Raw genomic sequence first — 137,912 nt, 5'->3', positions numbered from 1 at the left:
TGGGAGCAAACCCTCGTACGCAGCAGTTCCGGAACAGTCCGGCGGATAGGAAGAGGACAAAGAGACCGTCCCGACTGTTTCGCTTGCGGTGCCTTGCTCTCTCTCCCTTGTCTTTGAGTTTAGGAATGTGAAATGGGGTTTGATGCACCCTGCAGGCACCAGTGTGTGTTTTTTTTTTTTTGGAGAGAGATACGGTAAAACTGGAGTTTTGCACACGTCTCCGGGGAATCTGTGTCACTTGTCTGTCTGTCCGTCTGTCTTGAATGTTCTTGCCTGTAATCTGCTGTTTACCGTGATAAATTAAGTGTTTCTCTGTTCCTGACCACTGTCAGTTCAGACAGCAGACGGGTGGATTAACATTTTTGATGGTGGACAAACATAATCCTTACAGACCAAATATAATGTTCTCTCTCTTTGTCTTTCTATCTTTGTCTCTCTCTCTTTCTGTGTCTGCCTCTCGTTCTTTCTGACTCACTCTCTCTCTGCCACTCTCTCTGTTTCTCTCTCTCTCTGTCTGTCTGTCTCTCTCTCTCTCCCCCCTCTCTCTCTCTCTCCCTCCCTCCCTCTCTCTCCCTCCCTCTCTCTCTCTCTCCCCCACCCTCTCTCTCGCTTTCTCTCTCTCTCCCTACCTCCCTCTCTCTCCCTCCCTCTCTCTCTCTCTCTCTCCTCCTCCCCTCTCTCTCCCCCTCCCTCTCTCCCTCACCAGTGAAGCACTCCAAGTCCTTCATTCTCTCGCCCGACGAGGAGCCCTCTCTGGAGGACCTGAGGGAGAGGACCGCCCGTCGGTACACCTGTGACAGCTCCTTCCGAGACAAAGTGTTCAAGATCATCTCCCACAAGGACCCGGGGAAGGCCGACGGCTGAGCTGTACGCCTGTCGCTGAGCAGACTGAGCAGCAAGCCTGTCGCTGTGGACCACACACACACACCGGAACCCCCAGGTTTAACACTAACTTTTTCCCAGTTTGGACCATCTTTAGATTTTTTACCACAATCTTGAAGGCTTAGTTCCCAGCTCCCAGCTGAGTGTAGGAAAGGAGGGGTGGAGATTCGGAATGGAATTTCCGGGTGGATTATATTTAGCTCATATATATATATATATGCATTAAACTTTTTATGATTTATTTTCTAACTTGCCTTTGTAAGTGCTTCCCCTGCAACCAGGTGTGGTTATTGGGTGGATACCCATTTGTTTTTGTATTAGAGAGTGCTACCAGATAACTGAGGGAACACTAAAAGAATCATCAGAAATCGGCTGGCGTGCAGAGCCAAAACAACAAAAATTGTGTCACTGTCCAAATACTAACAAACTGCACTATGTATTCAGTTATGACATTAATACTTTCTAAGGGCTTGAGAAAGGGAAATGTATGGGACTATAATTTGCCGATCTATGCAATTAAAAGTAATAATACATGTACCGAACTAATAAATATTCAACATACAAATTTGGTTATTCTGTGGTTCTGTGTCATTCCGTGTTTTGCTGTGAATCCATTATCTTATTGCTTCTTCAAAGTATAGTTTGACTGCTTTTGGCACATTCTGCCTGGAAAACCATGATGTTTTCCCAAAGATATTCCCAAAGAGAAAGTAGAGCAAGCTAAATTAGACCTGTGTCTGACGGAACCTGCCGTGTGCAGCAGTAAACGTTAATGCCGATGTTCTAGAACACAAAGTCCCAGCCTCTGTTCTAAAGACCAGCGTTTGAACAGTCCCTCTCTGACACTGTCACCTGCTTGTCTGAAGTATACCCACAGATGAGGAGTCACATTAACATCACATTATATCACATTAAGAGGCACAGCCAATGACAATGTAGCTAAACGATGAAAAACATTTTATTTGCGTCCTTTTTTTGTGACATTTATTTATGCAGTTTGACATCTTAAAATGTTCTAATTCGAATAATGCGAATGACAGAACGTACTCTACAGCTCAGACCAGCCCAATCACTGCCCCGGCTGTATTCTGCTCAGTCCCCAACTGGGCATGAACGCAATGACCAACGGCCAACGATGATGATGATGATGATGATGCTGAACACAACGGAACAGATTTTTTTTTTGCATGTGTAACTGTCACAGCAAAGCGTTGCCTGTTCAGAGAACAACTGAAGAAGTATTGACCCTGGAGGAATTAATTTAACCTATTTATTTCACGGTGAATCAATGTCACTGCACATCTGGATCATCTACGCTATGTCCTGCGCCTGCTGCTGCTGTGGAACTGTTGCTGAAGCAGAATTCCGATGGCTGCAGAGCACTCCAGAGCACAGGGAACCAGAAGCAGAACCGTCTCCAGCTCCAAGTACTGTGGCATGCTGGGAAAAGAGAGATGGGCGGTGAGAACATGTACTGTAGACCCATGTGAGAAGAGACTACCGTGAAACCTACAGCAGAATGTTTACTGAGATGGTTTAATCAATCAATCAATCTTCATTTATATAGCACCTTTCAAAACAAAGTTACAAAGTGCTTCGCAAGAACGGAAGGGGTGGGGGGGGTGGACATCCTGGTTTTGGAAAATGTTCAAATTCACAATTCCATTTATAAAATCGTGTTTCTTAAGATCTCCCCGACAGGCAAAGATGTTCCTATTAAAATTGTTTATTCCCCGGGCAGTAGGCCAACCATTCATTTGACACCTATCTACTACAGGGAGATAAGTTCATTTTTAACGCGATGCTTAAGCCAGTGGTTCCCAGCCAGTGGTCCTGGTGCCCCCCTGTGTATACTGGATTTCGTTCCAACCACTATTGCAAACCCAGAATTTTAACAAGCTGTTAATTTTGCTTAATTTATTGCTTTTCTAGTTTATAGGGATTATATACCCTCTTAAGCCACATTGTCAAATAAATGATAGCTATGCGTGCCATGACAAATAAAAGTCTGTTCATAATGTCTTTATTGCAATCAATTACATAAAAAGAGCTCACAAAATTTTTAACTGATAAAAATAAACACCCAGGTGAATCAGTTAGAGGTGAATTAGAATATTTGTTTTTTTTATTCCCGTTTTCAAATTCTATTTGATATTTTCACACACACTGGTCTCAAAATATTGTGCCCCCCTGTATTAATAAAATAAATTGTACATTTAAAGTATGATTTTTATATGAACTAAATTTTCTGCAGTCTATTTAAAAAACATTTCTCTTGTACAGATCCAGGCTAATCTCGCAACAAAAAATAACAATCAGGACTGAAACTGCACCAAGGGCCAGACAGGGTCACGTATTTGGAAATATTTCATAAGAGCCAGCTTACAGGGAGTTATGTTCTGGACTGTTCATAAAGCATTAGGGGCAGAGCATCTGTTACATGCAGGATACTCTATTTGATCACTGACAAGCTTTTAAGACGCTCATCCGAGCTAGCTTCCTGCCAGTATGAGATGGTGTATAACCCAATATGCAAACCCCCCCTCCCCCTCCCCCCCCTGCCTTTTCCTGGATCTCTTGTGTATCCATCCCTGGCTTTAATAAGGCTCGGCTCCAGCCTCCTTGCTTATTTCCATGGCAACAGCCGCACATGAGGGCGAATCTGCCCGTGCGCGCTGGTGTTCCTCCTCGTTCCGATCGGACAGACTGTTGGATGTGTACACAGAACACTGTCTCCTCTCATTTTTGTGGACTGGGTCTGCCATGGTGTGTTTTGAGAGCATTATTTGCAGCAGCTAATCTTTTGTTTTTATTTTATTTTATTTTATTTTATTTTTCTGGGGCCTAGGGCACCGTGACCGACAGGGCCGTCGGCGAGTCTGTATGCGAGTCCGTGCCGTTCACGTTTATCGACCTTTCAGTTATCTTTTAAAATCTCTTTCTGATTCCGTTAATCTCATGATTTCAGAACCAGGGTCGTTCAGAATCCCTTCCCATCTGTCGGAGGAGCGCCAGCTGACGTTCCTCCACACCAGCACGATAAATCTCCCGCGTCACGCAGAGCTCTGGCCATTTTTAAACCACAATTAGCAGCTGAAGCAAAGCGCTGAAGTGACTCTCTTACGCCCCCCTTCAAATTTTGACCGTTAGCCGCATCGCGTTCGGCCTTCCGACCTCTAATCTCCCTCGACAAAAACGAAAAAACAAAAAACGTTCGGACGCGAGCGCTTCCGGGGTGAGGTTGTCACGGGAACAGCACGTACCTGAGCCCGGCCTTGCAGCGTGGCCGAACGCGGGGTCACCGGGAGAAGAGCTGGCTCTGCTGGGGACCGGTTCTCCAATAGTCGGGCTCAAACCCCTCTGTAGGGAGCGGACGGTTCCTGCTGAAGTCCCCCCCCCCCGCCCCTCTCCCCTCCCTGCAGTGGAGGTTCGTAAGCAGTGGTGGTGATGCACTGAGGGTGTTTTTCGGTTGATGCCAGTCCGCGGCCTGCACTGTCAGCGTGGACATAGATGCGTACTGACGAGGGAAAGCCTGCTCTCTAACTGCAGCTTCGGGGTCCTTGTGTACAGATAGACCCACGTTTGTTCTTTGGCTAATAAACAGTTAGCCTTTTTCTTCTTCTTTTTTTTTTTTTTTTTTTTACATTTAAAGAAAAGCTAGTGCAGTTGTCATGGAGCCCTGCTTCCTGGCTGACAAAGCCGCTTTTCTGTCACAGGCGGACTTTGCGATTGGTCGGTTGGTGTGATGGGCCGGGGTCACGGTGCTGGCTGAAACTGTGCCACTGAAGTCCTTCCACGTTTGCTCATGCCAGCTCTGCCTCGTCAACTCTTCAATTCGATTCAATCTTCAGTGCGCCAAACTCAGCGACTCCAAGCTATCCATCAGAAGAGAAGCCCTGCAGAGAGAGCGAACACACACGCGCACACACACACACACACACAAAAGCACTCTGCAGCGGGAGATCCCATCCCCCTCCCTCTCGTTCTCCTGAAATGGTCCAGTTGGCTCCATTATGAATGCAGCTACGCTGAAGCCAGGCACTCCCCGATACCGTCAATGGAATAACAATCTAGCTTCATTTAAGATGGAGGGTGATCGCATGGGGAAACGATAAGAGTCTCGATATGAAACGCAGTCCTACAGGAGACAAGGAAACCCGCCGTAGCGTAAGGGCGTGGCCCACGTGGAGGGAGCCGCAATAACAGCACGTCCCCAGCAGGGGGAGTCTGGGAGCAGTCTGCTTCCGTGGGGGGCGGGGGTGGCGGGGAGAGACGGGGCCTCTCTACTTCTCGTCCAGGCTGGCCTTCAGCTGGGCCTCCAGGGCCATCTTGTCGAAGGTGCGCACGTTGGTCTCCTCGCGCACGCGGTCCCGCACGTGGAAGGAGGCGCGGGCCACAGAGCGGGCGCTCTCCAGCACCGCCCGCTTCTCCCGGAAGATCTGCTCGCTCTTCTCCAGCTTGCGCTCGATGGACTGCAGCAGCTCCAGCCGCCGCTGCTGCTCCTCCTCCTCCACCCGCTGCCGGTTCAGCCGCTGGAGCTTCTCCTTCTCCTGCCGGCTCTGCACCGCCCGCTGCGCCTTCTCCCTGGCCCGCTCCTCCGCCACCTGCGCCGCCTGCTGCGCCCGCCGCTCCGCCTCCCTGGCCCGCGCCTCCTGCTGCTCCTGCTGCTGCCGCTCCCGCCGCTCGGCCGCCCGCCGGGCCTTCTGGATCTGCTGCTCCTCGCGCCGGGCCTTCTCCCTCAGCTCCCGCTCCCGCCGCTCCACGATCTGCTCGTAGTTCTCGGAGGAGCGGCTGAGCTTCTCCTCCATGGCCCGGCGGGCGGCCTCGCGCTCCTCCTCCTCCCGCCGGGCGATCTCCCGGCGCAGGGCGGCGTGCCGGCGCTTCTCCGCGCGGTTCAGCCCCCGCCGCTCCTCCTGCACCTGGTGCTCGCGCTCCTGCTTCTTCAGCTCGGCGATGGAGAGCTTCTCCCGCAGCAGGAGCTGCTCCTGCTCCTGCACGGCCGCCCGCTCCTCCTCCAGCGCCCGCAGGTTCTGCTCCTGCAGCTGCTTCTTCTGGCGCTCCTCCTGCGCGGCCTGCCGCAGCCGCTGCTGCCGGCTGCGCTCCTGCTGCTCCGCCAGCTCGCGCCAGCGCCCCTCGCTCTCCTCCGCCTGCCGCAGCTTGGCGGCGGCCGCCTCGCGCTCCTGCTGGGTGAGGCGGCGCTGGCGGCTGGACACCTGCGAGTGCCACGCCCGCTGGCAGTGCTGCACGGCGCGCTGCTTCTCCCGGTCCTCCCGCTCCCGCCGCAGCTCCTCCAGCCGCCGCTCGCTGTCCCACTGCAGGTGCGCCACGTAGCGCGTCTGGCTCATGATGTCCTCCTCCTGGTGCTTGGCCAGCATCAGCGCCGCGATCTTGCGGTCGCGCTCCGACACCGACTTCAGGCCCCGCCGCTTCACCTCCCGGACGATGCGCTCCACCTTCTGCGTGGTCTGCGGGGAGTGGCTGAGGTCGCCCAGGCTCAGGCTGCGGCCCATCAGGGAGTTGAAGGCCGCCACGGTGCGGGCCCGGGGGCTGGAGGCCTTGGCCCAGCGGTCGCGGCCCCGCGGCCCCTCCCAGCTGTAGGAGGAGGAGGCGCCGGACTCCGAGGAGGTGCGCGTGGTGGTGGCGGTGGTGGTGGTGGTGGTGGTGGTGGTGGAGGAGCAGGCGGTGTCCCGCCGCCGCTGCAGGGACTCCAGCGAATGGCTCTTCCCCCGCTTCCGGGGCTGGCAGGACGGGAGGCCGTTGGTCTGCGCGAACGCGGCAGCCGACAGGCCGTTGACGGACGCCGCGGTCGTCCCGGAGACCGCGGTCGGCGTGGCGGCGGTCGGGGTCCTGGGGAACGCGGAGGCCGGCTTTGGGGTCGATCTGGGGAACGTGTTGGCGGATCTGCTGCCGGACACCCGCGTGGCCGCCTGTCCCGTGACGGGTTTGGAGGTCAGACTTCTCGACATCGAGGCGGCTGCGGGGGACTGAGCGGAGGGCAGGGTTTTCGACTGAAGCTCGGACGCCGCGGGAAGCGGCTTGGCGTGTTTCCCAGAATCGCTGACGGCAGGTTTAGGTGGTGCAGCTGAGCTCAGGGGGACGGTGGTAGGAGGTTGACCTGAGCTTCTCGGGATGCTTTTAGAAGGTTGACCGGGGTCACTCGGGCCCGTTTTAGAGGCCTGGCCAGAGCTGGCCAAACCCGGGGTACCTTCCGGAGGGCTGGAGGAAGTGCTGCCGCCGCCGCCGCCACCGCCGCCACCGGCCGCGGTCAGGCTCAGAATCCGCCTCTTCTCCTCCCGGACGATTTTCTCGCGCTCCTCGCGGCACTGCTTGAGCTTGGCGTGGCGGTCCCGCTCGTGCACCTCGAAGAGGCCGGTGGCCACGCGCATGGAGCGGCCCGGCGCCTCGCGGGCGAAGTCGGCCAGCGGGCGGGGCAGCAGCTCCACGGGCTTCACGCCGCAGCGGGCGCACGCCTCCAGGGAGCGCGGGCTGGTCAGCACGTAGCGGCTGCCCTCCGCCGCCGGCGAGTCGAAGTTGTACAGGTCCAGGTGCAGCTTGGGGGACTGCTCCCGCTCCCGGCCCTGGGGGGGTTGGGGCGGGGGAGGGCCTTGGACGGAAGGCGGGGGCGGCGACGGCAACGGCGACGGTGACGGCTGGGGGGGTGGTGGAGCCATGCCCAGGCTGCTCTCCACGCCCCCCTCCTCCTCCATGGCCCCCGCCGCCCCCGCCGCCCCCGCCGCCACCCCCCCGCTCCCATTCTGCTCGGGCATGCACGGCGCTTCGGAGGCCGCGCTGGGCGTCTCGAACCCGGGTCCTTTGCCTTTCCCCTGCTCTTCCGCTTCCGATGGGTCAACCATGGCTGGCTGAGAAAGGGAAAGAGATGGAAGGAGATACATAAGGGGAACAGGATTTAAAAAAAAAAAAATTTTTTGAAACTGAAATTGATTTTTTACATCAGACTGGATTATGTTGTGCTGCCCTGAGCATTAAACTGCTGCAGTCTGGGGGCGAGGAACCTGCTGCTGCTGCTGCTGCAGCTCCAGCAACACGCATGCATATTTCATGCGCTGTATGTTTGAGCTCGCGCTGAATCCTCCCCGCTGATGGCTTTGGAGAATTACATAAGAGCAATCTGTGGTACATCACAGGTTTTCGCTCGATTCTAAAAATATTAATTTATCCGTGGATACCACGGTATGGCCACAGTAAGACGTTTTACGCCCCCACCCTTCACCTCTATCACTCTTATACGCACACATTTTCTCTCCATAACATAGCTGGTATTTATTTATTTGTGATTTCCCTGGCAGTCAATTGAGAGTAATCAGTTTCGACAATTAAATTGATAACAAAAACAACATGAAACGCATAGCGACTCCTGCCGCATCATTCTGATGCTGCTAAACTGTTCAATGATGATGTAAATACACATAATCCTCAACAGAAGGCTCCTTTCAATCCTGTCTCGCCCGTTTTGAAACGAACGCAGGTGCATTCTACTCCTAAAAAACAGCGTTAAACGACACGCGATAGCCTGTGAGAAACGACTGACCTTCCCAGTCGCCGACTGTTTTCAGAACCAATGCTTTGTTCCAAGCGTGTCCTGATATCGTCGGTCCCGCACTAGGCATAATATCAGGTTACAGAAGTAAGTCCCCGGCCGTCGACCCTCCGGTTTATACGCGACAGTCTCAACCACACCGACGCGAAGCACACGGTGTAGGTTATTCCTTTCTGTGTTTGGGCCCGAATAATCTCACGAAACAGAGCCCTTCTAGTAAGATCCGTTCGTATTGCATTCGGTGGGCTGAACCTGCTTGGCTTCGGCTCTCATCACGGTCCCGTACCCGCAGCACTTGCATCACTTCTGAGCTAGCATCCTAGCCCCGCCTCCTTGCCACCAGATACTAAGAATATCGTCAATGTCCCCTTTGTCTGTTTTCATTTTTCACGTTTCGGCTCCGCGGCTCACGTAGTCTACGCGGACGATGTGCAGCTTTAGGTTTCGTTTCCTCCGGCGATATATTTAGATTATTTAATGGACAGACCTATAAACAAGGAAGTTTACGGAAATGCATTCATTTTTCCATATATTATTTTGAGAACACCTTATTGTTCCAAAACATGGCATGCGTGTTCGATCGCGACATTTACCAGCGTCTGAGGTCTATATTGTTGTAACGACAATATGCGAGTATACATAAATGACTCCAGAAAAGCTCGATCGCTGCGATATTATGAGAGTTGTTCAGCAACTGCTAAATCTAAGCAATCTAAGAACACATTTTTGACGTGTTTAAAAAAAAAAAACTATTCAAAGTTCATTTTAAAAATGTATAAATGATTATTATTATTATTCGGTATATTGAGATTGTTCTGCTGCAAATATTGTAGGACGCATTTTGGCCTTATCTGTGAACCCTGTAGGCCTACTCTTATGGAAGTAAAGCTGAGTAGCATGTAACTTAGAACAGCTATCCATCCATCCATCTATTATCTATACCCGCTTATTCCTAGTCAGTGTCATGGGGGGTGCTGGAGCCTATGCCAGCATGAATTGGGCGAGAGGCAGGAATACACCCTGGACAGGTCTATCACAGGGCACACACACCAATCACTCACCATTCACTCACACACTCACATACCTGTGGGCAATTTAGAGGGTCCAATTAGCCTAACTGCGTGTCTTTGGACTGTGGAAGGAAACCTGAGTACCTGGTGGAAACACAGACACAGGGAGAACATGCAAACTCCACACAGAAAGGCCTAGGCTGGGATTCGAACCCAGGACCTTCATGCTGTGTAGAACAGCTATACAAATGTAATTCTAGCACCAGGACAAATATAAGATAAACATATGCTATATTAATATAATATTTTCCCCCTGAATGTTTTTGAGCTTTGTCTTCTGTAAAATCTGGAATTTTGAAGCATTCGTTCTTCTTAATGTTATGACTGATGTTTATGAGATGCTTTGCAGAAGTCGAAGCAAAATATTAAAAATAAGAACTGAAAAGGTTTACTTTTCAATGGCCTATGTCGGTGGTCGTTTGTTCCAACTATTGCGCAGTGATTTCCATCGCTCACACGATAGCAGTGGTGATAAGCATGCACGTGCACTAGGGGGTGCTGTATGCACGCGATATTCCCAGTCGTTTTCATAGCGGTTATTGAATTACTGCACTGTAGTTGCGAAGAACGTCACCATTAACATATGAAATGATGCGCGAGGATACTGTGTTGACTCACTGCACTTTACTAGACAAAGTGTAATGTACACATTGTCCTATAAAGTATCCATAATAATATATATTTATTTAAAACAAAAACAGCAGTGGTGGTAAGTATTAATGCAAACTATTCACAGAGGAAAGTGAAGATGAATAAATATTACATGAGTACTTTTCAAATTAGGAAACAAAGTAATTGAACACATTATTACTATGGCACTGCTTGGGGTTACCAGAGAGTTGTGTGATTTTTCTCTACTGTTCTCTTGCAGTACATTGATGTATAAAATACTTTGTATCCACAAGAGACGATCTTTCAAGAGGTTTAATTTTTTTTCTGAGCCTGGTTTTCAGCTTTTGCGTCAGAAGGAGCACTTACCAGAATACACTCTCCACATTGTTATTTTCTTGTGGGAGAATTTTGCTGAGAATTGTGCCAAGGAATGCCAACTGATGGTTTTTGTTAATAAATGTCTATTGATATCACTGTGGTTCCAGTAATTGCTCAAAGCAGTAGAAAGTGGTAGAATAAAGAATCGACTCCCACCCCCTCACACACACGCACAGCTAAATGAATCACTTATAATGAAATTTCAACAATGGCAAAATGATAAATATTTTTGAAATCCAATGAGTATTTTTCCATTGCTGAAGATTTGTTTACACTAAAAAAAATGTAAAAAAAGCAAAGCTCTCCAGTCTTGCAGAACTCCTAAGGGCAAAGATTGTGTTATTTTAAAGAGTTATTTTGGGAAATATTTCTGCACCATAAACCAGAGGAAGACTTAATTTTGCAGAAATATGTTTACAATTATTATATATTCATAATAGAGAGCAAGAAACTGGAGTATGAAACCAGAGCACCTAAGCTACGTTGTCATAAATGTAACTGGGGCATAACATATTTTCATCCGATCATCAAGCATGATCAGAACTGGCAAAGAGGCAGTAAACTGACCCTAGCATGCACGGCAAATATCATTCTAACAGCGAAAGGCAATGAAAATGTATTTTTCATTTTTATGTTATGTTATTTGAGAAAGAGAGCGGGAGGGAGAGAGAGAGCAAAAAGCACAAATGTTCCACTGAACAAGCCTTCAAAATCATGATTGTTTTCTTGCCACTACGCTCACCCGTTGTACAAAATTGGCCACCACCTCCTTCACCCCTCCCCCCCATACCATATCCCCCCGTCCTCCACCCACCATTTCCTACCTTCTCGAACCGTATCCAACCTGCGTCTAATCATCTCTTTGTACCAACGATCCCATAGCAACCTTCCAGTCTCTCTCTCTTCTTCCTTTAGTCCTTCATCTGCTGGTTTAAACTATGGTTAAGTGTAAACCTGATATTTTTATATATTTTAGTTGCGAATATTTTACAATTTTATATTGACAGATTGACAGGATAAATTTCTCTCCTGCAAGGTTTAAAACAAGAAGGATGCATTTGTTGTCATTGTCAAAGTTATTCATATTTGTTGTTTCAACTTTGGCTTCATTGCAATCGAATGCTGCATTCAGCTGTATTCTGTACCCAAAATTGGGGGGTGAAGTACTCTTTCGTTTTCAGGTTGAAATTCACCTGCACTCTTATCAGAGTCCACGCATGTGGGGCACCTCGTAGAAATCTGTAGTGACACCCACAGAGCGCAGGTTTCATTTCATCTTTGGGGGTGTGGGGGGGGGAGGGGGCAGTGTCCCAGATGGACAAAAGAGTATATTTTTTTAAAAGTGTAAAGTACTAATATTTTACCACAATATTGGCGCTCTCTGTCTCTCTCTGCTTTCAGGAGGAACCTGATCGCCTCATAGATGTCCTCCAGCAGGCCTTTGAATGGATCCGAACAGGATGAAAGGTAAAAGAGCGAGAGACAGTGAGAGACAGTGAGAGAGAGAGAGAGAGAGAGAGACGGAGAGGGAGAAGGTGGTGGAATTCACAGCTCTGACCCGCTAAACTCTCGACCCGGAGCGGGGAACAGTGCGAGTTTAATTGGCCCCGCCCGACGGGTCTATCCGGGGAGCAGGGAGTAAGTGACCCGAAGGAACGTGCTGGCGCTCGTTAGGGGGTGGGGGGGGGGGGGGCGGTATGGGGTCTGGGAAGGGGGTGTCGCCGCACAGTTCACAGCTGTGGGGGTATGCCCCTCCGTCCCGGGCTAGGGGGGTCACCCAGAGTTTAGTCTGACGGGGGAGCCCCGCGCGACAGACCCGGTTTCCACGCAAGCGCGCGACGTCTGCGCCACTGGGTGGGCGTGTCCCCCAGCGAAGGGGGGGAGGGGGGGGGTTGGGCTTGGGGGGTAGAATAGCTTTTCCCAGCTGGGTTCAGAGGCCAGCCATGTTATACAATTCCCCCCCCGTCCGCCCCCGTCTGCCCCTGTACCAACGAGGGAAGAGCAGACGACGCATTGGTCGAACCCAGACAAAGGCAGTCCAGCATTGTCGGGGGTGTCGGACCGAATGAAAACATTGTTGCCCCCTTCCACCCCCCCCCCCCCGCGGAGCTGAACACGGAGGGGGGGCTGAGCAGTGGTGTGTTTCGCTCGGCCCGGCCTATCCTTCGTCGCCGATGCTTCGCACAGGTGGGCAGACTTAATTGCTTATTATGGGACTCCCGCTAGCCTCAAAAGGGGGGGGGAAGTGGGGTGGGGTGGTGGTGGTGAAGGGGGGGGGGGGTGGGGGCGAGCGCCTGTGGGAGGGGTCAGAGCGGCCGTGAGCCTGTACGTGTGTGTGTGTGTGTGGATGCAAGCGCACACGTTTGTGTGTGTGTGTGGTCTGTTAATTAATGTAGCAGCATGAGCCTCAGAGGGCCAGTGAACATTGCGCAGGCATCTGAATTGTGCTGACGATCGCAGGATAATGCGGTGATTCACATCCCCGGTGATCGCAGCTGGTGAACTTCTGAAGAGCAGATAACCGAGTCCGCGGTGCTCTCTCCTCTGAGACGCACTGTCAGCTCACTGCTTCGTGATAAAACCTGCACGTACTTACATTTCTGTTCCCCAAATTTTCCCTTCCAAAACCCCTAAGAACATTGGTAACCCAGAATATAACAATGAGACCACTTTTTTGTGACTTTTTTTTCACCCCGATATGCTTCAAATATTCCACATTTTTTTAAAAACTTTAAAAAAAAATGCCAAACTGCTGTGCCTGGAAAAGTTTTTTCCCCCCTGAAAGGTGTTAATTGTGTCCTTCAACGCAGTTTTTTGAGGAGCTGTCAGAACCTCTTCAGGCAACAGGCAGTCACAGATTTTCCACATTATTTCACTTTTCTTGTTGTATTAGCACTTTGTTTCTCTGAGGGGGGGGGAAGAAAAAAATAATGTCGAACACATCGAAAGGTGACCATGGAGACAGTTGACCACGGGGACCGTTTTTTTTTTTCCCCCCCGAAAAGCCCAGCTGTACTCGTCCTTTCCAGGACGTCCCGTTCCTCTTTTGTTGAAATGCTCCAGGTCCGGCGCTGGGATAAGCGTAGGACCCTGCAGGGCTCTTAGGCCCCGTGGGCCTGTGAAGGCTGGGACCTTTCAATGCCCCCAGTTCACATTTCCAGCCTGTGTTTGCCAACAGAAAGGGACACGTTTTCTTGACGGCTTCAACGACTCCCTCTCTCTCTGACCCCTTGGTTCCCCCCCTCCCCCCCCCCCTCCCTCTCTCCCTCTCTCTCGCTCGCTCTCCCCCTGGGTGATGGCACAGGGCTCCAGGTGGCTGTGGATCGTCCCCCTCGTTTAAGGGGGGGGGGGGGTAGAAAGGTCCCGGGGACGGAGCTGTTAATTCAATCAGGAGGGCCGTATGCTCAATTAGGCATCCATAAGGGGCAGGGATGGGTGCGGGGCCCCGTGGAGGGCAGGCCGCCCGGGCCCCAGGAGGCTTTAATTGTGGATGACAGTGTGTAAACAGAGGAGTGAATGGACTGTGCAGGTGCAAGGCACTCAGGGCTGTCTCAATGGACCTTTTCACACCAGTATCTCTCCCTCTCTCTTTCTCTTTCTCGCTCTCTCTCTCTCGTTCTTCTTCTTGTTCTCTCTCACTCTCTCTTGCTCTGTCTCAGTCTCTGTGGTATCAAAGGCTTGGATGTTCGTAGAGGTGGTGAGATCTGTGTGTGCTCGTGTGTGTGTGTGTGTGTGTGTGTGTGTGCGTGTGGATGTGCATGTGTATTTGTGTGTGTGTGTGTGTGTGTGTGTGGATGTGCACGTGTTTATGTGGGTGTATGCATGCGCATGTGCATGCGGGTGTGTGTGAGTGTGTGCCTGTGTGTGTGTGAGTGTGCGTGTTTGTGTATGCGTGAGTGTGCGCGCGCGCTTTTGTGCGTGTGCATATACGTGTGTGTGTGTGTGTGAGTGTCTGTGTGAGAGAGAGAGAGTTTGCGTGTGTGTGTATGTGAGCATGTGTGTGTGTGTGTGTTTTTGCGTGTGTGTGTGTGTGTATGTGAGCGTGTGTAAGTGTAAGTGTGTGTGTGTGTGTGTGAGCGTGTGTGTGTGTGAGCGTGTGTAAGTGTGTGTGTGTGTGTATGTGAGCGTGTGTGTGTGTGTGTGTGTGTGTGTGTGTGTGTGTATGTGAGCGTGTGGTGTGTGTGTTGTGAGCGTGTGTGTGTGTGTGTGTGTGTGTGTGTGTATGGAGCGTGTGTGTGTGTGTGTGTAAGTGTGTGTGTGTAACTGTGTGTGTGTGTGTATGTGACATGTGTGTTGTGCTGTGTGTGTGTGTGTGTGTGTGGCATGTGAGCATGTGAGCATCGTGTGTGTGTGTGTGTGTGTGTGTGTGTGTGGTGTGTGTGTGTGTGTATGTGAGCTGTGGTGGTAAGTGTGGTGTTGTGTTGTTTGTGTGGTGGCTTGGGTTGTTGCAGTGACATGTGAGCATGCGTGTGTGTGTGTGTGTGTGTGTGTGTGTGTGTGTGTAATAAGAAGCATGGCTGCTGCAGTCCAGAGGGCTCGGCCGTCCGCAGGCCTGTGGGGTTCCCTGATTTCAGGAGCTAGTGAAAATTGCAGCCAGTACATGTAAAAGATGTGGAATTTATCAAATGAAATCCAGATGAGGGACTTTAAAGGGAGAGGGCTTTCCATCTGACCTCACATTTTTCCATTTGAAGTCCCCTTTCTGTCTGTCTTTCCCTCTTTCCTTCCATCTCTTCGACTCTTTCCGTCCTTGTCTTCTTCTCCGCAGAACGGGCTCTTAGTGTTGCGCTCTGGGAGAAGGCAGCAGGGTGGGATGACATCATAATGAGGGTAACAGGGGATTGGCTTACGGAGGGGATCGGATCCAGGGTTTGCACTTCATCACATGCAAGACCTGGAATTCCCATATTCCCCCACACCAAATGAGGTCCACAACCATCCCAAACACACACACGCATGCACACGCACACGCACACTCACATACACACACACGCACTCAAACATTAATATACTCATGCATGTGTGCAACACACATACATACTCTCTCTGTCACACTCATTCTCTTTCTCACTCTGTCTCTCACAGACAAAAAAGCATGCACTCATGCATTTCTGCATACACACACACACACACACTCTCTCTCTCTCTCTCTCTCTCTCACACACACACATATGCGCACACACACACAAAAGTTTTTTAAAACTTTTTTTGGAGTGGACCAGTCGGCTAAAAAACTTGCCCTGAACCGACACATTGCAGGAGAGTGACACCATTTCTTATTTGTGGAGATTTTTTGGTCTGGTCCGTGTTTGAGTCTGGCACGACCGGATTGGCAAGTCCAGCCATGGCATAATCACCCTGGCATGACCAGCCTGGCACGACCAGCCTGGTACACCTCGGCAAAGATAGTCTTTTGGCTCAGATGATACACTGATACATAATCATGATCTGCAGGTACACAATTTGAGAGTAAATACCATAAAGTTTTTTGTTATTGTTTTATTTGGCTATTTTTCCATTTAAAAACTTTCCTGGCCACTATTTAAATATTTTTTTTATTTCTTTCAATTTCTTGCATTGCTGCCATGGAAACAGCATTTACCGAGAGCAGAGTTTTCATGTTTCCTCTTACTAAGATACAAACAATTTCCTGTGTGCTCTCTAAGCTTCAAGGTCCACATGTCTAGACTTTCGCTGGATGTTTTGCATCAGATGGCTTAAAAAACATCACCACAGTTTGCTTTACACTCGTTTCCACATGAAAAAAAAAACTGTCAGTCCATATTTCAAAACACAGCCCAAATAAAAATGATGGGCTGAAGCCTAGAAGTTATGCAAAGCCCAGATTTATGTTTTCATTTTTAATAATTCATCTTGTCAAAAGCACATGCTTGCCTTAAAAACACAACTTTCTTGTGGAACACCGTGTCTCATTATACATATTCATTAGAGCATTTAATAAAGGGGCCTTTCAGAATCCAAAAATATTGTTTCAAGAAAGGAAAATGACTGGGAAGGCATGCAGGCTATGTATGAGTCAGAGCATTCAAGTGCATCGAGATGCTTGCTTATTAATTGGGGTCATGCTCACAAACGCATTCCTGTATACATTACAATCGAAAATGTCACTTTCTTATGACACAACATGGAAATGGTCTCCTGGCATTCGCATATTTTTTATTATTATTGTTATTCTCCTGTACATGGTGGAGAGCAGCTCGTATTTAAGGGTTTGTTCATTCGTGAGCCTCCCACCTCCAGTCCCTATGCCCTTTGTGAATAGTGAATATGGAGGCAGGGAAGTTAACTAAGGAACTGCTGTTTTACTGTATGGTAAATGGTAAATGGACTACATTTATATAGCTCTTTTATCCAAAGCGCTTTACAATTGATGCCTCTCATTCACCCATTCACACACACACACTCACACACCAACGGTGAAAGGCTGCCATGAAAGGTATCAATCAGCTTGTTGGGAGCAGTTAGGAGTTAGGTGTCTTGCTCAGGGACACTTCGACACACCCAGGGCGGGGGATTGAACCGGCAACCCTCCGACTGCCAGATAACAGCTCTTACCTTACCTTAAGATTACAGTACAGTACCGTATCATATCATGTTACGTCTGAATATTTTGTTCAAACCAAAGATCGGCTCTTGCTTCCTTCCCTGTAACGATTTCATATCACGTATCGCGCACGCAGGACTATAAATGTCGGTTTTTGTTTCACGTTGTCAGCGTGTACAGTTGCATGACAACAGGAGCGTTTGTAATGGTGCGACGCTTGCCCTGTTTCTGACATTCAGTTTTCAGGAACGTGCCAAATTGGCCTGTTGTCCGACCATCATGATCTTTAAGTGCCATCTGTTAAAAAGCTGCGGTCACCCAAAGCGTTTTGTATTAAGGCCTGCTGTGTTTCCAAAATGCGAGGGCTATTTATGATTGCAAAACTGATTCTTGATAGAAACCCCTACTGAATATTTTTAAATGGAGTTAAGGCAGTGAAGTTAAACATTTCAGTAGGGTCCTGTCTTCAGTGGAAGTGTTTTCTTTTGGCAGTCTGTTTATGACTCTAAAACATTACTGTCAGCGTGCAAGTTAATTAGAAAGGAAATGCCCCAAATTACAAGTACCTCTGTTCTTGGCATTGGCTTTCAAAACAAATATTATATTCATAGCACAACTCCAAAACAAAGTGTCAATAAGAATGACTGTAGTAAATTTTAATCATGATGAAATACGGTACATTTTGAAGTAGTCTGAAAATTAAAGGGTTTTATTGATATACATTGTGAATAGTAGGCAATAAGTAGAATTACTATCAGTACAGTATGTAAGTTTTGAATTTTTTAAAAGTCTCTTAAAAAGAGATGGGTTTTGTTAACCAAAGTCTTTTTTGTGTTAATAGGTTTGAAACTTGTAACAATAGTTCTTTTTCCTCCACAGAAAGCCAGATGACACTGAGGTCAGTTCCTCAGATTTTAACCAGATTGGAGACCCATCACCTTGTTGATTGACAGCACCTCCTCCTTCTTTCTGCTTTCAGTTACAGGTATGTGAAGTCCAGGTACTACTCTAGAGCTACTTCTCAGCTTTAAAAAAAAAAAAAAAAAAAACTGCAACTCATGTTCATTGGATTCCATCTCCTTTGGATAGTTTCACTCATATTTATTTATTAAAAAAGGAGTTGTTGAATTTCCCAACAGTTCTGCTGGACATCTAATGCACAGATCTGAGCATTGTGTCCCCCACTGAGGGGGGGGCGCTACCCAGGAGAGCGGTCGCAGGGTCCACAGACACCTGCTAATTTTCCGGCCGATGAGCCATTAGCCGGCAGAGATCAGTCGTGGCGCATCTGCGTGAGGCCGCCCGGGTAATTTGGAAGAACATTTTCTTTCCAGCGTTCCTTTTCTTTTCGTTCCGTCCCCTGCGCCACCCCTCGTTTGCCCCCCCCCCATACTCCACACCCCCCCCCCCACCACCACCCCGACCTGACCCTCGCCGCCTGTTTCATGTCCAGCCAAATGACAACTCCGCTCTGTCATTCCGTGTCGAGCAGCGCTTCCCGACGACTCTTTTTACACCCTTGGAAAATTGTCTCTTTGTTTGGGGGTGCGCGCACGGGGGTTAACAAAAAAACGGGGAAAAAAAAGAAAAGAAAAGAGAAAACAAGACCGACTGATCTCGTTAACATTCCATTAGCCTACCCCTGCACCCACCCCACCGCCCACCCACCCCCCATCCCGAATCCACCCACGCGTTCACACCCCCTCCCTCCCACCCATCACCACAAAAAAACACAAAAAAAACTTCACACCCTCAGGTTCTGACTGGACCTGCACAGTGTTGGGGCTGCACCCCCCAGTTAAGACTACACCGACCCGGTCACAGCATTGAACCAAGAACCACACAGGAAGCCTGCCTCAGTGCAGTGACAGAATGGAAGTCTGTTCTGAGCGACTCTGCTCGGGAAGATCTTTCCAGCTTTGCGTCCCTCTGTCTCTCCGTGCTCTAGTGACTAAGGACGTCTTTGTGTTCAGACATATCTCTTTTTATCCATTGCTTTCATTTTCTTAGTTTCCGTTTTCCTTCCTTCTATCTTTGTGCCCCCTCCCCCCTTCTCTAATTTCCCACTTCTAAAAACAGTTAGACAATTAGAACTGGGTAAGAGCAAGGACACCTGCACTGTGAACTTTGCCTCTTTCTCCACCTCTGCACTCTCATACACACACATGTACACACACATGCACACGCCCACACACACACTCATACACACACACGTGCTCACAGACACACAGAAAAGCGCGTGCACACACTCATGCACACATATGCTCACAGACACACACATGCTCATGCATATACACACACACCCATAGACATATGCTGCTCACAGTCACATCGCACACACACACAAATGTGCGCACACTCTTATTTGCACTTCTTTTTGAAAATTCTCAAGTACTTACACTGTATATAGGTGTTTATGTTATATATCATATGTACACATGCAAATCTGCGCGTGGATGTGCTCATGGATGCGCATTTGCGTGCTGGCACGCGCCTGTATGTGAGCATACGTGTGTGCATGTATGTGGGTGAATGTGTACCTCTCTGTTCATGTGCGTAGGTGGCTACATGGTCTGTACACTTGCATGTGCACGTTTGTATTGTGTGTACACAAATGCAAATGTCTGTGGGTGTGTGGGTTTCTCTAAGTAGCGAGATAATGCAATACTTCAGCTTGAAGGATTTTTTAAGAATTAACAGCGCAATTCTGGCTTCCCCGGCTCTGCTAATTACCCACAGCATCGATACGAGAAGCACGCGAGAATCCACCGCTCGGTAGATAACCGTTTTCAGTGAGGCTACACAGCGAGCATATTTCCATCCCAAAGGTGCACCACTGAATGAATGTGTATCAATAAGGGAGGCAAGAGAGGAGAGAGTAGAGAGGAGAAAGAATACGCAGACAGCTTCTCGCGTCCCATCAGCCAAGCTCCCCTGGGGCTGGCCTCCTGATGTGCCCGTGACAGCTATTGACTTCAGATGTTTACCATTGTAAGCAGGGTAAAGGAACTGAATGATGAGGCAGCAGTGCTGGACGGCCCTTCCCACCCAAGAGGCAGCATTGTCCGTCTGTGTATGGGCGCGAGACCCTCTGGCCCCCTCTTGCTCCTGGTTTTATTTACGTATTCTTTTTTGAAGCCACCAAACGCGAAGCATTGGTTTAGATTAAGTTGGACTCGTATCCTTTCTAAACGCGCAGGCTGTTCGCCTTTTTGTCTGTAGGCTAAATAAATTTAAAAAAGTAGGAAAGAACCGTGGTGCTTGACTATAAGTAAACACAATTTTTTTTGTGCGCAATAGCTTGAGATTCACGTTTCGTGCGCGTTTTATAAAAGCACTTGAAAGGGGAGTTCCGGGAATAAAACGTTGTAGAAAAGAAACGACGAAAAAAATACTGCTACTATAAACACCAAAGTGACAATTACGTAAAACTATTACGCTGAAGTGGAGAAAGACATTTCGTACCGCAGTTCCCCATTGTCAAGATACGATCACTTAAATAGTGGAGTTTTGAACAGAAGGGACTTTTAAAAAACGGATTCTTAAAGGCCATTGGGCCTTACAAGTGTCAGTCGCAAGTCTTTTTCCCACCTCCTTTACTTTTAAATGGGTCCCAATGGAAGTTGAGCCACTGAACCTGTGGAAGTCGCGAGGAACTCTGCTCCCCTGCGCAGTGGATAAACTTTTGTCACTATGGTGACCACAAATTTATAAAATAAAATAAAAAACCCGGCACCCATATGACATGATGTGAATATAAATTAAAATATACCTAAAAATAAAATAACTCTTACACTGAAAAGGTAGTTATTTGCGAGGGATTTTTCCCTTTTGAGAAATTTCAATCTTTCTTTTAAAAGGAACAAATAGAAAGGTGATACACACACGTGCAAATTAATACTGGCGACCAAACGAAATATTATTTAAAAGCCTATACCGCAATCAGCTATGTTTTTGCAGAATTTCGTCTTTTTAATTTTTTCATACTTTTTTGCGCTGCTGTTGGTATGTCATCTGCCTCGAATATCCGGACAGAAGTCAACCGGTCCACGGGTAAGTGAGACGACCGTTATTGAAATGAAATTGCATGTCTGTCATTCACCTCACTTTCGCGTTTGAAAATCCAGATCGGACAGTCAGCTGTATACGTATGTATGTGTTTGTGTCTGCAGACGTTTGCATGTCTTGCCTATCCTGTTTATCAAAGTAATTTTACATTTATTTGTGCGTCTCTTTGAGAGTGGGTGGCAACTCACTTGCGTTGAATCACAAAATTCTGTGAAAAGGTGTTTTAAGAATGCATACGGTAATTTTCCCATAAAGAAATACAGTACTGAACAAAATTTAAATCTTCTTCAAGTCTTGTTTATGAATGCTTATTCGACAGCAGTTATCGTGTAATTAAGTTATGTTGCGGTTTTGGAAAGCCAGTCGCCGTACAGTGGAATAATATACAGGAGGTGAACTGGATGATCCCCTTCCGAAGCGAGACTGCCGGAAGGCATTGGGATATAAGCCTAGGTAGAAACGCGTATAAATAGAGGAGCTGACATGTTGATGAATGGAAATATAGGTGCTGTGGGAAATATAATGTTCGCTGTCTCATAAATACGGCGCATGCACAGACCTCTGAGGCGACAGGACATTGATCCCCCCTGCCCCAAGAATCCAGACTGCGTTCCTGTCAGTGTCAGCACTTTTACCCCCGAGTAGGATTATTATTATTATCATTATTATTATTATTCCTACTCCTGCTACCCCCAATGCTGCTCCTGCCGATGCAGTTAATTGGTCAGTGAAATATTATTCGGAAATGTTAATGATACGGGAGGGCACACAGTAAGGACCCACCTTTGTATTTGGGGAGAAGATGACATAAGGCTTCTGCCGTCCTAGAACGGACACGCTAACGCTGTAGCCGGGAATCGGAGTCACCCTGACGACGTCACGTGTGAGGTGAGCCGGTTGTTCCTCGCTCGTCTTCTCGCAGCGGTGACTGTTGCTGCACGTGCGCCTCTGTAGGACAGGCCCCGGGAAGACAATAATTGACTGGGCAGGAATCGTCTCAGAGACACACTGTGTTCCTTTTTCTAATTCAATTTTGCCCTGACATAATTTCATTTGGAACGCTGTGTGCCGGTTAACATGGACCTATTACATGTAGCCCCTGTATCATATGAGAAATTGTGTGTGTGTGTGTGTGTGCGCGCGTGGTTGCGTGTGTGTATGAATGAAAGAGAGAGTGTTTGTGCGCGTGCACTGGTGATGATCACTTTTGTCAGCTCTCTCTGTTGGGTTTGTTTCGTTTTCCTTTGTGTCTGTGTATGTGTATGTGTGTGTGTGTGTGTGTGTGTGTGTGGGTGTGTGTGTGTGCATGTGTGTGTGTGTGTGCATGTGCGTGTGTGTGTGCATGTGTGTGTGTATGTGTGTGTGTGCGTGTGCGTGTGCATGTGTGTGTGGGTGTGTGTGTGTATGTATGTGTGTGTGTGTGCTGTGTACATAAGTTACAGTATCTAAGTTTGCCAGCCTGATGACCGGAGAGATGAGGGACAGTCTTGAGGTATCAGATTTTCTGCACCACGTGGGGCTTACGTGATGCGGCATGCTTAATGCAGGTCAGATTTAGGAGGAGTAGTAAAGCTAACGTGAGGTTCATAGAAACTAAAATTGCATGATAAAAATGAATCATGACAGCAATGAACCTGGAGCCAAGGCTACAAGCCTGAAAATGAACCACGGGAGCATCTGTCCCAAGGCTTTTTGGCCACACCGGGCCACCGTATAAAGTTTGGACACCACGAAGTGGACACAGAGCGCGCAGAGACATCAGCGCTCCCAGTGTTACGCAGTGCCGCAGGTAGCGGTCGATCCGAACGGTCCGTAGTTCTCTGGAGACCCGTCCAGTTCCCTGATGCTCTAGTTTAGGTTCCGTAGTGTTTGTGTTGCCTGGGCTTGCCTTGTCTCCATGAGAGAGATGTCCTGCATCAGCATCATGTTATGAGAAGGTCCTTCAATGGCTTGTCTGCAATGTAAAGCCATTCCCCCCCCCCGCCCCTCCACCCCATCAACCCCCTCACCTCCCTCCCATTCAACCCCCCACAAGAATGGCTTTACTGGGAATACAAGCCTTGAGCAGAGGCAGTTTGGTTCCTGATGACTTTAATGGGGGCAGGCTGTGGATTCTTCCACACCTCTTGTTAGCGAAGCACTTTCTCTGAAATGTAGTTCTCGACCATGAATTGGGATTTATTTCCTGCCGGTTTGGCCCTCTCCCAATGTTTTCTTTTCAATTACAATAAAATAAAATATAAAATTCCAACATCTCCAATGCTCTCACATGATTGCAGTTCAGAAAAGGAAAAGGCATACAGGATTGCAATTATCCCAGTCGCACAAGTTCTGTTTGGCGCGCGTTGTAGATGCAATCAGTTTCCAAGAAGGTATTGGGAAACGCTTCAGCCATCCTGCTCCACTTGCTGGTTTTCTGCCAAAATTCAAAGTTTAATCATTACATCAAGAGAAATAGGGTATGTGACCTCATATGAAAAACCACAGAGTACTAAATTAAAAAAACAAATAAGCATTTCTCATGTCACCCCTCATCAGTCCTGAATAATTTCCCAGAGGTGTTTCTGCGAAAAGGGATTAAGTTGTAAGGAATTATGGCTGCCATTTATAAGAGAGGAAGTTTAGTGTGAAAGTTTGGAAAACATTCAAAGCTCTCTGATTCATTGCAAAAAACTTGTTTTTTTTTAATTTTTTTTTGAAAAATCAAACCTTTCTGACAGTAGATAAACTTTAGTTTTCTGTACCTCTATTTAAAATGTGGCCTAAAAGAAGCATTAATGTTATTTTCCCTCACTGTGGAAAACTGCACTTAAAGGAATATAAATCATTCCACAAACAGTAGATTTTTACAAAATGCTAATAGGTTGGTCACCCATTTATAAAGCAATTACTTCTAGTAAATCCATAAACTGTCATCCCACATGGCCAAAATGAACAGGCAAAGCTGACTCTTTCTTTCCTAATTTGTTTACTTATTTGCCCAGTCAAACAAACAGAGACCTGGAGTCCTTGCAGTAATTTAAACAACAACTGTGCGCCAACAAGGAGGAAGGCTATGGCTGAAAGCAAGTGTGTGTTTTTATCTTAGTTTTTTTCTTCTTCCTGAAGCTTCAGAACAGATGTAATTTTCAAAGTGACAGTAGACAAAAACAAGACAAGTTGCCCGTCATCCTTTCAGTAGAATGGATCCCAATAAAACCATATTGCACATTTATTATTATTTTTTGTTGCAAAGCTTATGCAACACAGCCAGCGATAGATTGGCGGCCAGCGTGTATTCCTGCCTCTCGCCCAATGCATGCTGGGATAGGCTCCAACACCCCCCACGATCCTGCTCAGGATAAGCGGGTATAGATAATGGATGGATGGATGCAGCACAGCCTGCGCCAAAATGTTTTATTGTTACGTTTTTTTTGTTTTCCCTTGCCACCTCTGGATACAAGCCCAATGACATCAGTATGTACGTGCGGGTTAGCTAATTTGTATTAGTAACAGCGGCACAACTACTGCCACACAGCACAAGAGCATTAGCTGATCCTACGGTGTGTTTCCGTGACCAGAAAACACTTAATCGTGTGCACTCCCCCTTTCTAGAACATTCAGTCATTTTATTATTGGCTGTACCTATAAAATATATATGCACAGTAAGTGGAAATGCATGCCCATGCTTTACGGCTGGTAAAAGTAGGAACGTAATGCAGACTCTCATCATTGTATTTTTTGTTATATGTCTTTTCAGGTTAGTTTGGATGGCTAGAAAGTAATCACAGGCAGTGTCATGTATGAGTCAACAATGCCTTATAATTAACTGGGTAGGCTCCGATTGCAGAGAAATTTATAGGACAGGTGCAGTTGTATAATTGCATAGTTAGGCCGTGTTTGAATTGAGACCGATGTTGACACAATTTATGGACCTTCAAGAGAGGGGAAGAGTGCTCTTGGGTATGCTTGTCCCAGGCTAACAGTTCCACAGGTGCTAATAAGTAAAACGGAATACTAGGTTAAAGTATATATGGGTACAGATGTTCGAGTGTACCCCTAGCGTAATGACCACAGTATGACACTGTGCAAACTGGTCACCGTTAATAAGATTGCCCTGTTGGGAAAGGTGTGGATGTTTATGTGACTCGGGGTGGGGTGAGACGGACCTCTATGGTTTTGTCAGACTGCTTATTGGCAGGTGAGGTGAGCGTGTCAACGTTCGCCATGGTGGCGTGGAATTTGGTCTCAGATGTTGCAAGGTAGTTTTTGTATCTCAATCTATTCGAATGAAACCGACTGAAATCATGGCATGAAAAGGGGCACGGTGTTTTCGGAGGCTGCTGCGTCTAAACTAGATGCGTTCGGTCTTCAAATGGAGGCATTTGTTCTCATTGTCGTTTTGCAAATTACACATTTCCTGGAAAAAATCGAAGCTTCCAAACTTCCAAAGCCTTAATATTTCCTGCTCTTTCATGTACTAGTTTGCTGTTGTGTGAAATATTTCAACGTGACAGTGTTGAGTAATCCTTGTGCTCTAGGATTTTTGAAGAAAAGTGTAGAGACTGATGGTGAGGTTTTTTTCCTCAGCTGCAATTGATCATGCCTTTGAAGCTTTATTGATTTTTTTTGAATGGCTTACAAGCTATGTTTGTGTCTTGATTCCTGTATCCTGGACGGTAATGGGGTCTGGCTTCTTTGTTAGTTTTATTTTACCTAATAATCATTTGGCTTATGCTTTAATCCAATGTCCCTTAAAGAATTTATTGTTATTATGGTTCTAATGATCATTAATAAGAATAGAGGATGGAGCAGGAACTTTATGGGCAGGCCGCTGAATTAATTGGGAAGTTGAAAAGATGAAGCCGAACAGAACCTGGCATTGCTGGGATGTTAGGACGTTCTCAGATGAAAGAGGGGGGCGAGGGGAGGGGGTGGCGGGGGCATACCCGGGAGAGGGCATCACGAAAGACTTTGCGAAAAAATCCATTAAAAGAACAAACGGAACAGCCTGGTGCGGGCCATGTCGAGCGCCGTGCCAGGACTGCATTCTCCCAGCCTGAGAAACCCCATCGCTGGCTTGAAGGCACCATCTCTGAGGCTTTTACGAGCTGCGGCACGAACGCTTCCCAAAACGCAGGTGTGAGGGGTTCTTCTCTATGCAATGCAGGTGTGCCGGGCTTCGTCTCTGTGCCATGCAGGTGTGAGGGGTTCTTCTCTATGCCATGCAGGTGTGAGGGGGTTCGTCTCTATGCCATGCAGGTGTGAGGGGTTCGTCTCTATGCCATGCAGGTGTGAGGGGTTCTTCTCTATGCAATGCAGGTGTGCCGGGCTTCGTCTCTGTGCCATGCAGGTGTGCCGGGGTTCTTCTCTATGCCATGCAGGTGTGAGGAGTTTGTCTCTATGCCATGCAGGTGTGACGGGGTTTGTCTCTATGCAATGCAGGTGTGATGGGGTTCGTCTCTATGCAATGCAGGTGTGAGGGGGTTCGGAGAGGGATGATTGGGAATGGGCAGGGGTGGGTGAGAAAGGGTGGGGTGAGTTTGGAGGGGAGGGCAGAGGGATCGTTGGGAATGGGCAGAGGTGGGTGAGAAAGGGTGGGGTGAGTCTGCTGAGAAGGGGGGAACGGCAGAGGGGGGCAAATCAGCCAGAGCTCGCTGTCGATCTGATCGATCAAATATAATACAGTCTTTTTGAAGGTCATTTAAAGGCGTTTTCAAGCAAATGGTTTTCCTGCATGCCTGTGAGTCCAGCTGAGAGGACATTAAATAACATATCTAATGTATTGTGGCCCATTCTGGTTCATTTAAGATTGGCGAAGATGGAATAAAGCGTGATGTGACTGCATTCTCCATTGCAAACTGTCATCCTGCACCGAAAACAAGGAGAATACACAGGCCTTGGTTTACATTTCTAAAGGAGAATTAGCGTGTACTCAAATACTTTCCCCTCAAATATAACCCGTCGCTGTCCTCTCTTAAAAGGAGATAATGGGTGCGGAAATAATTATACTGCTGTGGTATATCTGTGGATTTACATGCGGTTTCTGAGTTTTTTTTGGGGGGTGTGGGGGAGGGGGTTGGATGGCCCCTGACCATGTCCAGTGGAGTAATGCAGAGAGTGTGTTTGGGGGTGGTGTTGGGGGGAGGGGATGGGGTGGGGGGGGGGGGGGGAGTTGTCACTGCCGGGCAGTCTCAGAGCGCACATGGTGAATCACTCAGTCGATTTCACAATCCACACAGCTGCCTTCGCGCTCAATCGAAGGGGTGCTTAATCAGTGGTGATTAAAGGCAGGGACCTGTTTTATTTTGAGGCCATCGCTGTCCTTAGACTGATCAGACAATTACGGGCACTCTTAACTTGCACTTCCTCCCTCCTGTGGGGCTCAAGGCGACGGTAGGACACGGCTCACAGAATGCTCACGCTGTCCAATCACTGGCTCGACCGGGGTTTGCGGTTTGCTGATCACACACTGAGTAAGAAGTGGCTGTGCATTTTTGGGCCTACACCTGGTCTGCTTTTCTTGTTTTTTTCTCTTCTCTCTCTCTCTCTCTCTTCATTCTCTGTCTCATCTCCATGCTGTCACACTGCTTCTCCCTCCCTTTCCTTCTTTCATTCACTCCATCTCTCCTCGGCCCGGTCACTGTGAGGAAATAGACAGATTAGGATAAATGAGTATGGCCTTACATTGGGGTTAAATCTATAATCCCCCACATTTGGGAGGATCAAACACCTCCTTCGCCTCCCGACACCTGCTTATTATTACAGGATTGTGCTGTTGCACAACTTCTCATCAGTGCTGTCCTTTGATTTCCCGTTAAGCCTGCTTTTCCTAGTCCATGAAATCCCAGATGGAGGAAGAAGTGTCGAATTGTGCATCAGATACCATGAGCAGAGCTGAGTACTGTGATCAGGGCATAGCATTAGCGTCACAGAATGTTCCTGATCAAATTCCTCCTGCCAGTAAACAAGAGAACAATGCTATTGTTGGTACTATTAATATTGATAATGTTGGAAACACCAAAAGAAAGATAGATAAAATTTTCCCACTTACATACTATACAGGTATATATTATTTCTGTGTAAAGTACACTTGCCTTTCTGATAACGGTTGAAGGGGTACACAGATAGAGAGGTCGGAGTAGGGAACTGAGCTTTAGGAGTCTCTATACTGTGTAGACATGCACACTTTACACCTCCAGTGTGAAATCTTATCCCCGTGTGGTTGCCTGGTCGCAACACACTGATGCCTAAATTTGCAGGCAACTAAAAAAAAAAAGTACACACTTTTTAAGGGGGGGGGCGGGGCTTTTTCATGCATTGCTCTGCATTTTTCACTTTTTTATAACGTTTTGTAAAGAGTGTTAATTGAAACAATGTGAGAGAAGGAATTTTCTTTACAGATTTCCTCGAAACAGAATGTTAATCGCATCGCCGGACAAGTGTAATTAAATCAGGCCATTAAAACCACGTACTGTACACAATCGGTGCTGGCATTAGCAAACTCTTTCTTCAGCAGTGTCCGCGAGGGGAAATATGTGAAATTTTGTTTGCATGATTTCATTTCTTTTCTCCTCGGTGTTATTTCTCTTGTTGTTGTTCGGTCCACGGTGGGAAATGACTTCCCCACACGTTAGCCCAGGTTTGGCACGCGGAGTCCCCTCCTCCTTCCTCCAGATATAGCCCCAGAGCCAAATGCACTGTGCATGTAGCACCTCATGCACACAACATCAGCACCCCAGGGTCGTAAAGGGAGCCGTTTTCAACAGGAGAGAGAACGAGTGTTCCATGGAGGTGTCGTTAGCACTTAGCCACATTGTGTGTGTGTGTCTGTGTGTGTGTATGTGTATGTGCATGTTTGTTTGTGCGTGTGTGTGCTCGTGTGCATATGTGTGTGTATGTGCATGTTTGTTTGTGCGTGTGTGTGCTCGTGTGCATATGTGCGTGTATGTGCACGTGTGTATGTGTGTGTGTGTGTGTGCACGTGTGTATGTGCATGTGTGTGTGTATGTGTGTGTGTGTGTGTGTACACGCACGCATGTGTGCATGAGCGTGTGTGTGTGCACATGCATGTGTTTGTGTGGGCTCTTGTCTGTCTGCGTGTACCAGAACCCCATGTGTAATCTACACTGATAATTCGTAGCCAGACTCTTAGTGCACACAGTACATGCTTGCAGTGCACATGGAGAAGCCTGGCTACTCAGTGCTGGAGCAGCAGGGAGACTGATGCTCGGGGTCCCTATAGCAACCCAGAAATCTGGCACCGCGTCAAGTATGGAACTCTGAACCATCTATATAAACTTAATCAGACACACCTGGGTAGCCAATCAAGAAACTGTGCTAAAGACAATGATAGACTACAGTGCACTGTACTGTAGGTGAGCGAGATTTCTTTTCTCTCATATACTGGGTAGAAATTTATGGGTGTGTTTTAGTAGAAAAACTGTTAAATGTACCTGATCCAACAGTTATAAAGTCAATTGGAACGCTCAGTTTTACAGCCACAGAACACCTATTACATAACTTACTTTTTAAGTGGTTTGGAACTCTTCGTTTTTCAGATAGATTGTTTTACTGTTTAGTGTTTTAAGCTGGACATGCAAGTTATCTCACACATGCACACACGTACACCGTTTGTGTAGTTTCTCCTGAGTTGTTGTTCAGCTGCAGTGGTTGAGAATGAAACAGGATTTGAGCCAAGGATTGTTAAAGGAGTTGTCTGGTAATCATTACGCAATGGTATTCTGTTTCTTTTTTATTTCTCGCGTTTTATGTGCGGTGGTAAATCTGCCATTTCCAGCGCTCCTGACTGCACGGGATGTGTGTTTCAGGGGAAATGGCTGAATTTGTTTCTGAGATCCTTCCAGAGGCTGCTGTTGTCCAGGGTCAGAATAATGGGGAAGCTTCAAGCTTTTATTTTGATGCTCTGGGGGTATTGATGACCTGCGACCTTGCGACTGGCACTGCTGCAGAGGTCACGTGCGTGCGTCCGTCCGTGCCTTGCTGTTGTTTTTTTGAGTCAGGGTGGTCAAACTCATCCCGGTTTTGTCTGTGTATTTTTTGAGTCCATCCCTTTGTTGCCTGACAGGCTTTTGGAGGGGACAGTGTTTTCTTTTCAAAATCGAGATTAGCCAGGACAGTGGGGTCCCGGAGTGTCTGCGTTTTCTGGGCTGATTTCGGGTGATCAGTCCATCGCCTGTCGTTGCAATCTGGTCCCACTGACACCTGGGACTGTCTGCCTGGTCTCAGTGGGTGTGTGGAATGTCTCTGGATGCTCGGTATCTCAAGTCACTGTAGATTATTAGATGGATTCGTCAAAGGTGTGACAAACTGCTGATAAAAACGCAGAGGAAACCGAACTCAGGAGCGCCCCCAGTGGACGAATGAGGGACTTTCCCTTTTCACTGTCGACTGTACTGCATTGTGACACAGAATGAGGACAGGGTTTGCATTGGAATGACACAGCTAATTTACCTCGGGTTGTTAAAATCCATCCCGTTCATCAAGATGAGTATTTTTGTATTGCTTTTTTTTGTCAGGAGAAGTAGTAGTGTTCCGTGATTTGAGTTAGCTGTGCTGCGATTAGTGATGACTTCATTAAACATTTTCAAAAAACAAAGCTGTGGTACAATGTAATTTCTGTAGTAGTAGCAGCTACTCTTTCAGCTACTCTTTTTCTTTCCTTGCAGTTTCCCTAATGCACATTTAGGTCATTTTCCCCACACTGTGTGACTAGCATGAACGCCAATGCCTAACATTTTTTTAATAGATTTCCCCCAAAACAATTAATTTGCTCAAAATTGGGAATCAACAAAGTTACAAAGCTGCACGAACTCGCGACGGTGGAAACGCAGCTACTGTGCGGTTCTCGCCGCGGGAGGCGTTGTTCCGCCGCGTCAGATCGGTCACCCGTGACCCAGGAGGGAAGAGATTTTTCTCTGGCAGCGTGGTTTACGGCCTCGCCGTGGCGGGGGTCACGTCTGCTCACATCTCTGTTAGCGGGCGGACGCCGCCGCCGCGCCGCGCTCCTGCGCCTCATGTTGGGGTTTAAGGTGGAACGGCTTCCGTCCGCCAGAGGTGCAGATGTTCGCGGGCAGAGGTGCTCTGCACGTGTTTCCCCCCCCCCCTCTCTCCTTTAAGTCGAGCGCCTTTTTTCTCTCTCTTTTTTTTCTCTCTTTCTTTTTTCCTTTTTAACTGCTGCGCTGCGGCTGTTTACTGGACGCCCAGCACATGTGTTTGTGGAGGTGTTTGATCGCGGGGGCTTGCACAACTAGCGATGGGAAGACAGAAAAAAAGCATGAATCCCCCCCCCTCTCTCCCCTGCCCCCGCCCACCTTTGGGCCTCAGCTGAATGTACCGCTTATAACACAAGCTAATAACACAAGCTATCATCTCATTGCCAGTAATGTTTCTCTGATCGGGGGGTTTTATAGCAAACTGTGCTTTTCCAGTTAGTGAACATTTTTAAAAAATTTAAAAAACGACGGTGTTCTCACTGTGAGGGGTGTTCTGCTGTTTCCCTTATGCTGTAGTGTGTGTGTGTGTGTGCGCGTATGGTGGTGTTTTAAAAAAAAATTTTTAACGAAATGACAATGCCCCGTCCGCCCCGCAGTGATTTGCTGCCCTGTGAATTGAGTAGCGGGCCGCTGATGTTCTCCATATGTCACGGCCCTGTCGGTCACCAGGCCTGAACTCGAGTCGAGCATTTATGGAATATTCTGGAAGGGTGCCCGAGACGCTGTTTTCCACCGCCGTCCAGCTGAGCCGCGAGCTGATCGCTTTTTCTCGCGGAAGAGTGGTGTGGCATTCCTCCTGCAGGAGTCCAGACGGCGACAGAGTCTGTGCGTACAGGGCGCGTACAGGCCGAACGGTTCATTACATTAAAATAAAAAAACGACAAATAACCAAAGAAGGTACTTGCTACACATGATGGTGCGGTGGCAATTTTTTGTTGATTATCTCTACGTTTCTATCTTTGGCTTTTATGTTTTTTTTTTTGCTCAGAAGATGCTGAGCTTGATGGAAGTTATTTCAGTGACATCACACCATTCCGCTGTTGAACACACAGAGTATGGAACTCTGGAATGATGCGATGTCACGGAAATAGCTTCCATCAAGCTCTGCATCGTTTTAAAAATAATTCAAGTTGTTAACTTAACCTTTACCCCAGTGGGTAAAACCAAAGGAGTATCAAGGAGCAAATATATATATATATAATGTGAGAAGGGGAATTTGTCATGATTAAAAAGTGTGCACTTGACCAGAGTAGGGTAGAGCCAGCCTATGCTGAAGCCCTGTTGAAGTTCTGTACACGGTCCATTAAAACAGCCTGGTTTGGAAGCAGTTAGCTGGTACTGTAGTACTGGCACTACACACTGATTTAGCCAAAGTACTGCATTACATTACAGGCATTTGGCAAATGTTCTTATCCAGGGCGACTTACACAACGTTTCGCATAGCATTTACATTGCTACAGCTGGATGTATGCTGAAGCATTGCGGGTTAAGTACCTTGCTCAAGGGTACAACGGCGGTGTCCTACACTACACTGCTGTCCTAAGGTACTACCTTTCTCTAGAATAACATATTTTTTGTGTGACTAAAATAAGCCAGTTGAGCCAGTTGAGAACAGTTGAAGAGAGCAGTTTAAGTTCAAATTAAGATCGTCTGCTGCATCATAATTTAGTTCTTTTTACTGTAGCTCCTCTCAGCAGTGGGGTCTCTCCCCCGTGAGAATGCTCGTATTTTCACCTGCCAGTTTTAGCCTCATAATTCAGTTCATGCACTCTGAGGAGGTCAGGCACAGATCTCTTTATTCACAGACCAAGTGCAATCTTACCAAGCCTTTCTGATCTTTTCTTTGAACAACTGCCTTTGTTCTTTGGCAGATTAAGCATTACTACTCTTGGGGAAAATAGTACGGTGAAGTGTACTTGAACAAGCACACTTTAGCACGCATGAAGTAAATATAAAATTGACTATTCCTCTGGTTAATGGTAAATGGACTGCATTTTATATAGCGCTTTTATCCAAAGCGCTTTACAATTGATGCCTCTCATTCACCCATTCACACACACACACTCACACACCAACGGTGAAAGGCTGCCATGCCAGGTACCAATCAGCTTGTTGGGAGAAATTGGGGGTTAGGTGTCTTGCTCAGGGACACTTCGACACGCCCAGGGCGGGGGATCGAACCAGCAACCCTCCGACTGCCAGCATGCTTTGGGCGAGAGGCAGGAATACACCCGGGAAAGGTCACCAGTCTGTTGCAGGACTCACACACACCATTCACTCACCCACTCATTCCTATAAGCAATTTAGTCACTAATGCTGTTGCAGCATTATTTTTGGCAGATATGGTATAATAATCTGAATGAATGAATGAATGAACCATTTATTGTAATTATACACAGACGTGTTTTATGTTAAACGTTTGCGGCAGCAGCAGTGGTTTTCATTGTTTTTTGCATTGCAATTGTGTCTACTGCAGCTAGCAGATGGTGCATCTGTACTGTACTAGTGAAATGTGCTGTATAAAAATATGTAGAGTAGAGAAACTGAAACTGATGGGAAATGTGGCAATAATAGCAAAACTTCAGATCTACTGGAAAGAGCTTATTTATTTATTATTAAGCTGAGGAAGCCTGTGTGGATTCTCAATCACACTTGGCAGAGGCAGAGTTGTTAGTAACAGCTTTTGGCAAGTTGTGAACCGTGCAGACAATGACAGATTCAGGCCCAAGCTTTCCACCCCATCTCCTACGGTCACATTACGTTCATGGGCATTCCAGAGCAACTTTTACACATTTTCACCCGGTATCCATTTATGGCACAGCTGGGTAAACTGCTGAAGCAATTCGGGTTAAGCGCCCTTGCTCAAGGGTGCAACGGCGGTGTCAAACCTGCAACCTCTATGTCACAAGCCCAGCTCTCTAACCATTACACCGCACTGCCGCTCTTAACCAATGGCTGCGTGCGCGACTGGCCTATCAGCTGTAAGCGATGAAGAACAGAGCAATTGGCAATGGCCGATCTCTGCAGTTTCGCGCACGAAGCCCTGGACGTCGAGCATGATGGGCGGTGCGGTGTCTGTTTGTGTTGGATTTTGGGCGACGAGAGTATCTCTTCCAAACGCTGTTATCGCTTACTCATGCAGACTGAGGGAATTCTCGTTTATTTTGTTTTCACAAAGTCTTCCCAGTGCTGGCTGGCTGTGATCGCTTGGTAAATGGACTGCATTTATATAACACTTTTATCCAAAGCGCTTTACAATTGATGCCTCGCATTCACCAGAGCAATTAGGGGTTAGGTGTCTTGCTCAGGGACAGTTCGACATGCCCAGAGCGGGGGATTGAACCGCCAACCCTCCGACTGCCAGACAAGTGCTCTTACCTCCTGAGCTATGTCGCTTCTATGGCACTTGTTGGTGCTGAATGTTAACCTGGTGCACTAAAGCAGCACCTCTCCTGTATAGAGAGGTCCTATAGTTGGGGTGGTCTTTGTGCAAATGTAGGAGCTGATCGGTAGGAGCCAGGTGTAAAACTTATTTTCTTGGTTGTGGCTGCACAAAGGGTGTCGGATTTAATTTCAGGACTCAGACGTTTTTATTATTTCCTTGGATAGGTCCTGTGAATTTTCATAGCTGGCAGATTAAGACACTATTATGTTCTTGACTGTTGAATTTGAATTTGAAACTCTTGTGGTGAGCAAATATTTTTTTCAAAAACCTTTCTTTGTGCTGGTTTTTTTTTTTGTGGGGGGGGTCATTGTTTGTTTTGGGCTGCAGTCCCGCAGTGGGCTTGACGTGTACCCCCCGCATTGCGGGGCTGAGGCGATTTCTCTCGCCGGTCACGCGCAGCGCGTACCTGTACCTGTACCTGTACCTGTACCTGTACCTGTACCTGTACCTGTACCTGTACCTGTACCTGTACCTGTACGCTCTGTGGCTCCTTGCGTAACCCCGGCGGGATCTGGTTACCCGCCGGATCGTGATCCAGGGCGGCTCAGAGTCGCTCAGTTCAGCTGACGGCCCTGGCAGCGAAGGGATCGTGATCCAGGGCGGCTCAGAGCCGCTCAGTTCAGCTGACGGCCCTGGCAGTGAAGTGATCGTGATCCAGAGCAGCTCAGAGCCGCTCAGTTCAGCTGACGACCCTGGCAGCGAAGGGATCGTGATCCAGGGCGGCTCAGAGCCGCTCAGTTCAGCTGACGGCCCTGGCAGCGAAGGGATCGTGATCCAGGGCGGCTCAGAGTCGCTCAGTTCAGCTGACGGCCCTGGCAGCGAAAGGCCTGCCCCTCTCAGGAATTCTCCGCAGCTGGCAAGCCCGACCGTTTTCTCGGCCGTTTCTCCCTCTCCTGCGACATCTTGCAGCGCTTTCAGACGGAGTGAGTTCCGTGCCTGGCCCAAATCTGGGACAATTATGCGCGAGATGGCCAGGGAGCCAACAAAAAAAAAAAAAAAAGACAGAAAAAAAACCTAGATTAAAAAAAAAGAATGACAGATTGTAAACAGTTTGTTGTTTACGGCTGTCTAAGAGCTGATGCTCAACTCAAAAAAATGAAAACCCAGTTACACTTCAAATGTGAAAATAATATGTTGGGAGGAATGCCATGTGGCTGATGTTCATATATAGTGTTGAGAACAACTCAGTTTTTCAAGTAATTTACCTGGGAAGACATGGTTCTGTCCCCGATTATATTTTGTCTGGGAGAGACGTGATTCTGTCCTGGGTTATACTCTGTCCTGGGGAGTTGTGATTCTGTCCTGGATTACATTTTGTCCAAGAGATATGTGACTCTGTCCTGGATCATACGGCTGTGCACTGTGAATGCTCTAGTGGCTGATTGTTGTGTTGTGTGGCTTTGTGATGAGCGATGTTATGCCGCCATTTTGTCTCATGTGCGTGCAGTGGCTGATTGTTGTGTGGTTTTGTGATGCACGATGCAGCTACGCAGCCATTTTGTTTCGTGTGCGTGCAGTGGCCGTTTGTTGTGTGGTTTTGTGATGCGTGATGCAGCCATGCAGCCATTTTGTTTCGTATGTGCGTGCAGTGGCCGATTGTTGTGTGGTTTTGTGATGCGCGATGCAGCCATGCAGCCATTTTGTTTCGTGTGCGTGCAGTGGCCGTTTGTTGTGGTTTTGTGACGCACGATGCAGCCATGCAGCCATTTTGTTTCGTATGTGCGTGCAGTGGCCGATTGTTGTGTGGTTTTGTGATGCGCGATGCAGCCATGCAGCCATTTTGTTTCGTGTGTGCGTGCAGTGGCTGATCGGTGACCGGGAGGCCCACTGCAGCGTCGTCTGCTCGCGGACGCAGGGCAAGCCGGTCTGCGGCTCGGATGGGCGGAGCTACGACAACGGGTGCGACCTGCAGAAGGCGCGGTGCAAGGACCGCTCTCTCACCCTGGCGCACCGCGGGCGCTGCAGAGGTACGGGTAGGTCATCCTTTAACCCCTATGCCCTCACGGCCTAGCCGCCAGCCAATCAGAGGGCTCTGCTTGTGTGGTGTTTGACCACGGCTGCAGGGTCTTCATGATTTCGTGTTTTCTTCGCAGTCAGTAGCCAGTTTAAGCTGCTTGGGACGCAAGGTGTTGTGACTTACGCTGTAAATGAAGCACATTATGGGCCAGTTTCACAGGTACTCATTAAGCCTAGACCTAGACTAAATTTCAGTTTTCAATGGAGATTTTTCATATAAAACTCAGATTAGTTCCGCATTAAGTTTAATCTGTGTCCTTGAAACTGGCCCGATGTGTCTGAAATGAAAGACGTTTTGTGACTAGATGTGAAACACATTTATGTGCTGAAATGCACCCAAAACCAGCAGAGCTGCAGGTAACCTGCACTATTTGAGTCTTGAGGTGCCTAATGTAAGGAGAGAATTGTGGGATTGAGTCATTTCAGGTAAAAACTGGGTGCGGATTGGCCAGCCCCCTGCGGCTCCTGCACCAACGTCATCCCCGGAGGGGAAGGACCTGGAGCTGAGAGGTATGTTGTCCCACTGCCCCACCCCCCCCATCCCCCCATCCCCTCCCCTCCTTTCGCCACAAACCCCAACTGCCCGCACACCAGCTTCCAGAACCCAGCCCCCCCAAAAAAAGGCTCAGTGGCGGGACGGAGGAGAGTGAACTAGGCTCCCCTGCCCCACACGTGTGCCTCTCATGGCTGCTACGCCAGATCGTCCCGCAGGGCTCTAGACACGGTCGAGGGGAGAAGGTGGCGGAGATAAGCTGTCTTTCATTTTCCGCCCCTTTTCGGACACGTGTAAGTCTTTACAGACGAGGGAGGACTAACCCCCCTCTCCCCTCTCCCCCCTCACCCCTCCCACCTCCCCACCTTCCCCACCCCCACCCTGAGCTTTTAGCTCTCAGGCCCTCAGCTGGAGCAGGACTGATAGGTTAGAGGGTCAGGGTCGGGTCCCTTCAAACCCCCCCCCCGCCCCCCCCACACACATTTTTGCGTTTTTTAGTTGTTCGCTCATTGCTGTAAAAGAGCACAAATGTTTTCACCCGCTGATAAGTCGTCGCGGTCCTGGAAACCTCCTTTTCAGCCCCTGGTTCCCCTGTGGGATGCGACCTGCGTTAAGAGCGCAGGCGTCGGGACGTCGACCGCGCTGGCGATTCTCGGCCCGTCTCGCAGGAAGAAGAGAAAAGCGGAGATCGAACGGCCGCTATCACCCCGACTCCCGTTAGGCCGAGCTCAGCGGGCCTGCTTCACGGATCACATTCCCCGCGCCTTACGCAACCCCACAAATCCTGTCTGTTTTTTTTTTTTGTTTTTTTTTGCCGTTGTTATTATCCGGATCGCTAACGAGAACCATCGCATTCGCTCTGACGTTGGCGGGTACCGCTGCTCCTCCTGGATCAGGGCGGTTCTTCCACCTCTCGCAGGGATCAGAGAGGGAGGAGGCCGGGGGGGCTTTCGGCATGGACCCCCTGGACTGGGCAGAGCCCAGCTGTGCCAACGGGTCGGAGCTGAAAGTGCCTGCTCCGCCCGGCTCGTAGTGCACGTGTGATTGTTTGAATGGACCTGGGTCCGTCCGTCCGTCCGCTTGTGGCCTGCTTTGGGCCTGTCTGTCGCAGGGCCTGAGGTACCGGCAGGTTTGGCTGCTTTGATCAGTCTGGAGTCAGCTGGACCCCTGAAACTACTGGAGCAGCCTGGGCAGCAGCTATGAAATCTCCGGCACGGGGCAAAATATATTGGGGAGGGCAATGCCACCCCCCCACCCTCCCCAATATATTTTGTAACAAATTAAAAATAGTTACACCTCGTACCCTGAGCCCCCTGGGGCCTGGGCCCAGGATGAAGTGTCCCAGTTGCCCCTCTGATTTGCCCCATCAGTCAGTTAACGTTGGAGTGTTTGCAAGAAAATGAAGGTGTGTGTGCATGTGTGAGCGGCTTGTGTGTCTGTGAGTTCACGTTTCATATTGATCGGTGTGTGTGTGTGTGTGTGTGTGTGTGTGTGTATTCTGTGTTCATTTACGGTACGTATGTGTGGGTTTGTTTAATCTTTGCCTGGGAGTGTCTCCATGTTTGTGCAGATGTGTGTGTAGTTTTGTTCTATGTGTGCATGTGGTCCTGGATTTCTGAAAATGACATCATCAGAAAAGTTAAACGTTAAAAAAGTCATGTACTTTCCAGCATTGATCTTCTTTTGCAGGAAATCAATTTTTTTTTAAACTGAAAAACAGCTACTGTTGGCTTTTCTGTAAACACAGCAGAAAAACAAACTGATTTGTACTGATTCCCCAAATCCTTTTTATTTGAGGTGCCACGCCAGCTTTTTTTTTTTAAATACAAAGAACAACACATTTTCTGAAGGCTACAGTACTAAGAATGATATTGGAACCCCTTCCTGTGTCCATCTCTCTATTTATTTTGACGTAACCTAATTTTCTAACCATTAATAATAAAAACACATATTCCATTGCTATTGTTTTTAAGGTGTATTCTCTTGGAGCCAGACTTTTTAAAAAAATCCTTCCTTTCTACTTATTCCTAAGAGCCATTTTTATGTTGAAGGGAATGGCACTACAAGCTGGGCCTGCTTCATACCATTAGCTATAGCTCTATAGACACAGCTGAGCTAGCGAGCAGCCAGTGCTTTCGTCAGCTGGCATGAACTCATATCCTGGAATGAGAGACACGCAGAACGTTGATGGACGAGGTGCTGGTGCGGTTACAAAAACCCACTGGCACATAATTTATGTTGGGCGAGGGGGCGAGGGGGGGGGGGGCATTCGCTGGGACACGCGGGCACGGGTCGGGTGCGAACAACGCCTGCCTGCCGTCCCGGCTGCCTCCGCCCCCACCCCCCGCCCTGTTCTCACAGCGAGGTCAGGAGAGGTGCGATGACGTCATTGTTCCGCAGACGCCGGGTCGGCGTTCCCCCGGCCCGCTTGCTCAGGGGCGACTGGGCTGAGTCAGCGCACACAGAGACGCGTTTTTTGCGGGGGTTTTTTTCCAGACGCGGGGCAGTCGAAGTGCCGCGTGGAGCGGAGCCAGGCGCTGGAGCAGGCCAAGCGGCCGCAGGAGGCCATCTTCATCCCCGAGTGCAAGGACGACGGGTCCTTTGCCCAGGTCTGACCCTCTCCTCCCCTGCTCTTTGTCTGTCTCTTCCTCCGTACGTTGGAATCCATCTCTCGGACAGCCCGTCCCGTATGTACACTATAACACGGGGGTGTCAAATCCAAATTCTGGGGGGGGGGGTAGATGTCTGCAGGAATTAGGAAGGATATTGCTGGTGCCTGGAGCAGCTCCACAGGGCATTGGTCCAACTCTAAGGTGGAGTGGCCTAGCTCCAAATGGGCGTAGTTTAGTGTAACCCCAACCCTAACCACAACCCTCCTCTTTGGTGCTTGGCCCCTACCTTTTTGAATTGGTGGTGAAACACTGAAAGCTGGCAGACGGTCTGAGGTTTGTGTCCAGAATTAGGACCTCTTTGGCTTCTGTGAGGACTGGAGCATCCTCAGTCAGGAAGTGGATACAGTAACCGATTGTTCCTGTTTGAATTCCCCCATGATATTTAATTGTCATGGAAAGTCATGAAAAAAAGCATGCCACTCTAATCCTAGCGCTAGCATGCTGGTTCTCAAAAACATGGTCGTCTACTTAATTTTCGCACTGCAGCCCACAAGCTGAGCTGCGCAGCCAACGCAGCCCTCCTGGTTGCAGTTATCGGGTTATCATTTCTGTTTCCTCCTCTTTTTTCTTCTCAATGTTTTTCTGGGCGTTTCGGTGAATGGGGGATGAGGGCTCGGCGGCTAGCCGCGTGTCGCGGTCCCACCGTTGACCACGCCCCTCCGTTTGTCGCTGCGCTGCCTCCCCCCCCAGGTGCAGTGCCACACCCTGACGGGGTACTGCTGGTGCGTCACGTCGGACGGCAAGCCCGTCAGCGGGTCTTCGGTCCACAACAGGACTCCCACATGTTCAGGTACTGTTTGTGTGTGCGGTGTGTGCCGTAGCGTTTGCCGGACAGAGAGTGCGCGCGCGCGCGCGCGCGTGTTTGGTTGCGTGTGTCTAGATTCTCTGTGGTTTCTATGGTTTGTATAGTCTATAGAGTGCTGTGCACAGTATGGAGCATGTGCTAATTCGCTGTTTACAGGTACCGGAGCTCGGATTTTCCATTTGAGGAAAGATACCGTTTGTATTGTCGAAATGGTACGAGGGGCTGTCAAAGTACGAGAGTCTCTATTTCACAATTTTTTCCCTACTGAATCGAGGAGAGAGAGGGGGGTTGAATAGCGTAGGGGCGTCTGTGTCTGCGGGTGTCTGTTTTGCCCTCTTATTGAGCGATTTGGAAGAAGATGTGTGTGTGGAGAGCGGCATTTTGAAAACTGGATGGGAGCATTTTTCAATAATGACTATAATTTCCCCATTGAGTCTCCACTGAGGATAATTTCCTGAGTGCTCTCCTGATTTTGATTGCGGCGCAATCGTTCCAGTTGCGTGGAGAAAAAAAAGTGGTCATGTGACTGTTTGATCATGGTAGAATCTCTAGTCATGGTAGAATAGGATCTCTACTCATCCATTTTGCTTCTTCCCTGAATTCCAAATTGTGCCAAAAAAGTGCCAAATTTGTTCCCCTGAATTCAATTTCGTGGACTGCGGCAGATATTCTCCTGACATAGCCAATCAGGCTTAGCTCACAAGGCTATATCTGACAAACAGACAAAAAAAAGATAACTGAGAAATTCCTTAAAATTATATGGCAAGATTATCATCCATCAAACTAGGCACCTGCCGTACAGTCCTCTACTTCCTACCTGTTCCTCTTCTGTCCTGCATAAGGTCCGATATTTTCATTCTTGTTTCATGCAAAAGTATCTCTCAGCCTCCGTTTGTATCTGCAAAGGTCTTTGAAGACCTCAGGATACAAAAAGCTTCCTGGCCAGGAGGTGGTCAATGACCACTTCATGATTCTCACAGGCAAATGATGTCGTAGTTTTTAAAAAATGGGGGAATAAGCTTCCTGCTTCCTCTCCTGATTGGATACCTCTTCCCTTCCATTGCTCACCTGATTAAACCCCCTCCCCCCCCCCCCGTTTGAATGGCAAATAGAAAAATAAAAAAACAACAACTCACCTTGCATACGTTTGCAGGAAACTTCCGTGAATTTATGGGAACTCATGCTGGGACAAGTGGACTGTCAGGTATTACATTTCACGGTTTGCCTTAATTCAAGTTTCACTCTTCCTCCTTTTTTTTTCCTAATCGGTTCTGAATGTCTTTGTTTTGTTAAATGCCTGTGGAACCCGTGCATGCAAACCTGTGTCAAGTTCCAAAGCTGTTCTGAATATTTGCACGTTCCATAAAACCGCACCGGTGTCGATGATTAAATGTGTCAATCATAACTGTGCCGGTTATGCTTGAGGGTGTAGAGTTGATGTGTTTGGAATTTTTTTTTTGTTGCCAAATGCAGGTTTTGGAAAGGGACCCACTTTGTTGAGAACATCAGAAGGAAAAGATAAATGCCTGATGTCCAATGCTGTGGGAATTGTTTTTACTCACTTCGTAAATTATGAGGACATGACGGAGTGTCATACGTAATCAGTAATTCGAAATTCGATATTCACTGTGGTTTGTTTGGTTTAGATCCATGCTTATTTAATTTTTAGCGTCATTTAAAAAGGGCATTGGAATTGTCTATAAATTTCCGATTATCGTATGCTGAAGTATCTCAGGTGGGCCCTCGGAATGCCCTTAATATCCAGGAATGGGACGATATTAAGGTTATATTCTAAATACGGGCCTGATTTCTGTTTTTGTTTGTTTTTTTGTGTGTGTGTTTTTGTACAAGGATGTTCACACTGAGTAACAGAAATGTGCATGTAATGGAAAAGAATTCGGGGGGAATTGCTTGTGGGGAAGGGAGCAGCGAATGTCACCCGCAGGTTTTTGTAGGTGCGGTCCTGGCGGTCGGCACTGCACCTGCACATGTTGTGTAAAAGTTGTGCTTTTTCTTTGAAGGGTCAGTAACCGATAAGCCACCGGGGCCGCCTAGCTCGGGGAGAAAAGGTGAGTTGAGATCTGTTGCCGTGTGTGTTTGGCCGCGCAGTGTCTCTGGGCCACAACGACTGTGGACTCTCTCACTGTGCCTCTACTGCACATTTTTTGGTCTGTGTTCAGAGCAGGGATTCTCTCTCTCTCTTTCTTTCACTCTTTCTCACTTCCTTGTGTCTCTCTCTCTCACACACACTAACACACACACAAATTGTTTCTCACTTTACTCTTTCTCTCTGCATACAGTCAGAACACCTGCTTTCTCTCTCTCTCTGTCACTCACACACACACACACACACACACACACACACACACAATGACCCTCTGGTACTCACACACACACACACACACGTGCACACGCACACACTCACAAGTACGCACACACACGTTCACACACACACACACTGCCTGACCTTTCTCGTTCTGTCTGTATCCAGGTAACGAATGACATGATCAAAGTGTGCCACTCCTTCGAGTGGTAGTTTCTCTCGTTTCTCTGCTTTCTCCCTGGTTTTTACCGTTGCCCTGTCCCTGTTTGATATCGTGAGGTCTGAAAGCTTCGGTCGCCCTGGCTGTACGGTGACCATGTCACATCCTGAGTTTTTGGGGATGTCTCATTATAGTGAAGAAATATTTAGAAGTTGTTTCATATGGAGTAAGTGACTGTGTTTCATTGTGCACAGATGTTGAAGCTCTGAGTAAAGCTATCTGTGGCATTTCTTTTTTCTTCCGCAACCCGTGTTTGTAATGAAGGCAGGAGAGTTGACTGAACTGTATGCCAAAGTTCATTACATGTTTACTCTGTGGAAAGGAAGATAGGATGCCACAATTATGTATTTTTTTCCTCTTGCAATATTGACTGTAGTTCAGTGAAGTGTTATCATGTAAGGTTTTTTTTTGGATGGGAGATATTCAACGAAAGTATATATGGGTGAATAATATATAGATTCATACATTTACCTTTGAATTTGTGATACACTGTGATATATTTACTATTTTTCAGTTATAAGAGTGAATCAATGATGAAATACGTATGTCAACCAATATAAAATCATACTTCTTAATAAAAAGTGAAATGTAATATATTAATGATGCATTTTCATCTTTCATTTATTTATATTAGCTTATTAAAACATTCACGCTCGATATTGATGTCTCAGTTATTATATGTTGTGCAATATGCACATTTCTGAAAATTAGAGAATGATTCAAAATAAATACCACGTCTTGGCGGATGTGAGCAGTGGGTGAGATTTTGTTTTTTTGCACTTGGTACTGTAAGCAGTGTATTGTGAACAGTGAGTTACTATGAGTCCAAGGCTTTCTTAAATTGAGTTGTTGGAAGTGAAATATTTTACATGGATGGACCTTGGGCTTTCTGGAGCCACAGGCAATGAAACGGAACGCCATTTTTCTTTTTTTGCCAAGTGTTGGAATGATTGTACGGTAGCCAGGCCTTCCTCTGCATTAAGGTGTAAAGTGGTGGTGTAGAATTTTGGCGTCGACCAAATGGTGTGTCCCAACACTGCCTCGGGACTCACGAGAACTGTTCTCTCCGAAAATTTCCCACCACAAATATATGTTAGATACATGAAAAAGATGGAAAGTGGTAAATTTTCCCCCCCCTTTACTGGAAAGGCCTGGTTTGGTTTACAAGGCCTGGGGGTAGTGTGTGGGCCCATTAATATTGGGGGGGGGGGGGGGGGAGTTGGATGTGGGGGGGGAGGCGTGCGCTGAGGTTGTTTTGTCCTCTTTTCAGATCATATTGCACTTTGCCTGGTTCCACTGATCCCTGTGAAAACAAGACTGTTCTTGTGTTTTGTTAACCGGATGTGGATGTCACACTGTCTGTACAGTGTGATTTGGTGACCTTGTTCTGACCCCCTCTTCCCTACACGCTGCCCTTCTATAAACATTGCTGTATCAGCACACCGTGTGTGTGGGGGTGGGGGTGCGGGGGGGATGTGCATTACCTGCCCAGACCAGTGCCCACACTGAATCTGCAGAATCACTACTGTCTGTTGGTTTGTTGACAAGGCATACTTACCTGCCTACCTGCCTGTTTGGTCAGGAGGCATTTTTGCCCTTTACTTGACCCTTTGAAGAGTAGGCTTTTTTTTTTTTTTTTTAATTCTGGGTCAATGTTCTAGAACTCCATTTCTTTCAATTACCAGAAGGGATTGTTACATCAGTGTAAGAATGTTCAGTTAAGAACATTCTGATCACATATTTGGTGTAAATGGCATCAAAAAGAGCTGGTTTCAGGTTTAAACAAAAAACTACAGCAAAGAAGGACAGACTTCCTCTGCTGGGTCTCATGTCATGTCTACAGTCTGATTGGTTGATTGATTGATTTGATTTGATTTGATTGATACAGTCATTGGGTGGCATCAATACAACATTGTGTTCCAGTGCGACGTGTTCCTTAAAAGGGTGGTGTGTGTGTGTGTGTGTGAGAGAGAGAGAGAGAGAGAGAGAGATGACTGGCAGTTTATCCTGGCCTCCTCAGTAATCCACTCCTCCTGCACTGAACCACACTGTCATGGCAGCAGCACGGGACGTAAGTGCAGAAATCCTTCAGTAGTTTGACAGTTGGCCAGGGAGACTGATTGGTGCTGTAGAACACTGCCAAGCGCCCCCCCCCCCGCCAAAAAAAACAAAAAACCATAATTGCCCTCGGAAGAGAGCTTTGTCTCAATTACTCCTCCATATCCCACCCAGGAGAGCCAACACCGGCATCCACTGACCGTTTTCAGAACGGTGCTGGCGATCCAAATCAGTCCTTCTCAATTAATTTTTTATATACTGTACCTGCAGAAGCAATTACAGTACAAAGGCCTTGCTGCTCTGCCTAAAAAATTTAGTTTAGCTACACAGAATAACGGCTGCGTATTCAAAATGCAATACAAGGACAAACTTGCTGTTGGGTGCGCCTGTTTGTCTGTGGGAAACCTTTCAATTTCTGTGCAGCAGCAACCAGCTTGTGAGATAATGCTAATACAATATTTATGAAGCTGTAAATTCAGCTACATCCCCTGGGGAGGGGGGAGGGGGGAGGGGGGGTCGGGGGGGCTCTTGTTGACAGCCAGTGGTGTGAGGACCGAAGTCTGAGAACCAGTGCTTTCATTTAATAAGTAAATGTTGGCAGTCACATAGTTTGTAATGCACAGTAACAGCAGAAATAACTTTGAGGCTCATGTTTTGCCTGAATGACTTCTGTCTGTGGCTAATTTCGAATGTTTGCTGACAGCGAACTGCGTGAGAATGTTCAAGTGTAGAATTTTTACCTGAACCATTCAACAAGAATGTTGAAAGGATGCTTGTGTTCTTATTTACCTGGTTGAATGCAGCTGAATTTACAATTAGACTTTAAAATCTCATTTTAAAATCTTTTAAAAATCTGAGGGAAATCTTTACACAACTTTGACAGCTTGCAGAAAATCTTCAGTAAAACCTACTTAAAAATCTTAATTTAATATTCAATGTTCTTTTAAAAAAGGAAATCAATATCCCACATGTATACAATGACCACACCATGTCACATGACCAGAAGTAGCTTGACCTCTTTCCTCAATCCTTTATTACTTGATCTATGCCATTAGTGCCCCCGCCCTCCACTCCCCCCCACCCCCCCCACCAGGTCCCCTTGTGAGGTGTATGTGGTTGACATGATCAGAGAGGAGACAGGACAGTGTGTAGTGCCCCATTTTTAGGTAAGTAGGTTACATTCCTCGCCTTAAGTGCTGTTGCTCCTCAGATCTACCGTCTGCTTAGTCACTCTCTCACCACTCAGAAATGCATTAGCAAGTTTATGAAACGAAGAGGATGTGGGGATTAAAATTTCTTTTTGCTGATGTGAGTAATAAATACAGGTTCTCTCTCATGCACATATTAGCTCGGAAAGGTTTGATGACTGGTTAGATATGTGGACTCAGACGTTGTTGTTGTTTGACGTTGTTGTTTCTGCACATATTTATGTCTGTGCTGATTTATATATGTACTGGGCTGTATGTACTCTGTGCATAGAAAGGATTCAGCTTTTTTTGCAATCCGAAGGGGTGTTTGAGTCCTTCCGTTTTAAAGCCTGCCTACGCATGATTTCTCTACTAAAATGGAAATGTTTATTCATTCACTTTCATGTGAACATGGAGTTTGCTATAAGAACCTCTCAAAAAAAACTTTAGTGAATTTAATTTATTTTCATTAAGCCGATATCGTCTCTGTAAACATGTGGCATAAACACTACGCAATGTTGTTGTTGTTTGGGTGCTTACTTAAATGTGATTGAACGAGCTTACAGAAATAGAGCAGTATAAATTATTGACATTCTACGTGTACTGGTCTGAGGTGGCTGTAAAACCATCGAGCCCCTCGTCACCTTCTTGGTATTCGAGCTCAAAGAAAAGCAGCCTGTTTATGTCCCTCTCGCTGCCTGTGGTGTATGTTATGTTGCCATGGCTTTTAATGCTGTGATTGTTTAAAGAAGGGTGCTGTGGAAGGGTGTGGGTGATTGAAGCGGGCTCTGTCATGGTGATGTCAGGGGGATCCGTTTCTTCAACGTTCTGCTGGTTCCGGTTTTTTTTTTTTTTTTTTGCTGCTGTGTTGTTTTGCCACCATGTGTTGCTTTCTGGGAGCAGGTGTTACCTGAGCCACAGTCCACCGGCGCTGGGCCCCTGAGCTGGTGCGGGCCGGGCCCCGGCTCCGTAAGGGCGGAAGGGGCGAGGCTCATAGGGGTGTGTGTGTGTGTGTGTGTGTGAGTGTGTGTGGGTGTTTAGGGGGCAGGTAGGGAGTGTGTGTGTGTGTGTATTTAGGGGGCAGGTAGGGAGTGTGTGTGTGTGGGTGTTTAGGGGGCAGGTAGGGAGTGTGTGTGTGTGTGTGTTTAGGGGCAGGTAGGGAGAGTGTGTGTGTGTGTGTGTGTGTGGTTTAGGGGGCAGGTAGGGAGTGTGTGTGTGTGGGTATTCACACTTCTGCATGTGTATTTGTGTGTTTGCTTACCTGCATGGGTGTGTGTGTGTGGGTGTGAGAGAGAGAGAGAGAGTGCATGCATGCATGTACGCATTTATTCATTTGCGTGTGTGTGTCTATATATTTGTGTGTGTGTTTGTGTGTGTGTGTGTGTGTGTGTGTGTGTGTCTGTGTATGTATGTGTGTCTGTATATATGTGTGTGTGCGTGTGTGTGTGTGTGAATGGGGATGTGTAGAAGTAGAGGTGTGGGAGGCATTTTACCCCTTCACTGTCCTAAATCGTTCTGTCTGTCCATATTTGGTGTTTCTCTGTCTCTTCTCTCTCTCTCTTTTTTTTGTCTTTTTTTCCTCCCTGTGCTATTGGCCGGGTCATGTGCAAATCCCAACCATTCAACAATTCTGGAGAGTAGATTGTATTAACCTAAATAATGGCAGTCTCTTTCCGTTTCTTTCTCACCCTGAACCCAGATGACGGGTCGAAACCCACCCCCACCATGGAGACGCACGTGGTCCCAGAGGGTGACGGTGAGTTTATCATTCTTTACTTTAAAAAAATAAAATAATAATAAATCCCCTGTCTTCAACCCCCTTTGTTGATTTGGGAGAACATAGATGATCATGTGATATGAAACTGTTGACATCAGTCACTCAACAGTCTGCCAGTTAGCCTAGCACAGGCGTTGAGTTGGAGGCCATGAATGGGTTGCTTTTGCAGGCGGGCTGTGGGCACCCGATTAATCAGAGAGAGGCTGAAGGGAGCTGCCTCGCTCCCTACATCCTTGGAAGTGAGCTCCCTCTGAAAGTAGTATCCTAGCAGGAAAGGAACCTTCAACAAATTTGGGACGCTCTTTGAAGGCAGGAAGACGTCACAGAAACGTAACGTGATTACTATGAAGTTAGCTGGCCAGTTCATGGAAAGCTCACTGAGGCTTAAAAACATTACATACATTATTCCTGAGTATTGGATAATTAAAACGGATTTTTAAAAATAAAACTCCAACGAATTAGCGAGTTCACTGTATGCTCACACTTGTGAACGAGCTCCTGCGTTGCCACCGCAACTGCCAATTCGCTGTTTTAAACTGCCATTATTTTAACGGAAGTAAGAAGACTGAGGTAATTGCAAAGACTTATGGGATACCCTACCCAGTGAAGGATACAGTCAATGCTGCCTTCAGAATTGTCTGAATGAGGCCACCTTGGCGGGCATAATTTTATTTGCTAAATTTCGAGCGAGACACGCCTCGATGACTTCCTGCCTTACAACACTGCCTGCCAAGGCCGAATCTTTGCTGTTCGAGGTGCAGTCGGAGTAGCTGGTGCACAGTGACACAAGGACGTCCCGCCCAATTACATTTCTTCCTTCCTCTGGTGGCCAATTGCGCGATGCCCTGTGGAGCCTACGGCCAGCATTGACGAGATCTGGGTTTGATACCAGCCTGATAGGGGGTGGGGTTCATCCACCTGCTAGAATATTGCCTTAGCAGGATGCGCCACCCGACAGCATTTATCCTTCTGTCCTCCTTCGTAAAAAAAGATGTCCTGTAATGCTACACTCTCCCTGGGATTCCCCCCTTGTGCGATTTCAGCAAATCATTGTGGTCTCGTGAAAGCGGTGGCCTGTCCTGTGTTGTCGAAGGACTGCGTGATCCGCTTCCCCCCTCGGTCCGTAGTTTTGTGGCATCGTAATCGTAACTGAACGAAATGCTCGAATTCTTCTTCGGTCTGTGCAAGTGTGTTGCTTTTGTCTCCCCAGAGATCACTGCCCCCACTTTGTGGATCAAGCAGCTCGTGTACAAGGAAAAGAACAGTTCAAGCACCAGGAAGCCAGGTGAGTGTGTTAACAGGCCAAGAACACAGGCCTGCTTTTCCACAGATTTAGATAGACATTAGTCAGTAATATCTAATCATTAGATTAGATATAGAATATTTAATTAGATATTGTCAGCATGCACAAGAATTCCAAAAAAAAGTGAATTTTCTTGAGCAGTTAACAGCTGTTTATTTAATTATGCACCGACACAACATTATATAACTGTGCAGGTTAGTCACGTGGGGTTTTGAATCAACTTTATTAGTTAGTAATTATTTATTGATTAATTAGTTAATGAATTAATCAGTTATAAATTATTATCAAGTTTATGAATTCATTATTAGTACAGATATGGAATTACACAGGGTTGTTTGAGAGGCTTCCCGTAAAAAAAATAAAGCATGATTGGACAAGTTGAGTAAATTTACAGTTTTTTTTGATCTATGTTGAAGGGAAATATGTTGGTTATTCTTACGCATTCAGTTGCAGCTATTTCCCCATTCCTCTTGTCTGTGTCCCGAAAAAATCTTTTACTGTAGGTCTCTATTAAAGAGATGTTTGGCTCAATCGATGGTCCTCACTATGCGAGTTATTTTTCCTGGGAAGATGAAATCAGGCCTGCATTGCATTCAGCTGACAAACTGGGAAAGAAAATGTGTTTCACGTGTTCCTTTTTTAGATAAAAAAAAAACAGTTATGTCTGTGAAAATTCCTACAGGTTTATCAAGCAAAGAAAACTCTTTTTATAGTTCTAATATGAATGTTTTAAGCTGGTCATCATTTCACTCCATCCGAGTATAACATAGCATAGCCTGGGGATTCATAATGGGCCATGTGGAGAGGTGCAGCTGAATCACGCCTCAGTCATTCATTTTAAACATGCTTGTAGTCAGTGTAGTCGGTCCAGCGCTGTGCTGTTTCTTTCTTATCATGGTTATCCCCAAAACACGTGTGGTACCTACCAGGGCATGCTCAGTTCTCTCTGTGGAACTGGGTCGGTCTCACACTCGAGCCCCAAGGTGTCTTTGAGATTTGGGTGGTGCCTGGAGCTGGGGAAAGGATGGGGGGGGGGGGGACGGGGGGCTCTACCTCCTACAGGGGGGGCCTGGGGTACAACGTAGAAGTGCAGTAATTGAAAATTCAAGCTTGTGTGGAACTAGCATTGTCTGCCTCCTGTGTGGTCACCACTCGTCCCCCCCCGCTTCTGTGCCTGGGCTAAACCACAGCCCCCCCTGCAGCGGTGGAGGCGTGTGGCAGCCATGCCAAGCTCTTTGGGGGTAAAGTGTGTCATGTTGGCCTGGCTACTGGATGGTGATGGGTTTCTGTAGACATGATGGATGACTCTGTGCTGCGGGTTGGGGTTGTCCCCCCACCCACCCCACCCCCGACGGTGGCTCTGGTCTGGGCAGCGCCGATCGGTCGGGCGTCACGAGTAGAGATTTTTCGCTGGACGCCGGATTCGTCGCGGCGGGTCTCTGGAAGCGAGCCGCCATGTCCCGGCTCCGCCCGGCCTGTCTGCTTCTAATTAGCCCTCTGATGTCCCGGGGAGGATGGCGGTATGGCGGCCGGACGGTGGAGGGGAATTAGCTGATGTCATCGCCCCAGGCTCTGCCCGTCTTCCTGACGGGCGCGTTCGGCCGACATTCCCCATTTTCCAGGTTTCTGGAGGGGGAAACGAGCCCCTCCCCCCCCCGCCCCCCCAAAACGCAGAGATTTACGGCATTGTTGCAAAAGTAAATAACAATTGATTCCAGATTCCAGATTCCAGATTAGCTGGTAGTGAGGGAGCTCCTGTTCAGTTAAGCCTGTTTGTTCTTGTGCATTAAAAAAAGATCCATCTGCCTTTTCTGATGTAACATACGTCTGTATAACGATTTCCCATAGATTCGTAGTCGTGTAATTGTAACATAAGTGGAAAATTGCGCTGAAACGCGGCCTTTTATTAACGGTGTTATTGTTATGCTGCTGCGGGGCGCTGGGTTACTTTCTGTAATAATTTTGGAAGAGTGTTTCACATAGACCAGTTCTGCTTCAGTGAGAAACAAAATAAACCTAAAAGTACATTTTAAACTTTGAAAAATCGAATTTGGAGGCCCGTGCAGTGCTGAATGTTGGGGGAAAAGATGATTATGAAGGTCATTAAACACAGAACAAGAAGATTTGAAGCACAGAGAGAAATATAGAGCGTGAGGGAAGAGAGGAAGACAGAGAATATTATGTTTACTGGATTCTCCTTAGAACAGCAATTTCAACACTGTTTGCATAGCCCAGACGCAAGAAATAATTTATTAAATGAATTTCTACTTCAACTTGCTTACTGTGATCGGAATAATCTATACAATATGTCATTTTAGGTATAAAAAAAATAGGACAGGAATAAAATGATGACCTGTCACTTCTCTACCTCCCACATACTGATATTTCTGCAGGCTTTACTTGTTTATGATGGCCCACAATTTTCCATCATGTGGAAGAGAACGTAATGGGATAAATAAATGAGTTGTGTGTGTGTGTGTGTGTGTGTGTGTGTGTGTGCATGTGCATGCATGCGTGTGTGTGTTGTGCGCACGTGTGTGCGTGTGTGTCTGTGTGCGTGTGTGGTCGCGTGTAGGTTTGTGTGTGCATGTGTGTATGCGTGCGTGTGTGTGCCTGTGTGGATATGTGTGCTGTGCGAGAGAGAAAGAGGAGAGAAAGGGAGAACAGAGGAACAGATAAAGTTTCACAGAAAAGAATGAAAAGAATAGCAAGTCCAGCCTTTTCCATTTATATGTATAAAAAAAAAAAAAAAAAACAATTTTCATTTGAGAAGAGAATCTGAGCAGCCTGGCGCCAGCATGCCCTCTGTATAATAAACAGTGCTGAATAATTTGGAAGTGAAAGGACCTTGGCGGGATTTGGGCAGCGCTGGACTGCTGCAAGCACTCGAGCCTCAGCCCTTTCTGGAAGGGGGGGGTGGGGGGGGCACAGGCAGTGGACACATTACCCCTTCCGTGGCGGCCCGGTTTTGGAAACAGGCACCCTGTACAGTCCTGCAAATGCCTCAGGGTAAAAAGGTGGGGGATAGGGGTGGTGGGGGTGGGGTTGGGGCGGGGTGAGTGGTGGGGTGAGTAGTTGCCAGCAGTGTCAGTGCCGTTATTTTGATTGTTATATAATGGTTAAAAAGTAAACATTTGTATCCCGTTACAGAAACGTCTGTGGATCAGGCTTTTGTTTTGCCTTGCCGTTTTCTTTGTAGTGTAGTGTCCCCCCCCCCCCCCCCCCCCCCCAAAAAAAAAAAAATCTTCCTGCTTTCCCGACATGAGATTCAAATAGACAAAACAAGGGCTACGGTTTGCAACCTGAGTAGCTATAAAATGGGTTACACTGACAGCTCAGGTTAGAGTGCGATTTTATGGGGTGGCTTTGAAGCCAGGTAGTCAGACGGGACGGCGGTAATTGGGGAGAAGTTTGGAGGGTTTTTTTACCTTGGAAGTGTGTCTCCACAGAGAAGAGGGATACTGCTGTGTTTTCAGCTGTGTGGACCCACCCCACGGGGTCCACAAAGGTACCGTGGGTGGGTGGGGGGGGTGCAAGCATATGGTACTCCCCCAGCCCACCACCACCGCCTTCTACCAGTCCACGATTACGCTCTCCTCTGCTTGTCAGCATGTACAACCCCCCCCACTTGGTCCATGATCTTTATTAAGCTTTGGGATGCCCATTGAGCCTGGGTGGGGGGGTCCCTGGATCAAAAACGATTAAAAAAAAAAAAAAAACCTGTTTTACACCCTTGCATTCTCTCTCTCTGCTCCCTGTATAATTTTAATGAGCTCGGAGGAGGCTAAGCTCACCCCTCTGAATGTTAGCGTGTTGCGTTAAAGTGCATGGGGTTGAATCACCAGTCTCTGACTGCTTTACTGTAAATGGCTGTATTTAGCAGGGCACGCTTAGCGCAGCTAAACTGCTTTAGGCTAACTCTGGGCGCACAGGTTAAATGAAATGAAACTGATGGAGACCAGTAGAAATGCACTTCACCGCCCTGCAAACGAACTTGACTTAAACACGCGTTTCTGTTTGATTTGGCCCTGAATGTAAGCACATGGGTGAGTGATGAGCTTAATGGATCTGAATATAAATACAGTAAAACTTGGTGCAAAATGAGTAACTCTAAAGTGGCAAGTGCTTGGCATTGAGTAGGAGGGCTTGTGTGGCATCTGCTTTTGCCAGACGATCCCTGCGCTTTGGAAAAGGTCAGATAGGCTGTTAAAATTGTGTGTTTGCACGTCTGCGTGTCCCTGTACAGAACAACGTGTGCTGTGTGTGTGTGTGTGTGTGTGTATGCATGCAGTCTGTGCTGTGTGTGTGTGTGTGTGTGTGTGTGTGTTGTTGTGTTGTGTGTGTTGCATGCAGCTGCTGTGTTTGTGTGAGTTGGTTGTGTGTGTGTTGTGGTGGTGTGCTGCATCTGTGTGTGTTGTGTTGTGTGGTATGTAGTGTGTGTGTGTGTGTGGTGTCTGTGTGATGTGTTATTGTGCGTGTGTGTCTGTGTGATGTGTGTGTGGTTGTAGTGTATGTGTGATGTTGTGTGTGTGTGTGTGTGTGTGTGTGCGTCAGCACTGAGAGTGTTTCTGCGTGTCCCTCCGTACCTCTCAGCCCAGTATTGAGTGTGTTTCTCACGGTTTTAGAGAAAGTTCCTTCTTGTGACCAGGAGAGGCAGAGTGCCCTGGAGGAGGCCCGGCTGAACCCCAGGGAGGCCATCTTCATCCCGGACTGCGGCCCGGGGGGCACGTACCTGCCCGTCCAGTGCCACCAGTCCACGGGCTACTGCTGGTGCGTTCTGGTGGACACTGGCCGGCCCATCCCCGGCACCTCCACCAGGTAAGGGGAGCGGAGCTGTTCGAGTTGTGCGTTGCCATGGGGACGGCTGTAGATTGGCGGGCTGGGCGGTTTGTGGCTCTAAGTGTCCGAGGGACGCTGTCCTGCTGGAACTCTGGACGTGGACTAACGCTGATGCCGTTGTGCGGTTTCCCCTGATCCTCATAGATATGGCTGGCGTGCCGCAGTCGTTTGGGAAAATGGGTGTGCACGTGTGTGTGTGTGTGTGTATGTGTGTGTTTGTGTATACTGATTGTTTGGAATGCGTGCATGTGTGAGTGAAACAATTGCAAATAATTAAGAATTGTCAAGACGATGAAGGGATTTTTTTTGCTGTAATTTATTGTACCTTCATTTTATGTTTTATCATTAAGCAATTGAATTACAGGTGAGTTTTTTTATTTTGAAGAACTACCCCTGGGACTGGAATTCTCTGCACCACTGCCTACCTATCAAGAACTAGAAGTAACCAAAATACAACTTACAATTTCCATTGCACGCTTCCACTTTTAAAGATATTTTTCAAGACAATTTTGAAAATATAAAAAAAAAGAATAAAAATTTGATTGCCAACTTGCTCCAGCTTAAATGGCCTGCCTGTGGGCTTTTTATGGTCTTGTCAGGATTGCAAACGTCCAGGCTCAGGCCTCAGTGATGTGTCCGTCATTGTGTGTGTGTTTTCGCTGCCAGCTCAGTTGGATGCTGTAAAGCTGTGAGTCATGGCTAAAGGGCGTTCTCTCTATGTATTCTGCATTAAGGTCTGGAAAAAAAAAGGCACTTCAGGTCATATCGAAATGAAATTCACATGCATTTTTGAAATTCAATTGTTTTTTTTGTTTTTTTGGTTGTTTTTTTGTTTTTTTTTTACCCTACAATCACTTATATAAAATTAAGACAAGGAGAAAGAACATTCATGCCAGTTGTCCTCTCCCTCTCTTGAATTTACAAGAATTGAATTTACTCCATTTTTCTATCTGTGATTTAAAAAAAAAAAAACAGAAACAACATAAAAATACGTTGTGCTTTAAAGTTTTTCAAGAAAAAGCCCATCTTTATGGATTGATAGAACGCGTCTCATATGGTTAATAGAAACATTCATTTTTTTAAGCATTACGGTTTCATATTGCTTGTTCAAAGCTGTTGGCAGCTTGTTTCGTTTTATGAGACGTGGTATGACTACAAAGCCTTTTTTTTTTTAAATTTCTGCAGTCGTGCAGTCATGTATTTTTGCGGTCATGTTGTGCGCTATCGTGTTACTGAGCGCTAATGCTTTGTCCCGCGTCTTTCCTGCTTCTCCGGATCATGGTATTGCTGGCCTGCTTTTACGAATAATGCACCTCAGTCAGTCAGTCAGCTACATGACATTACAGGCATTTAGCAGACGCTCTTATCCAGAGCAACTTACAGAACATTTTACATAGAATTTACATTTCATCTATTTGTGCCGCTGGATGTATACTGAAGCAATGCTGGTTTAAGTACCTTGCTCAAGGCTTCAACGGTGTCCAACCCGGGTATTGAACCCGTGACCATTCGGTTACAAGACCAGTTCCTTACCCATTATACTACACTGCCGCCCGTAACCGGGGAAGAAGGGAGTGCACCTGAATGAGCTGAAGGTGTGGTGAAGGACTTATAATCAAAATGACCAATTAGCATGCTTTCCCAAATCCTTATGTTTCCTAGTTTGCTTATGTGGTGAATGCCTTCTGTCCTAAACTCTCAAGTTTGGCTGCACCAAACAAAAAATTATTAGTGACATAAAAGAAAAAAACACTTCACCACAGACACATGCTGTTCTTCGTAAATTCAAGGCAGTAATTTTATTGTCCTACTGATCTGTCCAAACATCTGAAATTCATACTGGGCGTTTCAAAGAAACGCTCGAAAAACACTGTATGCCGCTGACAGCTGACAATTTAAAGTTTCCATTCTTGCGGCTACGAGTGCTATCTTAATCTGAATTTGCACTGTGCTGTACTGCAGATGCTAAATAATTCACCCTCAGAAAGGTCATAGAAAGGTTAGATTTTGTCTGGCAGAAGAGGTTACGAGCAGACTCAGGATAATTAGCAGACAGATGTTAATGTGGCATTTTACGTTGTGATCTGTTTGAACATCAATAAATGCACCCCCGTGCAGTGAATGGATTTTTCCATGTGATGAATCTACGAAACCACGAACTTTTCGAGGGTCGTAGTCCTTTTTTTTTTATTGTTGTTCTTTTCTGTCAAGTTAAAATATTATGAATCTTATGTTTGTGTAAATAAATATAATGGCTCTGGCCATAGTCTTTCTTGTCTTGGGTTCGTGTATGGACTGTATATGTTACACAGATAGAAGGGTTTGTGAAGAAATTATATTTTTTTGCTCTTGAGAAACTATTTGGCCTGGGTGACCTTCCCTAAGAGATTGTGATGTTGTTATTGTTAATAACCACAACATATGCTGTTAGTCTGGTCTGATGGTCAGCCTGGTCTGCTGGTCACCATTTGTCTGTGAATCATGACTGACAGTTTATCAAATATATCCTGGCATTTTACTTTGCTCTGATGAACTTCTACAATATTGTATTGTCTGTGTGTGGGTGCATCGGGACGGTAACACACTGTATTGAATAGATTTGGTATTGCTGATGTACGACTGCAGTACTGAAACCAGCCTTCTGGTGGATGAATGTTCGGATCATTGAAATACTGCTGTGTAATCCATTTCTGCCAGTACAGACACCAAAACAACAGTTCCCCTCCCCTTTCCAAAATGGCAATCATGCTAATGAGCTTAGAGTTAGGCTGGGAATGGGCTGCCGCAGAATGTGATGTCAGTATCGGTAAGAGCAGTGATTCCCGAACCTCTGTGGTCGGGACCCCCCCCCCCCCCCCCACCACACACACATCCTACACTGTGCCTTTCTCCTTTAACCCTTACAACCCCCCCCCCCCCTCACTCTCTATGGTGGCACTGCCCTTTTTGGGAGCCACTGAGTAGGCGTATGATTAGTTCCCTTGGCTGGGGACCATGATCTTAGCTGGCTAATGAAGTCTCTTGTTATTCTCTCCCTCCCCCTTTCCCCCCTCTCCCCCTCTCTATCTCTCACTCTCCCTCCCACCCTCTTCCCTCCCTCCCCCCTCTCTCTCTCTCCCTCTCCCCCCCTCTCTCCCTTTCTTCCTTCCTCCTCCCCCTCCCTCCCTCTCTCTCTCTCCCCTCCCTCTCCTCTCCCTCTCCCTCCCTCCCTCCCCGCAGGTACCAGACCCCTGAGTGTGACAGCACTGCTCGCTCACGCACTACTGAGTCAGAGGATCCCTTCCGGGAGAGAGACCTGCCAGGTGAGCGCTCCTGTTCTGCTCCCCGTTCTGTACTTCAGGTATGGTACCTGCCTTACTGTATGTGGAAGACCCTTCAGGTACCTCCCTTATGTGGAAGACCCTTATTCTATAATATATATATATATATATATATATATGGGGGCGACATAGCTCAGGAGGTAAGACCGATTATCTGGCAGTCGGAGGGTTGCCGGTTCAAACCCCGCCCTGGACGTGTCGAAGTGTCCTCGAGCAAGACACCTAACCCCTAACCCCTAACTGCTCTGGCGAATGAGAGGCATCAATTGTAAAGCGCTTTGGATAAAAAATTCTCTGGAATGCTGATGTCACAGATACGGAAGGACGGAAGTGTGCCCTGCTTTGGTTCCAGCGCAGTTCTGTCCAATTTAACACTTGGTTAAAAACGCACCCAGGCGTTGCATCCTTGTGCTGGTCATATCTCAGAAGATACTAATTGGATTCACCTGGTGTACTCCACTAGAGCCCAGTCCCCACATCGGGGGGGGGCAAAAAGTCAGGATGAAAGGAACAGAAAAGAAAGAAACTGTGGGATACGGTACGAATGAGAGAGAGAGGCGAGGGGGATTGGGCGAAAGACCCAGAAAACGTAAAATGAGAAGATTAGTTTATTGCGTTCCGGCGTTTGAAGTTTCCCTTTAAGAGACACAATTAAGGTGGAAAAAATTTGCGCTGGTGGAGCATGCCATTAAAGCACGCATCTGGGCCGTTAAAAGCGCTACCCTCGGTGTTCGGCATCGCATCATAAAACTTAACGGGGCTGCACAGCCTCACCAATGCCCTGTCACCTCTCTCTCTCTCTCTCTCTCTCTCTCTCGCTCTCTCTCTCTCTCACTCTCTCTCACTCACTCTCTCTCTCTCACTCACTCACTCACTCACTCACTCACTCACTCACTCTCTCTCAGTCTCACACTCTCTCTCTCTCTTTCTCTCTCAACCCGTTCTCCCTCAACCATACCCTCTTGCTCACTTTTCTCTTTCTTATCCATACACACACACACACACACACACATATTGCTATACTTGTTAGGACTTCCCATTGACTTACATTCATTCCGTAACCTCTAACCCTAACCCTAACCCCAACCACTACATGCCTAACCTTAACCCTAACTTTAACCTAATTGTAACCCTAACCCTAACCCTAAGTCCTAACCCTAAAACAACCTCTTTAACTCGTGGGGACCAGCAAAAGGTCCCCACCTTGCGTAATTTTCCTCATCTTTCTATCCTTGTGGGGACATTTGTTTCTCACAAAGATAGTAATACATGCCCACACACACATATGCACACACACACACACACACATGCTTTCTGAGCTGTTGATCCCTGAAGGTTATTTACTGCAGTGCATGTGTAGTGCAGTGTTTCGGGTTTGCTCGGTTCGTATATTTACCAAAAAAGGTGCTGAACTTCCTGACAGCAGCAGGTAGCAGCTTAGCATCTACGGTTGATCTCAGCACTGCGTGGCCCCCTGCGATGAGGGTTTGTGATGACTGCCTATGCCTGTGGAAGGGCTGTTACTGGGAGGGGAAAGGGGGGGGTATCAGATGCGTGAGTGAGTGAAATACTGCTTAAGTGCCAGTGTGGCAGTTTCTTGGTATTTGAGGCAGATTTCCCCTTTATTTCATACTAGAAGTCACAAGGTTCACGCTTAACCTTTCTTTTCCAGTTAGTGAGCATCTGCCCTCTTGGAGCTCTGATCGTTGAGGGAAATAAACTTCTGCGACTGTGTCATTATACGTTTTGTTCACGGGGACCTTTCCATATGTTGTTCACTTGCTTGCCTGTACTTGGTCATGCCAGTTCTGCAGCAATACTTCTCACTGTTAATTCTTGAGTATATTCACACACCTTTCTTACTTAAAAACCAAAATGAAAAAGCACTGATGTTACCAGCTTCAAGACTTGTTATGCAGCAATCCAATGTTATTATAGAAAAATGACCCCACCCCCTCCCCCCAACAGTAGTACTTATGTTTTTCTGATAATATACATTTCATGCTGAGTATGCATTAACATTTCAGTTTTCTTCTTAATCACTTCTTTATACTTGTGACAGGCTGTCCAGAGGGAAAGAAAGTAGAATTCATCACCAGCTTGCTAGACGCTCTCACCACTGACATGGTGCAGGCCATAAACTCGCCAGCGCCCTCTGGTGGTGGGAGGTAAGTGATGATACTTAATACTTAAGACCACCAACTGAAAGTAATTTAATGAGTAAGATGTTTCCAATCAAAGTTAGATGGGAAATGATTTCTCCTTAGGACACAATCAGCGGTGTGGCTTAGTGGTTCATGAAGCAGTAAATAACAGTTGGCGAAACCTATTAATGAAAGGCACTAGTCCAAGATCTGTTCTAGCCTTGGGCTAGAATGGAACAAGCGTGTCTTCCCATCTGTAAGTTACAAAAGTGAATAGCAAATAAGAACTTTACCCATGAAAAAGTCCCTGAATAAGTCAACAATTACAGCACAGTAAGGCCTTACATGCCTAAACCATAAAGATGAGTATCGGGAGGAGATACACACACTGACCTGGGTTTGAGGTAGGGTTATGGTCTGTTAATGTCGGTTGGTTTTGACGGGACAACCTGCGTCCGCCTGCGCAGGTTTGTGGAGCCCGACCCCAGCCACAACCTGGAGGAGAGGGTGGTGCACTGGTACTTCGCCAAGCTGGACAACAACGGCAGCCACGACATCAACAAGAAGGAGCTGAAGCCGCTCAAGCGCTACGTGAAGAAGAAGGCCAAGCCCAAGAAGTGCGCTCGCAAGTTCAGCGACTACTGCGACCTCAACCAGGACAAGGCCATCTCCCTGCCGGAGCTGAAGGGCTGCCTGGGCGTCAGCAAGGATGGAGGTGAGGATGCAGAGAGGGGGGGTGGGGGTGGGGTTGGACACAAGAATTGGGGGTGAGAATCTTGGGATGAAGATGGGGGACAGGGACAAAGAGCAGACGTGAGCATTTGGTCACTCCGTTCGCTGGAAACTCAAGCGGCGTTGCACAACTGAGAGAATGCTTGGCCTGAGTTCTAGAATGTTCACTTGTCGACGTCACCTATTCAGAACCAATCAACTAGCTGAACAGAACAGTGTATAAAGTAGCATTGACTGAAAGTGACCTGCAGTGCATTTAGGTGTTTTGAATTATTCATCACCTGACTTCAATACCAGTTGAGTATTGTGTATTGTGAGTATTTTCTTAAAATTAAAAAAAATGTGATTTTTTTTAATTTTATGTGACATTGATTAAATAGCTTTCTGGGACAAGGCAGCAAATAACAAGCATTTACATTTAAGACCGTGTTCTCGCAGTGCAAGACATTTTGAACACTGTGATTGTTCACTGGAAGTGGTGAAATAATTTCAGCTGTGATCAGTAAAACCCACCTTCTCGAACACTTTATTGAACAACGTGGGTCCTGACCCATATTTTAATAATAATAAACCCAACATGTAAAATCAGCAATTGAAGTTAAGAGCCCTGGAACTCATTCAGTTAATCGTGAATGTGAAACGTAATGAGATTGGTCTTGCGGTTTCAGGCACAACGGCGTGGTAATTACTCACGAGGTTTTCCGTAAACGCTATCTCACCAGTGCTGCCGATCACATGCGCTGAGGCATTCCTGCGAAAGTCATTATTTTTGAATGTTTTTCTTGCCCCGGGGTCCCGCAGTCCCGAAATTTGCCATGGGGTTAACTCTGGCACAGCAGTTGTGATGGCCACGGTCCCCCGTTAACTAAAACAATAAAGTAAAATAAATGTATTTTAAAATACCCCCTCTGGTCTGGTAATGCCAATAGTGAAAACAGTGCTGATGAAGCTAGTCTTTAAACAGTAATATGAATAGATGAATTATTGTACTGCTGAAAAAAAACGATTACTCTTAAGTTTGGGAGATGTCAACACGGACATGGATAGTTTTATTTATTTATTTTTACTTCGAGATGTTTGATTCCTCAACCTCAAAGCTCTGATTTGTTTTTAATGAATTGAGTGAACTGAGTTTTGTAAAACAAAATTGCATAATTCGGTGTTTGCAAGCCAGGCAAAACAAACTGGCAGGGCCAATTAATGGCTCATTATAAGGGAGGGAGAGGGAGAATACCAGTGGAAAGAACGCCTTCAGACTCCCCAGGAGCATCTGTGTCCTTTTGAGTTTTAAGGCGGGGGGGGGCATCGTAACGAGTCGCACACTAACATCTTTGTAAGAAGCGGACACCGTCTGTCGACCGGGAAGAGTGGCGTGACTTGATGGGAAAGTGACGCTGTGGCTCGGGCAATAGGGTGGTGGGGTACGGGGTGGGGGGGGGGGTGATAGTGCCCCGAAACGGGATGAATAACCCTCGTGTTTTTACTCTCCCTCCCATCCGCAGGCGGCTCAGTGAGCGGCATCAGCCCGGGGACAAGGCAAGGGACTCGTTTGTTCAGTAAGGCACACTAATATGCTTTCGCTAACCAGAGCCCCGCTGGCCCTACAACCCCTCCGCAGGTGGCTCGGCTGTAACACACTAACGTTCGTCCTCACTGAGAACATGCAGTATCACTTCGTGTCATGACTCTGTTTTTTTATTTTTTTTTCCTTTACTACATGTGCTGTGCTGTCCATTTTTTTTTGTAGCTGTGCTGTAGTCTAGGCTTCATGTGCTTCATGTGCTTAAAAATCATTTAAATAGCGTTCAAGATGACTTCTGCCAACGGAGGACCAAACAATTGAGTCTCATTGTGCTTAAGAAAACATTAAGGATACAAAATGTGCACAATTGTGTGTTTTTAAATTTTCTTCCAGTTTCTTTAATATCGGAAACCAATTTGCTGATTGGTGGTTGGATTGTAGCGTTAATTAAATGTAATGTTGCTCATGCGTACCACCACCCTGACCCGCCTCCCACCCCCCCAAAAAAAATCCAGCTTGTCCCATGGACTGTGTTGCACTGCTCACTGTTGTTTGGGTGTTCAGTCTGTTTAGGGATAATGAGTGGAAATAGAGAATAAAGGAGCAGAGAATAACATGTGGAATTCCATGGAAAATTCCAGTTGATCCGTTTCAGTCCGTGCCACAGTTTTTTCCAGAGCAAGGTTGCATCATGGGGAACCGGAACCGGGGGGGAGTTGGGGTGAGGGGGGGGGGGGTGTGGGGGTGCTGATGTTGTCCCTTCAGGTTGCGGTTGGCGCTGCCACCCGGAATGAGCTGCTCTCCCACACCTGGCTCACCTGTCCTCCCACACCAGCACGCAGCATCTGGAACAGTACTGCATATTAATGAAAGCTTGTATCTGGTTCATCATAGGCTGTCTTTAACAGGAATATTTTGGTATTCACTTAATTCAGGGTACATTAGCCAGTAATTTAGTACATTAGCAGAAAGTAGAGCTGTTTTTGATATGCATTTAGGGGCTCTTGAGTGGCTCAGTGACCAGGAGGTTAGGCCCTATAGTTGCAGGTTTAAACCCTGGCTTTGGCCTTTGACATGTCATCAGCTTCCTATGACTAGGAGTCCACAGCAGCCGGATGCAGCTGACTTCGTCCAATCACGGCTTCCCGTTCCACTATTTCCTCTTGGTGGCACACAAGGTTCCCACAGGCTACGTTTTATTGGTGTATGGAGTTCTATACACCTATCTACCAATCAGTGATGACTTTTGTAGTATTGACTGGACTATGGGAAATGTAGTCACTGCTTTGGAGGAATAGGTCTAGACTTGCGTGTGGGACAAGCAAACATGTCATCCCCAATATTTTCATTTGAATTAATTACTAGACTAGCTAGTATGCTTGTGATCCTTGATGTTTCACCATGCGAGACTTGGATGTCCAACAGTGATCCACCAAAGTTGAAATGAAGACTGCGCCTTTGTTTGGAGGAGCGCTTTTGCACAAGTTTCAACTCCTACATGGTGTACCATTTCTCTGGTAGGAGATGTGAGTAATTTTTGACCTATTTACTCTACACGATGCTATGCATTGATGAGCTATCGTCTCACTGAAACCCTGAATTACAAACTTGCAATTGTGCAATTGTTGTGAAAAGCATTACAGACAGTATAATAGCATATTATATAAACAATTCCTTGTTATTTTTTCTCAAAATAAGTATTTATATCTGTCATATGTCACCGAAGAAATATTTTCCTTTGGGAAAAATGAAATAATATCTTTCTTGACCTTATGTTGATTCACCAACTAGACATATACAACACAAAGCCACCTTTGTTTATGCCAATGGAAAATAAAAACTAGGGAAAGTGTTCAGTTGGCTGTACCAGCTCGTTATAAATCTTTGTATAGGCCATTTACTGGCTGTGAGCTTGGCTTGGTACAGCATGTCCAACGAAACATTTTCCCCAGAGATCAATTTTGGATACTTGCTGACTTTTCCCAGAAAACCTAAAATGACTTTCAAGCTCCAATTAGAACTGCGGGGTGGTTTTCTCCTCATTTTTCAGAGAAGGTTCTTTTTTTTTTTTTTGCAGGGTAACCTTTGCAATTGAGATGATCATTTTTCTTCTTCTTCTTCATCTTCTTATTCTTCATCATCTTCATCTTCTTCTTCATCATCTTCATATTCATCTTCGTCATCTTCATTATCATCATCATCATCATCATCGTCATCTTCTTCTTCTTCTTCTTCTTCTCATTATTTAGATTTTTCTTTGTTTTTTTTTACAGTTGTTACAGCAAATACAGTTTCATTAGACAGGATAGATTAAGTACTATACAGTAAATGCACCTCATACTCGGAGTGGCCACAGTTTTTGTTTCACGTGGAGCCGCCCTGGCTACGCGTTATATTAGCCTGTTCAGGGCGCGGCCTGGTTCACGCAGTGCAGTAGCGCGGATGCGAACGCCGCACTGGGGCGCGTCTTAGTCTCCGCGCAGTCGCGGCTGTTATTTCAGCGCGAGAGGGGTTAAGCGGTTGAACGCCTAAGCACTTCACGCGGCGGGCGAAACCTAGCGCACACACAGCGCCCCGTGTTCAGATGTCTTCGGTCCCAGTCGCGCGTCCAGATTTATCATCTGTTTATTTATTTTCCTTCTTCGCACGTGCGCAGCGCATAAGCAAGTCCAAATAAAAGGGCGGCTAAATATAGGCCATAAACCTTAAACGCCTGGCGCGGGACGGGGCACTGGGGAGCCCTAAAGGCTCGGCGCTGCGTACCTTTCGTCGCGTACGATAACACGGGTTCTGAGTTCATTTTAAAAAAATAAAAATTTAAAATTTAAAAAACCCAGGCGGCGCATGTCCTTGTGTGCTCAGGCCTGTGGGCTGAAACCACTGAGAGGGGAAAACGCCTCGTCTCTCCGGTGGACAATTGTGGGCCTGTGGGGGCCCGGGGTCCTGACTTATCATATCTTGACAGTTCGCGCTCACGGAACATTCCGGGGGGTGTTGTTGATTGCAGCGCTGTGAGCGACGGGATTGGTCATTGGTGGGTCTGAATAAGCAGCAGTGTGCTCTTCAAACCATAAGCCTCGTCTATGTACATTTTTTTTTTTTTTTTTTTACGGGCCTATATTTATAAATAGTTTCTTTTTATCTGACCTTACGTAAATCAATCAATCAATCAATCAATCAAACTTTTATTTATATAGCAGTTTTCATACACTCAAATTCCAAGAGATGTTAAAAATGTGAAAATGACTCTCATTCCTCACAAGAATTTGAAATGAACCAAAAACAGAAAGAACGAACAGACAGACACCACCTCTGTCAAGTCTGGCTCCCTGTATTGTCTCTGTTTATTTGAATGATTTCCATTTTCAGACCTCTGATTAGATGGCCTTGGGCCCGCAGATGTGCAGGTAACCCAAAGTTTTTCAGTTCAAGGTTAATTTTTCTTTTCATGTGCGATGACCTTGGGAACAGGGAGATGTGCAGTGTGCAGTATTGTACAGTCGACCCGCTCTAGGCGGTGAATAGGTTGCTGGACTTGAAAGCATTTGATTTGCGGCATTGCATCGGAATATTGTAACATCTGCGCGTTACAGACATAGATGGGATCAGAGAACAGGAAGTGCCGTGGGCACACAGGAAGTACCAAGTTATAGGGGTGGGGACTTGACTGCCCTACGGACTGTACCAAAGAGTCTGCCCCCTATTCTTACTACTAGTAAAGCCTGCCATTAGATCTTTAATGACTACAGACAGTCTAGACTTGGTTTGTGTATCTTATCTAAAATATAGCAGAGACCCAACTGTGGTACAATGCCCAGGGATATTCAACCTCATTAAAAGTTCTGTGGGCTCCTTGTTCTTTGGGTTAATTTTTCTTTTTTTATTTCTTTATTGACCTGAGCAAGAATCCCTGTGAAGATACAGCAGGGTTTCAAAAAAATTGAACAAAAAAAAAGAAAGAAAACAAAACCTTGTGTTTATGTTTGAATTTGAAGTCTTGAAATTTGAGGTTGGTTATCGTGTGTTCTTAGCGTGTCACGGTGTATTTTCCCGCCATTTTTACAAGAGAGAGAGAGAGCAGCACTCCAGAAGGTTCTGCAGGAGGGGCGTGGCCTAGCCACAGGCTCCTGAGCCATCGTGACCTGGGCCCGCCTCCTGAGTGTCAGACTCACATGCTCACCCTGTTTCACAGGGAAACAAAGAGCTTGTCGCATAAGCCAGCACGTGCCATGCATGAGTCTGGTGCCATGTAGTCCATTGAAGAACAGCATTGGCCCACAGCCTGTTAGGTACTTGTGAATACAAGGGGCGACATAGCTCAGGGGGTAAGAGCGGTTGTCTGGCAGTCGGAGGGTTGCCGGTTCGATCCCCACCCTGGGCGTGTCGAAGTGTCCCTGAGCAAGACACCTAACCCCTAACTGCTCTGGTGAATGAGAGGCATCAATTGTAAAGCGCTGTATAAATGCTGTCCGTTTACCATTTGAATGGAATGAGACAACAAACGCTGAATCGCAGGTTGCATTGCATTTTGACATTTTTGCAGACCCCTTTATCCAGAGCGACTTACACAGCTTGCGTTTTTTAAAACACACTATTAATGTATACGGCTGGATATTTATCGGAGTAATTCAGATTAAGTGCCTTGTTTTAAGCGTCCAACAGCAGTACGCTGCCGTGGAGTTTATGCTACATCTGGAAGACGCTGGCCAGTCAGCCCTGGCTGCTGTGCTAACGCTGCGCCGCGCGGAGCAGGAGGTCTGCACATGCTAAAGCTGCGCCGCGCGGAGCAGGAGGTCTGCACATGCTAACGCTGCGCCGCGCGGAGCAGGAGGTCTGCACATGCTAACGCTGCGCCTGGTGGAGCAGGAGGTCTGCACATGCTAAAGCTGTGCCTGGCAGAGCAGGAGGTCTGCACATGCTAACGCTGCGCCTGGTGGAGCAGGAGGTCTGCACATGCTAACGCTGCGCCTGGTGGAGCAGGAGGTCTGCACATGCTAACGCTGCGCCTGGCGGAGCAGGAGGTCTGCACATGCTAACGCTGCGCCTGGTGGAGCAGGAGGTCTGCACATGCTAACGCTGCGCCTGGCGGAGCAGGAGGTCTGCACATGCTAAAGCTGCGCCTGGTGGAGCAGGAGGTCTGCACATGCTAAAGCTGCGCCTGGTGGAGCAGGAGGTCTGCACATGCTAAAGCTGCGCCTGGCGGAGCAGGAGGTCTGCACATGCTAAAGCTGCGCCTGGCGGAGCAGGAGGTCTGCACGTTTAGCATATTTGGCTTCGGCCCGCCGCGCGGCCGCCGCCGACAGCCTGACACGCGGCGACGAGACGCGAGAAGTGTGTGTGAACCCCACCGAGCAGCGCGCGCGTGTCCGGCACACACACACACCCACCGCCGTGTCCTGCGGGCGCTGCGGTCGCTCCGCTTCCCCCCCTGTCCTATCTGCGGTGCTGCGCTGGGACTCCCTGATAGACCCCCCCTCGCCCCCCACCCTAAACCCCCTCACCCCAGACCCTGTTTACGCCGACCGCCTGGTCTCCACACATTAGCTCAGGAGAGGCCTGAGCTAACGTGTTTACCCTGGCACCGCTGCCCTGGCACCGCTGCCCCAGCGTCGCTGAGACGCGCTCCTCACGCCGGGCATAACGTCAGACCCATCGAACATGGTGCCCGCGCGCCAGCGTAAACAGCGGAGGGCAGCCCTCGCCAGTTTGAGGTTTGTTTTAGTGCCCTCCCGCCCCCCCCGGCCCTTCACCTGTTCGCCGGGGGAACAGGCCATGGCCTGATGCCTGGCTAAGAGGCCGTTTAATGTCACGCTGAAGTGTGCTGTTGACGAAGCTGAGGAAGCTCATCTCGGTTGGAGCGTCTCAGCGTACGGGGGCTGCTTGCGGATGTTTCCAGAACATAATGGCGGAAGCGACGCTTCTCAATTAGTGGTTTGGATTTTTGGAAAGGGAATGTAAACCTCTTCAGTCTTCACCTCGACAAAGAAGAAAAAGCTTTTTGCCTTCTTGTTCCTTCCTTGCTTTAAGATGTAAGATTACTTTTGCTTTTTTTTTTTTTTTTTTGCTGGTTCTTTTGTTTTTATATGGTTCTGAAAAACGAACGGTTCAGTTTTCTGTCGCGGCTGAGATGTGATTAATATGAATGTGAACATACGGCGGGAGCCTGTGGCTGTGTTTTGCATGTGTAGCGCTAACCAAATAATCATGATGCCTATAAATCTGGGGGCACATCTCATAAAAATGTAAATCTGTTCAGCTCGCTTTGTACGAAGTTCAGCAGCCATCAAAGTTGATATTGAATGGGGGCAGTGGGTATTTTTGCCAGAGGTTTTTTTTTCTTCTCGTTTTTTTTTTTCTTTTCGTCTTCAGGGGCAAAAGACATCTGTGTGTAGAATGTCTTTGGAGATTGGCAGCTGCAATGGAAAACATGTGACTACCTTGTGTGCGCGATTTTTGGAAGAGGGAAGGCACCCCATCCCCTTCCCTCCCTGGTATCCTCCGTACGGGAATCTGGTAATAAGCGGACTCTTGCGGATTAGCCACGAACGATCTTTGGTGTTGTGTGAAGTCATTTAGTTTGTCTCGCCAAAACTGTACCGGTGTCCAAGCCACAGGAGACCTGTGGTTAGGTACTTCATTAGTCTCAAAAATGTGTTTGCCTGGCACCGCACAGCAAAATTTAAAACATTGTCCTTGTTCCAAAAGATGCATCAGTGGGCCAGGATGTGCACTTTGTGTTGAAGTCGCTGAGGTTTTGTTCAGGCAATACCTGAAACTTCATCAATGCAAGAATTTGTAGGATGTGACCCACGGAAAATGGTCATCAGACTTTGTTCAGTGGAGGGCATTGGTGTTTCCACACTGAACAGTGTGCTGTAGCAGTGAGTTTCGCAAAATGCAACAGGCCACTTGAATTACATTATATTACAGGCATTTAGCAGACGCTCCTATCCAGAGCGACTTACAGAACTTTTATATAGCATTTACATTGCATCCATTCATACAGCTGGATATATACTGAAGCAATGCAGGTTAGGTACCCTTGCTCAAGGGCATCTTGTGTAGTGCTAATGGAGGCCAGCACTCACAGAGTATCTTCATGCACAGTAACTTGCCAGACTTCAGTCGTGATCCACACACTGATGATAAATGCACGTGTTGCAGTAGGGTTCTGTGCTGCTGCGTTTGCCCCCCCTCCCCCCCCTCCCCTGCGTCTCTCTTTGGCATCTCCGTGGGTTTTATGACACAGTTGCCTGTGCCCTCGGATGATGCCCGCACTGTGCCCTCGGATGATGCCCGCACTGTGCCTTCAGGTGCAGCCGTTGCCATGTCCAGTGTGAGAGAGCCAGAATAGGGGGGCAGAAGTCTCGCACCTTGCGCCCACTACAGCACCAACATTCATCGTCTACAGCAACACAGCTTATTAACGGAGGGTTTCTTCTTTCTTTTATTGTACATTACCTGCCAATAACTTATTAGTTAAATTGAGGATGCTGTGAGTGGGTGGGCTAATTGGAGACTCTAAATTGCCCACAGGTATGAGTGTGTGAGTGAATGGTGCGTGTGCCCTGCGATAGATTGCCGGCCTGTCCAGGGTGTATTCCTACCTCTCGCCCAATGCACACTGGGATAGGCTCCAGCACCCCCCGTGACCCTGCTCAGGATAAGCGGGTATAGATAATGGATGGATGGATGGATGGATGTTGTGAACGCATACTGTATTTAATGTAAATTAAAACCCAAGACTCAAGTCTATGTGTCTGTGGCTGTGGCCAGTCATCGGTCTCCATGTTAGCTTCATCTCATCCCCTTCTATTATGGTTACCTAGCAACGTTTAATAAGTGCGACAAGAATACAGTTTATTAACTTAACCTGTATGATGAGAGGAATCATAGCGCTGACTGTGCATTGGGAAAGCACAGTATCACTGGTTGGCCAGCTGCCGTTGATGAAAAGCACATTGCAGAGCGAGCCAGCTAGCGGTCGTTAACTGTAGAAGTCCATGGCAGACTGCTGAGATAATCATATTTCTCACTCGTTTTCTCCGTGGGGGGTTAATAAACAGACGTGTCGTCCGCTTGTGTGTGAACCCCAGGGGCACAGCAGTGGATTTCCATTGTTTTTTCTGAAAAACTTTTTTAGAAAACGAATTAACTTGTGTAACACCGAGTATTCTCACTCTGCTTGAACTCAAAAGACAAACTGAATTGAACTGACAATTCAGTTTGTCTTTTGAGTTTTGCTAACGGTTTTCAGATATGTAATAATTCACTTCGATGTAACTGCCTCATTTAAGCAGGAACAGAAAAATACTTTGTTGTCAAATGTGTTTTATGCCAGTGATGTGTTGTGGAATCCATACCAAATAAAAATGTATGTAACTGCACTAATTGACAGGCTTAAAATAAGAGAAACCTTGTTATCTATATATAATTAACAGAGTGCGGGCATCGACTGCACGTCCGACTGGAATTTTTGGCTTCTGCCAAAATCATGGCAGGTTGAGTTATTCGTCAGGCTCTGCTGTCTCGACAGTTTACCTTCGTCTCGCGAGCGGCCCGTCCTGTACCAGTAAACCATCAGGGGGTACATTTCGGAGGGTCCTGCAGCTCCCCGGAGAACCCTCTCCGCCCCGCCGGACGGCTCTCTGAGCCGCGCTGCGTCATTCGCTAACGCGGCCTCCGGGCGGTGTGCTTTGTAACGGGCAGACTCCGCTCGTTTGCTGTGGATGGCGGTGCGCTTTGTAACGGGCAGACCGTGCTCGTTTGCTGTGGATGTCGGTGTGCTTTGTAACGGGCAGACTCCGCTCGTTTGCTGTGGATGTGGCGCTCCTCCTGAAGCAGGCACGCCCGTTTCGCTTCGTCCTCAGCGCTGAAACCCCCGTCTGGGCGACTCTCTGGTGTTATAAGCCCAGCGGTCTTAAGTAAATGGACCGCATTTATATAGCGCTTTTATCCAAAGCGCTTTACAATTGATGCCTCTCATTCGCCAGAGCAGTTAGGAGTTAGGGGTTAGGTGTCTTGCTCAAGGACACTTCGACACGCCCAGGGCGGGGTTTGAACCGGCAACCCTCCGACTGCCAGACAATCGGTCTTCCCTCCTGAGCTATGTCGCCCCCATTAAGTGGGGCTTTATGACTCTCTCTGGCAGCTGCCACTCGAGAAAAGTTTTTTTTTTTTTTGGCGATCCCTGTGCCTCGTTAGCAGTAATTGCTTCGCCGCGGCTCTCTTTAATGGGACGCTAACGTCATGGCGATGTGTCAGCGCACGCGAACGTGTTAATTGTCCGCGTGCTTCGCAGTGGCGTACCTGGGAAAGCTCACCTTGCCTTGTTGTGTTGCGAGTCAGCGACTAAGTTCTCCTCAGACTGACTTTTTTTTTTTTTTTTTTTTTTGCAGCAAAAAAGGTTTTGTGAATTCCCGTGCAATACTGTGTAGCTCATACTAGGGAAATACGGCCTGAAGGTTATAGCATGGATGCATTAGTCATATTACTGTCAAACATCACAAATGTGGAAGAAAAAAAATATGTTGGTCTGTTTTTGGCAAGCTTTCTTAGAACATTAAAAAAAAACACTAGATTGTACAGAGTCTAACTAAAAGGGGAAAAAAATCTCCAATGCCACTTTTTTAAAGAGTGCCCTCTTGAGAAGAAGAGATACAGACACAGAGTAGATTTGGTTTCTCCCCTTTATCAGATGTGAGCTTGGCTGTCCTGGTTTGGGTGGTGGTGGGGGGGGGGGGGGGGCAGGGGGGGGGTGTTTTTGTGTCGTTAATGGCGCGGGTATTTCAGCACGGCTCTCTGTGAAAGAGCGGCGGAGGAGGCGCAGGAGGCGCAGGAGGCGGAAGGAGGCGACGCTCGCAGTTCCTCTGGGGCCCTGTAATTGACCCCCATTTAACTGCAGAGCCGAGCGGGAGGTGCAAGATGGAGGCGCAGCACGTAGAGAGAGCGCTCGCACTTACTGATCTCACTGAGAGGAAAAAAGGTTTTTCCATTCCGCCCCCACCCCCCCAGAAAAAACAAAAAGCCACCAAAAATGTTTTATTTTATTTTATTATGATGTCTGTTTCAGAGTTTAATGGAAACGGTACAAATAATTTTAAAAAAGGTTACGCAATATCATTGCTGCCGCTACACCTACGTGTGTGTGTGTGTGCTGGATAATTCTTCTCTTCTTGATAGTATTTCATTGTAGCTTTTATTAAAAATCTCCTTGGTAATAACTTGATCAGGGGTTGCTGCTGTACCATGTAGAATATATAGAATGACCTGGCTGAAGGTAGCGGGTGAGTGGGTTTTTCACACAGTGTAGCCCTTAAAAAAGTCTAAGAATGGCTCCACCTGTGCTGCTCCCCCACCCCCACACCCTGCTGTTAATTCATAGCCAACCCCCCACCCCCCCCCCCCTCACAAACATGACCCACACACATCTGATGTGCTCTTCAGTACCGGGGACCTCCGCCTCCACTCCCTCTTGGGGGTGGGGGGGGGGATCACACTCCCCTCTCCCAAAACCATCTGCAAGCAATCTGCGCTGCGTGCCCGCCCCCCCTCCCCTGATCCCGAGGCCTGTGGTTCCGCTCTGATACTGATTGGCCCAGAAGGAGTCCCGCGCCCCGGTCCAGCGCCTCGTCCCCCGTCTCTGTCCCCCGTCACCCCGTGTCTGTCCCGCAGACCCCATTCCTGCTGCTACCGTACCCAGCATGCCCCGGGGCACAAAACTCCGCTCTCGGAAGGCCGGTCTGCGTGCTGGTTTTTGTTCCAACCGATTACCTTCTGTTTTAGTTTTTTCTGACAGTTCTATAAACTACGCCGGCTCACTCATGTGGTTCGGAGCGGTGAAATCTTTAGGATGCACTTGCGGTCTGCGGCTGTGGCTGGTTCACGTACAAGTGTCAGATCAGGATATTATTGTGCTAATTCAATAATAATTAGGGGCAGAAGTTGGCACAAAATCCTGAAATGGATCACCGCTGCAGTATGTCGTATACGGCCATGTGCTCCGACGGTGCTTCGTTCATCTGCGTGTCTCTCTCCGCACACAGTGCGGTGCTTCATGGTCTCATCCCGCTACCCTCGGTGATTTGGAATGGAGACAGTTAATTCACTGTAAAATGAGGAGACCGCAAGGCAGGGAGAAAGAGAGAGAAGAGAAAATGAGACTGATAGAATGATAAATAGAGACAGAAGACAGTGAGAGAGAAAGAGAGAGAGAGAGAGTGATTAGAGACGGAGAGCAGGAGAGCGACGGAGAGTCACTATCACTGAGATAGAAAAAGCAATGGAGAGAGATGAGATTTTTAAAAAGTGAGTGATAAGCGAGAACCAAAAGAGAATAAGAGAAGTCGAGCGATACACCAGCCGCAGAGGATGCGTCTGATTTTGAGAGGAGACCAGAGGTGTGCTAAACCCGCTGCCCTCTCCCGTCTCCTTGTCCTGGTGCATTTTGGGAAGGGGCTTATGAATACCTCGTTTTTCATTGGCTGTTCTCGTGTCCTGCTTTCTCTCTGGGCCTCTCATTGGCTTGTTTTGTGTCCTGCTTCCGTCTGGATGAGCTCAGCTCTGGAGTCTTTATATCGCCTGTCTGTCAGAAAGTGGTGCCTACAGCAGTACTGTCTGCTCACTCTGCTGTTTGTCTTCTGCACGCCTGGGACTGTATTGGGAGTGTGTGGTGTGTGTGTGTATGTGTGTGTGTGGTGTGTGGTATGTGGTGTTTGTGTGTGTGTGTGTGTGTGTGTGTGTGTGTACATGGCTATGTGTGTGTTCATGTGTGAGAATGCTTGTGTATGTGTTTAAGCACATGAGTTTGTGTGTGCGTGTGTGTGTGTGCGTGCACGTGTGTGTGTGTGTTTGCAGGCGTGTGTGTGTGTACATGGTTGTGTGTGTGTGTTTCTGTGTGAGTATGCTTGTGTATGTGTTTAAGCATTTGAATGTGTGCGTGCGTGTGTGTGTGTGTGCTCATGCGTGTGTGTTTGTGTGTACGCCTGTGTGTGTGTGTGTGTGTGTGCATGTGCTTGCATGCATGTGCATACCTTGGAATGTTGCTGTCTCATCACGCAATAGTTGCTTGGATCTGTGAGCCGAACCCCAGAAGAGCTGTCTAATGTGCCTCTCCCCCTGTCTGCCTGTCTGTCTGTCTGTCTGTCTGTCTGCCTGTCTGTCTCTCCCCAGTAGGTCGTCTGGTGTGAAGGGAGAGGAGTCTCGCAGCTGAGGCGGGGAGCAGGCGGTGCAGAGCGAGAGCATCTCTGTGCGTTCATCCACAGAGAGAGGGACAGCAGAAAACAGAAAGAAGAAAAGTTCCAGTTCTAATAAAGAAGTGGCACCAAAATATTTGCACTTTCTCCTCCCAATGTTAAGTATTCTACATTTTTTTTTCCATTTGAAAGTACGACTTAAAAGTCAGTACAGAAATATTGATTGATTTTAAAGAGCAATGCTGATAGAGAATTTAAATGATTTAAAAGGAGGAAATTACTTGTCTTTACGTTCAGCTGTGCTGTTCCTCCCAACCAATGGGGTTTGCCACAGCTAATTTGTAGGGCATCACTAAAATTAACCTCATTGGCTGTTGACTCTGCAGCATGTAATCAGCTACCTAAAAACCTGAGCAATCCAAGGCCACGTTCATGGCTAAAACAGGACGATTTCGGCAAGCTTTAAACTGTTCGATGTACTTTTAAAAAAGTGACACACTGCTAGGACCGTGTCAGTCTATAGTCCACGTTTAATCTGGAATCTGGCCATGATTTCCACCCTTTGTATGTCACAATATTTATTTTCACTGGTTTGTTACATCTCACAGAAATGAACTAGTTTTAAAGCCTTAGTGAATCCCAGGTGTTTGATTTTTGTGTTTTTAGCAGTGAATAGTCCTTTAACTGTTCAGTTAAAGCTGTTGATTTCCAGAGTACCAGCACTACAGAATATTTTTTTGTGATAGATTATGTTTTGTGTCTTGAGTGAATTTGTATTAAAAAAGAGGGAGAGAGAGGAAAAGCCAGGGGCAGAATGTGTTTGTTACAAATACAAAATGTTGAGAGTTTTAACCCACGGTGATTGTAGCAAGCATTTGCAGAGCCACTGATTTAGAGTTGACCTGCGACTGTCTAGATCTGTAGGGGTATACTGTAGTCTCCATTCATCCTAAACAACACACACACACACACACACACCGTGCCACCTCCTCATCCTGTTACCACTGTTGCCACAAGTGGGGATTGAGTTGTGGTGGGGGGGGAGGGGAATCATCCTCCTTTGAAGAAACGAAAATAAAGTAAATAATTATAAAAATGATGACAGTATACATCCCCTCAGATAGCTGCAGGTCTCTGTCTAAAGGTGAAATTCCTTGTGTATTTCCTTGTTGTTGTCTTTTTGTTCTTGTTTTTTGTTTTTTTTTGTTTGTTTATTTGCTTGCTCGTATGGACATATAAATTGTACCAAGAAGCCTTAGTAGCGCCTGCTCATGGAAGTAAAGGTAAAAAAAAAAAAAATGCTCACGATGTAAATATGTATCATAAGCTTTTTGTTTTTTTCCCCTCACTCTTACAAATTGTCCTGCTTGGGTTTTGGCACCCCCTGTAAAAGCAGTTCTGTGGTTATTGAGCTTGTTCGTTTCCCCTTTCAATGAAATCCCCCGTGGGCTAAAGCCCTCTTTATAAACCAAGCGATACTACATCCACAACACAGGGCAGGAAGACTGTGCATAATTAGAAGATCTGTGAAAAGTGTTTGAGTTTTATTTTTTTGCGTCAGCAGTTTTGTCATTCTTTAATTTTTGTTTTTTTTTATGACTTGTGCGGTCTTTTTATTTCCCTGTGAATTCGAGGAGAAGAGCCGGTGTTGCCGCGGTAACGTTTTATGGAAAAGCGGAGTTAGGGAAGCGTGATACTGTGGATCCAATTGTCTGGATTTTGTCTCTCTCTCTTTTTTTTGTCAGTGTCACAGTGATTATGGCTGGGGACCGGTTGGCCACTCTCTCCCCGCCCCCCCCACCCCTCCCTCCCTCCCTCTCTCCCTCTCTCCCTCTCTCCACCTGAGCGCCCCTTTCTGAAACACTGGGCCTGTGTGTCTGCCGAAGTGCTTCCAGACCCCAGGGGTGGATCACATTTTAAACATCTAAATTGTTTAGCAGTGCAGACATGGCCGTAATCACAGCTAATCAACTGGAGGAGCCATTGTGGAAAAAAGGGGGTCCAAAGAGGGGAGGGGAGGGGGGGGTGGAAGAAAAGAGAAGAAGAGAAAGAAAAAAACATTTTAAAGAGGTGTGATCAGGTGGGGCACAGGCTGTGAGCTCCCTGTATGCACTGCACTGGTGCATTTGACTGGGAGGGTGAGGTACAGTAGTTTCTGAGGGGGAAAGAGGGGGGCATTAAGAACTACTTGAGAGCACATTAGTGACACCTACTGGCAGAAATAGGTAACTTCTTTTAAGGGGCACTGCCAAAACCCATGCATTTTACCTTTACAAACGCCTTGTAGACAGATTGTTGAAACTAAGAGGAATAAAAGCAATATCTCTTTTTTTGATTAAGCCTAGTTTATTTTTTTGTCATTTAAAAAAAATTTTTCTCAAAAATAAAATGTCTTCTCATTAAATAAGTCCATCCAAGGTAAATGTAAAGCGATTAAGTCGCTCATGTCTGTGGGTCTTTTAGGGTTTTCTGCTTATAGAGACTATGCCGGTGTAATACTGTAAATACAACGCTAACACTATGCTAATAGGTTCTGTGGGAGCGATGTTCACAGAACCAGTGAGATCTCTACCCAGATTAGCTTTGTGAAAGAAGACTACAGATCAGTTATATCTCAGTAGTTTTGTACCATCATATAGCTATATCAGGGGGTGTCCAATCTTATGCAAAAAGGGCCGGTGTGGGTGCAGGTCTTTGTTTTAGCCCTGCATTACAACACCTGACACAACTAATTAACTAATCATAGTCTTCAATCAAGGCCTTGGAAAGTAGAATCAGATGTCATAGAGCTGGACTAAAACGAAAAGCCTTCACCCACATCCACCCTTTTCGGATAAGATTGGTGCTATATCATCTTCATTTGTTTCAGTGGAGCTGGAGGTGTCGTCAGGGGGGCAGGTGGGGGGTGGGGGGTGGGTGGTTTGCGGAACAGTGATGTGTGCAGGTGTTGAGGTGTTCAGTGTCCTACTAGTCCCATTAGAACTGGGACACCTGAATGAAACCTGGTCACCGGGCAGATATTACAAAAAGAAGGGGATCAGAGTTTATGGATGTGGGGGGTGTTATGACATCACGGTAAAGAAGGTCTTAAGATATTTGGGGAGGTATGAGTGTGGTTGTCGTTAGAATGAGGTTTGTGAGTTGTTTTTTTGGAGTAGGGGTGGGTGGGTGGAGGTGGGATGCTGTTAGAACAAAGTTTGTGAGGTGGGGGTGGGGGGAGTGGTGTTGGAGATGAAATGAGAACTCAAAAGCAGCTGCAATACATCTGTCTTAAACTGCCACATGTGGCATTTGACATCTAGTGAGAAGTTCAAAAGAGTTTTATAATGACGCAGCTGCTCAGGGATGTGTGGAGTGTGTGGGGTGGGGGGGGGGGTGGGCCTTATTTAGGAGAAGCAAGGTTTAGATTGTGCATGTGAGAGGTTTGGCATGGGAGAGGTGGTGTGTAAATGCATTTATTTCCTATTTGTGCATTTGTTATGTGTGTGTGTGAACGCAAAAAAAACTGACGCACGTCAGCCAATGGCAGATACGCTTTTGTCCGCCCTTAACAAGATTTCTCAGCATTAACCTTCAATTTCACGTGTGAAATGTGTCTTCAATCAGCATTTACATATTTAAGTTTGTAAGGAAGCAATATGAATGCTGGTCTTCCTGAAGTTTGAAGTCACGAAAGGTATGAAAACAAAGTGTCTCACGATTAAATTTGCGTATGGATGCGTCCCAAGCAAAAGGAAGCAAAGCGTTAGGGGAGCGCAGGTTTTATAAGTGTCAGATGACTTGGGGGTTGCATTGAACTCTTCAGTTGATTGATGGTATCTCTTGGGGGAGCAAATAAGGCGTTTCAAGCCCTGCTGGTGCATCTTTGATCATGCGTTTGCGTGCCAATCAAGTGGCTGAAGACTTCTCCAGATCTGCAAGATTGGAATTCCTCATGAAATAACAACACACATCTGACACGAAGGGTTAATGCCTTTAAAAGCCCTGGAAACTCTGTCTCTCACCCACTGTTCAGCTAAGTTTAGTACTCATTTTAACGGCTGTGTACTCACTGAGCAAAAAATGAACTTGCAAAAGTATCGAAAAATGATAAATTTGCTATAGCAAAGCATCTCTGATGTTTATTTAACCTATAACATGAGTTTCAGTGATTCAGTGAATCATAGCATCCATTTAAACACGCCCCATATATTTAATTGTATTCTATTGGTCATTGTAAGAAAACAAATAAAATAATTTGTTTCCTAAAAAAAAAAAAACCCCAAATTGTTCCTTTCCCCTTCAAGCCGCAAATTCACACATTACTCTGAGCAAGAAGGTCCAGTTTCTGAAGTAACAATGCCCAGTTAACATGTGTTCCTCCAAATGCTTTCCAAAAAACTCTTCCAAACCCTATTATAGATAATTAGAGGCACCATTAGAGGGTATAATATAGTTAATAGTTACAATGGATGGGGGGGGGGGGGGGTAGGGGGGTCAGCCGGCCACAGGGAGCGCAGGTCTGGGAGAGTTCCCATCTGTGCATGCTGCCCCCTCCCTCTCTGTGCGGAGCCTCACCTGCTTGGCCCATGCGCTGGGGTCGAAGGTCACCCACTGGGAGGTCAAGGCCTCTGTGCCTCTGAGGTCACGGTGAAGGCAGGCGTGCGCACACTGATTGAGAATTCAGCTGGTCGCTGGACACACAGGGCTGCAGGTGTCAGGTGCCTGGCATTCCCACAGACCCCACCCCCCCCCATCCTTTTTTTTTTTTTAAGGTTTTGGCATTTGCGTTTGGGTGAACGTGTTTGTGTGCGTGTGTGTGTGAGAGAGAGAGAGAGAGAGAAAGAGTTTGTGTGTGTATGTGTGTGAGAGAGTGAGTATATGTGTGTGCAAGTGTGTGCGTGTGTGTGTGTGTGAGAGAAAGAGAAAGAGAGAGTGAGTGTGTGCGTGTGAGAGAGTGGGAGTCTGTGTGTGTGTGTGTGTATGGTATGTGTGTGTGTGAGAGAGAGTGAATGTGTGTGCGTGTGTGTGTGTGTGTGTGTGTGTTTGAAGGGAGAACAGCTCTGTCAGTTATGCTTTTATTCAGGATTTATGTTCAATAGTTCCCGTATGTTTTCTGAGAAGCGTATGCTATGCATGCCACACATTTCTTTTGTCCTTTTAAAGGTAATACATCCATCGTCCACTTTATCAAGATAGAAATGTGCAAGTGTTTATGCTTTCACAATGGGCCTCATTCACCAAACATGCGTATGATTGAATTTGATCGTAAAGTGTGTACACTGAACATTTAGGCATTCATAATTTTTCTCTTATCTGTATTTGTTCACGGCTGTTTCCTTATGCTAATCACATGAAGCGCATAAAAGTTACAAACAGCCAGCATTCGTCATCTCATACACCTGGGATATGCACAAAAACAAAGGTCTGCACATGTGCCATGAATCTCATGTTGTTGTTTTTTTGCAGGAACATTTTTAAGAACAAAAGTAAGAATAATTTTTGTGAATGAGGCTCCATTGAGAGGATAACCTCTCAGACTTGTAGCACTTAAAACATTCTCCTGAGCTCTTCAATCATTCATGGGCCCTGATTGGCTCAGGTCTTGTGTTTCGCTACACACACTAGTGTGCTATGATTGAACGACTGCATCACAATTATTTTAAAAAGTATTGCATGAAGGAATTCTTTTTTTAAGACGTTATTTTGTAAGGCACACTGGGATAAGTCTAGTTTTTGAAATCGCCACATGTGTTGTTGTACACCGTGGGATATTCCTGTGTTATTAATCTATTGATAGTAAGTAACAAAATAAATGTCCTAAAATGTGACAAGATATTTCTTAAAAATTCACCCTGAATTTTTGAAGCCCGTGTAAAAAGTAAAACGGTTTTCTCTTTCCTATTATATTATATTCACTGTACTTTTGCAAAAAATGAATTGAAAGTAAATATTTACAGGATGTTAGTCAAAACACAGACAGAGACTGAGGCGAGACAATTCGGTCTTTGCTCTCTGCCAAAGACTGCTCTTGCGGGAAGAGTCGTTTCTCAGTGTGTACACAAGGCAGTCTCTGGCGCACCACAGCAAGATTTTACCTCTCCGTTTCGGGAGGGCATACAAACTGGCGCCGTTAGCTTGTTCTCAGGGCAACGCAGGACACTGAGTTGCACTAACCTGGACGTGCAGGAGGACAGAGAGAGAGAGGGAGGGAGGGAGGGAGGGAGGGAGAGAGAGAGAGAGAGAGATGAAAAATGACAGGACGGACCTGGAAGTTATGTGTCCCTATGGGCCGCTGCTTGCTGTGAGTATCGTCTTCACAAAGAGAATGAAAGTACCTTTTTTTCTTTTTTAAAAAAGCACTGCTTCAGTTATACACCCCCCCCCCCCGATTCAGCTTTTTCACCCCATGAAAAGTTCCAGGTATCCTTCTCCATTCTGGAACGTTCCCTTTCTCAGCAATGTAAATACCAAATAACCTAAATGCATGATTACACAGTGTGCCCATTACATTACATTTCAGGCATTTAGCCTGAAGTAGAGTGACTTACACAACTTTTTAATCTTTTTTATTTATTTATTTTTTCACACATCATTGCATCCATTTATACAGCTGGATATATACTGAAGCAATTCAGGCTAAGCACCTTGCTCACGGGTACAATAGCCGTGTCCATTATGCCACTTGATAATGCACAATAGTCCCCTTTATCTGTCGAAGGTGTACATTAAAACCAAGCACCCTTTATCATTCGAGTCACATGACTCGCGGCAACCACAGAATGGTGTAACTGCATCATATAACATGATATATTGGTAGATTGCATTTAGTGCACCATGGGCCTGATTTATTGGGACCTGTACAAAGGCTTCTAACACATGCAAGACCAACAACATGACCATTGGTCATAGCATTGGTTTTGCACCAATCGTTATCTGTGCTATCAGTTTTGCACATGTTAAAAGGTTTTGCATATGCTAAAAGGCTTAGTGAATCAGGCCCTAATCTCAAGGTCACCAAGAAGACATTTGCATTTATTTCACAACACTTATTTATTATTCTCATCTTATCAAGCCATGTGGTCTGCGTTCAGGACTGTTTCTTCACCCAGTCTTTCTGATCCAAACATTTTCTCATTTTTATTTTTTTTAGATCACTCCTCCCTTGCAGGAGGTCCTTAATTTTCACCTCCTGTTTTTGTCCACTTTCTTTTGTTTTTTAGGCGTTCTCCAGTAAGCCCTGATTAGCTGCTAGGAACATGAACAGGGCTGGAATCTGCCTAAAAAACGTGACTCAACAGAATTTCTTCTTTTGCTTTCTCCACTCTTAGCCAAAGATACGGCACCTCATAGCCCATGGATAGGTTTAAAAAAAAAAAAGGTTCAGTTTTTTTTAGCAGGGTCTGGATTAAATTACTCCTTCTTTAATGTTGCAGATCTGAATGCTCTGTGTAGCTGCTATGCTGTGATCTCTCTCTCTCGCTCTCTCTCTTTCTCTCTCTCTCTGCCTCTTTCTCTTGCTGCCTTGATTTTGGAGTTCAGGCGCACACTAGGCCTGCTCGAAATGTGAAGACGTCGTTTTGGTGAGCCGCCTGAAGGCTGAAGAGAGAGCAAGAAATAAGGAAAAGAAAGAAAACAAAAGAAAGAAATAAAAAGAAAAAGAAGAAATTATGGCTATATATAAAAAAAAAAAATTAAAAAAAAACTCCTTCAGGTTATTTTCTTGCCATCACCCCAATCTCCCAGGCGTCTTTGAACGTTGCGCAAGAGGTGATTTTTACTGGAGTATAACTGGCCGCTGAACGCCGTCGGACATGCGGGTCCAGATGGGAGTGAGCCACGAGGGGGTGGGGGGGGGGGGGCTGTTGCTCTGGAGGCCAGCCAGCCCGTGCAGGAAGCGGCGAAATGTCAGGAGCAGCGGCCGGCCGCCGAGGGTCCCGTCCTTTTCTCCCTCGCCGCTGCTTGTGACTCCTCAAAGCCGCTGCATCCTGCCACCCCGCCCCGCCCCGCCCCCCGCCCCGCCCCCCCCGCACCGTGTCATCACGCTTGCGTCGCCGTTTGTGTCTCACTCTTGTGGAGCCCTCCTTTATAATGACCTGCTGCTGCATATTCAAGCGATGGCAATACAAGGCGAGTGTGTTAGAGAGGGAGCGGGAGAGACAGATAGGGTGGGAGGGTGATTCTGGTAAAGGGTCCATCAGGAAGGCGGCTGGGTTACCAGATGGCTCGGTTTTTTCGACAGGAACGTCCGGTTTTCAGATTACTTGTGGTCCCGGCCAGACGATTTAATGTCCAGTCTGAGTAATTGATTGAAAGAATTTTCAGTTAGTTGGTAATGGATTTGTGTCTCAACCACCCTCCCTTTCCACAAAACAGTGATAGCAACCACCCCCCCCCCCCGCCCCTTCTTCTCCTCCGTGGTCTGCCATTGGTCCCGACAGCTCGCCATCCCCCTTCGTAATTTCCAGCTGTGCACGTTGTTCCGGTTTTCGACGAATTCTAAATCTGGCAACCCGAGAAGGCGGAGCATGCGGTGCAGGCCCTCGCGCACGGCCCTCGTTCTCCGAATCGGAAACGTGACACTATCCTTAATCAAGAGCTCTGCGCGGTAAGCCAATTAAAGGGCTGCAGTTGCGAATTGTGCCGCCTGTGTGTTAGGGATTGGGGCCCCCCTGCGTGGACACCAATGGGGCCGCTTGGGGAACGGGCAGGGGTGGAGGGTTAGGGGGGGGTTTTTGGGGAGGTCACGTGTGTTTTGATTCCACAGATTGGGAGATCAGCGCCTGTCCCAGACAAACATAAATGAGTCCGTTTGAGGTTAGCACAACACGACAGGAACTGTACGATGTCACCTTTGTGTTACCTTGCGCTCAATCTGCTCACATGACTCAATCTGACACCGCTCCAAGCAAAAGAGGTCTTCATCTCACTGAGCCACGCATTGCACTCATCCGAAATATACTGTCCATGAAATTTGTTTTTCATGGATTATTCGATATTAGGTGAGGGCGGTTTATGACATGACAATCCAATCGTATAGCAAGCAGCTTTATTTCCAGAGTGACATTCAAAGCAACATACCTGTACTAATGTGTACAGCATAGATGTATGTACTAAGGTGTACTACATACATACGTGCGTACTGACATTTGCTAAAGATGTAGGTGCACTAAGGTGTCCTATGCACAAATGTGTACCGTGGTGTACTATACACATATGTGCACTGAGGTGTACTAAAGTGTTCACCAGTGTCCTTTAAAACCCTAACCTAAGAAAGCATCCTAGTCTAAAAAAAGACTTGGGGGGGTGGGGGGTGGGGAGATAGGGGTGGTGGAGGACAATGGTTGTCTGTACAAGAACAAGAGGCCTTCATGGTTCCAAAACAGTTCCCAAAAGGTGAGGGCCGACGGCCAGGGAGGGCAAGAGGGGGGGGGAGAGGGGGGACCGAGCTGCGCCTGCCCGCCCGTCCTGACTGAGCTCAGAGGGGAGCGCTCTGGCCCATTACTGCCATTCTTTCAGACCGGCCCCAAATTCAGCGGGCGGGTGCGACTTCGTCACCGCTCTCACAGGGGCCGGAGCCGCCTCTGCCAGGGGCGTGGGAGGGAGGGAGGGAGGGGAGGGGAGGGGAGGGGAGAGCGCCCGTCGGCACGGGACGGGACGAGACGGGACCCCCGCGACGCTGGGACAGGAGACAAGCGCAGGCTCGCGGGTGGAGAGGGCGCAAGCCCGGTTTTTTACACAGAGAACGAAAGTGACAGCCAGGACGTACGAAACGCACCCGAGGACAGGATCAAGACAGGCAACAAGGTACGCGCTTTACCTGAGAGCAGTGACTGATAAGACACCTCTCTGATAATTTGATAGACATATTTCACACGTCTTTATAAATATAAATATACCTAATGTAAAATTTCGGTTAACATACAGTATATGGGCAATATATTTGAACTCATATATATATATGTATATATATATATATATATATATATATATGCTTTTTTAAGCATTGCTACAGATACAAGATGGTTGTAATTATTGGCTCACTGGTTCCATCTGAAGGGAGTTACATGGATGTGACTGGTTCACATAGGGGTGGAAAATAGCATGTAGCATGAAGATTTGTCACTGAGCCAAATGTCTACAGTTCCTGTCTATTAATGTTTATGGCGTTCTTTACTGCAATATTGAACTTCGATATTAAATTGAATACAAGGTGGCACATTTTGGCATTGCAGCACAATTAAATTGTTCATGCAAGACCCTCTGGGCGGTTACATCAGAACCCACTCGTCAGAACTCAACACCTTGCCATCTGGATCCAGACCATAAACCCCACAGGATCTAAAACGCTGACTGTTAAATGTAAAAAACTCAATTTTGCTGGAAGTTTGAGATGCTTAAAACTTAAAGTACGTTTTTTTTTTTTTTTTTGCTTTAGGACGTGACGTCCCATCTGTCGCATACTAATGGAGTCCAAGGAGGTTAGTGCTGCATGTCTGACTGAACGTCAGTTAAGGGGAGTACAACAGCGGGTTGCAAGGGAACAGAATGTTCTTTTTAAACGTCAGTACGTGGAGGTGACTGCGTGTACTGCGTTGGCTAGCGTCTTTAGTGGGTTTTTCCATCCCTTGGTGTCTGCAGAGCACGATGACCGCCATTCTCCTCGTCACCATCATATCGGCCGTGCTGGGCTCCCTCCAGATTGGGTATCACACGGGAAACGTCAACGCTCCCGCCAAGGTGAGGGAGGCGGGGCTGCTCCACCGTCAGTCACCTGAGTCGCCGTGACTACGGAAACGTAGCTCCTTCACACCACGACATGATTTTGGGGCAAATTTCCGGTTCAGTTCTGCGGAAGTTCTATTTGCAAAGTGAAAAATGGGCTGTGATTTAAATTTCTCGAGGGTTTTATGTGGAGTTGCGAATGAATGAATTTGAAGTTTAATTCATTTCCAGAATGGACATTCGCAAAAACATATATGCTCTAAACTGTCTTGGGTTGGTCTTGAATTGATCTACTGTTTCATTGTAGGGTCCCATGACAATGGACTTATATAATTAAATATTATGAGCTTTAGAATACACATATAGCCTATATTCCAAGGTCATTTTAAGTGACCTCTAGACTTCGAAATAAAAACAGTACCTTAGCTATATTGTAAGTGTAGCAAAGTTACAGTGGGCTCTAAGATCCTTACAAAAATCAGATTTGAATTTTAATGGTGATCTATGTCCCAGGAGCACATCACAGTGGTGTGGAATTTTACAGCAATTAGTCTCGGTCTCTCTCTCTTTGTCCTTGAAGATAATTGAAGAGTTCTTCAATGTGACTTGGAGGGCCCGGCACAACACGTCCTTGCCGGACCACAGCCTCACCTTCCTCTGGTCCCTCTCCGTCAGCATTAAGGATTTCGGAGCTCTGCTTGGCTCCCTGGGGGTCAAAGGTCTAGCTGACTCCTTCGGCAGGTGAGAGGAAAACCGAATCACCTGGTAGACCTTGGACAAACCAGCCTTGGTGTTAAAGTGGGAATATAAATACATAATTGTACACAATGTCCTGCCCAGGCATCCTCAACACCGGTCCTGGAGACACGACCACATCTGCTGGCCTTTGCTGTTACTCAGCACTTAATTGATCACTCGACCCTTTAAGGTTTAAGATCACAAGCATGTGACTAGAATGTTCTTAACTGAACATTCTAATGCTGATGTCACAATCACTACTGTTACTGAAAGCAATGTTCTAGAACACTGACTTTCCAAAATTCCCAAAAGCCTACGAGCGGCTCTCTAGGACCTGAGCTGAGGACCCCTGGTCCTTATTTTTGTATTGTTTTACCTCCTTGTCCCCCCCACTCCCCTCGCACAGGCGGAACTCCATCCTGATAGTGAACGCCCTGTCCATGGTGGGCGCCAGCCTCATGTTCGTCTCCAAGGCCAGCGAGTCGTTCGAGGTGCTCATCGTCGGGCGCCTCCTGTTTGGCCTGTTCTGCGGCCTGGCCATGAGCCTCAACCCCCTCTACATCCAGGAGGTGTCCCCCACCGAGCTGCGCGGCGCCTTCGCCACGCTCAACCAGGTCTCCTTCGCCACCGGCATCCTCCTGGGCATGGCGAGTCCGCGTCTCACTTCCTGTTTCCTGTTTCACTCCCTCAGTCTCGTCTTCGTGTGGCCAAAAAATATAACCTTCCTCAGCACAGTCATTTCACACAGCGTACTCTAGGACCACACAAAAAAAACAACCGCCTTCGGGGTCTAATCTCACTTGTTTGGGCTGGACGGCGGCAGTGTAGTATCATGGGTAAGGGGCTGGCCTTGTAACCAAAAGGTCACAGGTTCGATTCCCGCATGTAGGACACTGCCGTTGTACCCTTGAGCAAGGTACTTAACCTGCATTGGTTCAGTATATTATCCAGCTGTATAAATGGATGCAATGTAAAAGGTATGTAAGAAGGTTCTGTAAGTCGCTCTGCATAAGGGCATCTGCTAAAATGCCTGTGATGTATGTAAATTGACGGTGCAGGTGGTGGGCCTGGACACGGTGCTGGGCACAGAGAGGTACTGGGCCCTGATGTTCTCCCTGTCCCTCATCCCGGCACTGCTCCAGTACCTGATACTGCCCTTCTGCCCCGAGAGCCCGCGCTACCTGCTCATCACCCGGGGCCAAGAGGAACAGGCGGAGGCAGGTGGGTGTGGGCAGCTCTGGATGTCAGACTACACTGTCAGAGAAAAAGGGGTGCGGTATGGGTCCGTTTTTTGTTTCTCTAAAGCAGGGGTCCTCAACTCGGGCCAGAGAGGGCCAGTGTGGGTGCAGGCTTTTGTTCCAACCAAGCAGTTACACACCTGATTCTACTAATCAACCTTTGGAGTCTTTACTAAGGACCTTGATTAGTAGAAACAGGTGTGAACGCGGTGCACCCACACCGGCCCTTTCTGGCCCGAGTTGAGAACCACTGCTCTAAAGGGTAAAGGGTACAACATACCTTTGAGGGTATTGCCCCACTGACAAGTCATTGTACCCCATAGGTACAATTTTTGGCAAATTATTTCTGACAGTGTATTGGCCACGAGTTACAGCACCTGAGGACAAAGTGGAGGGTCTTTGTCCTCTTACTGGTGATAAATCTGCTCCTGGCTCTTTGAACGTTTGAAGGTTTGGAATGTTTGAATCCTAACGGTTTTGTCTTGGTGATGCACCCTGAACGAGGGCTCTGTGCGTAACAGTCCTCTTTGTGAAAGCCAGCCGGCCACCAAAAGGTAAGAAAATCACCAAAAGTTTGAGCTTTGACCTCTGAACCCTTGACCTTTTTTTTCTTTCAGCCCTCCGAAGGCTGAGAGGAAATTCAGACAAGGTTCTCAACGAGCTGAAGGAGATGAAAGAGGAGGCCGCCCGCACCCAATCAGGAGTGACTGTTCGACAGTTCTTGATGAAGCGGAGCTACAGGCAGCCAATAATACTGGTCCTGATTATAAACCTGGGCAGCCAACTGTCCGGATTCAATGCTGTGAGTCCTCAAATTTCCAGAACAAAGTACAGCTTTCAAAAAAATGAGAGTTTATGCTACATAAGGATCCACCACTCCTGGGTCTTCATGTGGCATACAGTAAACTGTCTGATACTTGGATGATGATCAATTTTGTGTCAGATGTTCAAAACAAAAAAATATGAAATTAAATGACTAGGCAAAAGAGACTAATTCCTCTTTTCACAAAAACATTTTTTTTTGTAATATTCTCTTATGCTAGCAGCAGGAATACTAGAATTATTGAATATTTATGCACAAACTTCTAAAAGCTCAGGAAACTTGAATTTTATGGAGGATGACTACTGGGTCAGTAGGTCAGGGCCGCACGTCTGGTGGTGAGGACAGTGCGGAAGAAGCACGCCAGCTCCTTTTCGAAAGCCAGTTTCTGAATGTTTGGGATTCTTTTTCCTTTCCAGATAATAAATTATTCGACCAAGATGTTCTCCAAGGCGGGATTCCGGGAGGCCAAGTACCTGACGCTCGGGGTGGGGGCCGTCAACGTGACGTTCACCGTGGTTGCGGTGAGTCTCCATGGTAGCATCTGCTCTTCAGAGCCTGTGGACCAACTGACGTTTTTCAGCAGAACACCTGAGAGGTCAATGTGTGTGTGTGCGTGTGTGTGTGTGTGTGTGTGTGTGTATGTGAGCATACTGTGCTCTGCCCGGTAACAAGAACAGTAACTGCCATTTGGTGCGACAAAATGGCCGTTGTTTTTGATAGCAGTGCATATTTATTTTATTTTTTTAGTTGGAGGTAATGAGGTAACTTAACTGTCTTTTTTGTTTTTGAAAAAGTTCTTCCTGGTGGAGAGGGCGGGGCGCAGGAGGCTGCTCCTGACCGGCTTCCTGTCGTTGGCGCTGTGTAACCTGCTCATGACCATCACCGATTCGATCCTGGTGAGAAAAACGTGGAAAAACTGCCCCTCTGCGGGGCTGTCATGCCCACTGTTTTGAACCTCACGTGAAATGTAGCCTAAAAATCTGTGCTCCCATTTCAAGATATTCACTCGGTTTAAAAATTAGTTGGAGTTCCTGGGGATGTCCATCAAAAATTTTATATAAGAAAGGGTTTTGTAGGGTTAGGGTTAGGGTTAGGGTTAGGGTGTTTGGGTGTTTGGGTGTTTGGGTGTTTGGGTTTGGGTTTGGGTTTGGGTTTGGGGTCCTTCTGCTCTCCTGATGCTCTTTCAATTATTTTTTAAATAAAAAACTTTATTTACATTTATGTAAAAGGGGACAATACATATAACACAATACACATAAAAGACAAAAAAAATAATTTATATTCTCCAAGAATCAAAATCATATCAAGATCCCTTCCTTTCAGTTCTGATATTATTTGTTTTAGTACAGACTCCGCCGTGGTAAAAACCCGATGTGAAGACATTTTGCACAATCTTTTCCACAATTTCCCTCTCCCCCTCTTTTCCCCCTCCTTCTGCACCAGCACCTCGTTCCGGACCTGCGCAGCCTGCAGGTCCTGGTGGTGTTCTTCCTCATCTCGGCCTACGAGGTGGGGCCCGGCCCGATCTCCTGGTTCATCGGCGCCGAGCTCTTCGACCAGCAGTCCCGGCCCATCGCCATGGCGTTCACCAGCATGCTCAACTGGGGCGGCAAGTTCCTGCTGGCCCTGCTCTTCCCACCGCTGCTGGTACTGTGTGTGTGTGTGTGCCTGACTGTGTGTGCGTGTTCATGTGTGTTTGTGTGTGTGTGAGTGTGTGCGTGTTTGTGTGTGTTTGTATGTGTGTGTGTGAGTGTGTGTGTATGTGTGTGTTTGTGTGCGTGTGTGTGTGTGTGTGTGTGTGTGTTTGTTTGTGCGTGTGTGTGACTGTGTGTGTGAGTGTGCGTGTGTGTGACTGTGTGTGACTGTGAGTGTGCGTGTGTGGTTTGCTGCGGTCTTGTGAGTGATTGCTGTGCGCACAGATGCTATGGGGCGTGTGTAGAGTAGTGGCTGTCTTCCGGTCTGTCTGTCTGTGTTGGTTTCTGTGTGTGTGTCTGTCTGTCTGTCTGTTTGTGTTTGTTTCTGTGTGTGTGTGTGTGTGTGAGTGTATTTGTGTTTGTGTGTGCTGTCGTGTGAGTGTTGTGTGGATGTGGTATGTGTGTGCGTGTTGTGGAGTGATTTGTGTCTCTGTCGTGGTATGTCTGTCTGTGTGGTGGTGTTCTGTTGTCGTGTCTGTCTGTCTGTCTGTTTGTGTTTGTTTCTGTGTGTGTGTGTGTGTGAGTGTATTTGTGTGTGCGTGTGCGTACGTGTGTGCGTGTGTGAGAGTGTCTGTGTGTCTGTCGGTCTGTCTGTCTGTGTTTGTTTCTGTGTGTGTGTCTGTCTGTCTGTGTTTGTTTCTGTGTGTGTGTCTGTCTGTCTGTCTCTCTCTCTGTCAGTCTGTCTGTATGTCGCTCTGTCCAGTCTTAAGCAGGTCTGACATGTATACAGAGGTGGGAAATCCAGGGGTCAGAAAGTGAAAGTCCTGCCATGTATTTCCTCCACCCATGAACTCAGCTGATTTTTACTGTATTACTGTATTATTACTGTAGTTCCACCTCCTGGCTGAAGAACTGTGCAAATTAGCATGTGATTGGAACAAAATACTGGGGTGGACTTTGGCTTTCTGAACCTGGATTTTCCACCTCAGCATGTACTGTATGCATTAATAAAAGTGCATCCGTGTGTCTCTGTCTCTGCACAGGTTACCCTCTAAGCCAGTGGTCTCCAACCCTGGTCCTGGAGAGCTACAGGGTCTGCTGGTTTTCATAGTGACTCTGCACTTCGTGAATCAATTAGAGCAGTTGATTACACAGTTAACTCAACACACCTGGTGTCTTGGGTCTCAATTGGGTGCTGATTTTAAGGCGAAAACAAAAACCAGCAGGACCCTGCAGCTCTCCAGGACCGGGGGTTGGAGACCACTGCTCAAAGCTCTCCTGAGTCATTCGCCCACGGTACGCGTTGGTAAATTTCCTTTTTTTGTGTGTTTGTGCAGAAAGTGTGCGGGGCCTACGTCTACCTCCTCTTCACGGCGATGGCCACCCTGGCCTTCAGCTACACGCTGCTGCGCCTCCCGGAGACCAGGGGGCGCACTTTCGATGACATCGCAGCCGAGTTCCGGGGGGCCGAGGGCATCCCCCTTCACAACAAGACCGGTTTCAACACCTTCACTTGACCGTGCGCCTGATGGTTCATCTGCACCTCGTCTCGCCGCAGTCCGGAGCTTCTAAAAACCCTGAATCAGCCAGAGATCGACGCCTTTTCGACAGTACAGTATGTCTACCGAGATTCACCCTCGATCTGGATGTATTTGACCTTCTAACTTTAGAGGGACAGTGTGTGCATTTCCTGCTGAATGCATTTACCAGATTGAACCCGTCAAGGGAAAGTTAATCACTGATGTGTACGGCACAGCATTTTTGTTCCAAAACATTGGAACTGCTCTTGTCATTCCTAGACAGGAAATAGCCTAATTGTCTCCTTGCTCTGGGTCAAGGAAGAAAAAAAAGCAGTGCACACTGTATCATCCCTCCACACACAGCAGATCCCAGGCTCCACCGAACTAAACATTCTCACCTGGAACCAAGCCACCCAAAAACCTGGAGCCTGCAGACAGGGGAGAGAGTGCACCTTTCCAAAATATTATTGGCTCGTGAAATCTGACACACCTCTTGGATTGTGTACATTTGTGAGACACTGCAAATAGGGGAAACTGCCAAGCAAATAAATAATGTTATCATATCCATGGCGTGTGGATCACAAGAACATAAAAAAAGGATCAGCACTTGGCATGGGCTCACTTTGCAGCAGTGGGCAAGATGGGGTGGATGGCTCAGGCAGGCAAACCTGTCCAAAGCGAAGTTCCTTTATTCTGCCACTAGAGGGCAGGGTTACATTTATCACTGAGATTGACAAGCTCCATACTGCAGCAATCAGAGTTGAAGGTGAATTGTCTTAAGTAGTTTTCTGTTCTTTTGGTCACAGTAACGGCCTGATCAATACGTATTTTACATGTCTGGCTGCTTTTTGTGCATTTTTGTATTTCCTGTGTTTTATTTTTGTGCTGTGTAAATTGAAGATTGTAATAAAAATTCCCGAGATCCAAAGACAAATATTCCTCATTGTGGTCTATCTATTAAAAAAATTAAATTATTACATGACAATTTACCTTTTTACAGGAATTATTAAGGATTACAGTTACTGTGTATGTGTGTGTGTGTGTGTGTGCAGGGGCTGCACTGTGATGCATGCAACAGTGATGGTCAGTGGAGGATACGCTAAAAAGAAAAAACAAAAACAGACCAAAATACACAGAATCCTCGTCCATATCGTCAGCCAACGAAACAGAACGTAACAAAAACAAAATGGAATGCGGAGCGACGACAACAACTGGCGCATATTCATTACATACACGACGGGACGCCGTCGCCGATCCACCTCGTCACCTGCTGTCATCGCTAGTTTTTCTTAGATGGTAAATGGTAAATGGACTGCATTTATATAGCGCTTTTATCCAAAATGCTTTACAATTGATGCCTCTCATTCGCCAGAGCAGTTAGGGTTAGGTGTCTTGCTCAAGGACACTTCGACATGCCCAGAGCGGGGTTTGAACCAGCAACCCTCCGATTGCCAGACAATCGGTCTTACCTCCTGAGCCCCTAGATCAGTGGTTCTTAACCTTGTTGGAGGCACCGAACCCCACCAGTTTCATATGCTCATTCACCGAACCCTTCTTTAGTAAAAAAACTAACTAACTGCAGACTAGACTGAGGGGTGGACCTCTGCGGCGGAGGCTCCACCGAACCCCTGAGACCGACTCACCGAACCCCTAGGGTTCGACCGAACCCAGGTTAAGAACCACTGCCCTAGATACTTCCTAGTCCTGGATTTAGCAGCCCGACAGACGGAAACAGAAACGGTAACCGTTCCCACGAGTCCTGAGCAGCGCGGAACGGCACGGGGCGCCCCTGGTAACTGTTGGGCCCCACGGTGGAAAAGTGAATGAATGTGCTGTACTTCTGTGCGAAGAGGTCTGCACATCGTCTTGCGCCATGCTTCGCTGCCCTTAATCGAGGGTCCCCTGGGAGACCGTCTCTACCTACGCCGCAGTTCTCAACGTGAATTTATAACCTCAGTCGCCATGGAAACCAAAACAAATGTCATTGTGGGCGGAGTAGGCGCAATCCCCAGAGCACCTTTCAGCAAGTGGTGTAGTTCCACTAAATTGTGCTAGAGGGCACTCCTGAGTTATCACCCAATATATTTGACTTCCTGACAAAAGGTCAGGACTCGGGTTAACTGATATTACACACAAATAAATACTTTTTTTTTTTTTTTTGCACCGCCTGTTCCCTTTCCTCTCCAGATTTTTTTCCCCTTAAAAATCAAGGGAAATATCTGATTTTAATGGTAGCGTCTCATCTGTTGGGAACCGTTGAGTGGATCCAGTCTTACCTCACTTCCTGTGTAGGGGCCCTGACTTTTTCAGGGCCTCGTACCTCTGGCGTTTCACATCTTTGAGGTTCTGGATTCACACACTGAGACTGAGGAACATGGTCCCTGTTGTCCTCTTCTTCCTCCTGCCACTCGGTAATATTCGTACATTAGCGTTCTCTCTGAATTGATTTTTTTATGATAAACATTTAAATAATTATCTTGATTTTCAGATGTGTTGTTCAAATTAATCATTCAAATAAAACGTATTTCTGGTAACACACCAGCCATAAATATTGGTAAAGTTTAAAGACCGTTCTAACGGCTGCGCTTAAAAGTCTTACAGGGAAACATTCCGAGCTCTTCTGATATTGACGTTTGCTTTATCTTCATGCTTTGCAACGACTGTCGTCAAATTCAGGCTACGCAGTTAACCAGACGGCAGACGTCTTTTCGGAAGAGGGACGCAACGTGACCCTGGCGTGTTCCCAGAGGAACACCGACTTCAACAGCATGTACTGGTTTCGGCAGAGGCCCGGCGAGGGGCTCGAGCCGATCGTGTATTTCTACGTCCAGATGGAGACGATGGAGGAGCGGCTGAAGGAGAGGTTTTCTGCCGAGCGCGTCGGCGCCTCCCTGACGCTGACTCTCCGCGGGGCGCGGCTGAGCGACAGCGGCGGCGTGTACTTCTGCGCGAAGCAAGAGGCACGGTGCAGCCGCGCGACGACCCAGCCGAGACAGAAACTAGTCTACCCGCCGCACCCCCCCTCTCTCTCTCTCTGTCTCCCCTTATCTCTCTCTCCCCCCTCTCTCTCTCTCTCTCTCTCTCGTCTCCCCTTATCTCTCTCTCTCTCTCTCTCTCTGTCTCCCCCTCTCTCTCTCTCTCTCTCTCCCCCCTCTCGTCTCCCCTTATCTCTCTCCTCCCCCTCTCTCTCTCTCCCATCTCTCTCTCTCTCTCTCTCTCGCTCATTTTGTCACCGCTCGTCTCTTGTCTTCACCGCTGAAGTGATAAAGCCGTGGCTGGTTTTTTCCCATGGTGCACCTGTTTCTTCGGGGTTTCGTACTGTTTAAACGGTACTTCACCAAATGGTTGAGTGGCAAGCTGGTCTGAATGAGCCTACTGCATGGAAAAACATTCCCTGTTATTTCATATTTTTAAAAAGAGGCCAACTAATCCTGGGAAATGATATTTCTTTGGCACCAGATGTTCAGTTACAACAGTGTATGCGTTGATGTGATGTGGTTTTACAGTCTTAAAATTTTTTTTTTTTTTTTTTTTTAAGGGACTGGGACTGCTGAAGTATTTTCTCTTTGAAGTGCCTGTCCAATCAGGATTCAGAGTCAGGTGAATATCTGACGTCTAAGTGTCAACAATACTGCTGTCTCAGCCCTCTTCTCCACTTCATGCAGTGCAGTGTGATGATCTTATAGTGCTCTGCTTATATGAGAAACAGCAAGGCAATTTTGAAAAACAGTCCCAAGGAATTGATCAAAGAAAGCAACAGGTTTTCGAGTAGAACTTTTGAGTCATTTTTATGTGCTACAGTAAGTGTGTGTGTGTGTGCAAGCGTGCATTCATATGTGTGTGTGTGTGTGTGTGTGTGGGTGTGTGCATGTGTGTGTGTGTGTGTGTGCAGATATGTGCAAGTATGTCTGTGTGTGTTTGTTTGTGTGTGTGTGTATGAAAAAGGAACAAAATTTGAAAGATTAAAGCAATTCAGAATACATAAGAATATGACTGCAGACACTGTAATGCCACTTCCTTTTTACTGCCAGAGAGACTCTCCTCAGGTCATTCTTCTCTCTCGAGCAGTAAGAGAACTGACATGACCAGCTCTCTCATCAGATTCGCTGTCACACTGCTATGGGCTACTGGTAAGGACAACACTCATATATGCTTTTGTTCACATAAACAACAACAACAACAATAATACAAATACAAATAACAGTAGGCCTATTCATTAAAAAACAGTAAAAGCAGTAGTCACATTTTATTATAATAATAATAACAATATCACATTAATTGTTATTATTATTATTATTGTTATTGTTATTATTATTGTTATTATTATTATTATTAATAATAATAATAATAATAATAATAATAATATATTTAAAAATTAATAATAAGGGTTTAGGGCCTCAGGGATAACCCAGTTTTGTGCTCCTGCAGTCCTTTGCCTTGAAGTCCGGCAGTCTCCCTCGCTGCTGTGGCTGACGGAAGGCCTGGACGCGTCCGCGGAGATGCGGTGCGAGCACACGGACGTCAGCCACTATCAGATGTACTGGTACCGTCAGCTCCTGGGACGGGGCCTCCAGCTGGTGGTGCTGTCGGACACCCTCAACGCGCCCGACTTCGGGGAGTTCGGCGGGGGGAAGTACGGCGTGGCCAAATCCGTCGCCCAGGAGGGGAGTTTCACGGTGAAGGAGCCGGCGCCGGAGGACAGCGGGCTGTATTTCTGCGCCGCCGCCAGTCACAGTGACTCAGAGTCACGCCGGGGCTGTGCAAAAACTCCCCCCGGAGCGCGCGCTGTGTACACACACACACACACGCACGCACGCACACGCGCGCACGCACACGCACGCACACACACACGCACGACTGCACACGCCACACCACGCACGCAGCACGACACCACCACACGCACACACACACGCACACACACACACACACACACACACACACTCCGCGGAAGACACTGTTTTGACCTAGAGGAGGCACTGCACACACTAAAAAAACGGAAAAAATAAAGAAGAGAAACATTTCAGTTCCCACAGGAGCCTTGTGAGTTATGCTTGTGGTGTAACCGATGCTAGGTTCAGATTTTAGTTAGAAATACCAGGCCAGGTTCGGTTCAGCCAGAAAGTTCCAAGTGCATCAAGCAAGACCTGTTTTTATAATGATCGTTTTTTTTTATGAAGATACTGTATGCCCCTTGTATGTTCTGAAAAGTTGAATATACAGATAAACAAATTAGACTCTTTCTGCAAGATAATTGCTTCTTATCCACTTACATCTGTCTCTCTCTACAACAGAGCACACCTGTGCCAAACCACAGCTAGCAAATGCTGATATAAAATTACAGCTGCAAGAGACTGTTGCTTCTCTTACACTTTTTCTTGTAGTGATGTCATATCCTGTCTCTTTTTCTCTTCAAGAGAGCTCTACCAAGGTAGCATTGCATGTTTTCTCTCTCTTGTGCTAAGACTGTCCACTTTCTGTCCACCTCATGTCCTGTGGTTCTGGTTGACAGTTGGAAATCTTGAATGTAAGATAACAGGAAGCCAAAAAAGTGAAGTTTTAAATCCAATTTGTCGTGTGTCTCAGTCAGTCACGACATCAAACATCTTTCTCCCATGTATTCAGCTATGACTAATTCCAATAATTGTTTGCTGACTGTATTTTGCGTAGTTGTCTTTAAAATATGAGGATCTTTAAAATATGTACAATGCAATCCAAAATGAAAGGAGTTCATTAGCTTCTTAATTACTGTTGCATTGCTGTCTCATTCCCCATTTGATGTCTTATAACTCGTTTGTCTACTGTCTTGTGTATCTTTGTGCTTTATGTCAGGACCCCTTGCAAAAGAGATTTCAATCTCAATGGGGTTTTCCTTGTTTAAAAAAAAAGGCGAATATACTTCATGACATAGAGTAAAAATGCCACAACACACACAGCAAATCTAAACGGTTCCAGAATGTACCAGTAGAGGGAGACTAAATGAAACAAACAAACCGTCTACTGTGAAAAAATAAAATGTCTGTCATCTTTGACAAATGTTGTGTCGTCAGAGTTTCCTGCCTTTTACCTCTGGAGAGCCTAGTCTCACTCACTAGTTTTGGTTCTGTGCTGCCCTCCCCTATTCTGCACTGGCTAGTTAAGATTTTACAAACATTGGCTCGCTCCAGCTTTTTTTTCCCCCCCATAAACTGCCTAGCAACACATTTCGCTTGTTTGCGTGAAGGAAGGCATTTAATGCTCTGTGGCGGCAGTGTAATTTGAAACAGAAAATAAACGGAGGTAGCTTGCTTGCGGCGCTAGGTTCCCGCCATCATGATCGGACTCCCCATCGGCTGCATTGTCACTCTACTCTGGCTCACAGGTGAACTAGATGTCCGTATGAAAATGCATTTTACCAGAATGCGTTGCAAAATACCCATTAATGTCTCCTCTCTTTCCTCCCGCAGACCCTTCCCTGTGCAGCAAGGTTTCCCAAAGCCCTGCTCACCTGGCCCAACAGGTGGGAGAATCCGCTCAGCTTCAGTGCTCACACAGAATTGCGGGATACGATCGTCTTCTCTGGTACCTGCAGTCTGGAAATGGAGTTTTCACGTTCCTTGGGTATATGAATTTGAACTTTGGGTACCCAGAGGATCAGTATAAAGGAAAATTTTCACTCCAAGGTGACGCGCGCAACGATGCTACATTAACCATCCAGAACCTCACCACCACTGACAGCGCAACATATTTCTGCGCAGCTAGTAGCACAGTGTAGTAGCGCCTCTTTATCCAGTACAAAAACCCACCGGTGAGCAGGCCTTAGCTGTCTGTGCAGCTCATGCAGAACACCTCCACACCTGCAGCAAACCACAGCTGCCTCCTTTATTGTAGGGATCTAAGAATCAGGTATACTGTACGTGTCCTCAGCTTAGTATATACTGTGAAACATATCAAAAGAAAACTAAAGAAACTAATATCATTCTATGTAAAAAAAGAAATTAATGTATAAACTTGTGTATTGTATATACAGTATATTATGTATAATTTCTATTGTTTACTCCTTTTGAAGTTACTTGTACAATGTAAGGTGTTTAGCTATTCGGTTGTTCTTCTGATGCCATTCCCTGTCTTTCTTCTCACACCAAAACCCAGAGAGCGAGCGACAGAGAGAGAGAGAGAGAGAGAGAGAGAGAGAGAGAGAGAGAGAGAGAGAGAGAGAGAGACAGAGAGAAAGAGAGAGAGAGAGAACAGCGAGCAGCGAGCAGCAAGCAAGCTCAGATCTGGTCAGTAACGTCTGGGTTTCTTCTCTATCGAACAGCACAGGAGTCGATGCACCTGTAGATCTGGATCACATCATGATGATAAGGGCTCTCATCAACTTCACTGTCTTATTGTTTTGGCTGACAGGTATCATAGAAAATATCATAAAATAATTAAGGTGCACAGTATTTGAACATGGGGCCAGATTCAACGATACAGATTGAACTTTGTCCTGGACTAAACAGAGTTTTGTATAGAGAATCTAGAATCGTTAAATTGAATTTCGTCTAGGACTAGGTTTAAAACTGTGCCCGTGAGACTGGCCTATGATGTTTTGAACACCTCCATCACTACCGTAGAGTTTGAACGGGCTGGTCCATATCTGCTTTCACAGGTCAGTTGGTCAGAGGCGGTGTTCAACAGTACCCCTCATCCCTTCTCCAACGGTCCGGAGAGCCCGCTACTCTCCACTGCTCACACAACATCTCCAGCTACAACATGATACTCTGGTACCGCCAGCCCAGGGGAGCTGGGACTCTGGAGCTCCTCGGATATATTTACCATGACAACAAGAACGTGGAGCCCCCGATGGAGACAAGACTCAAACTCGAAGGAGATGGAAAAAAGTCGGGAACCATGACGATCTCCAACGTCACGTCAGCGGACGGCGATGCGGTGTACTTCTGCGCAGCCAGTGAAACACAGCACCACATCGTCCCTCTCGCCTCTACAAAAACCCTCTCGTGTTCAGAAATCCACCAGCAGGGTGCAGCAGAAATGTTTTTTTTTAATTTTTTTTTAATCAATTTAAAAATTTTAGTGAATTATCTTTATTAATTTTCTGAGCAATGAACTTGCTTTCCCCGTTCTTTTTTTTTTTTTTTCATTTTTGTCTTTTCATTTTTTGTCATCAATTTTTATGAAGATTTTATGATGTCACTTCCTGCCCTCCCCATCCCTGAGAGTGCACGTAAGGCCACACTGTTCTCCTTTTACTATGTTCCCTCACCAGCACTGAGTCAACATGATCAGACTTCTCCTTATTATCACGATCTCATTTCTCTCAGCGAGAGGTAAGATGTCATCTCTTTAGACAATTTCAGAGATCCAGTAGCCATCTCTACACATGTTTACAATGAATTTGATTGCAGATCACCACATTCTTTAATAACCTGTTACTAAGGTGTAAAAACAAGGTTAAAATTAGATTTTTGTTTTCCACAGGTGTGCAGACTAATGTCATTATGGACCCCAAGATTATCTGGAGTCGTATGGGGGACCCGGCCCAGATGAACTGCAGCCACACCTTGGGAGTTACTTACTACCAGATGTACTGGTACAAACAGAACCCACCTGAGGGTATTCAGCTCATAGTGTTTACAACTTCTAGTGGGAACCCTGAATTTGGGAATTTTAGCAAAGACAGGTATGTGGCAGAGAAAACTGTGGCTGAAAGAGGCTCTCTCAGGGTGAAGAAGCTGGAGGCAGAAGACAGCGGCACATATTTCTGTGCAGCTGGTGAACACGGCCCTGCAGACTCATTGGCTGGGTGAACATAAACCTCCCCGTGCCAGTCTCACTGTGACAGGGGAGGAGCAGACCTGAAACGAAGCCAAGAACACAAACGGCAGTGAGGCTCTCCTGCAGGGGGGTGTAAAGCTTCATAAACAGACACATACCCACTGAGCTCACTGGAAAAAAAAACTTCTCCTGTCCCCTTTGTTTTATTTTTCTTTTTTCTTTTAGAAATATCACATTTTAAATAAATGTGAAAACCAATAAAAGTGGTTAGTTGAAGCTGATAAGTTTAACCGATACAAAAGATGGTTGTAGTGTTTGGTTTTTGTATTTATAGAAGAGGCAGTGTAATGTCCTTCTCATGTGAATGCATGGGCAATTTTATTACAGTAATTAATTGTACCTGTCATGGACATTCATCTTTAGTTGTATATATGTTATATGTGTGTGGTTGCAATGGCTCAGAATCCAGAGGAGGCAGAGACACTCCTGGTCATTGGCTGCCTTATTCCATTGTGATGGAAATACTGATGAAGATCACTAACAACAGGACAGTAGTATGAACTGAAAAATCCAAAGGTGGACCCTCTACATTCTGCAAATATAACATGAACAGGCCTGAAACTGCTAACCTTTTCCATCTCACAAGTACAGTCACAACTGCCCCAGCAAGTTAATGGCCACTTTAATTTTATTGGGCCCGACCAATTGGTCAGCTGCAACTACAGTTTCCTGACAGAACTTGCTTATGTATTGAATTTATATATTATATATTATACATTGTATTTTTTTGTGTGTGTCTGTGTGTGTGGTTGCAATGGTTCAGGATCCAGATTGGGCAGAGACACTCCTATTAATTGGCTACCTTATTTTATTGTGATGTCACTTCCTGCTTCATGAGATGGCTCAGTGCTGTTTTACTGATGCTGCTCTTTCTCAAGCAGTGAAGCAAGAAGATGATCCAAGAACTCCCCAGGCTAACAGCAGCCTTACTCTGGTTGACAGGTAAGCATTAATTCCTCAGAATAAACCAATCCTGGTTCAGTTTTACAGAAGAAGCTGTATGTGTGTGGTGATTGAGCTCTTGATTGAGAAGTATCTTCTTCCTCTGTGTCCGCAGGGCTGGCGCTCAGTAATAAAGTTAATCAGTCTCCTGCTGAACTGATGATAGACTCTGGAGGATCCATGCAGCTCAACTGCAGTCATGCCATCCCATCGTACAAGAGCATACTGTGGTACCACCGAGCAGCGGGCGAAAGCGCCCTGACGCTCATGGCGTATACGTACTACAAGGCAGCGACCATAGAAACCGCATTTAAGGATCGCTGCAATTTGAGCGGAGACGGTTCAGCGGCAGCATCTCTTCGCGTCCACGAAGTGAGACCCGCAGACAGCGGGGTGTATCTGTGTGCCGCGAGTTATGCACAATGCTTGCAAGTTCGTTTCCTCAATACAAAAACAGACAGAGCCCTGTCTGATTACAGGGCTCATTCTGTAAAGAGCTCTTTACTGTCTGTGAAGAGCCAACCGACACACCTGCACAAAACCACTGGAACGTTCTTGCACGCAATGCCAAATAACTGATGTTGCGCAGCTGCCCTATCAAAGAGAAAGCTTGTCATTGACTGTTGGCATGAAGACTAGAGGTTCCTCACCAGGAGGTTGTATGGCCTCTCACACAAGTCATAAGGATGCAATGTCACTTCCTCCCTCTCTTGAGGCTACTATGGGTTTCAGTGGTTGAATTTTATTTTCTCTCTCAGCACCACTGAAGAATTAACATGGTCAGACCGCTCCATGTTTGCAGCCTCATACTGTACTTTACAGCCTCACAGGTAAATACTTCATAAAAAGGCAGAAAGAGGCTTTCACACAGTGAAGAAGCTGGATGCAAAAGATACAGGATGCACATGCACTCGCCCACTTGTCAAGAATATGGTGAAGGATGACTTATCTGACCATATCACGTTTTTCCACATCTCTATAGACCGGTGCCTATGGTTTTTGCATAACTTAACTCTCAGAAGTGCTTCCGTCTTTGTAATGAGGAATTTATGCACTGCAACCCTACTATATATCCCTCTCTATGCAGTTGTCAACGGATTGTTCTTGCTGACACAGTCTGATCATGTCCTGCGTTGACATTCTCTGTCACCTGTGGAAATGTTACACTTCATTTTTTCCTTACATATTGCACTAATGCACAAGTATCACGATCATCAAATGTGCACTTTCGACCACAATTTTCAACCCTATATACTGATGGCTTTCCCATAGATCTAAATGCAATTGTCACTTTAGTCACTGTTGCTATTGAGACAGTAGCCAGCTGGGCAGTCTTGTGACTGAAGTTCGTGCCCCAATGATGAACCCTCTTTAAAAGTCACATAATATCTTTTCCTCTTACCGTCTTAATCCAAAATCGAGGTCAACTAGGTCTGCTCAGAAATTTTTATGCATGCCACAGAGCATGATAGGGTGTTAATTACTTAACTATATCTTGCAGTACAGCTGTATGGAAGCACCTGCATTCATTTTGTTTATCGCCTCATTTATTCAGGTTTTTCCTTTAATTTGTCACCCGTCTGTATATATTTTATTTGTGTGGTAGCAATGGTTCAGAGTGTAAAGGAAGCAGAGAAACTCCTGTCTGCTAATTGGTTAACTAATTCCATTGTGATGTCATTTCCTCCTTTATGAGATGGCTCAGTTCAGGTTGAAACACACTGCTCTTTCTCCAGGAGTGAAGCAATAAAATGGTCCCAGTGCTCACCAGGTTTATAGGAGCCTTGCTCTGGTTGACAGGTAAGGGATGATTCCACAAAAAGCAAATGAAACCAATCCTGGTCCAGTTTTCTAGCAGAAGCTGTATATGTGTGTGGTGATTGAGCTCTTGAAGTATCTTCTTTCTCTGTGTCCACAGGGCTGGCGCTCAGTAATACAGTTAATCAGTCTCCTGCTGAACTGATGAGAGACTCTGGAGGATCCATGCAGCTCAACTGCAGTCATGCCATCCCGTCTCAATACATCATACTGTGGTACCATCGAGCACCAGGGGAAAGCGCCCTGACTCTGATGGGATATGTAAATTATAAAGTACCGACCGTAGAAACCTTATATAAGGATCACTGCAGTTTGAGTGGAGATGGAACTGAGGCAGCATCTCTTCAGGTCCCCAAAGTGAAATCCACCGACAGTGGAATGTATTTCTGTGCAGTGAGTAGCACAATGCTTGCTGGTCCTTTTTCTTCACTACAAAAACAGACAGAGCCTCTTCAGATACAGAGACTTGTTATTGCCTAAAAAGAGCAGACCAACACACCTGCACAAAACCACTAGAATATTTTTTCATTCCGTGCCAAATATCTGACATAGTACAGCTGCTCTGTCATAGAGAAGGGTTGCCATTGGTTGCTGGGATGACCTTACACATATACCTGTCAGTGTTGAAGCCGTGATGTCACTTCCTTTGTTTCTTGAGAGACCATAGAATTCAAGTGGTTAAATATCATTTGCTCTCGCAGAAACACTGAGAAATCAAAATGATCAGGCAACTCAGTGTTCTTGTCATAATACTGTACAGCCTCACAGGAAAATCATTCATAAAATAGTAATTAAATGAGGAGAAATAACAAATGAAATTTTAATAATGTGGGTGACGAGGACAAGTCTTTGCAGTTTATCCAGAAATCTTGGTTTGAATGTCAGTTGAGCTCCACCAGCTCACTCATGATGTGCGAGTGAAACACATGATGCTTGATTTCCTTTCCCTCCACAGGACTCTCATTCAGTAACAGCGTGCAGCAGTCTCCCTCCACCCTGCTGAGAGACCCTGGAGAGTCTGTGCAACTCAGCTGCAGCCACAACATACGGAGCTATGACACAATACTGTGGTACCAGCAACCCCTGCAGGGAAATTCGATGAAGCTCCTTGGACATGTTTATTATAAGAATGTAGAGATGGAGGGTGAAAAAAGATTCAATGTGAGTGGAGATGGTAAACGGCAGGCGTTCCTTCACATCAAGAGGCTGGCATTAACAGACAGTGCCGTGTATCTGTGCGCTGCATGGCTATCACAGTGATACAGGTCTCATCTTACCCCTACAAAAACCACTTCCCCATCCACACTGTTCTCAGAACCATTCATCATAACTGTACATTTTGAATGTACTTTTTGAGCAATTAACGTGCTGTTTTCGCTGTTTCTTGTGATTTCTCTCATTTTTTCTTTTCAGTTTTAGTCACTATTTTTTATGATGATTTTATGATGTCACTTCCTGCCCTCCCCATCCCAGAGAGTGCACGTAAGGCCACACTGCTGCATTTTTACTATATTCCCTCAGCAGCACTGAGTCAACATGATCAGATTTCTTATTTTCAGTGTCTTTTTGCTCTCAGTGAGAGGTAAGGCGTCATCTCTCTAGACAATTTCAGAGACCCAGTAACCATCTCTACACACCTTAACAATGAATTTGATTGTAGACTTCCACATTCTTTCCAATCTAATATTTTGGCTTTATGAACAAGGCTGCAATTATATTTCTTTTTTCTACAGGTGTGCAGACTAATGTCATTATGAACCCCAAGATTATCTGGAGTCGTATGGGGGTCCCGGCCCAGATGAACTGCAGCCACAACTTGGGAGCAGCTTACAATCAGATGTACTGGTACAAACAGAACCCACGTGAGGGTATTCAGCTCATCGTGTTTACACTTCCCAATACAAGCCCTGAATTTGGGAATTTTAGCAAAGACAGGTATGTGGCAGAGAAAGCTGTGGCTGAAAGAGGCTCTCTCACGGTGAAGAAGCTGGAGGCAGAAGACAGCGGCACATATTTCTGTGCAGTCAGTGAACACGGCCCTGCAGACTCATTGGCTGGGTGAACATAAACCTCCCCGTGCCAGTCTCACTGTGACAGGGGAGGAGCAGACCTGAAATGAAGCCAAAAACACAAACGGCAGCAAGGCTCTCCTGCAGGGGGGTGTAAAGCTTCATAAACAGACAGACATGTCATTTAAAAAATTAACTTTTCTCTTGTCTCCTCCTCCCCTCCCCCCAAAGACATTCCTGTTAATTGGTCACCTTATTCCATTGTGATGCCACTTCCTTCTTCATGAAATGGATAAATGATGCTGCTCTTTCTCAATTAGTGAAGCAAGAAAATGATCCAAGCATACCCCAGGCTAACAGCAGCCTTACTCTGGTTGACAGGTAAGGATTAATTCATCAGAATGCAGAATAAACCAAACCTGGTCCAGTTTTCTAGAAGATGCTGTATATGTTTTTGGTGATTGAGCTCTTGAAATTTCTTCTTTCTCTGTGTCCACAGGGCTGGCGCTCAGTAATGAAGTTAATCAGTCTCCTGCTGAACTGATGATAGACTCTGGAGGATCCATGCAGCTCAACTGCAGTCATACCATCCCATCTCAATACACCATACTGTGGTACCATCGAGCAGCAGGGGACAGCGCCCTGACTCTGATGGGATATGTATATACAACGTCTCCGACCGTAGAAACCTTATATAAGGATCACTGCAGTTTGAGTGGAGATGGTTCAGCAGCAGCATCTCTTCACATCCCCAAAGTGAACTCCAACGACAGTGGAGTGTATTTCTGTGCAGTGAGTAGCACAATGCTTGCTGGTCCTTTTTCTTCACTACAAAAACAGACAGAGCCTCTTCAGATACAGAGACTTGTTATTGCCTATAAAGAGCAGACCAACACACCTGCACAAAACCACTAGAATATTCTTTCATTCCGTGCCAAATATCTGGCATACTACGGCTGCTCTGTCATAGAGAAGGGTTGCCATTGGTTGCTGGAATGACCTTACACATATACCTGTAAGTGTTGAAGCTGTGATGTCACTTCCTTCCTTTCTTGAGAGACCGTAGAATTCAAGTGGTTAAATATCATTTGCTCTCGCAGCAACACTGAGAAATCAACATGATCAGGCCACTCAGTGTTTTTGTCATAATACTGTACAGCCTCACAGGTAAATCATTTATAAACAGTAATTTGATGATGAGAAATAACAAATTAAATTTTAATAATGTAGGTGACAAAGACAAGTCATAGCAGTTTATCCAGAAATCTTGGTTTGAATGTCAGTTGAGCTCCACCAGCTCACTCACGTAAGGAATAATTCATCAGAAAGCAGAATAAACCAATCCTGGTCCAGTTTTCCAGAATAAGCTGTATATGTGTGTGGTGATTGAGCTCTTGAAGTATCTTCTTTCTCTGTGTCCGCAGGGCTGGCGCTCAGTAATAAAGTTAATCAGTCTCCTGCTGAACTGATGAGAGACTCTGGAGGATCCATGCAGCTCAACTGCAGTCATGCCATCCCTTTATACAACAACATACTGTGGTACCATCGAGCACCAGGGGACAGCGCCCTGACTCTGATGGGATATGTATATTTTAAGAGCCCGACCGTAGAAACCTTATATAAGGATCACTGTAGTTTGAGCGGAGATGGTTCAGCGGCAGCATCACTTCACATCCCCAAAGTGAACTCCACCGACAGTGGAGTGTATTTCTGTGCAGTGAGTTATGCACAATGTTTGCAGGTCCCTCTCCTCCACTACAAAAACAGAATGAGCTCTTTCTGATGCACAGACTCATTGCAGTCGATAGAGAGGAGACCAACACACCTGCATAAAACCACGAGAAAATTCTTTCATTCCGTGCCAAATATCTATCATAGAAGAGTTGTTCCGTCATAGAGAAGGGATGTCATTGTTTTTTAAAATGAAGGTCCTCACAAGGAGAGCATATAACCTTACAAACATAAGTGTTGAAACTGTGACGTCACTTCCTTCCTTTCTTGAGAGACCATCGGATTTCAGTGGTTGAATTTTATTTGCTCTCTCAGCAACACAGAGAAATCAACATGATCAAACTGCTCAGTGTCTTTATCATAATACTGTACAGCCTCACAGGTAAATCATTCATAAAATAGTAATTAAATGACAAGAAATAACAAATGAAATTTTAATAATGTGGGTGATGAGGACAAGTCATAGCAGTTTATCCAGAAATCTTGGTTTGAATGTCAGTTGAGCTCCACCAGCTCACTCACGATGTGCGAGTGAAACACATGATGCTTGATTTCCTTTCCCTCCACAGGACTCTCATTCGGTAACAGCGTGCAGCAGTCTCCCTCCACCCTGCTGGCAGACCCTAGAGAGTCTGTGCAACTCAACTGCAGCCACAACATACAGAGTTATGACACAATACTGTGGTACCAGCAACCCCAGCAGGGAAATGGGATGAAGCTCCTTGGACGGGTCACTTATAAGAATGTAGAGATGGAGGGTGAAAAAAGATTCAATGTGAGTGGAGATGGTAAACGGCAGGCGATCCTTCACATCGCCAGGCTGGCATTAACAGACAGTGCCGTGTATCTGTGCGCTGCGTGGATATCACAGTGATACAGGTCTCCCCTACAAAAACCACTTCCCCATCCGCACTCTTCTCAGAACCATTCATCATAACTGCAAGTTTTTCATTTACATTTTGAGCAATGAGCGTGCTGTTTTCCTTTTTTCTTGTGAATTCTCACACTTTTTCTTTTCAGTTTTTGTCATTATTTTTTATGATGATTTTATGATGTCACTTCCTGCCCTCCCCATCCCAGAGAGTGCACTGAAGGCCACGCTGCTGCATTTTTACTATATTCCCTCAGCAGCACTGAGTCACCATGATCAGATTTCTTCTTATTTTCATTGACTTTTTGCTCTCAATGAGAGGTAAGGCGTCGTCTCTCTAGACAATTTCAGAGACCCAGTAGCCATCTCTACACACCTTAACAATGAATTTGATTGTAGACTTCCACATTCTATCCAATCTCTTATTAAGCCTCATGGGCAAGGTTACAATTAAAATTTGATTTTTGTTTTCCACAGGTGTGCAGAGTAAAGTCATTATGGCCCCCAGAATTCTCTGGGGTAATTTGGGGGACCTGGTCCAGATGAACTGCAGCCACAAATTGGGAGTAGCTTACACTCAGATGTACTGGTACAAACAGAACCCACCTGAGGGTATTCAGCTCATAGTCTTTACAACTCTTGGTGGGAGCCCTGAATTTGGGGATTTTAGCGAAGACAGGTATGTGGCAGAGAAAACTGTGGCTGAAAGAGGCTCTCTCTCGGTGAAGAAGCTGGAGGCAGAAGACAGCGGCACATATTTCTGTGCAGTCAGTGAACACGGCCCTGCAGACTCATTGGCTGGGTGAACATAAACCTCCCTGTGCCAGTCTCACTGTGACAGGGGAGGAGCAGACCTGAAACGAAGCCAAGAACACAAACGACAGTGAGGCTCTCCTGCAGGGGGGTGTAAAGCTTCATAAACAGACAGACATGTCATTTAAAAAATAAACTTCTCTCCTGTCTCCTCCTCCCCCACCCCTTCCTCTCCAGAGAACATCCATGGGCAGCCATGCAGCGTTCTTCTCTCTCTGGCTCTGATGCATCAAGATGATCAGACTTGTCCTCACATTCACTGTGTCTCTGATCTGTCTGGCAGGTGAGGTTTAACCCGTTGTAGAGTAGGTTTTCTGGATTGTTTTTTTTTAAAATTCCATTTCAGTGTTCTGAAACTCCATTGCTGTGAACTAGCAGTGTTGATTGTTACATCTGCTTTAGAATGTTCAATTAACAACATTCTAATTACGTATTTTGATATCCTTCACCTTAAAGAGTTAAGAGAGACCCCTATATTGAGAGGACTTTACTTTTGTCTTGGTGCTGTTGTGTGCACAATGAGACAGACACAATCACTTACAAGCTGGTCAGTGTGAGCATCTCTTTGTTTTTCATCCTCTTCTTTATCGTTTAGCAGAACTGTCACGAAGCATCAATGTTCAGCTGCTCCCCGTCAGACTTCTCAAAAACCCTGGGCAGTCCTCCGCTCTCAGCTGCAGGTGTGATGACCCGAGCTACACCTACATGTTCTGGTACCAGCAGCCTGAAGGGGAAGGAAGGCTGAAGCTCATTGGCACCCTTTATCGACAGAACCTCACCCCTGGAGACCTTTTCAGTGACAGGTTTAAGATATCAGGAGACGCAACGAAAACAGGAATGCTGGAGATATCCAACCTGACGTCTGAAGATGCTGCAGTTTATTTCTGTGCCATGAGCATAGCACGTTGCTGCAGATGCCCCTCTCATCTCTGCAGAAACCTCTTTCTTAGCTGCAATCGCCCTTACAGTTGACAGCACACCTGCACGGCTTCAAATGTGGTTTTGATTGTGTTTTTCCTCTGCTGCAAATTAACAATGTAGTATAACAAGATATACTGATGAATGAACACAAACAACAGGACAGTAGTATGAACTGTCAAATACAAAGGTGACTTAAGTGAACCCTCTAGATACTACAAATATAACAGGAATGTACCTGAAACTACCAACCTTTTCCATCTCACAAGTACACTCACTACTGTCCCAGAGAGTTAATAGCCACTTAAATTTAATTGGGGCCGACTGATTAGTCGGCTGCAACTAGAGTTTTCTGACAGAACCGGCTTAAATTTAATTTGCTTTTATATATTTTATTTGTGTGTGGTCACAATGGTCCAGAGTTCTGAGTGGGCAGAGACACTTCTGTTAATCAGTTTCCTTATTGTATTGTGATGTCACTTCCTCCCTCCACCCATCACGCAGAGTGCATGTAAGGCCATATTGCTGCACTTTTACTATATACCATAAGCAGCACTGAGTCAGCATGATCAGACGTCTTCTTATTTTCGCTGTCTTTTTGCTCTCAGTGAGAGGTGAGGCGTCGTCTCTAGACAATATCTGAGACCCAATAGCCATCTCTGCCAACATTAATGATGAATTTGACTGGAGACATGCACATTCTTTCTAATCTCATATTTTGGCTTCATGAACAAGGTTACAATTTTATTTATTTTTTCTACAGGTGTGTGGAGTAATGTGGCTATAACCCCCAGAATTCTCTGGGGTAATTCAGGGGACCCAGCCCAGATGAACTGCAGCCACACCTTGGGAGCAACTTACGATCGGATGTACTGGTACAAACAAAACCCACCTGAGGGTATTCAGCTCATTGTTTATACAAATCCCTATACGAACCCTGAATTTGGGAATTTTAGCAAAGACAGGTATGTGGCAGAGAAAGCTGCGGCTGAAAGAGGCTCTCTCAGGGTGAAGAAGCTGGAGGCAGAAGACAGCGGCACATATTTCTGTGCAGTCAGTGAACACGGCCCTGCAGACTCATTGGCTGGGTGAACATAAACCTCCCCGTGCCAGTCTCACTGTGACAGGGGAGGAGCAGACCTGAAAAGAAGCCAAGAACACAAACGGCAGTGAGGCTCTCCTGCAGGGGGCTGTAAAGCTTCATAAACAGGCAGACATGTCATTTAAAAAATTACTTTTCTCTTGTCTCCTCCTCCCCTCCCCCCAAAGACATTCCTGTTAATTGGTCACCTTATTCCATTGTGATGTCACTTCCTTCTTCATGAAATGGATAGCTGATGCTGCTCTTTCTCAAGTAGTGAAGCAAGAAAATGATCCAAGCTTACCCCAGGCTAACAGCAGCCTTACTCTGGTTGACAGGTAAGGATTAATTCATCAGAAAGCAGAATAAACCAATCCTGGTTCAGTTTTCTAGCAGATGCTATATACGTGTGTGGTGATTGAGCTCTTGAAGTATCTTCTTTCTCTTTGTCCGCAGGGCTGGCGCTCAGTAATAAAGTTAATCAGTCTCCTGCTGAACTGATGAGAGACTCTGGAGGATCCATGCAGCTCAACTGCAATCATGCCATCTCAGCATACGACAACATACTGTGGTACCATCGAGCAGCAGGGGACAGCGCCCTGACTCTGATGGGATATGTTTATTTTGAGAACCCGACCGTAGAAACCTTATATAAGGATCACTGCAGTTTGAGTGGAGATGGAACTAAGGCAGCATCTCTTCACATCCCCAAAGTGAACTCCACCGACAGTGGAGTGTATTTCTGTGCAGTGAGTTATGCACAATGTTTGCAGGTCCCTCTCCTCCACTACAAAAACCGAATGAGCTCTTTCTGATGCACAGACTCATTGCAGTTGATAAAGAGCAGACCAACACACCTGCATAAAACCACAAGAAGATTCTTTCATTCTGTGCCAAATATCTATCATAGAAGAGTTGTTCTGTCATAGAGAAGGGTTGTCATTGTTTTTTAAAATGAGGGTCCTCACAAGGAGGCCGTATAACCTTACACACATAAGTGATGAAACTGTGACGTCACTTCCACCCTTTCTTGAGAGACCTTCGGATTTCAGTGGTTGAATTTCACTTGCTCTTTCAGCAACACGGAGAAATCAACATGATCAAACTGCTCAGTGTCTTTATCATAATACTATTCAGCCTCACAGGTAAATCATTTATAAAATAGTAATTAAATGACAAGAAATAACAAATGAAATTTTAATAATGTGGGTGACGAGGACAAGTCTTTGCAGTTTATGCAGAAATCTTGGTTTGAATGTCAGTTGAGCTCCACCAGCTCACTCACGATGTGCGAGTGAAACACATGATGATTGATTTCCTTTCCCTCCACAGGACTCTCATTCGGTAACAGCGTGCAGCAGTCTCCCTCCACCCTGCTGAGAGACCCTGGAGAGTCTGTGCAACTCAACTGCAGCCACAACATACAGAGCTATGACACAATACTGTGGTACCAGCAACCCCTGCAGGGAAATTCGATGAAGCTCCTTGGACGTGTTTATTATAAGAATGTAGAGATGGAGGGTGAAAAAAGATTCAACGTGAGTGGAGATGGTAAACGGCAGGCGTTCCTTCATATCGACAGGCTGGCATTAACAGACATTACATTACATTACAGGCATTTAGCAGACGCTCTTATCCAGAGCGACTTACACAACTTTTTTTTTTTTTACATAGCATTTTTTACATTGTATCCATTTATACAGCTGGATATATATACTGAAGCAATGCAGGTTAAGTACCTTGCTCAAGGGTACAACGGCAGTGTCCTTACCCGGGAATCGAACCTGCGACCTTTCGGTTACAAGCGCAGTTCCTTACCCACTGTGCCACACTCCGTCCTACATGTACGTGTTGCTGAAAGACAGTGCCATGTATCTGTGCGCTGCGTGGTATCACAGTGATACAGGTCTCCCCTTACCCCTACAAAAACCACTTCCCCATCCACACTGTTCTCAGAACCATTCATCATAACTGCAAGTTTTTCGTTTACTTTCTGAGCAACGAGAGTGCTGTTTTCCTTCTTTCTTGTGATTTCTCTCATTTTATCTTTTCAGTTTTTGTCACTATTTTTTATGATGATTTTATGATGTCACTTCCTGCCCTCCCCATCCCAGAGAGTGCACTGAAGGCCACATTGCTTCATTTTTACTATATTCCCTCAGCAGCACTGAGTCAACATGATCAGACGTCTTCTTATTTTCTTTGTCTTTTTGCTCTCAGTGAGAGGTAAAGCGTCGTCTCTGGACAATTTCAGAGAGCCAGTGGCCATCTCTACACACATTGACAATGAATTTGATTTCAGACCACCACAATCTATAGTAATCCATTACTAAGATGGTAAAACAAGGTTAAAACTAGATTTTTGTTTTCCACAGGTGTGCAGAGTAAAGTCATTATGGCCCCCAGAATTCTCTGGGGTAATTTGGGGGACCCGGCCCAGATGAACTGCAGCCACAAATTGGGAGCAGCTTACACTCAGATGTACTGGTTCAAACAGAACCCACCTGAGGGTATTCAGCTCATAGTGTTTACAACTCTTGGTGGGAGCCCTGAATTTGGGAATTTTAGCAAAGACAGGTATGTGGCAGAGAAAGCTGTGGCTGAAAGAGGCTCTCTCAGGGTGAAGAAGCTGGAGGCAGAAGACAGCGGCACATATTTCTGTGCAGCCGGTGAACACGGCCCTGCAGACTCATTGGCTGGGTGAACATAAACCTCCCCGTGCCAGTCTCACTGTGACAGGGGAGGAGCAGACCTGAAACGAAGCCAAGAACACAAACGGCAGTGAGGCTCTCCTGCAGGGGGCTGTAAAGCTTCATAAACAGACAGACATGTCATTTAAAAAATAAACTTTTCACCAGCCTCCTCCTCCCTCCCCCCAAAGACATTCCTGTTAATTGGTCACCTTATTCCATTGTGATGTCACTTCCTTCTTCATGAAATGGATAAATGATGCTGCTCTTTCTCAAGCAGTGAAGCAAGAAAATGATCCAAGCATACCCCAGGTTAACAGCAGCCTTACTCTGGTTGACAGGTAAGGATTAATTCATCAGAATGCAGAATAAATCAAACCTGGTCCAGTTTTCTAGAAGAAGCTGTATATGTGCGTGGTGATTGAGCTCTGAATTCTTCTTCTCTGTGTCCCAGGGCTGGCACTCAGTAATGACGTTAATCAGTCTCCTGCTGAACTGATGAGAGACTCTGGAGGATCCATGCAGCTCGACTGCAATCATACCATCTCATCATACAACAACATACTGTGGTACCATCGGGCAGCAGGGGACAGCGCCCTGACTCTGATGGGATATGTATATTCAAAGTCTCTGACCGTAGAAACCTTATATAAGGATCACTGCAGTTTGAGTGGAGATGGAACTAAGGCAGCATCTCTTCACATCCCCAAAGTGAACTCCACCGACAGTGGAGTTTATTTCTGTGCAGTGAGTAGCACAATGTTTGCAGGTCCCTCTCCTCCACTACAAAAACAGAATGAGCTCTTTCTGATGCACAGACTCACTGCAGTCGATGAAGAGCAGACCAACACACCTGCATAAAACCACGAGAAGATTCTTTCATTCCGTGCCAAATATCTATCATAGAAGAGTTGTTCTGTCATAGAAAAGGGTTGTCATTGTTATTTTAAAATGAAGGTCCTCACGAGGAGACCATATAACCTTACAAACATAAGTGTTGAAACTGTGACGTCACTTCCTCCCTTTCTTGAGAGACCTTCGGATTTCAGTGGTTGAATTTTACTTGCTCTCTCAGCAACACGGAGAAATCAACATGATCAGGCCACTCAGTGTTTTTGTCATAATACTGTACAGCCTCACAGGTAAATCATTCATAAAATAGTAATTAAATGATGAGAAATAACAAATGAAATTTTAATAATGTGGGTGATGAGGACTAGTCTTTGCAGTTTATCCAGAAATCTTGGTTTGAATGTCAGTTGAGCTCCACCAGCTCACTCACGATGTGCGAGTGAAACACATGATGCTTGATTTCCTTTCCCTCCACAGGACTCTCATTCAGTAACAGCGTGCAGCAGTCTCCCTCCACCCTGCTGGCAGACCCTAGAGAGTCTGTGCAACTCAGCTGCAGCCACAACATACAGAGCTATGACACAATACTGTGGTACCAGCAACCCCAGCAGGGAAATGGGATGAAGCTCCTTGGACGGGTCACTTATAAGAATGTAGAGATGGAGGGTGAAAAAGGATTCAACGTGAGTGGGAGATGGTAAACGGCAGGCGTTCCTTCACATCGACAGGCTGGCATTAACAGACAGTGCCGTGTATCTGTGCGCTGCGTGGTATCACAGTGATACAGGTCTTCTCTTACCCCTACAAAAACCACTTCCCCATCCGCACTCTTCTCAGAACCATTCATCATAACTGCAAGTTTTTCATTTACTTTTTGAGCAACGAACGTGCTGTTTTCCTTCTTTCTTGTGAATTCTCTCACTTTTTCTTTTCAGTTTTTGTCACTATTTTTTATCATGATTTTATGATGTCACTTCCTGCCCTCCCCATCCCAGAGAGTGCACTGAAGGCCACACTGCTGCATTTTTACTATATTCCCTCAGCAGCACTGAGTCAACATGATCAGACGTCTCCTTATTTTCGCTGTCTTTTTGCTCTCAATGAGAGGTAAGGCGTCGTCTCTAGACAATATCTGAGACCCAATAGCCATCTCTGCCAACATTAACGATGAATTTGACTGGAGACAACCACGTTCTTTCCAATCTCATATTTTGGCTTTATGAACAAGGTTGCAATTATATTTCTTTTTTCTACAGGTGTGCAGACTAATGTCATTATGACCCCCAAGATTATCTGGAGTCGTATAGGGGACCTGGCCCAGATGAACTGCAGCCACAACTTGGGAGCTAGTTACTACCAGATGTACTGGTACAAACAGAACCCACCTGAGGGAATTCAGCTCATAGTGTTTACAACTGTTGGTGAGCGCCCTGAATTTGGGGATTTTAGCAAAGACAGGTATGTGGCAGAGAAAGCTGTGGCTGAAAGAGGCTCTCTCAGGGTGAAGAAGCTGGAGGCAGAAGACAGCGGCACATATTTCTGTGTAGTCAGTGAACACGGCCCTGCAGACTCATTGGCTGGGTGAACATAAACCTCCCCGTGCCAGTCTCACTGTGACAGGGGAGGAGCAGACCTGAAACTAAGCCAAGAACACAAACGGCAGCGAGGCTCTCCTGCAGGGGGGTGTAAAGCTTCATAAACAGACAGACATGTCATTTAAAAAATTAACTTTTCTCTTGTCTCCTCCTCCCCTCCCCCCAAAGACATTCCTGTTAATTGGTCACCTTATTCCATTGTGATGTCACTTCCTTCTTCATGAAATGGATAACTGATGCTGCTCTATCTCAAGTAGTGAAGCAAGAAAATGATCCAAGCGTACCCCAGGTTAACAGCAGCCTTACTCTGGTTGACAGGTAAGGATTAATTCATCAGAATGCAGAATAAACCAAACCTGGTCCAGTTTTCTAGAAGATGCTGTATATGTTTTTGGTGATTGAGCTCTTGAAATTTCTTCTTTCTCTGTGTCCACAGGGCTGGCGCTCAGTAATGAAGTTAATCAGTCTCCTGCTGAACTGATGATAGACTCTGGAGGATCCATGCAGCTCAACTGCAGTCATACCATCCCATCTCAATACACCATACTGTGGTACCATCGAGCACCAGGGGACAGCGCCCTGACTCTGATGGGATATGTATATACAACGTCTCCGACCGTAGAAACCTTATATAAGGATCACTGCAGTTTGAGTGGAGATGGTTCAGCAGCAGCATCTCTTCACGTCCCGAAAGTGAACTCCAACGACAGTGGAGTGTATTTCTGTGCAGTGAGTAGCACAATGCTTGCTGGTCCTTTTTCTTCACTACAAAAACAGACAGAGCCTCTTCAGATACAGAGACTTGTTATTGCCTATAAAGAGCAGACCAACACACCTGCACAAAACCACTAGAATATTCTTTCATTCCGTGCCAAATATCTGGCATACTACGGCTGCTCTGTCATAGAGAAGGGTTGCCATTGGTTGCTGGAATGACCTTACACATATACCTGTAAGTGTTGAAGCTGTGATGTCACTTCCTTCCTTTCTTGAGAGACCGTAGAATTCAAGTGGTTAAATATCATTTGCTCTCGCAGCAACACTGAGAAATCAACATGATCAGGCCACTCAGTGTTTTTGTCATAATACTGTACAGCCTCACAGGTAAATCATTTATAAACAGTAATTTGATGATGAGAAATAACAAATTAAATTTTAATAATGTAGGTGACAAAGACAAGTCATAGCAGTTTATCCAGAAATCTTGGTTTGAATGTCAGTTGAGCTCCACCAGCTCACTCACGTAAGGAATTAATTCATCAGAAAGCAGAATAAACCAATCCTGGTCCAGTTTTCCAGAATAAGCTGTATAGTGTGTGGTGATTGAGCTCTTGAAGTATCTTCTTTCTCTGTGTCCGCAGGGCTGGCGCTCAGTAATAAAGTTAATCAGTCTCCTGCTGAACTGATGAGAGACTCTGGAGGATCCATGCAGCTCAACTGCAGTCATGCCATCCCTTATACAACAACATACTGTGGTACCATCGAGCACCAGGGGACAGCGCCCTGACTCTGATGGGATATGTATATTAAGAGCCCGACCGTAGAAACCTTATATAAGGATCACTGTAGTTTGAGCGGAGATGGTCAGCGGCAGCATCCTTCACATCCCCAAAGTGAACTCCACCGACAGTGGAGTGTATTTCTGTGCAGTGAGTTAGCACAATGTTTGCAGGTCCCTCTCCTCCACTACAAAAACAGAATGAGCTCTTTCTGATGCACAGACTCATTGCAGTCGATAGAGAGAGACCAACACACCTGCATAAAACCACAGAAATTCTTTCATTCCGTGCCAAATATCTATCATAGAAGAGTTGTTCCGTCATAGAGAAGGGATGTCATTGTTTTTAAAATGAAGGTCCTCACGAGGAGATCGTATAACCTTACAACATAAGTGTTGAAACTGTGACGTCACTTCCTCCCGTTCTTGAGAGACCTTCGGATTTCAGTGGTTGAATTTTACTTGCTCTCTCAGCAACACAGAGAAATCAACATGATCAGGCCACTCAGTGTTTTTGTCATAATATTGTACAGCCTCACAGGTAAATCATTTATAAAATAGTAATTCAATGATGAGAAATAACAAATGAAATTTTAATAATGTGGGTGACGAGGACAAGTCATAGCAGTTTATCCAGAAATCTTGGTTTCAATGTCAGTTGAGCTCCACCAGCTCACTCATGATGTGCGAGTGAAACACATGATGCTTGATTTCCTTTCCCTCCACAGGACTCTCATTCGGTAACAGCGTGCAGCAGTCTCCCTCCACCCTGCTGGCAGACCCTAGAGAGTCTGTGCAACTCAACTGCAGCCACAACATACAGAGCTATGACACAATACTGTGGTACCAGCAACCCCTGCAGGGAAATGGGATGAAGCTCCTTGGACGGGTCACTTATAAGAATGTAGAGATGGAGGGTGAAAAAGGATTCAGCGTGAGTGGAGATGGTAAACGGCAGGCGTTCCTTCACATCGACAGGCTGGCATTAACAGACAGTGCCGTGTATCTGTGCGCTGCGTGGATATCACAGTGATACAGGTCTCCTCTTACCCCTACAAAAACCACTTCCCCATCTGCACTCTTCTCAGAACCATTCATCGTAACTGCAAGTTTTTTATTTACATTTTGAGCAACGAGCGTGCTGTTTTCCTTCTTTCTTGTGAATTCTCTCACTTTTTCTTTTCAGTTTTTGTCACTATTTTTTATGATGATTTTATGATGTCACTTCCTGCCCTCCCCATCCCAGAGAGTGCACTGAAGGCCACACTGCTGCATTTTTACTATATTTTCCCAGCAGCACTGAGTAAACATGGTCAGATGTCTCCTTATTTTCATTGTCTTTTTGCTCTCAATGAGAGGTAAGGGTCGTCTCTCTAGACAATTTCAGAGACCCATAGCCATCTCTCCAACTTAACATGAATTTGATTGTAGACTTCCACTTCTTTCCAATCTCTTATTAGGCTTATAGACAAGGTTACAATTAAAATTGATTTTTGTTTTCCACAGGTGTGCAGATAATGTCATTATGGACCCCAGAATTCTCTGGGGTAATATTGGGGGACCTGGCCCAGATGAACTGCAGCCACAACTTGGGAGCAACTTACGACTCGATGTACTGGTACAAACAGAACCCACCTGAGGGTATTCAGCTCATAGTGTTTACACGTCTCTATACAAGCTCTGAATTTGGGAATTTTAGCGAAGACAGGTATGTGGCAGAGAAAACTGTGGCTGAAAGAGGCTCTCTCAGGGTGAAGAAGCTGGAGGCAGAAGACAGCGGCACATATTTCTGTGCAGTCAGTGAACACGGCCCTGCAGACTCATTGGCTGGGTGAACATAAACCTCCCCGTGCCAGTCTCACTGTGACAGGGGAGGAGCAGACCTGAAACGAAGCCAAGAACACAAACGGCAGCGAGGCTCTCCTGCAGGGGGGTGTAAAGCTTCATAAACGGACAGACATGTCATTTAAAAAATTAACTTTTCTCCTGTCTCCTCCCCCACCCCACCCCTTCCCCTCCAGAGAACATCCATGGGCAGCCATGCAGCGTTCATGTTCACTCTATGGCTCTGATGCATCAAGATGATCAGACTTGTCCTCACATTCACTGTGTCTCTGGTCTGTCTGGCAGGTGAGGTTTAACCCTTTGATGAGTAGGTTTTCTGGAATGTTTATTTCAAAATTCAAAGTCAGTGTTCTGGAACTCCATTGCTGTCAACTACCAGTGTTGATTGTTACATCAGCATTAGACTGTTCAGTTAACAACATTCTAATCACATATTTTGATATCCTTCACCTTAAAGAGTTAAGAGAGACCCCTATATTGAGAGGACTTTACTTTTTTCTTGGTGCTGTTGTGTGCACAATGAGACAGACACAATCACTTACAAGCTGATCAGTGTGAGCATCTCTTTGTTTTTCATCCTCTTCTTTATCGTTTAGCAGAACTGTCACGAAGCATCAATGTTCAGCTGCTCCCCGTCAGACTTCTCAAAAACCCTGGGCAGTCCTCCGCTCTCAGCTGCAGGTGTGATGACCCGAGCTACACCTACATGTTCTGGTACCAGCAGCCTGAAGGGAAAGGAAGGCTGAAGCTCATTGGCACCCTTTATCGACAGAGCCTCACTTCAGGAGACCATTTCAGTGACAGGTTTCGGATATCAGGAGACGCAACGAAAAAAGGAACGCTGGAGATATCCAACCTGACGTCTGAAGATGCTGCAGTTTATTTCTGTGCCATGAGCATAGCACGTTGCTGCAGACGCCCCTCTCATCTCTGCAAAAACCTCTTTCTTAGCTGCAATCGCCCTTACAGTTGAAAGCACACCTGCACGGCTTCAAATGTGGTTTTGATTGTGTTTTTCCTTTGCTGCAAATTAACAATGTAGTATAACAAGATATACTGATGAATGAACACAAATCACCTTTGAATTTGACAGTTCATACTACTGTCCTGTTGTTTAAGTGAACCCTCTAGATACTACAAATATAACAGGAATGTACCTGAAACTACTAACCTTTTCCATCTCACAAGTACACTCACTACTGTCCCAGTGAGTTAATGGCCACTCAAATTTATTTGGGGCCGAATGATTAGTCGGCTGCAACTAGAGTTTTCTGTAGAAACTCCTTAAATTTAATTTGCTTGTATATACTTTATTTGTGTGTGGTCACAGTGGTTCAGAGTTCTGAGTGGGCAGAGACACTTTTCAGTTTCCTTATTCTATTGTGATGTCACTTCCTCTTTCATGAGATGGCTCAGTGCTATTTAACTGATGCTGCTCTTTCTCAAGCAGTGAAGCAAGAAAATGATCCAACTGCTCCCCAGGCTAACAGCAGCCTTACTCTGGTTGACAGGTAAGAATTAATTCATCAGAATGCAGAATAAACCAAACCTGGTCCAGTTTTCTAGAAGATGCTGTATATGTTTGTGGTGATTGAGCTCTTGAAATTTCTTCTTTCTCTGTGTCCGCAGGGCTGGCACTCAGTAATGACGTTAATCAGTCTCCTGCTGAACTGATGAGAGACTCTGGAGGATCCATGCAGCTCGACTGCAATCATGCCATCTCATCATATGACAACATACTGTGGTACCATCGGGCAGCAGGGGACAGCGCCCTGACTCTGATCGGATATGTTTATTTTAAGAACCCGACCGTAGAAACCTTATATAAGGATCACTGCAGTTTGAGTGGAGATGGAACTAAGGCAGCATCTCTTCACATCCCCAAAGTGAACTCCACCGACAGTGGAGTGTATTTCTGTGCAGTGAGTTATGCACAATGTTTGCAGGTCCCTCTCCTCCACTACAAAAACCGAATGAGCTCTTTCTGATGCACAGACTCATTGCAGTCGATAAAGAGCAGACCAACACACCTGCATAAAACCACAAGAAGATTCTTTCATTCCGTGCCAAATATCTATCATAGAAGAGTTGTTCTGTCATAGAGAAGGGTTGTCATTGTTTTTTAAAATGAAGATCCTCACAAGGAGACCATATAACCTTACACACATAAGTGTTGAAACTGCGACGTCACTTCCTCCCTTTCTTGAGAGACCTTCGGATTTCAGTGGTTGAATTTTACTTGCTCTCTCAGCAGCACAGAGAAATCAACATGATCAGGCTGCTCAGTGTCTTCATCATAATACTGTACAGCCTCACAGGTAAATCATTTATAAAATAGTAATTAAATGACGAGAAATAACAAATGAAATTTTAATAATGTGGGTGACGAGGACAAGTCATAGCAGTTTATCCAGAAATCTTGGTTTGAATGTCAGTTGAGCTCCACCAGCTCACTCACGATGTGCGAGTGAAACACATGATGCTTGATTTCCTTTCCCTCCACAGGACTCTCATTCGGTAACAGCGTGCAGCAGTCTCCCTCCACCCTGCTGGCAGACCCTAGAGAGTCTGTGCAACTCAACTGCAGCCACAACATACAGAGCTATGACACAATACTGTGGTACCAGCAACCCCAGCAGGGAAATGGGATGAAGCTCCTTGGACGGGTCACTTATAAGAATGTAGAGATGGAGGGTGAAAAAAGATTCGACGTGAGTGGAGATGGTGAACGGCAGGCATTCCTTCACATCGACAGGCTGGCATTAACAGACAGTGCCGTGTATCTGTGCGCTGCGTGGATATCACAGTGATACAGGTCTCCTCTTACCCCTACAAAAACCACTTCCCCATCCTCTCTGTTCTCAAAACCATTCATCATAACTGCAAGTTTTTCATTTACTTTTTGAGCAACGAGCGTGCTGTTTTCTTTCTTTCTTGTGAATTCTCTCACTTTTTCTTTTCAGTTTTTGTCATTATTTTTTATGATGATTTTATGATGTCACTTCCTGCCCTCCCCATCCCAGAGAGTGCACTGAAGGCCACACTGTTGCATTTTTACTATATTCCCTCAGCAGCACTGAGTCAACACGATCAGACGTCTTCTTATTTTTGCTGTCTTTTTGCTCTCAATGAGAGGTAAGGCATCGTCTCTGGACAATTTCAGAGACCCAGTAGCCATCTCTACACACCTTGACAATGAATTTGATTGTAGACTTCCACATTCTATCCAATCTCTTATTAAGCCTGATGGGCAAGGTTACAATTAAAATTTGATTTTTGTTTTCCACAGGTGTGCAGAGTAAAGTCATTATGGCCCCCAGAATTCTCTGGGGTAATTTGGGGGACCCGGCCCAGATGAACTGCAGCCACACTTTGGGAGCAGCTTACGATCAGATGTACTGGTACAAACAGAACCCACTTGAGGGTATTCAGCTAATAGTTTTTACTTCTTATGCAAGCCCTGAATTTGGTGATGTTAGCAAAGAAAGGTATTTGGCAGAGAAAGCTGTGGCTGAAAGAGGCTCTCTCAAGGTGAAGAAGCTGGAGGCAGAAGACAGCGGCACATATTTCTGTGCAGTCAGTGAACACGGCCCTGCAGACTCATTGGCTTGGTGAACATAAACCTCCCCGTGCCAGTCTCACTGTGACAGGGGAGGAGCAGACCTGAAACGAAGCCAAGAACACAAACGGCAGTGAGGCTCTCCTGCAGGGGGGTGTAAAGCTTCATAAACAGACAGACATGTCATTTAAAAAATAAACTTTTCTCCTCTCTCCTCCTCCCCCCACCCCTTCCTCTCCAGAGAACATCCATGGGCAGCCATGCAGCGTTCTTCTCTCTCTGGCTCTGATGCAACAAGATGATCAGACTTGTCCTCACATTCACTGTGTCTCTGGTCTGTCTGGCAGGTGAGGTTTAACCCTTTGATGAGTAGGTTTTCTGGAATGTTTATTTCAAAATTCAAAGTCAGTGTTCTGGAACTCCATTGCTGTCAACTACCAGTGTTGATTGTTACATCAGCATTAGACTGTTCAGTTAACAACATTCTAATCACATATTTTGATATTCTTCACCTTAAAGAGTTAAAAGAGAGCCCTATATTGAGAGGACTTTGCTTTTGTCTTGGTGCTGTTGTGTGCACAATGAGACAGACACAATCACTTACAAGCTGATCAGTGTGAGCGTCTCTTTGTTTTTCATCCTCTTCTTTATCGTTTAGCAGAACTGACACGAAGCATCAATGTTCAGCTGCTCCCCGTCAGACTTCTCACAAGTACACTCACTACTGTCCCAGTGAGTTAATGGCTACTCAAATTTAATTGGGGCCGAATGATTAGTCGGCTGCAACTAGAGTTTTGTGTAGAAACTACTTCAATTTAATTTGCTTGTATATACTTTATTTGTGTGTGGTCACAATGGTTCAGAGTTCTGAGTGGGCAGAGACACTTTTCAGTTTCCTTATTCTATTGTGATGTCACTTCCTCTTTCATGAGATGGCTCAGTGCTGTTTAACTGATGCTGCTCTTTCTCAAGCAGTGAAGCAAGAAAATGATCCAACTGCTCCCCAGGCTAACAGCAGCCTTACTCTGGTTGACAGGTAAGGATTAATTCATCAGAAAGCAGAATAAACCAATCCTCGTTTACTTTTCTAGAAGAAGCTGTATATGTGTGTGGTGATTGAGCTCTTGAAGTATCTTCTTTCTCTGTGTCTGTAGGGCTGGCGCTCAGTAATACAGTTAATCAGTCTCCTGCTGAACTGACGATAGACTCTGGAGGATCCATGCAGCTCAACTGCAGTCATGCTATCCCATCTCAATACACCATACTGTGGTACCATCGAGCACCAGGGGACAGCGCCCTGACTCTGATGGGATATGTTTATTATAATGAACCAACCGTAGAAACCTTATATAAGGATCACTGCAGTTTGAGTGGAGATGGAACTAAGGCAGCATCTCTTCACGTCCCGAAGGTGAACTCCACCGACAGTGGAGTGTATTTCTGTGCAGTGAGTAGCACAATGCTTGCTGGTCCTTTTTCTTCACTACAAAAACAGACAGAGCCTCTTCAGAAACAGAGACTTGTTATTGCCTATAAAGAGCAGACCAACACACCTGCACAAAACCACTAAAATGTTCTTTCATTCCGTGCCAAATATCTGGCATAGTATGGCTGCTCTGTCATAGAGAAGGGTTGCCATTGGTTACTGGAATGACTTTACACATATACCTGTAAGTGTTGAAGTTGTGATGTCACTTCCTCCCTTTCTTGAGAGACCTTCGGATTTCAGTGGTTGAATTTTATTTGCTCTCTCAGCAACACAGAGAAATCAACATGATCAGACGTCTTCTTATTTTCGCTGTCTTTTTGCTCTCAGTGAGAGGTAAGGCGTCGTCTCTAGACAATATCTGAGACCCAATAACCATCTCTGCCAACATTAATGATGAAGTTGACTGGAGACAACCACATTCTTTCCAATCTCATATTTTGGCTTCATGAACAAGGTTACAATTTTATTTCTTTTTTCTATAGGTGTGCGGAGTAATGTGGCTATAACCCCCAAAATTCTCTGGGGTAATTTGGGGGACCCGGCCCTGATGAACTGCAACCACACCTTGGGAGTAGCTTACACTCAGATGTACTGGTACAAACAGAACCCACCTGAGAGTATTCAGCTCATAGTCTTTACAACTGTTGGTGGGAGCCCTGAATTTGGGGATTTTAGCAAAGACAGGTATGTGGCAGAGAAAGCTGTGGCTGAAAGAGGCTCTCTCACGGTGAAGAAGCTGGAGGCAGAAGACAGCGGCACATATTTCTGTGCAGTCAGTGAACACGGCCCTGCAGACTCATTGGCTGGGTGAACATAAACCTCCCCGTGCCAGTCTCACTGTGACAGGGGAGGAGCAGACCTGAAACGAAGCCAAGAACACAAACGGCAGCGAGGCTCTCCTGTAGGGGGCTGTAAAGCTTCATAAACTGAAACATCCCTTTTAAAAAAATATATATCACATTTTAAATAAGTTTGAAAAACAATTAAAGTGGTTAGTTTAAGTTTATTTGTTTAACCAATCCAAAAGATGGTTGAAGTGTTTGGCTTTTGCGTTTTATAGAAAAGGCAGTTAGTTACCTTATTCCACTGTGATGGAAATACTGCTGGAGATCACTAACAACAGGACAGGAGTATGAACTGAAAAATCCAAAGGTGACATAAGTGGACCCTCTACATATTGCAAATATAACATGAACAGGCCTGAAACTGCTATCTTACAGTCACCACTGTCCCAGCAAGTTAATGGCCACTTTAATTTTATTGGGGTCGAACAATTGGTTGGCTGCAACTAGAGTTTTCTGACAGAACTTGCTTATGTATTGAATTTATATATTATACATTATACTTTTTGTTTGTGTGTGTGTGTGTGTGTGTGTGTGTGTGTGTGTGCTTGCAATGGTTCAGGGTCCAGAGTGGGTAGAGACTCCAATTAATTGGTTACATTATTCCATTGTGATGTCACTTCCTGCTTCATGAGATGGCTCAGTGCTGTTTAACTGATGCTGCTCTTTCTCAAGCAGTGAAGCAAGAAAATGATCCAACTGCTCCCCAGGCTAACAGCAGCCTTACTCTGGTTGACAGGTAAGGATTAATTCATCAGAAAGCAGAATAAACCAATCCTCGTTCTGTTTTCTAGAAGATGTTGTACAGTATATGTGTGTGGTGATTCAGCTCTTTTTTCTCTGTATCCAGGGCTGGCGCTCAGTAATAAAGTTAATCAGTCTCCTGCTGAACTGATGAGAGACTCTGGAGGATCCATGAAGCTCAACTGCAGTCACGACATCCCATCTCAGACCACCATACTGTGGTACCATCGGGCAGCAGGGGACAGCGCCCTGACTCTGATGGGATATGTTTATTATAAGGACCCGACCGTAGAAACCTTATATAAGGATCACTGCAGTATGAGTGGAGATGGTTCAGCAGCAGCATCACTTCACGTCCCCAAAGTGAACTCCAACGACAGTGGAGTGTATTTCTGTGCAGTGAGTAGCACAATGCTTGCTGGTCCTTTTTCTTCACTACAAAAACAGACAGAGCCTCTTCAGAAACAGAGACTTGTTATTGCCTATAAAGAACAGACCAACACACCTGCACAAAACCACTAAAATATTCTTTCATTCCATGCCAAATATCTGGCATAGTATGGCTGCTCTCTCATAGAGAAGGGTTGCCATTGGTTACTGGAATGACTTTACACATATACCTGTAAGTGTTGAAGTTGTGATGTCACTTCCTCCCTTTCTTGAGAGACCTTCGGAATTCAGTGGTTGAATTTTATTTGCTTTCTCGGCAACACGGAGAAATCAACATGATCAGACGTCTTCTAATTTTCGCTGTCTTTTTGCTCTCAGTGAGAGGTAAGGCGTCGTCTCTAGACAATATCTGAGACCCAGTAGCCATCTCTGCCAACATTAATGATGAAGTTGACTGGAGACAATCACATTCTTTCCAATCTCATATTTTGGCTTCATGAACAAGGTTACAATTTTATTTCTTTTTTCTATAGGTGTGCGGAGTAATGTGGCTATAACCCCCAAAATTCTCTGGGGTAATTTGGGGGACCCGGCCGAGATGAACTGCAGCCACACCTTGGGAGCAACTTACAATCAGATGTACTGGTACAAACAGAACCCACCTGAGGGTATTCAGCTAATAGTGTTTACAACTTCCTATGCAAGCCCTGAATTTGGGGATTTTAGCAAAGACAGGTATGTGGCAGACAAAGCTGTGGCTGAAAGAGGCTCTCTCAGGGTGAAGAAGCTGGAGGCAGAAGACAGCGGCACATATTTCTGTGCAGTCAGTGAACACGGCCCTGCAGACTCATTGGCTGGGTGAACATAAACCTCCCCGTGCCAGTCTCACTGTGACAGGGGAGGAGCAGACCTGAAACGAAGCCAAGAACACAAACGGCAGCGAGGCTCTCCTGCAGGGGGGTGTAAAGCTTCATAAACGGACAGACATGTCATTTAAAAAATTAACTTTTCTCCTGTCTCCTCCCCCACCCCACCCCTTCCCCTCCAGAGAACATCCATGGGCAGCCATGCAGCGTTCTTCTCTCTCTGGCTCTGATGCATCAAGATGATCAGACTTGTCCTCACATTCACTGTGTCTCTGATTTGTCTGGCAGGTGAGGTCTAACCTGTTGTAGAGTAGGTTTTCTGGATTGTTTTTTTTCAAAATTCAAAGTCAGGGTTCTGGAACTCCATTGCTGTCAACTACCAGTGTTGATTGTTACATCAGCATTAGACTGTTCAGTTAACAACATTCTAATCACGTATTTTGATATCCTTCACGTTAAAGAGTTGAGAGAGACCCCTATATTGAGAGGACTTTACTTTTTTCTTGGTGCTGTTGTGTGCACAATGAGACAGACACAATCACTTACAAGCTGATCAGTGTGAGCGTCTCTTTGTTTTTCATCCTCTTCTTTATCGTTTAGCAGAACTGACACGAAGCATCAATGTTCAGCTGCTCCCCGTCAGACTTCTCAAAAACCCTGGAGAGTCCTCCGCTCTCAGCTGCAGCTGTGATGACCCGAGCTACGTTCGCATGTACTGGTACCAGCAGCCTGAAGGGGAAGGAAGGCTGAAGCTCATTGGCACCCTTTACCGACAGAGCCTCACCCCTGGAGACCGTTTCATTGACAGGTTTAAGATATCAGGAGATGCAACGAAAACAGGAACGCTGGAGATATCCAACCTGACGTCTGAAGATGCTGCAGTTTATTTCTGTGCCATGAGCATAGCACGTTGCTGCAGACGCCCCTCTCATCTTTGCAGAAACCTCTTTCTTAGCTGCAATCGCCCTTACAGTTGAAAGCACACCTGCACGGCTTCAAATGTGGTTTTGATTGTGTTTTTCCTTTGCTGCAAATTAACAATGTAGTATAACAAGATATACTGATGAATGAACACAAACAACAGGACAGTAGTATGAACTGTCAAATCCAAAGGTGACTTAAGTGAACCCTCTAGATACTACAAATATAACAGGAATGTACCTGAAACTACTAACCTTTTCCATCTCACAAGTACACTCACTACTGTCCCAGTGAGTTAATGGCCACTGAAATTTAATTGGGGCCGACTGATTAGTCGGCTGCAACTAGAGTTTTGTGTAGAAACTACTTCAATTTAATTTGCTTGTATATACTTTATTTGTGTGTGGTCACAATGGTTCAGAGTTCTGAGTGGGCAGAGACACTTTTCAGTTTCCTTATTCTATTGTGATGTCACTTCCTCTTTCATGAGATGGCTCAGTGCTGTTTAACTGATGCTGCTCTTTCTCAAGCAGTGAAGCAAGAAAATGATCCAACTGCTCCCCAGGCTAACAGCAGCCTTACTCTGGTTGACAGGTAAGGATTAATTAATCAGAAAGCAGAATAAACCTAACCTGGTTCAGTTTTCTGGCAGAAGCCTTATATGTGTGTGGTGATTCAGCTCTTGAAGTATCTTCTTTCTCTGTGTCCGCAGGGCTGGCGCTCAGTAATAAAGTTAATCAGTCTCCTGCTGAACTGACGATAGACTCTGGAGGATCCATGCAGCTCAACTGCAGTCATGCTATCCCATCTCAATACACCATACTGTGGTACCATCGAGCACCAGGGGACAGCGCCCTGACTCTGATGGGATATGTTTATTTAAAGTCTCCGACCGTAGAAACCTTATATAAGGATCACTGCAGTTTGAGTGGAGATGGAACTGAGGCAGCATCTCTTCACGTCCCAAAAGTGAACTCCAATGACAGTGGAATGTATTTCTGTGCAGTGAGTAGCACAATGCTTGCTGGTCCTTTTTCTTCACTACAAAAACAGACAGAGCCTCTTCAGAAACAGAGACTTGTTATTGCCTATAAAGAACAGACCAACACACCTGCACAAAACCACTAAAATATTCTTTCATTCCATGCCAAATATCTGGCATAGTATGGCTGCTCTGTCATAGAGAAGGGTTGCCATTGGTTACTGGAATGACTTTACACATATACCTGTAAGTGTTGAAGTTGTGATGTCACTTCCTCCCTTTCTTGAGAGACCTTCGGATTTCAGTGGTTGAATTTTATTTGCTCTCTCGGCAACACAGAGAAATCAACATGATCAGACGTCTTCTAATTTTCGCTGTCTTTTTGCTCTCAGTGAGAGGTAAGGCGTCGTCTCTAGACAATATCTGAGACCCAGTAGCCATCTCTGCCAACATTAATGATGAAGTTGACTGGAGACAATCACATTCTTTCCAATCTCATATTTTGGCTTCATGAACAAGGTTACAATTTTATTTCTTTTTTCTATAGGTGTGCGGAGTAATGTGGCTATAACCCCCAAAATTCTCTGGGGTAATTTGGGGGACCCGGCCCAGATGAACTGCAGCCACACCTTGGGAGCAACTTACAGTCAGATGTACTGGTACAAACAGAACCCACCTGAGGGAATTCAGCTAATAGTGTTTACAACTTCCTATGCAAGCCCTGAATTTGGGGATTTTAGCAAAGACAGGTATGTGGCAGACAAAGCTGTGGCTGAAAGAGGCTCTCTCAGGGTGAAGAAGCTGGAGGCAGAAGACAGCGGCACATATTTCTGTGCAGTCAGTGAACACGGCCCTGCAGACTCATTGGCTGGGTGAACATAAACCTCCCAGTGCCAGTCTCACTGTGACAGGGGAGGAGCAGACCTGAAACGAAGCCAAGAACACAAACGGCAGTGAGGCTCTCCTGCAGGGGGGTGTAAAGCTTCATAAACGGACAGACATGTCATTTAAAAAATTAATTTTTCTCCTGTCTCCTCCCCCCCCCACCCCTTCCCCTCCAGAGAACATCCATGGGCAGCCATGCAGCGTTCTTCTCTCTCTGGCTCTGATGCATCAAGATGATCAGACTTGTCCTCACATTCACTGTGTCTCTGATCTGTCTGGCAGGTGAGGTTTAACCCGTTGTAGAGTAGGTTTTCTGGATTGTTTTTTTAAAAATTCCATTTCAGTGTTCTGAAACTCCATTGCTGTGAACTAGCAGTGTTGATTGTTACATCTGCTTTAGAATGTTCAATTAACAACATTAACACCGTATTTTGATATCCTTCACCTTAAAGAGTTAAGAAAGACCCATATATTGAGAGGACTTTGCTTTTGTCTTGGTGCTGTTGTGTGCACAATGAGACAGACACAATCACTTACAAGCTGGTCAGTGTGAGCATCTCTTTGTTTTTCATCCTCTTCTTTATCGTTTAGCAGAACTGTCACAAAGCGTCAATGTTCAGCTGCTCCCTGTCAAACTTCTCAAAAACCCTGGAGAGTCCTCCGCTCTCAGCTGCAGCTGTGATGACCCGAGCTACGTTCGCATGTTCTGGTACCAGCAGCCTGAAGGGGTAGGAAGGCTGAAGCTCATTGGTTCCCTTTACCGAGACAGATTCACCCCTGGAGACCTTTTCAGTGACAAGTTTCAGATATCAGGAGATGCAACGAAAACAGGAACGCTGGAGATATCCAACCTGACGTCTGAAGATGCTGCAGTTTATTTCTGTGCCATGAGCATAGCACGTTGCTGCAGACGCCCCTCTCATCTCTGCAGAAACCTCTTCCTTAGCCGCAATCGCCCTTATAGTTGACAGCACACCTGCACGGCTTCAAATGTGGTTTTGATTATATTTTTTTATATTTTTCCCCTGCTGCAAATGAATAATGTAGTATAACAAGATATACTGATGAATGAACACAAACAACAGGACTGTAGTATGAACTGTCAAATCCAAAGGTGACTTAAGTGAACCCTCTAGATACTACAAATATAATATGAATGTACCTGAAACTACTAACCTTTTCAATCTCACAAGTACACGCACGACTGTCCCAGTGAGTTAATAGCCACTTAAATTTAATTGGGGCCGACTGATTAGTCGGCTGTAACTAGAGTTTTCTGACAGAACCTGCTTAAATTTATTTTGCTTGTATATATTTTTTTTGTGTGTGGTCACAATGGTTCAGAGTTCTGAGTGGGCAGAGACACTTCTGTTAATCAGTTTCCTTATTCTATTGTGATGTCACTTCCTCTTTCATGAGGTGGCTCAGTGCAGGTTAAATGATGCTGCTCTTTCTCCAGCAGTGACGCGACAAAATGGTCCATGCGCTCGCCAGGCTAACGGGAGTCTTGCTCTGGTGGACGGGTAAGCATTCATTCTTCAGAAAGTGAGAGAAAAGCAATCTTGATACTGTTCATGTACGCGGTGATCAAGTTCTTGAAGTGTCTTCTATCCCTATGTCCGCGGGGCTGGCGCTCAGTAATAAAGTTAATCAGTCTCCCCCCGCCCTTCTGACAGCCCCTGGAGAGTCTGTGCAACTCAACTGCAGCCACAGCATACAGAAATATGACACAATACTGTGGTACCAGCAACCCCAGCAGGGGAATGGGATGAAGCTCCTTGGACGGGTTTATTATAAGAACGTAGAGATGGAGGGTGAAAAAAGATTCAACGTGAGTGGAGATGGTGAACGGCAGGCATTCCTTCACATCGACAGGCTGGCATTAACAGACAGTGCCGTGTATCTGTGCGCTGCGTGGATATCACAGTGATACAGGTCTCCTCTTACCCCTACAAAAACCACTTCCCCATCCTCTCTGTTACTGAACCTTCTGTCATAACTGTAAATACAGTATACTGTAAATGATCATTCTCCCTTGTGTTTTAAGCCTCACTCTTGTGTCACATCTCACTCAATGTGTAACATCTTTTAAAAGTTATGACAAATTTATATCAATTATATGCCTGCCTAGTTTTGCAAACTTACTTCCCTGATACAAATGCTAGTCAGTAATAATTCCATAGCAACATTTCAGAAAATTTAGCTGCATGCAGAAATTCTAAGATTTCAAGCACAAATAATCAGAAAACACTTTGAGTAACAGTCAAGATACACATACTAATAGGCAATGGGTTTGTGAATACTGGATGGGCAGTTGATAAGTTATGACTATTTTCTTGTCAGTGCATGATCTTTCAATGTGTTCATGAATCAAGGACATCAAAAATCAGCTTTTGAAATGAAAATGATGTCAATCATATGCTATGGCCTTCACAGTCACCAGATCTCAACCCAGTTAAACACCTATGGAAGATTTTGGACCAACGTGTTAGACAGCACTCTCCATCATCATCATCATCAAAACAGCAAATGTGGGAATATCTTTTGGAAGAATGCTGTTCCATCCCTCCAGTAGAGTTCCAGAGACTTGTAGAATCTATGCCAAGGCCTGATGAAGCTGTTCTGGCAGCTTGTGGTGCCCCAAATGCCTTCCTAAGACACTTTATGCTTGTTTTTCCTTAAATTTCTCAGCCATCTGTGTGTATATAGGTACATATATAGGCCTGGATTAAATCAACATTTGCGGATACATTCTGCACTTCGTTCTCCGCACTCGTGTTCATGGCAAATATCTGCAATGAGCAGATTGTAAACAAAATTGAAGTGCAGGTTTTGTTTTTTCTGGTTACTCTGAAAGTTAACACGGTCGATAACAGACTGGACTGGTGATATTGTTTGTTAAGCGCAGACTACTTGGTGATTAAAACGGATTTTTAACGGATAAATTCAATTTATGATTTAATCCCCCTAACACGGTATGAAGACACTGTGTGTTAGGCTACTTGCCATTTGATTAGTCTGATCGTTGGCACGCTTGATAAAAAAAGAAAATTACTAACGAAAACAGATTGAGATCAATGATTAGTTTAAAGGAAAGTTTTGCGCCCCACCAATTTTCAGCGCACCAGTCACCAGTCGCCGCTGAACAAAACGTTACGTTGGCTATGTGGGAAATATTCAATCCTAGCTTAGCTGCTGACCAGCAACCTGATGATTTTGCTCAAGCAATCAAAGTTGCCGTTAATAATAGCCGGCGTTCGTGGGGGCTGTTTATTCGTCTCTCTTTAAAATTTTGCATAGCTGAAATTACATGTTAATGAAATTACCTACCGCGTCTGCTTCCAAACAATCAACGATATTTTTCTTTCTGTGTCTGTCTATATAAACGACTGTTTCTCCTGAGTTTTTTTATTCATATTTTTTGATTGGTTGAGCGAGTAACTGGCTAGAGGGAACACATGGACTGGAGCATACGAAAAATGGACTGGATTGTCATAGTTATTTGTAAAACTGCCGGTCAAAATTATTGATTTATTTACCAAAGGGGGGTGGACGCCGTCCACCCGCGTCCACTCTCAACTTAACCCCTGCTTGCAAGTTAAAGTGAAGGATCTGTTTATTTAAACGCAGTCCGTGTTCATGCTGCACAATTTAATGTCAACGTGTCCAGTAGGAGGCAGTAGAGATGCACAGTCATACTGCAGCAGGCTAGTTTCCTGTTTGACTCCGGTATTCTGCGCTGGTTTGCTGTCGGTTCTTCCTCACCGCAGCAGAAAGCTATAGTACCTCGAGGAGTCGATGTTGCTGTGCTGTTCTTCGCTCTCTGTAGCCCAGGGAGCCAGCATGATTGTGAATGTGATTAGATTCACGTTGTCACTAGCCTGTCTTTCAAGTAAGATGCACTTTCACTACTGTGGTCAGAATTGTTTTTTTTTTTTTAACGTCATGTTTTTTGTTTGTTTGTTTGTTTTAACTGTGTCTGGTAATCAGTTCGTGTGTTTAACTGTGCCTTATAATCCGTCCCTCACCGCCGTCTTTCCACAGGTTCGGTCGTCTGCATCACGGTTCTGCAGTCTCCGCCCGAGCTTGTGCTCCACCGCGGGGAAGCCGTGACACTCACCTGCAGTCACGACGACAGCAACTTCGACAGATTATACTGGTACAAGCAGACGGACGGAGCAGGCCTCGAACTACAGGGCTACCTAAGCTTTAAACAACCGTACACGGAAGTTGGAAGTTTCAACGTAAGCGGAGACGGAGAGAAGGAGGGCTTTTTGAAGTCGTCGGCGGTGACGGCTGAGGAGAGCGGGGTGTATTTCTGCGCTGTCAGTAAAACACAGTGCTGTGCGTCTCCTCTCGGTTCGGCAGAAAACCCCCAAATCAACCACAATGCATTTCCCACCCGCTCTGAAAGCCCCCGTCCTGCTGAATTCAGGGATCCATTTCAATTCGTTCAATTCAGGATGTTAAATGAAAATAAATTAATAAGTGTAAAAATGTCCACGATGAATGAATGAATCAATCAATCAATCGATCGATCGATCAGTGAATTCAGTGAAATACAAGAAAATGCTTGGTCAGCCATTTATTATGAAATAATGTAGTGGATAAGTGGTTGATTGTCAAAAACATTGGGCTATTGTGAAATACTTTGGATCAGCCAATATCAATGACTAACCGTTTCTCTTGCTCTTAAACATAACCCTAATCTTGCCTCAATCCTCTTGGCACATTCCTGACCTAACCAAATTCTTTAATTCAATTAAATAAATACAAGAAAATGTTTTGTATGTGAATTATTATGGGAAATGTATTCAGTGGAAAAATGTCAAAATAGTTGGTAAGGTATAGATTTGTATCCCAAAATTGAAAAAGAAATTGGAACATCCAAAAGAAATGATTAAGCTTTGCAATAACCCTTTCCCTTGTTTTTAAACATAACCCTAATATTGCCTAAACCCTAACACTTGCCATGTATTTATTTATTTATTTATTTATTTTAAAGGGACACTTAGTAAATGCCTCGGAATTAGCTTGATACCTAAATTGATTCATTGATAACTAAATCAAATTGTTAACCGTAATCCTAATTGCAACCATAAACTCTATTTCTAGTTCTGAGAGTCATGTGATATGCAGGTTTTCCTTTAAATCGTATTTTTTTTTTTTTTTAAAGAAAAATGAACAGTTTCTTTCAATGAAATGTGTATTTGGATGTATATTCAGTGAAAAATATCAAAATACATAAGGTTATAGTCTTCATTCCCGAAAGTAAAAAAGGATCGTCCACAATCAATGACAAACCACTGCTAAGTCAAAAATTTGTGTTAGAGTTAAGATTAGAGTTGACCATGCAAGTTGCCGTGGTTTTTCACGTAAATGCTTGTACCTCTTTCGATGGTTTGATGAATATCAAACAACTTTTTAGATGATCACAGAAGATCTCACTGCAGTAACATTTCACCTTTAAAGGCCACATGGTGGTGCTAGAGAGTTCCTAACATTAAAAAATGTATTTTTTAAAATCAATGTTCATTCACAGAGGCGACAAAGTTACTGTACTGCTCCACAGAAGGGATCACACTCCGTACCATATTCATAAAAGTTGGCAAGGTGACACTACATCATGCTGAATTCCCTAAAGATAAGTAAAATTCACTACATTATCAAGTCAGTCTAAAAGCTGATGTACAGGTAGCAGTCCATTTCATCAGTAAGAGCACATGGACAATACAACATTTGCTTGAACCCCAAGAATTATTGAGTGTAACTATTATTATAAAAATTATTATTATTTTATTTTTGGGATAAATTAAAACATAAAACATGTCAGACCTCTGGTAAAATTATTATACACTTTCGGTGAGATAACTAATAGGAGAAATTTGACATCAAGAACTGAATGTAATAATTAAACAACCACAACTTGCATTTAAAAGCCTTATAACAGGAAGTTGTTTACAACAATAGAATGAATTATTTGTTTTGAGCCACTGTATTCCAACAGGGGGGTGGATAGATCACGGCACGGTTATTTGTAATGAACAGGAAGTGGTGGTGTGCAAACGAAATGCACGAAAGAAAGCGAGAGTGCGTCGCATGGAAATCGCATGAACGAGATACTCCACAGCAGTCAAAGATGTTTGGAGCTGCAAAAAGATGCGCAGTCCTCTTCTACCTGTTTCCATGTGAGGCACTCAAAAAGACAGGAATCACTCACATAATAACAAATTATCTTTTGAAACTGATTCCTTTCATGTAGCCCGTGTTATGGCAATCCGACGTAGCCAAAGTTGCTCATGTCGTTGTACAGTAAGCTTGAGAGAGGTCTCTGTTTTACTTTTTCTTTTTTTGCCACAGGTCTGGCAAACGGCGTCAAGTTTGACGAGCAGGTTCCTGTCCGCACCGCGCCCCCAGGCGAGCGAGTGGAGATTGCATGCAGCCACGACGACAGCAGCCTCCTCGTCATGTCCTGGTACGAGCAGCGGGAGCGAAGCAGAGCCCTCCGCCTGATCGGATCTGGCTACAGCACAGCAGAGCCCACCTACGAGGACCCGTTCGCGGCGCGGTTCCAGCTGAGGAGAGAGTCGGTCCAGAAGGGTTCCCTGCTCATCTCCAATGTGACGATGGCAGACTCCGCTGAGTACTTCTGTGCAGCCAGTCAAGCACGGTGCTCTACCTCCGCACTGTTCCCTTGCAAAAAAACACAGCACACACACACGCATGCAAACAGGAAAACCAACTGAGGCTTACTAGTTTGCTTTTTTTTAAATTCAGCAGCAGTTTTTTTCTACTTGATACCACTGATGCAACGGTAGAATACAGAGAAGATCATTGACTAAGATAACCCCTCAGTACATACAGTATACAGTTTTGCACCGGTAAAGAGTTTGCATGAAAAACAGTCCCATATGAAAAATGAACTGAAGGATCACATTGGCGAATTGTACTGTAGTCAGGCAGTTTAATCATCCTATAAACTACTCTTGTATAAACTACGGTAACGTGCATAAAATGCAAATGCTGCACCACATGTCAGGTCCATGGGGTGGGGCAACTATAAATAAGACAGATTAGGCCAACTGGTGCCTCGGGGCGGGCCTCAGACTTGAGATGCAGGACGAAGAACTGTGCCTCAGACTCGCACGGATCGCTCTCCTTCCAAAAAACACGAGGTGACAAGTCATGCTCTGCAGGACACCCTGCAGGAGATCAATGCATTAAAGACAGGTTGAAGGTGATCGCTCGGTAGCATTGAGTAATGATTAACATCAGCCTGGCCTTCTAAGAACAAGAATGCACCTAAACCATACCAGGAAAATACACCAGAACCGTTCCCTTTTGGAATAATATTCTGTCTTTTTTTTCATTCTTTTCTTTTTTTGGCAGTGTCTACCGCACGTATATGGAGTACTTCTATTTCTGGATTCCTGCTGTCTTATCTCCCTTATCTTATGTACTGCTGTAACACTGGGAGGTGTAATCACAGGGGTCGAAGGTTATCCGTAAGCCAAGCCACGGGCACTCGGGTGGCACGCCTGGCACGGGCTCTTCTGTCACACAGAAGGAAACGCCCACGTCTATTACTTTCACTTCCTGTTTCCTCCGTGGAGCACAGGATACCCTGCTCCGCATTTCGAGCCGTCCGCCTTGAAGAAGAGTCTCGGAGCATGTTTCCAGCGGCGGCCCTCTGCCTTCTCGTTCCCTTGCTCTCACGTACGTAGTGAGGCAGAATTCTGTTTCTTTTCGGGAAAAAAACACTACTTTTTTCGGTGCACTGACCGGCATGTTTAAGGGCACTGTTGAACTGTTGCACACGTTTAATTCTACAAATCCTACGAAGCTAAATTGCGTGCAGTCGCAGGTGTTCCCTGGCAGTTTACACACCAATTTCAGCAGCAAAGCTGGTTGTGTGAATGTAGTCCCCCTATCAATATTTTTGGGGGAGGAGGGTGGGGGGGGCCCTACGGCCCCATCCTCTGGGAAATGTAACGCTTCACGGTTCTGTTCTCTCCAGCAGGGGTGTCCTCCAGCCCGGTGGTGCTGCAGACTGAGGCTCACCTGACCCCCTCGCCCGGAGACACGGTCACCCTGAGCTGCAGCATGGCTGCCGGGCTCTCCATGAGCAGCTACACCATGTACTGGTACAGGCAAGCCCGGGCCGGGGCGCCCATCGAGTTCCTAAAAAAGGAGTACGACACCTCCGAGGAGACGGAGCGGTTCTCCGTGTCCCTCGCCACCGCGGAGAACCGCTTCGACCTGCGGGTCTCGAACCTGACCCTCGCGGACGCCGCCGCCTACTACTGCGCGGCCAGTCACGGTGCCACGCGGCGGCGGAGTCGCCGTACAAGAAGCCGACGGGGGGGCGGGGGGGCGGGCGGGGCGGGGGGGGCGGGCGGCGACAGCGACGGTTTGTGGGGACGCGACAGCTGGCGCAGTCAGGAAAGCGCTGTGGTCTCGTGCTGCTGAACAGCTCACCCGCTCCTCCCACATACTGTACTGTACTGTACTGTCACGGCACTTCACAGTGACTTTGCCAGCCTCATCGAGCCAGCCAGTCAGATACATGCAAATGGTAAATGGTAAATGGACTGCATTTATATAGCGCTTTTATCCAAAGCGCTTTACAATTGATGCCTGTCATTCACCAGAGCAGTTAGGGGTTAGGTGTCTTGCTCAGGGACACTTCGACACATCCAGGGCGGGGATCGAACCGGCAACCCTCCGACAGCCAGACAACCGCTCTTACCTCCTGAGCTATGTCGCCCTATGTCGCCCATGGACATGTACATTATATCCTTCAGATTGCTGTACAGGACCTACATCCAGTACTGTCAACGAATCCCTAACCATGCAGTAAAGCTAAAATAAAGCCAGTGAACTTTCATGAATTATCTGCCTGCACCAACTGCTCTAGCA

General features: G+C 46.1%; 5 protein-coding genes, 1 long non-coding RNA gene and 3 gene segments (V, D, J or C); 7 read left to right on the top strand and 2 right to left on the bottom strand.

The window, feature by feature from the left end:
• plekhd1 (pleckstrin homology domain containing, family D (with coiled-coil domains) member 1) overlaps positions 1-1,447 on the top strand; it is a 10,877-nt gene extending 9,430 nt beyond the window's left edge. The window contains exon 13 of the mRNA XM_064318880.1: positions 707-1,447. Within this exon, the coding sequence (XP_064174950.1) occupies positions 707-864 (158 nt within the window). The 3' untranslated portion in view covers positions 865-1,447. The remainder of the gene's footprint in view (positions 1-706) is intronic.
• Positions 1,448-5,045: 3,598 nt separating this feature from the next.
• Positions 5,046-9,028, bottom strand: ccdc177 (coiled-coil domain containing 177). Its single transcript, XM_064318227.1, has 2 exons — positions 8,432-9,028; positions 5,046-7,742 (listed from the first exon to the last, which is right to left on the bottom strand). Exon 2 carries the CDS (start codon positions 7,734-7,736, stop codon positions 5,166-5,168), a length of 2,571 nt encoding a protein of 856 aa, XP_064174297.1. The 5' UTR covers positions 7,737-7,742; positions 8,432-9,028; the 3' UTR covers positions 5,046-5,165.
• An 11,409-nt stretch (positions 9,029-20,437) lies between these two features.
• smoc1 (SPARC related modular calcium binding 1) lies at positions 20,438-76,513 on the top strand. 10 transcript variants are annotated; one of them, XM_064315527.1, is made up of 15 exons: positions 20,438-21,118; positions 36,375-36,540; positions 37,016-37,099; positions 39,579-39,691; positions 40,445-40,544; positions 41,713-41,763; positions 42,581-42,628; positions 48,014-48,103; positions 49,335-49,409; positions 54,053-54,245; positions 57,486-57,568; positions 59,649-59,754; positions 60,198-60,445; positions 61,965-61,998; positions 74,156-76,513. In XM_064315527.1, exons 1-15 carry the CDS (start codon positions 21,014-21,016, stop codon positions 74,193-74,195), a joined length of 1,536 nt encoding a protein of 511 aa, XP_064171597.1. In that variant the 5' UTR covers positions 20,438-21,013; the 3' UTR covers positions 74,196-76,513. The 10 variants fall into 10 exon arrangements, with proteins under 10 accessions (XP_064171597.1, XP_064171662.1, XP_064171514.1 ...); XM_064315592.1 differs by having other exon boundaries at positions 61,965-62,018; XM_064315444.1 differs by having other exon boundaries at positions 36,375-36,546.
• Positions 76,514-83,826: 7,313 nt separating this feature from the next.
• Positions 83,827-91,771, top strand: LOC135243266 (solute carrier family 2, facilitated glucose transporter member 1). The gene is made up of 11 exons (XM_064315000.1): positions 83,827-83,964; positions 84,596-84,638; positions 84,799-84,897; positions 85,463-85,623; positions 86,027-86,267; positions 86,679-86,841; positions 87,476-87,660; positions 88,098-88,202; positions 88,476-88,577; positions 89,125-89,328; positions 90,653-91,771. The coding sequence occupies exons 2-11, from the start codon at positions 84,624-84,626 to the stop codon at positions 90,830-90,832; spliced, it is 1,455 nt and encodes a 484-aa protein (XP_064171070.1). The 5' UTR covers positions 83,827-83,964; positions 84,596-84,623; the 3' UTR covers positions 90,833-91,771.
• Positions 91,772-93,049: 1,278 nt separating this feature from the next.
• Positions 93,050-94,510, top strand: LOC135239403 (T cell receptor beta variable 7-2-like). The segment is given in 3 exon segments: positions 93,050-93,246; positions 93,512-93,800; positions 94,501-94,510. Coding segments are annotated over 3 exon segments (336 nt in total).
• A 257-nt stretch (positions 94,511-94,767) lies between these two features.
• On the top strand, positions 94,768-95,628 carry LOC135239397 (T cell receptor beta variable 6-4-like; the record flags this gene model as incomplete). The annotated part of the segment is given in 2 exon segments: positions 94,768-94,965; positions 95,264-95,628. Coding segments are annotated over 2 exon segments (414 nt in total), but the record flags the coding sequence as incomplete, so codon positions are not given.
• Positions 95,629-96,209: 581 nt separating this feature from the next.
• On the top strand, positions 96,210-99,099 carry LOC135243149 (uncharacterized). Its single transcript, XM_064314792.1, has 3 exons — positions 96,210-97,193; positions 97,279-97,494; positions 98,466-99,099. The coding sequence occupies exons 1-3, from the start codon at positions 97,145-97,147 to the stop codon at positions 98,906-98,908; spliced, it is 708 nt and encodes a 235-aa protein (XP_064170862.1). The 5' UTR covers positions 96,210-97,144; the 3' UTR covers positions 98,909-99,099.
• A 30,213-nt stretch (positions 99,100-129,312) lies between these two features.
• On the bottom strand, positions 129,313-132,381 carry LOC135243219 (uncharacterized). Its single transcript, XR_010326585.1, has 3 exons — positions 132,324-132,381; positions 129,845-129,977; positions 129,313-129,713 (listed from the first exon to the last, which is right to left on the bottom strand). It is a non-coding gene; the product is annotated as an uncharacterized LOC135243219 (long non-coding RNA).
• Positions 132,382-134,805: 2,424 nt separating this feature from the next.
• Positions 134,806-137,196, top strand: LOC135242988 (T cell receptor alpha variable 1-1-like). The segment is given in 3 exon segments: positions 134,806-135,181; positions 135,354-135,663; positions 137,014-137,196. Coding segments are annotated over 3 exon segments (492 nt in total).
• The last annotated feature ends 716 nt before the right edge of the window (positions 137,197-137,912 follow it).

Source organism: Anguilla rostrata, chromosome 1 (assembly GCF_018555375.3).
Source record: "Anguilla rostrata isolate EN2019 chromosome 1, ASM1855537v3, whole genome shotgun sequence".
Classification (NCBI taxonomy): domain Eukaryota; kingdom Metazoa; phylum Chordata; class Actinopteri; order Anguilliformes; family Anguillidae; genus Anguilla; species Anguilla rostrata.
The sequence above is the reverse complement of the archived record's forward strand: the minus strand, read 5'-3'. Positions and strand labels throughout refer to the sequence as shown.

Bases quoted from the DNA above. Each gene is read 5' to 3' on its own strand.
- ccdc177 (XM_064318227.1), bottom strand. From the start codon at position 7,736: ATGGTTGACCCATCGGAAGCGGAAGAGCAGGGGAAAGGCAAAGGACCC.
- smoc1 (XM_064315119.1), top strand. From the start codon at position 21,014: ATGTTTTTGCAGAATTTCGTCTTTTTAATTTTTTCATACTTTTTTGCG. The intron at 21,119-36,374 runs GTAAGTGAGACG...GTGTGCGTGCAG, and splicing joins AGAAGTCAACCGGTCCACGG to TGGCTGATCGGTGACCGGGA. The intron at 42,629-48,013 runs GTGAGTTGAGAT...AAATAATGGCAG, and splicing joins GCCTAGCTCGGGGAGAAAAG to TCTCTTTCCGTTTCTTTCTC.
- LOC135243266 (XM_064315000.1), top strand. The intron at 87,661-88,097 runs GTGAGTCCTCAA...TTTCCTTTCCAG, and splicing joins AACTGTCCGGATTCAATGCT to ATAATAAATTATTCGACCAA. The intron at 88,578-89,124 runs GTGAGAAAAACG...CTTCTGCACCAG, and splicing joins CCATCACCGATTCGATCCTG to CACCTCGTTCCGGACCTGCG.
- LOC135243149 (XM_064314792.1), top strand. From the start codon at position 97,145: ATGATCGGACTCCCCATCGGCTGCATTGTCACTCTACTCTGGCTCACA. The intron at 97,194-97,278 runs GTGAACTAGATG...TTCCTCCCGCAG, and splicing joins CACTCTACTCTGGCTCACAG to ACCCTTCCCTGTGCAGCAAG. The intron at 97,495-98,465 runs GTGACGCGCGCA...CTGCTTTCACAG, and splicing joins AGGAAAATTTTCACTCCAAG to GTCAGTTGGTCAGAGGCGGT.